This window comes from Dunckerocampus dactyliophorus, chromosome 1 (assembly GCF_027744805.1).
Source record: "Dunckerocampus dactyliophorus isolate RoL2022-P2 chromosome 1, RoL_Ddac_1.1, whole genome shotgun sequence".
Classification (NCBI taxonomy): Eukaryota; Metazoa; Chordata; class Actinopteri; order Syngnathiformes; family Syngnathidae; genus Dunckerocampus; species Dunckerocampus dactyliophorus.
The window spans coordinates 28080525-28224703 of NC_072819.1; the positions used below are offsets into that span (position 1 = coordinate 28080525).

Here is a 144179-nt window from a genome sequence, read left to right on the forward strand (position 1 = left end):
CTGACAAATCTTAAGTAAATTTGATCAAATGTAGAATTACTACAGCTTCTGCTTGGACATTAACACCGCGGCAGCTGTTCAATTCTGGTGGAAAAACAGTCACACGTCACTCACTGGCTGATAGTGATGCTAGGAACACCGAGATAGGTTGGATTGCAAGGTGAGCGTAAAGCACTTCATGTACGGTTCCAGTAATGTCTTGCACACTGCCACTCCCATTATTATCATTATATATATTTTTATGTATATATTATATATGATAGTATTATCATTCACAATAGTGATGGCATAGTTGGCAGTCTGATAGGCTTTTGGTTGCCCTGTTCTCACGAGACAGCTTTTCTCCAAACGAGAAATATCATCATGTCTTAATATCGCGAGATCTCGTGACACAAGAAATACATCTGAGTACTTTCCCATTTCTCTGTTAATTTAAAAGTATATATTTCAATGTAAAGTATAGCCCGCATAAGATTCAGAGGTCGTTTCCGTCTGTTTTTTGTGTAATGTCATTTTCATGTTTATCACTTTTTAGTTTTTTAATCTGGTTGATTATATACAGGATGCCAGCTGGTGGGCAGATGGTGATGCCTTTACTTTTTTTTTTCTGTCTTATTGGGAAAAAACACATCACAAGCAAGCGAAGGAGGAAGGACGGGAACAGCTGTAGACGAGGGGACAGACGCAGACCTGGCACACCGTTGGCTACTGCACGATGACATGTGGGAGTGGAGGAGCATGTGCCTCACATTAAATAGAATAGAATGAAATAAAGGTGTCCTCCTTTTTTACATAGACATAGACAGACCTGTTAGGAGTCGTGGGCCTTTAAATCTCCTCAATGGTCCTCAACTATGATACCTTTTTGCATGAGCCATAAACTATGGCTGACCCCAACAACAACTATAGCACACGCTCTAAAAGTCACCAAATTTGGAGTCAAAAATACCTCAAGTCAAACCAAACATGGAATTCAAACGCATTAAATGTGTTTTTTGCTTTTCTGTTTATTGAAGCTACTACAGAATAGCAATTATGGCAAAATATGATAAAAGTTGAAAAAGAAATTGTTACACAATATTGTTGATTCTGTTATTAATGTTTATATTTGTTTTTTTAGGGGTGCGGGTGGGGGGGTAGCTTTCACCCTCCTGTTATTCCTTTTGAAAAACAGAAAAATGTCCCAGATGGATTTATAATGGAACAAAGCAGGGCACAAGGTCATGTAATATGAATTGAAGCCGTGAGCAGCTGGGACAAAGCCTCCGGTGTGCGTTTTTTGTTTTTTACAGTCTCTCTCACACGCACACACTTCAGTCAATCAGAGTAAAAAAAGGGCAGCAAGTGCACTGCTATGACCTTTAACCCTGATTTTAGCCCTTGACGTGCCACCCAAAATGTCCACAAGCACTACATGTACAGTATGATCATTATAATTATACTTTCTTTATTTCCAACTTTTTACAAATCCTGCAATTTTACAGCCACACACATACACACACGTAGAAACTAAATTCAAGTGATTATTGTCTCCCAGCTCCTACAGTTGTGTCAGCAAAAGGAAAAAATGACAAAACAAATCTAGGAAGATCTCTTGCTTTGCGAGATAGTCCCGGGAGACAGTCTGTGAACGAGACATGCCCACAGCAAACTGCAATTACAAACCAAAAAAATGCCAATTCATGAGGAAAAAAAAGCACACAGATATGACAAATGAATACAACAAACAATTACATAACACAGACAAATTAATGCATGAATTCCAATCAGTGTGTTTGAGCTTTGACATTGTAGAAATGCTTATTAACGGTAGCAGTTTTTGGAAAGATTACTTCCAAATAAACGTGATAATTAAAAAAATGTCATCCACACAAGCAAACTATGACGGTATTTGTATTCTTGCCTTTTTATTAGTCTTTTTTTTTTTCCCTTCTTATGGTTTTCATCTTGAAATTTGCTCAAAGAGCATTTTGTTCTTATAGTTTTTTTTTTGTTTTTAACAGAGGAAAATACTGTACAACCTCTTTTTTTTCTCAAAACAATGTGGAGCAAAATCATCTACACACATCATTATTCCCTATATGATGAATATTTATTTCCAATGCCAAGCTCAGGAGATAATTTATGACCAGTGTGTCCACTCCTCCGTCATACATATTTGTTCAATATAAACCAGAGTGACAGATTCATAATTTAGCACTACAATAAGAGCATCGCCATCAAGTTGAAAAATTAAAATCACAGTCCTTATTAGTGTTTCTTGCACACTTGCCATTGAACCGGCACGTCCATTTGCTTGTTATCAAATTTTCTCATCAAAAAAAGCAAACAAACAAAAAAAAAAAACAGTCTTTTTTTTTTAAATAAATCACAGAACCACATTTTTTTCACACTAACATCTATTTGTGCATTAAAGCAAAGTGAACTAAAACAACAATCTTTTAAAGCAAATTCCCTGTTAAAATATATATATCACATATATTTTTTGTTAAATCCCCGGTAAAAATGAAACTAAAAAGTGCAATAACACCCTAAAAATTCTCATTTTTGGAAGGTCACATAAATATTAAATAAAAAGCGTGACGACAGGAGCTCGACCATTACAGCTGTGACAGTGAGCCAAAAACAAAACCAACGCCGTTTGAGGCAGTTATCGTTCTGTACATTTTTTCAACATTAAATACACTCCCTGACGCTCTCGGGAATTACCTCCCTCCCCCTCCCACCCCAGCTACATCTAATCAACTCTTGACCCCCACCCCCCGACCTCCCCCCACCCCACTTCCAATGAATCAGTTTACGGATTGATATGCTTCTCACTGACAGCAACAAAACAACAAAATGCAAAATAGTAACAAAAATAAACACGAGTCATCCACCGCCATTGTATATGCGTCATGGTCAGCTAGTATAAAAGTGCATGATCCACACACAGAGTTCATTTCCACCGCCAAAGAAGGTGGCGGTATTTTTGGAGGGGGGATTTAAATTACACAGGCTGCTTTTTTGGGTGGCTTTACTAGCAGAATGTCACGAGAGAGTGAGGATGAGTCCAACCAGACACCTCCTCTAAAGATCCACAGTCCAATGTCTTAGAGAGAGCTCGGTGTCTTATAATAATATTAATAATCATAATTAACACAGAAAAAAAATCAAACGTCTGAACACATCCTGCTTCTCCTTAGTGATTCATTTCCCATTTTTTTTCTTTTTCAAAATGTGAGCTCGGCCCTTCAGTTCATGTTGCAAAGTTCCTTTTCTATTATCACACACACGTTCATAGATAGTTATATAGTGAGATTTCTTGTTTTTTTTTTTTTTCCCCACACGAAAACGTGAAAAATAAAAACAGTAATAAATTAAGGTCAAACATGCACACACACAAAAAGACTGATGTGTAGTAAAATGCTTTACATTGCCACCCCGTGTGTAAACCGGGGCCTAATTCCGTGTGTCTCTGTTCATATTTTTTAATGCATAATTGAATTAATAATGTTGGTCATCTTGTAAACATCATCATAAATCATTTTTGGGCCATCATGATTTTTTTGTTTTTATACAGTATTCTCCTCACTGCTGTTTTGTTTCAATGTCATGTGAAGTCTCTAAACATGATGAAGGAGGCCACTTTCATTCCTGTTTGTTGATCCTACATCCGGTCCCTTCTTCTTAAGTTTGCCTTCCTGGGTCGCCATGTTGTTTTTCCAATTGGGAAGTGTCAGTGTGGTTAACGGAAGCATCAAAATTCTCCCCGTTGTCCTTCTCCCCATCAGGCTCTGCCATTGAATCATCATTTGAGTCAGTATTGAGATCTTCCTCCACCTCCTCCTCCTCCTCCTCCTCCTCTTCTTCTTCCTCCTCGGCCTGCGCCTCCTCTTCTGGCGACATGTCATCCTCGGCCTCGCCAGATGTTCCTGTTGTGTCATCCTGAGCTGCCAGAACACCCAATGGTGGAGTGGCACTGTGGTTGGGTGTGCGCCGTGCCGCCTCGTGCAGCTTCTTGCTGAGGTCCAGAGAGTCGTTGAGACCCAGACCGGCGGCGTTCTTGAGGAAGAAGAGGGAACTGCTGGTGTCCGTGCCCAGGTTGAGGGAGCCATCCAGGCTAATGGGGGGCGGGTACGGGTGGTTGTACTCAGACCCCACACTACCTGTTGAGTAGAGCATGGAGTGGGCACTGCTGTTAACGCTGTGGGTCAGGCTGTGGAGGCCGGCGGGTGAAGACGTATTGAGACCCATAGAAACTTGGGGGACAGCAGAGGAGGCCAGGTGGTGCACTCCTTCCTGTTTGGGCGATACAGACGGCAGCTCACCTCGCTCCTGCTTCTCGTGCTTACGCTTGTGGGAGTCCATCTGGGACATTCCCACCACAGTGTGCTTACATTCGGGGAAGGTGCAGTGAAAGTGGGAACACTTGAGCTTATACTTGCAGTCGAGAACCTCGCAGTCGGCGCTGGAGCTGAACTGACAGAAGCCGGCGGCGCTGATCACGTCCTGTTTGCCATGATGCTTGCGGTGTGCCGTCACCTTGGTGCTGTCGGTGCAGCGGAAGCCACAGCGCAGGCAGTGGAAGTGGGTGCTATTACCCGAGAACTGGCAATCGGGGAAGTTGCAGCTGAGTGTGGACTTGAACCTCTTGAAGTCGTCCAGGACAAGGTTGTCCACACGGTCGTGGTGCTGGGCGTGCTTGTACATGTGTGTGCGGCCGCAGAACTTGTAGCCGCAGTTCTCACGGGTGCAGTGGTAGTGGGTCACCTTCAGGGAGAACTGGCAGCCTGAGTCCTTGCAGTTCTCGTACAGGTCGTAGCGACGGAAGCCGTCAAGCATCATCCCCTCGTCCAGCATCTTGCGTGAGGACGCGGTTTTGCGCCGCTTCCCGAACGGAGACATGTCCTCGATGATCCAGAAGCGCTTCTTGGCTCCGGCGGCAGTGGGGATGGAGATAGTGTTTCCTGGAGGAAAGAATAAGAGGAAGCACATTAAAGTATAATCAGTTGCTTCTCAAAGTGAAAGCCACAAACTCCATAATCACATTGTGAGATGTTCCTGGTTGAAACACTAATGTCCAACCCTACTCAGCCAGAAGTGGTTTACAGCTGAGTAAGCACAGAGAACCACAGATTCCTACCTCTAATTCCCATAATGATTCAAAAAGGAGGCAAAAAGATAGATTGACTTTGGAACATGACACTTTTACGGGGTGTCTCCTGCCTCCAAACAGAGACGGAATGGTGGGTCTTGACCGACCCTCTTATCTGCGTCTTATTTTATGAGAGGGCACCCACCTTGTGCAACACCCTGGGGTCACTGCTAATGATGTGATCCCCTTTTGCAAGATGGGAAACAGTGGGCCTCCATAAAACCTGAGGCGTGATTAAAATAACTGGCTTGTTAATGGGAGATGAAGAAGACCTGCTTTTTTTTAAGGGACAGACAAGTACACGCCATGGACAAAAATATTGAGACAGTTAATAACAATGGAGTATGTCATAATTATCCATCTTACCAAAACATTTTGGACATTTCTATGCTTCCAATTTTATGCAAACAGTTTGAGGAAGGACCTTTTCTGTTCGTCCAGTGAACAAGCAAGGCCCTTTGGGATGAACTACAACAAGAGCCCACGGCTTCTCTAATCTTTTTTGGGATGACTGGACTATTTCCATGACGGGCTCCAGAATCTGGAAAAAAAGAATCTAATAACTTCCCTTTTCACTTCCTGCATGCAATGGCCAGATGTCCCAATACTTCTGTCCAAGTAATGTATTTAGCTGTATGCATAGACAAGCACTTGCTCATTAATACATGCTGCGAAAGCAACTTTATTATATTGTCTTTCCATTAAAGTACATAGAAATCTTAGCTGACACAGTTCAAGTTTGCACAGGACTCAATAGAGATTGACAGCTGCAGTGTTGGTTTGCTTTGGGATGTAAGTACCTGCAGCATCCTGCACTATAGGGACGTCATTTTTAACCGGAGACGGGGTGGCAATGATGGGGCTGAAAGCTGGTGTGTTGGTTGGCATGACAACACTCCGAGTGGCTCCCAGAGAGGCGCTGAGCAGAGAGTATGACAGACAAGATGGAGAGAGGAGGTATGGGAGCGAGGGCAGGGGAGGTCGGAGAAGAGCGGGTGACAGGGATGTCGCCTGGGCCTGTAGGCCAGGCTGAGGAACGGAAGGAGGAGGAGGTGGTGGTGGAAGTTGTGGTGGTGGAAGAGGAGCAGGAGGAGGTGAGGAAGGAGGTGCGTTTTGGGTAGTGTCAGCAGGGGTGGTGGGAGCTGAGTTGGTGGTGGGGTAGCCTTGTCCTGGAAAGACAGGGTGACCAAAGGGGGTGAAGGGAAGACAGAAGGAAGGAGAGGAAACACACACACACACACACACACACACACATACACGTGGGGATGGGGGATAAAAAGGGAAGACAAAGATAAGAGAATGGTACAAAATGAGGCCCATTCAGGACAAATAAGCATTAGCCAGAACAACAATGATGACAGAAGTGCCACCACACAGAGAAATGTGAAATCACAAGCAGAATTTTTTATAAAGACCATAAGTGCAGAAAGGTAGACACAAATCCACAAGGAGGGTGATCTCTAAGTCAGAAAGTAAAACATACATGTTTTATAAAAATGACGAAGCACACCGAAGGAGGTTTTATCCATAACTCATCACGTTGTTGCCATGGCGCTGATTAGATGTTATGATATATGTGTCATTATGCTCATGATGATGAGTGATGCATGACAAGTTTTTGAGTTTCCATGAGACGTCCCATGTGTCCCGGTGTGAACAACTCACCTGCTGGGGAACCATCATTGCCCACGGGGGTGCTGGTGCAGCTGCGGTCTTGGTTGGAGGACTCAGAGGAGATGCCCAAAGGGCTTCCCCCGCCTCCCATGTAGTCCACGTAATCATCTGCGTCGTCTATGGTGGCGGAGGAGTAGCTGGAAGTGATATCAGAGTGGGCCGCCATGGGTCCTGACATCATGCCGGAAACATGCATCTCATCTGTCCTCTGCCCGAGTGGCACCACCTGCAAAAACATGAATGTAAGATGTTATTTCAGCTATTTTAATGAATGCAGGTGTTGCCTTTTGGCATGCAGTCAAGCATTTCTTTATGCTCCGCAGTCATTTGTGTCATTATATGAGTAAAAGAACAAACGGAACCAGAACAGGCACAATGGAATCTCTTTCAGTCATTGTGGGCCGCAGAGGAACTAGACACACACAAATAACATCAACATCATGAACTGCTATAACACCAGAAGTGCTGCAGTCATTTTTTAACGTCAACGTTTAATTTTTACTGTACCTTCACCAAGGAGATTAGAAAGAGAAGAGAAAAAACACAGATAACAGATAACCTCATTTTAATTTCTAATCTGGATACCCAAATTACATGCACTGTATACTCGCAGATGTTCTTTCAACGCCTGTTTTATTTATTTAAAAAAAAAAAAAATTTAAAAACATGTTTTAAAATTTTTACTATCTTTCTCTCTATAATACATTTTTTGTATGTATCATTTTGAATTGTGATGTATTTTTGTTTTTTTTGTGTTTCTCATTTTTTTTTATCTTGTTGTTATCTAGATGTTTCTACGTTTTACAGTTTTTTAATTATACAGTTTTAAAAATGTATAATGATGGACTTATTTATGTGTATTTTTTATGTTTCTATTTATGATAATGTTTTATATTGACGGCAAAATACATGCAAACTACATTCTGGAAGCAGGACTCACAATAACTGCATGTGGGAGATAAGATGCGAGATCTACCAGCGTATACCTCTAAGCAGTATTTAGGAGTAAAAATCAATTAAAAAATATTTTCCAGCACATTCAACACAGAAAAAGGCAATGCAGTAAATGGCTGTTAATGGGTGTGAGTGAGTCACTTAGCACCAGGTTGTACTTTACTAATTTTTACGTGATTACTCCTTTGTGAATGTCGCGTTCTGTTTCATTGTACCTGGGACGGGACTCGATCAAAATTCTTCCCGAGCATCCGCCTCATGTGTTTGCGTGCATGTGAGGTCATCTGGTGCTTGAGCAGGAAGGAGAACTGGCAGCCCTCGCGGATGCAGTGAAAGTGGCTGTTGACTTGGTTATATTTGCAACCTGGCAACACAGACAAAAACAACAATAGTCGTAAACATTGTTCTAGAGCCTAGGTTCCCAAGGTGGGGTACGCGTACCTCCAGGGGTACACCAATTGTCATAGGGGTTACGTGAATAAAAATGAAAGACAATTCGTGCGTAACGCTCACAATTACGAGTGCGCTTAAACAACTCACGGCGAAAGGAGAACGGAGCAGAGAGGAGACAGAGCATAAAATTGTTTATTGCTCTGTGTATTATATGAACAAATAAGTACGTTTGATTATTATTTTGTGCATTAAGAGTGTTTCATCCTGAAGATTTCATTTATGTTGGTGTTCCAAACCCCGCACAGTGCAGCAGTGAAAACCTGCCACTCTTGAGTGGATATTTCCCCGAAAATGAGGCTTTATCGTTGGTTGTATGTATTTTTATACTTTGGATACTGCTTTATCACGACTATTAAACTTTCCCCTTCAATTTGGTGTTAGATTAATATGCCGACTTAGCTATTGTGAGTAGACAAATAAGGTGAAACTCAAATTCAACCCATTTATACAGAAGGATTCCAACATCAGACTGGAATAAAAGCTATGGAGGATGATTACTTAGCAATTTATCCGTGCTCATGTGAAACTTGATCAAAATGTGACAATGCAAAATACACATTTTTGACCTGGAAGTACTATAAAATTAATGAACCACTTAATTATGTTCAATATTTCAAATTAATTAAGATAAAAAGGTTGATGTTTTTTAAGCGCAGCGGTATGTCAAATGTCTGAAGGGTTACGCGACTGCAAAAAGTTTGGGAACCACTGATCTAGAGAGTATTGTACTAAAAGGCCATATATTACCAGTGCGATAGGGGTTACTCTGATTAGATCAGCCAAAGTGCAATATTTTTAGTTGTTTAATTTCGTGATATCGCTGTGACACAAGTGAGGGTGCACGTAGGAGGAATATTAGATCACTGGGGTGTCACACTGAGCAAGTCAAGGCTTGTGTGCACTAAACCTGTGGAGCTCTTTTATTACACTGACATGCTTTATTCAATTAGGAATTTACATAAATAAATTCTCATTTTCAGTGGGCGAATAATACACACACACCCCTGCGAGCCAAAGTAAATACACATTTATTGCCGTATTAAATTCATTTTTCCAAGTGTCTGCATTGTGGTTCACTCTTTTGTTGCCTTTTTGAACTGCAGCCTGTGACATCTTCTTCTGCTCTTTCCTCCTGTTTTTAAGCCCCTAATTGCTTTATGATTTAAAATTAAATGAATGTTCTGTTTTGAGCCGCTTAATCAAATACTCTTATATAAAGGCAGGCAGAAATAATTGAGTAACATGCTGGGCAGGTGCTAGCATGTCAGTAACCATGGCACCCGGGTTTAAGAACACCATACGTGTGTGTCATCAGACAGCGCGCGCACACACACACAGTATGTTTTAAAACAGGCCAAGTTGAACAAATAACAGTAACCCCTCTGACACAGCGCGCCTTGTGACATACAAGTAGAAGCTAGGTAACATCATCAGCCGTGTTGAGTTTAATGCCGCTGCCATGGATACTGGCAAACCATCAATTCTTTATGACGGGAGTGTTAGCCATGTTAATCCTCTCTGTTCCCCCCAACGCCACCCCCACTCCACCCAGCTCAAACAATACACTTGGCAGATCAGGCTGGGGGCAAAAAACAGCTGTTTCGGGCTTGTTTTTGTTTTCTTTGTCTCTGCGTTGTGAAAAGCTTGTGTAACTGCCGTGAAAAAAAAGTATGACAAAACAGATCACTTTTAATTCATTTCTGCGTGATGGCAGCAGCGGCTGTGAGGCGCAGCTTCCCAGCGCAAACAGGCTAAACCAGACAAGCCGGTTAATTAACAAACACAAACCTAATTGCTCATTTCTGACAGGGACAAAAAGGAAGAAGAAAACAAAGCTGGATGCCCACTGACATTATTGCTGCTACCGTCAGACTACCTTAGGGACCTGAAGTGTCTTTGTGAAGAGGAAAAATAAAGAGGAGAACCCCCCCTTCTCATTGCAACATAACTCTTACATCTACATGTTTGACAATTGAACACACAAGCAGAAGAGCTTGTTGGTCAAAGAACGAGACAATGCAAAAAGAATAGCGGAAGCTCTAAATGCCCTTAAAGTTGGGAAATTCAGAATTCAATCCAAAGTTTCAGGAAAAACATGCCTCTAAAGTGGCACATAAATTTAGACTTTAAACCAAACTATTGTGCATCAAGAATCACGGGATAATTCTCTGCCCGTTTTGCTTTTTCTTTGTTTTTTTTTGTTTTTTTTTACAAAAAAAAAAACAAAAAAAAACAACCAGCCTGACAAGACACAAAGTTACATGACGTAAGGCGACTCACATTGAAAATTGTACCACACCCGAATCAAATTTAAGTGACGGATTGTTTTTCTTTTTTTTTTCGAACTACTTTACTAATTAACTTTTTTTAAATGAGATGAGGCTACCTGAGATGCATCTGCAACACAAAGTACTTTCGCATTACGCCTTCATATGTGGTCATTGTTTCTAGGTCTTAACTTACTTTTGCACTTGTATGATAGTTATTATAATGGCCATCGTTGATGATGGCAGAATTTTTTTGGAAGTTCAACCTTGGAAGTTGGAGAGGGGATTACATACCCAGCCGTCCGCACTCCTCCCTCTTGGTGAAGTATTTGAAGCCGTTGGCGGCGCGGCGCTCGGCCTTCTCGTGCTTCTTGACGTGCCACGGCAGCTTGGTGGTAATGTTGGTGACAAAGAAGCAACCGGGCCGCAGACAGTGATAGTGGCCTCGCATTCGGAACTCGCAGTGCTGCCAGGATGACACAAACAAGACACGTTGGATTGCCATCATTGATAAATAACTGTATATGAACTGTGTATGAAACGAGATAGTGACAATGATGTCATCTCATTGCTTCAGAGTGTCCAATCAGATTGCTCCAATTCCATCCCCTATGCTGCTTACAGCCTCTAGGGGGATGATTTGTACGGTATCTGGGGATCGCTATAATATGCGATGATGTATTAACCAGTCCTCTTCTAATTTCTCTAACATTATTAATAATGACCCCCAGGGTCATGCCCACCATCTAAGAAAAGGACATTTTATTTCCAAGCCCCCCCTCTGTATACCACCATCTGTTGGTGAGGCCCACATCCCAAAGGACTCACCCAAATAAGATCTGCTCGGTTCAGGAGATGGAGGCTAAGGGGAGGAGGGATGGAGGATAGAGAGGCGGCAGGAATGGGGGTGATTTTCGACACATTAATGACTTCATTTAAATGGTTTTCCAAATACGGGCTCATGAGAGCAGGCAGGGGCTGCCATTTAGGTTTCATTTGTGAAGCATTCCCCTGATTTTTGCCCTATTCCAGACAGCCTTGTTTACTGAGCCAGTGACAATGATTTATTGGGTAATATCGGCTAAATTGGCCTTTTCTGAGAGGAGAACTCGGCAGTCAAAATGACATTATTGACATATAAACAGGCATTACTGGGGTGACTTGACTGTCTTTTTCGGCAGAGATGGAAGATGCTGAGCACCGTTTGTGAAAGCCTTGAGTCAAATCACCTCAAACACTGCTGTAATAGGCAGCATACTTCACGCTTGGAAAACACTCGAAGGAGGGGGGGCGATGACAGCAGGTGTCATCACAGTGCACTCACCTGGTTGGGACACAGACACTGGAGGGAGTAGTAGGAGAACTGGTCACGAACGTTGACCAGGTTGTTGTTGGGGTTGATGTGGTCCAAGCAGTGGGACTCGGCCTTGCCAGAGGTCTTGCACACGTACTTGCAATTTCCAAACAAGCAGTGGAAGTGGAACTTGTTGGAGTATTTACAGTCCGTTGCCAGACAGGGATCACTGGATGAATGAAAAATACAGATGAGTTTAAAAGTCATCCATTTGTACTGTGGCAGATATTATTTTAGTAGGATGTTCCACAAAAAATAACATAATTGGTAGGAAACCTATATAATTTTGGAATGCCCTCTCTAATGAGAGCCAGTGTGCTGTAATGTTTTCAGTTGTGTTTGCCAGCAAAATGATGAGGCCTCCGTTTTTATTTGGATGATACATTTGCATCTTTTTGTGGTACTGAGAAGGACTATGCCACCAATTTCCACTAAAGTTTGTAGAGGGGTGTGGCACAGGACAAGCAAGATATCAGTGACCAATCCATGTAAAACGGCATAAACTGAAGCTCTGCAACCTGTTCCCAAATTAATGAATAAAACAAAACAGATCACACCTAATTGCTTGGAAATTAGGGCTTAGAAATCATGGCTAAATAAAGCTTTCATATGATCATCATGTTGTAGCAGGACACGTGATTATTCTGAAATGCAAGCGTGCACGGTTGTGTGCATATAATGTATGAGTGAATGTCGTATTTCCTACAAACATTCTTGTAACTTGTTGCATATGGTCATAAACATATGTCATACTTTTCCTGGAATTGCAGAAAACCAGGCTTGACTTGAGGCTTAGCATTCTCCAGTGAAGTGGTGGCCAAAGGGGAGTTGGCTGGGAGGTTGGGCATGGAGGCTGGCATCTGGGGGATGCTGCCGGTCAGCTGCTTCCAGGCCAGAAGGGAAGGAGGAGGGGAGCTGTAGCCACCAGAGGGAGGGAGGTGAGTCACATCCATGGAGGAGTTGTTGGTCATGGAGACGGGTGCAGCAGGCCGCAGAGGACCTCCCTCAATGGACACCTTGCCCTCGCTAAACGGAGGCTCAGACTTCACTTTCAGAGTAGCTCTGAGGTGAAAACTACAAACAACATAGGAGCTTGTTTCAGTCTGATCAATGAAGCTGGCTATATCTTCTAAACCTGAACCGCTGTGGAACCTACTTGGCATGCTTTATGGCTCCATCCACTGTGCTGAAAAGAGCACCACAGTCTTCTACCAGGCAGTGAAAGTGCACTTTCTGGAGGAAGTCACACTGAGCCTCACAGAAGTCATCTGTGTCAAATCTTAGCATAGACAGAGAGGAAACATTGTGAGGTTCCAGCAAATAAAACAAGTGATGTGTCAAATCATTACAAATTTACGTCAGACTAGATTCCATTAAAACATTTCAGGGGGTTTCCAATGAGTAGCGATAGCTTTAGTACACAGATCATTTATACCTTTATAAACATTGAAATAAATGTCTGTAGACTCATGCATACAGATCTGTAAAAAGAGACTAAAACAATGACGATACAATCAGACTGTGCTGCAAAGTGAAACTTAAACACTGCGGAGTAATCTTGAATGTATTCTTTGGTAGACACTTAAAAAATAACTTCAGTAGATCAATCTCTTCACTTCCTGCATGTCTTTCCTTTTACCTGCGGAGGTAAGTCCTCCAGATCTCACTGGGTTTGTCTACCAGGGGTCTCTTCAGAACTCGGTTCAGGTACTGGGCTGCCTCGGAGGTATCCCCGCCATGGGCGGCATCCAGCTCCGTCTTCAGATGCATGGCGTCGAAGAGGGCAGGGTTCACCTGTGACATCTACAAACAGACACACAGTGTAAAAAACAGCAGGCCTTTGGTGTCAAGTGAGCGTGCTGAGCACTTCAATATGTTCAGTGTGGTGTGAACACACACACAACACATGCAAAACATTTGGCAAAGGGAAAAAAAAAGCAAAAACGGATTTACAAACATTCAGCTTTTTGCTTGAGCGCGGGCCAGAAACGTCTGCCAAGCCTCCTGTGACCCACTATTAACCCTTTCATGTGATGCGGTGGCTTGAATCCACCTCCAATAGCCAACATGACTCTCAATGAAGCTCCCTGGCTTCATTGAAAAGGGAGGACAAGTCCATCGCTCCCGAGGAGATGGCAAGAATGATGACATAGAGAAAAATGTATCGGGAAGGAGGTTGCCTGTGTGTAAAAGAAATGGGGGGCTGACCTGTCATTAATGTGATGGAAGACATTGTCCATTTTAATCTTTACAAAACACACATCTAAATTTCCATAGACTAACATTTGGACTTGTTAAAAATGAGAGTAGCACCTCCCTCTTTTTTTCTACTGCTGTTTTTAATCATATAATTTACAAACTCTGTGGATAAATGCATAGCCAGACAAGGCGTGGAGAAAAACACATAAAGGGGAGAAAAAATGGACCCCCGAGTTCAAAACAACTCATCAAAAAACAAACATCACTATATGTCTGGCGCAACAGCCAGCTACTATACTTCATGATATTAATTCGTGCGAGGTGCGATGAAAATTACACCGTGTGAAAAATGGCTGGAAAATTTAAATGATACAAACTCATCTTATTAGCGGTGAAACATTAAAAAACAAACAGGCCCCGCCGTGTGCTGCTAATTTGTCTTGGGATGAAAGGGCTTTGATAGATGGATCTTACCTTATTCATAAGCGAGGATAAAAGAGATGCATTCCCTGGTACAGCGTGTCCATTTGATTCATTACTGGAACAAGGAAAATGAACAATGTTTAGTAAAGATTTGCATGAGAACAGTAAATATTACTATTTATCATGCGAGGTGTGCCAGTGTAATGAAGATGAAAATGCTGTCTTGTTAAAAAAAAAAGAAAGACTGTGAGTTGAAGGTTTACACAAACATCCTTCTCAGACAAATATTGAGAAATATGTAGAGGATTTGAATAAATGAGTGTGTTTTTGATAAATAATCTTGTCGACAACTCAATCAGTCACAGTAAAGCAAAAACACATCCAACTCTGTGTACCTGCTGTCTTTCTTGCTCAGGTCCAAACTCTGCTCCTGTGTGGACTCCTGTGAGGCCCCTGAGGTGGTGTCCACTGGTTCCTGCTTCACTTGAACCAGATTAAACTGGTTGACTGAGGCCGGCTGCCCGCTCCCTGAGGAATAACCAGAGAAGAGGAACAACAACGTGATTGTTAGTCAGCACTATTATCTTATATGACGAGATCCAATCTGACTTTTGTCCCGGTTCGAAAAAGTCCTTAGAGTGATAATTATTGTGAAATTATGTCAGACCGTCAAGCTTTTAAAATGGTGATGAAGAGGCGGGAGATATGAGGGAAAAAGACTCCTTTTTCTTCAGCACTTGTCACAACTCATTTGCCGGGCTTCCTCTTAACTGGTCATTAAGTGAAATGCTAATGCTGAGGGAAAGTGGCAGCCTCAGATTGGACACCCCCTCCCTCCCTGGCTTCTCGTTGGCCTGGCGACATGCTGCAGCTGATACCGCTGAGCATACACACAAGGAACAGGGGTGCTATGTCGGTCAGATTGGAGATGACAGCCAATCAGATCGGTTCAAACAGTGTAACCTTTCAATTGCATTTTAATCCAAATAAGTATTTGGAGGACTCTGCATAAGAGGAGTACCCAGATAAAACTCGCATTCAATGGAACACAGATATCCACTATGGCCATGGGCACCAACGTGTAGACATCCATTTCCTTTATGTGCATGAAAGTCATAATTAACTCATTATTGTGGAAAACACATCAGATTCTGCATGTTGCTATCATCCACATTGATGTCCATTCGTGTAAAAATAAAAATAAATACCTCCTCTCTAAAAAAAAAAAATGCTTTATTAAAAGGCCCCACACACTGGTACTATGAGGAAGTACCAAATAATACAAAACAAAGACCAGGGCACACTGTGGGGTAGAAATGCTGACAGGAAGGTGAACTCTCTCTCTTCCAATCCCCGAGGGATTGAAATATTAATTTGTCCCGGGGCAATGCAGAGAAGCCAAGTCTTTTGGGAGATAGTAAGTGGTGTTTTATCTTCAAAAAAGGGAACACTGAAGGCATGGGCCTAACCTCCCAATTCCCCCCAACCCCCCGGTGCAGCCGCCAAAAACTGAAGAGCACCATTTGGTGCGGTGAAGAATCTGTTGTTAAGGAATTGGGGGCTTGTGTTGAGGGATTGTGACAGGCAAGGTCATGGGCAGCCAAGTGTATGCCCTTGGCCCTCATCCTGGTGAGGCCAATCGGCTTTTTTACTGCTGGGGAGAAAACAAGACAAATGTACGTGAGCGGGGGAACGCAACCATGATCCACCCGCCCCCTCCCTTCTTCCACTTCATGCTACAAGATGACCCAGAGACATATCAGGCAGAATAGAAGTAGAAAGGCTAGTCTTGGGCCTTGTCAGCTAAAAGCTCGGAGATGGGCAAGCGTCAATGTCAGTTCAGCTTGACAATGGCTATGGTTAGAGGGCTTTGTTGGTGATGAGGGGTGGCACTTGGGAAAAAATGCAGTCTTAATTTTATATCTATGTACTCTGAGGTCACTGAAAGCTTACAAAGTCTCGCCTTCCCCACCCCCAACTTGATCAGAGCACACTCAAAATTAACTAGTCATGTCACTGACAATTAAATCAGCTGAAATGAGAGGCGACTATAGAGGACGCCATCCGCTATGTGATCAACACATGATCAGCAGGCACATTAAAAAATTCTTTCTAAATCTCAGCGGATACATTGACTGTTCAAGATGGAATAAAGTGCACATGTGTTTTCTTTTTTTTCTTCCCAAAGAGGGAGTACAAATGAGTTTGACTCAAAGCATCTTCTTTCTGGAAATTATCCAGGAATAATGTACCACCATGTAATTGCTCGGGATAAGATACAGAGCTTGCGAAAGATCATTTGTACTGTGTGTCTAATTAGTAAACCTTTCATATGCTTAAATCTCTGGGCAAAACACGTACGGGTAAATTAGAGGGAAGTATTAATTAAAAACAGGGAAAGTGAAAGAAAAAAAAATGAGCACAACTCACTCTAATAAAGGCAATGTTTTAAGAGTCTCAATGAAAATAGCCACAAAGAACATTTACTTTTTTGACTGAGAAGCAAAAACCACTTCCTCCTACCCTTTAGCCGTGGATGTCCTGTTCACACGTTGATGAAACAAATACGAGAATCAAAACCACTGCTAACAAACCCCCCCATCCTGTATCTGCACACTATATGCTAAATATACATCACACGAGAAAGCTTATTTCAAAAAGCACAGGTCTGAGCTACGGCCTCTCAGTGAGCTATGAGGGGGTGGTGAAGGCACCATCTGTGTAGGCGCGGCCTAAGCAGGGGCCCCTTCTCAGCAAGTGTAACTACCTGCTGGAAGCACAGAGGTGGAGCTCAGCCTCACAGCCTGTGCTGGGCTCAGCCCCCTAGGGTCTGCCTTGCTCCGGGAACACCACCAGGAATTGTAATCCTTCCCAGTCCCAACATCCGGAGGTGGTCTCACTTGCAGACCCCGATCTCAATCTGCACTCCACCTGCTCCAGCTCATCTTAGGAGGTCCCATATGGGAGCATTCTAGACTTTACAGTGCATTATCAATTAAATGCTTTAACCAGTGATGTGCAGTCAGGGGAGGCAAGTGAGGCAGAACTTGTCATCATGAAAAATAAAAAATGAATCATGATAACAAAAAATAAACCGCGTTGTAAATGTATTATATATATGATTACAATTGTTTTTCATATTTTCTTCTGTAAAAATGGCTGAATTTGCACATTCCTGATCAAATACAGAGGAGAAACCTGAGATGAGGCTGACCATACCGTCTGAGTGTGCAATCCTTCATAAACTGGGTTGGATGGTGCATGCCCGTTTCTGTTTGTCAGGATGTCGCCAATATAATGTTTGAAGTAACATTTATTATACGCCATGACTTTCTACAGCCTGTGTAATGTCTTTAATGTAAGTGTGACATCATTATTCTTGCTAATCGGACAATAAACTGCAGAGATATGTCATACGGCGAGGCCCACGGTGCTTTGGCTCACCGTGAATAGGGCATACATGAGCTGGCAGGTGCTTGTTACTGCTGTTATTCTACAAAGCGGCTGAGAAACTTTTATATGTAGTTTGAATAAGGAGGACTTACAAGAGGACTTATAAGACAAAGTAACAGAGCTTTTCCTGGAGTAGTATAGGCACATGGATGTCATGTACAAATAAAGGTATGACCATAAATGTTTTTCACTTTTATAATAAATAAGTAAATGTGATTAAGAAGCACTAAAACATAATTTTTACCTAAAGTGAATTACATTGGAACCCCTGTTAGCCTGTTTTTTGGTTAACGTCAAACATTTACACATTGACATTTTGCCTTGGCTTGCGTGCATTCTCCGGTTAGTGTACAATATGGTGTGTGTCTTGTTGTGTTATTAATATACTGTGTGAATCCAACTTTGTTCTTACTGTATTTTTTTTTATCACAATACGTCCTTCCTTGTTAGCATCCTATTAGCATCCTAGCAAAACGACAACCGGAACCGGAAGTCAGCTACGTTATGTCAAAACTCTATGAGGTCCTCAGCGTGTGACTTTCAAAAATGTTAACACAAACATGCTTTTTGTAGTTTTATAATGATAGTTTTACATGCATAAAACAATTGTAAATGCATATAAATGACAAAGGAAAGGGTTAAATGGGCCCTGCGATTGGCTGAACATTTAAGGTTACTTTACCTTCATTCACTCATTCACTTCCCAAAGACACGATGTAGCAGCAAGATCAACCACCACCACCTTCCTGTTTTCCCGAGTTATTTCTTGAATTCAATAGTGTTTCTCACCTTCTTTATCAAAATGCTGACACTTGCAACTTTCTGTGGCTCTATTGTAGGTTATGGAGGTGGGAAACACTACTGAATTCTACAAATAACACATGACAAGAGGTTGATCTCACTGCCACATTGTGTCTTTGGGAACAGTCACATCAAGTATCATGTCTTCAATGAAGGTAAAACCAACCTTAAGTGTTCATTTATCCCTTTCATTCATCAGTTACGTGTATTTATATGCATTTCAAATAGTTTTCTGCGTGTAAACCTATAATTGTAAAACTATTTCAAAACAAACTTTTTTGTGTTAACATTTTAGGCTTTAGGATTTACATGATTTCTTATGGGGAAAAAATAATTTGGTCAGTGTCAGTTTCAGTTTCAGTTAGAGTCAGACCTTTTGGAACAAACCAAGGGTCCTCTGTATTCTTTGTCTTAATTAACATTGATTCACAAGAATTTAAAGTTAAAAAAAAATAAGTCAGTGCCTCACCAGTCTTGAACGTCAACACACGTCACTGACTTTCACTTCCTTTTCATTTTTCTTAAGCTTTATTGGCACAATATGATAAACACCAACAATTACCCCTCAAAATTTATGTGAATTTTGTTTATGCTAAACAGAAACTGACATGTTTTTGTGGAAATTTCAAAAAGTGTGTTTTTGTTCATGCATGCAAGAGTGTCTGGGAGCTGTCATTTCTGCCTGACTGATTTCTGTTGTTTTCTTCCAGAAATCAGTTACCATGGAGGTTACAAAAAAAATATGTCTTTTTGTTTTTGTATTTTGTCTGCTTAATTTGATTCCACCTCCATTTGCTTGGAACGGGCGTAGACAGACAAAGAGATAAGAGGGTTGATGATGAGGAACCACCTTTCACATGGACCCTGGGAGCCCTCCCTGCGTGCTAAACATCGTAAAAGACTTTTACAGGGTCTACTCTCTTCTGTCAACACATTTATCTCCAAATGGATTATGGTTATCTCACTTACCATCACCAACACACACAACAAACCTAGTGCAGAGAAACATGCTACTGGTGTGTCCTTTTCAGTCTGAATGTGCCACTTTCTATGCCTTGCTCTCCATGGTCATGGTCACAGTTTTATTTGTTTCGGACATGTGATGACATGTCCGAAAAGGAGTCGAAAGAAGCAGAGCTTGTTTAAATCCTATCTCTTCTCCATGTCTTAGTAATTATTGACAGTTTGTTCACTTTGGGTTTGGTGCAGTGGAACACATCCAAAAACCGAATACAGTGAGACCTTGGTTAGAGTCATTAATCCATTCTAGAAGGTCAGACTCTAACCAAAACGTACTCTAGCAGAATACATTTTTCCCATAACAAATAAGGTAAAGCCAATGAATCCATTCCAGAAAGTCTAAAAATGTTAACACAAAATGTGTTTTTAGAGTTATTTAGTATAGTTGTTTATTTTTAGTTACATAAATATCAAATAAATGTTCATTTATCCATTTCATTCATCATTTATACACATTTAGAAGTCAGAAGTGCAGTTAGAAGAAGTTAGGTGTACGCTAACTGAGGTTTTACGGTAGATATCATTGTACATTTTGGGGTACATTTGCCACTTGCACATTTCTAACAGTTACATTTGAATACAATAATTAGCCCCATTACACTTTTACCTTATTGTGAACTGCCAGAATTGACTTCTTCTAAAACCTCTTATATGTTGGTGACTACTTTAAAATCTCAAAGTCAAGTTAGGGTTAATGATGGTACAAACTGTTGGAGTGACCCACCTGTGTCTGGCCCATTGGAAGGCTTCAGAGCAGCTGCAGCCAGCCTGGCCATCATTGGTGATATCAGACCTTTGCTGGCTGAGATCTTTTCCATAATCGAGGAAGTGGCAAAAGAGGTCGGGGTAGACGCCATGGCTGCGTCTGCCACCGCCGTGGAGCAGCCTTGAGTTAGTGAGTCGGTGGGCATGGAGTGGGCCCCAGATGAGACAGCTGATACCAGGCCAGCCGCCTGTGGAGGAGGCTGGAGAGGCACCCTTGGTATCAGGGGGAAGAAAGGGCTCGAAGCAGCCATTGTGCTGTTAGACAGAGCGAGGGCCACCGGCATGTTGCTGGGCAGGGCCTGGGACAGCAGGCTAGACATGCGCTGACCCACACTGGGCAGCGAGGGCGAGGGCTTGAGGGTAAGGCCTGCCGATGTGGAAGAGGAGACAGCAGTAGTGGGTGTGGCCATGAGGTGGGATACAGTGGTGGACTGCTGGGTGGTGGGCGAGGCACTCAGACTGGAGTTCTTGCTGCTGATGGCCGAGAAGTCCATCAGGTCATCGTTGCTTGACTCCTCCGGCTCATCCTTTGGTGCCAGGAAGGTGGAAGAAAGGCCCATGACGCCAGAGGAGCGGATATGTCGGCGCTCGTGTTTGCGCTTATGGGAGGTCATCTGGCTGGTAGAGGTGAAGGTGAAGCCGCAGCCCGAGCGGATGCAGTGGAAGTGGTTTGTAGCTTTGCTGTACACACAGCCCTCGTACTTGCACTCCTCATACTTATAGAACTTCTTGAAGCCATCTTTGGCATAGGCGTCATCCTTGATATGGTAGCTCTTGTGCTTCTCAATATCACACTTGTTCTTGAAGGTGAATGTGCATCCGGGGCGCCTGAGGAAAGAACATAAGAAATGGCAAGATGTTCTGTTACATGGATGCGTCAATGTACCTGCGTGCTCTTTGGGGTGTAATTCAAATACTTGACAATGGCAGGGAGATAAGAGAGGCGGCGCTGTGACACAACAGCAGCTACCACTTGCGAGGAACACAGAGGAAGACTTGACAGTTTTCAGAGTTAATCTTTGTACAAGATGGCCCTCAGCAGGTCTGCCAGATGCATGTTAGAACATAACCTTCTGCTTTTGAGGTTAAAATGTTATAGTGTGAAATGGAAATGAAACAAACAGATGTACTTTTTCAAAGAACTTCACCTGCAGTGGAAGTGTGTCGTTTTCTGGCCATAAAACTGGCACCCGACTGTGCCGCAGTCCTCAGTTGCACGGAACCTCTGGAAGCCATCATTGATCAGTTGGGCGTTCTTTTTGTGGAAGTTTTCGTGGGTCATCACATCAGACGTGCTGGTGTACACCTTGCTACAGCCCACCTGCCGAGCAGAGACAGTGCGGCCCACAGGGTTTTCATTTTGTGGGAATAGTCAAAGAAGCTACTTTGTATGGTTAAGAAAATGGCCAGGAAATGGTTTTCAAGTTCAACATTTAATTTGTGGTTTGGTATTGAAAGCGATGCTGCTTTCAAGAAGCTAGAGGCACCTGAAACTACAGTACTTTCCTCTCAGATTTGAAGGATGAGGTCACCACAAACTTACAGTAATGCTCTTTCAAGGGTGAGGAAGTGGAAGTGGAACATGACAGTCTCACGTTGACTTCTCAGGGCTAACGGGAGACGGCAGGCGATGTTTGAATTAAAATCAGCACGTACAACATCCCTGGTGTTTCTCACCCCCACAAACTGGGCAACTTCTCCATATTGAGTCAAACAATGGAAAAAAAATGCCACTCTGTATTTTCCTTGCTAAATCAGAAATGCTGATGCCAACATCTGCAACTTCTCAGCACTGTTAAAACAAGAGCTGAAATGTCCTAATAACAATGACATTGTTAGAGGAGGTTGAAAAAAGAATGTGTCTCAAGCACATCCTCCACTCTGGTGCTGCTGCCCCGCTGGTGCTAAGCAAAACGGCATGCTGAAATTAAGCAGATGCGCTTAAAAAATTAAACAAATCCAGAAGGGTGGATAATCTTTAACTGTCTGCTTGGTACTAAAACAAGAAAAATGTGTAAGTTTATATAAACACCTAACTGAATTTCATCCATGCCAATTAAGGAGCGAGAGAGTGAAGAGGTGGGAGCAGCTGTCTGGTGTGTATATTGTACATCTATTTTCATCTTTAACCTTTAATTCTTTTATTTACTTCTGCCAAAAGTCCTTTGTAAAGATCTTTTAGTATGGATGGAAAAGAATGTGAGCATGAAATTTTGTCCCTGAAGTGAGTGATTCTCCCCAAACAGGACATACTGTATATTTCAAATAATATAGACAAACCATCATTTATTTTTTTCAAACATGACAGGTATTTTTACTACATTTGTTAATGTTACATTCTGATTACAGCCTCTCCACTGAGATCAGTTTTTGGCAAGGCTTCTCAGGAACTTAAAGATAATGCTGTTTTATGGATTTATACAATGTTAATATATTATATGTAACGTAAATTCTGGTGTATAAGCCGCTACTCTTTTCTTAAACTTTGACCCCTGTGCTCTCATCTCGTGACATCTCCTTTACTTCGGAACTACTACTAATTGTTTAAATACTGTACTGCTCACGGGTCAGGAAACAGTAGCTCTTTCTTTAGCAGTAGCCAATCATGAGCTAAAAGTGCACTCACAACAAGCTTGGCAACCCACTGGAAATCACAGGAGGTCTTTATATATAACAGTATAACAATATAACCGTATACAGTGTATACACTAACAGTATAACAATATAACTGTTTCATGGTGTCATTACAAACAACACTAAACTCATCCCACAGCAACTTAACACTCAAAAGGTGTACCTAATAAATATATAAACATGGACCATTACGAGTTAGTTTTTCCCATAATGCATTGCGTCTAAGCAACACATTCATTGGGGCGCTGCAATGACATCAGCCTTCCTCTGGGCTCCTCTAGCTCCCTCTAGTGCACAGAGACAGCATTGCAGCGACAGCCACCATTTTCTCTGCTGCTTGCCGTGCAATGAAATGCTTTGCTCAAACAAAATGGGAAAACTTTAAAATGATGAGTTTGTTAAACTCGTATTGGTACATGTGTATATGTTTATTAGGTATACCTTTTGAGTGTTAAGGTGCTGTGTGATGAGTTAAGTGTTCTTTGTAAGATGACACCATGAGTCAGGCTGTTATATTGTCGTGAGTTTTTTCATAGCTCACCATTGGTTCCTGCCAAATAAAAAGCTGCCTGGTCCTGGTTCTTATACACCGGTGAGGCTTATATATGTGCAAATCTGTTTTTTCCTCTAAATCTAGCGGGTGCAGCTTATACAGCGGAATTTACGATATATACTCTATATATATATACAGTATATATACACAGTATATATATAATATACATGCATACATATATATAGTATATTAGGGCTGTCAAATGATTACAAATTTTAATTGGATTAATCACAGTTTTTTAAATTAATTAATCATGATTAATTACCATTAGCAACTTTGTGTGAAATATGCCCATTTTTACTGTATTTAATGAAGAGAAAGATCAATAACAGGACAGGATTCACAGCCATCATCATCATCATTTACAGCGGGATCTTAGAACACCACTGCTGCCTTCTCCGCTACTAGCAGTGTATTTCTTGCCGCACATTCCTACACGACTGTTCCTATTTCCGCAATTATTTTTTTACATTCTTGCTACCCCGCCTCATATATATACTGTATATGCCATTTCAAGCCAGAAGACAACCATTCCCCAACTTAAAAGAACACTTTAACTCAACATTTGGTCAGTTTCACGGTCAGGTTCATGTCAGGCCAAATAGGTGTTTGCAAGTGTGTGTTGGCAGGTGTTTTCTTGTTTAGTTGTACCTGCATGCAGTGGTAATGTGTACTTTTGCCATTGAGGTGGCAGCCATGGTAGTAGACACTGCAGTCATCCAGAGGACTGAATCGCATGAAACCATGCTGCAGGGAGTTGTCCCTCTTCTTGTGCATGTTGTAGTGCCTGATAACATCCTGTTTACTGGTAAACCTCTGCAAAAAAAAAAAAAGGGGGGGGGGGGGGGGGCAGGGGGATGTAAGACAACAGGTTAGTTTAAACCAGTCATAATCACCAACTCGCCACTTTATCTCTGTGGAAACGGCAGCTGCAACACATAGAGGTCAGTTGGCATGTTGATTAATAATGTGTAATGGAATGGTGGTCTAGTGGTTAGCATGTTGGCCACACAGTCATAGTCAGGAGACCGGGAAGATCGGGGTTCGAATCTTCGTTTCTGTGTTGAGTTTGCATGTTGTCCCCGTGCGTGCATGCATGTTAGGTTAATTGGCGACTCTAAATTGAATGTGAGTGTGAATGATTGTTTGTCTTTATGTGCCCTGCGATTGGCTGGCGACCAGTCCAGGGTGTACCCCGCCTCTCGCCCGAAGTCAGCTGGGATAGGCTCCAGCATACCCGCGGAGTAAGCGGCATAGAAAATGAATGGATGGAATGGAATGGCCATTTTCTGAACCTTGTTGTTGTGTTTGCTTCTGGTGTATGTATTTGCTGATGTAAGCAAATGTAATATGATCACAAAAGATTACGTGTGTGTGATTTTTCTGGCTTTACAAAAAAATGATTGAATGACAAGAATATATTGTAGTAGAGATAAAATAAACAAGTTTGACACCACAGCTACTACTTGTCTTAAGTGCTGCCGCCAACGCGACACCCTCATACACGCCTTTTGGTAAATACAAAAAAACTTAAAAGGATATTGAAAGGTGGCTTTCAAGTGTCTGTAATCAGAGATTTACACCTGAGATTTGTCTTTTTTAAGATACGCGCAAGATTAGATATCCCTTAAAATGGCAAATCATATTTTCATCATTGGTATATAAAAAGGTAATATTACAATACTGGAAAAATGAAAATGCCCCACATTTGGAAAAATGGAAATCATTATTGACATATTATTTTAGTTTTCAAAATCTAAATCTAATAGAGGAGAGAATATTGTATGGAGGAACATATTTGCTTTACACCCTAATTAACAAACTAAACTATTTGATGCCTATCTGACCAATTAAAAGCAATTAATTGCTATTTGCCCTCATTTTTCAGTTGGTTGTAATCGGTGTATGAGTTGAGGGAAGTGTCATATGCTGTTTTGGTATGGTATTTTTTATTATTTTTTGGAGAATATGTCTTGCTTCCCTTTGGACAATTAAAAAAAAAAGAAAAATATGATTGCACATCAATGATTTATCAGAGGTGTGCATGCAGGGAAAAAGGATGACGAACAAGCCAACCGAAAACGACATTTTTTTCCTTTCAATTTGCAGATACGGTTTCACTGTGTGGAATTGTAATTCATGAACACTTGCTTTTGCTGTTGTTTATGATGAGTGCACACGCTAAGAGACCTCGCATCTAAAATGACTAAATAAATGATCCCTCCCACATGCAGCAGTTAGAAAGCAGAAAAGTGACTCCTCAGGGACTTGCAGCAACCAAATCTGCTGTAATTGGCCTTAAGCTGATGTAAGAGAAACTGTAACGGGAGACGTGCAAATCAATGAGACACTTCTGTCTTCAATCCATATTCATCTCCAGTTGAGGGAGAAAACATCAGAAAGAAGCATTTTGAAAAGCAACTAATTGCTCTACAAAGTAGGCTAATTGCTTTGTGTCGTGTGTTCCACTCACAAAAAAATAAAAAGCGGCTCTTCGTAACTCTTGGCCCGTTTCCCGTTGCCTATCATTTAAGATGTTTGACTCTTTTAAGAGTAAACACTTCATTAGGATTTCAATATTCAGCTCATTTACAATTTTCCTGAAAAAAAAAAAAGCCTGCTCACGTTTGAGCATCGTGCTGATGCCAACCGGAAGATGAGTCGCGGTATATTCGATCCATCAAGCTGTCCAAAATAGGCCATGGAGAGAGCTGACTGGGAAAAAGATCTCATTTTCAGTTGAGTGGTGATGAAGGTTGGGAGCCACTTGCTACAATTTATTTTAGGATTCCCACTAGTGTGGCAAGATGCACACGCTGTCCCTCATGTACAAGCCCATGAAAGGAGAATGTTAAGACTCAGCCAGTGGGCCAGAGGCTGGCAGTGGGATAATATTCCAGGAGTGTGTGTCATGTAACATTTCATGAGTTATCACTCCGAAAGGGACTGCTCATCACTGCCTGCCTGTGTTTTTTTTCCTTTTCAGGGAATTGACACCAACAGAGCTGCCTTGCAGAAAGTATTTGTCCAAAAGCAGCAGAGAAATGCGGATCACAGCGTGGAAATTGCTGTGATAACCCGAACTAACGTTCTAAATGATGACATTAAATGATTTTCCTTTCTATTCCTCCCAGAGTGCTTCTCATCAGACTGTGAAGCAGAAACCTGAAAGCTTGGATCGGTAATGCTTTACACCTCATAACCAATATTTATAGAGAGGTAATCTCTCCTGATTACCAGCAGACAAAGGAGATTACAGCTTTTGTGGTTTAATTCAGAAAATTGTACCGTAAGAAAGGGAAACACAACTCAAGCTGTGCGTAGATTTCTGACATATTGAAACATCAACCTGTGATTGCCAAATATAAGCTTATTGTTTACTTTATTACTTTATTTTTTTCTCTGCTTATAGCATACACGTAAAGGGACGGAGACAAGAACATGATGAACTGTGCAAAATGGGATTAATGGTAGCCCTTTTCCTCCATTGCATTTTAATATTAAATAGAATTAAATAAATTAGATAAATAAAATAAACACTTTATTCATAGGAACAACAGTAGCCAGAGGATGCTTGCAAACGGAACTGTGCTCTATTTGGAAAACCACAGGCTAGCATACTTATCATGAGTAAAAATTTGGCAGGATGTTATGAATAATGAAAAGATGACACATTACACTATTTGTATACCTTTGGACAGTCACATCTCAGTTTTTTTGTCTGCGACAAAATTAAATTTTGTCAGATTCTTTTACTTTACAAATGAAGAGCATTGTTGGGAATGCTTGCATTCATTGAAAGTGTCATTGAGTGATGTTCAAAAAGTGATAAATTACTCACGCTCACCTGGTAGTTACACTCAGGGTCCATGCAGTGGTAGTGCTCCCTGTACTGGTAGGCACAGTGCACATGTCCACAGTGTTGACTTCCAGAAAACCTGAAAATAAGGTGGCAGACAACAGCCAAAAAAACATTATGCTTTTATGAAAATTTTCATCTCACATTAACTTTTCAACGTTACCTTTTCAAGAAAAACAAGAATACATTTAGAACAATGCATTTCATGCAACATCCTTCCAAACTTCTGTGGTAGCACACCTCTAAGACCAAGGAGATGATCATCGACTTTGGCAGGAAGAAAACCAAAACTTTGTTTGCTGGGGAAACAGCATTACTGTGCGGGTTTGTAACAAGCTTGATAAGCTGATCGGAAAGTGTGCCTGTGATGGGCGGGAAGGCCTTCCTCAACAACTGCACACACTCTTGCAACCCAGAGAAGCAGCCACAGTAACATGCTCCTCTCTCTGTGCTGTAGAACAGAGAGGTTCAGGAGATCCTTCCTTCCTGCTGCTATAAGACTGTACAACAGCTTCGGTCGACCATATGCACTTTATTAATATCACTAGTATGACTGATATTATGTTTTTGGTCTATATTGTTTGTGATTTCTCTGTGCGGGACACATTCATTTCCCCTGTTGGGTATTAAGAAAGAATATGTCTATAAAAGTAAAGCAGATAATGCAAGTACAGTATGTACGCTGTGCACATACAGGTGCTCATGCGTGAGCGCCCGATAGCTGAACTACTTTGTGTATCATTTTGAGTCATTCTTTTTTATTTCTGTTATGCAAGGTGGTGGTTATCATTAATAACGGGCGGGGGGCAACAATGTGAATTATCGGTATAAGTCTATATTGTGCACATGCATGTGCTTATGCATGAGCAGGTCTAAACTGGGCACTCGCTTCTGTTTATTTCTCTTATGCAAGGTGGATTGTATCACACTGATTATACGACAGGTCCAGGTTGGGTGCTCGTGCATGAGCAACCGTGCTGCCTCTAGACCCACCTCTTCCATCTATGCTGGGGCCAGTGAAGTGTCCAGATTTCCGATGTCATGTGTGCCCGAACAGGGTACAAATTCCTTAGTGTGAGTGCCCCCCTCAGACTAACCTGGTGTGTTTTCCCAAACCTAACAAGACGCTAATTGTGACAACTGACAATAATAAAACATTGTTACTTTTTGTATGATTACTTCTTAGATATAAGCAGGTTTAGGAGGGTCCTTTTATTTAGGACAGATGTGTGACAATAAATGCTATCAAAGAGCCTGTCAACAGTGAAGGCAGGCGCAATAAAACAGGTGAGCGACTTTTCAAAGGCATGACGCTCACCTCACCTTCAAAGTAACGTTGCTCACAGCCCCCACCCAAACCCACTTGTGCTCTCAACACACTGCTGCGACAATTTAGCAGTCTGTCACACCAATTTCAGCCAAATTATCTCCATTTATTGCTAAAGCAGCCGTAAGACACACTTATTACACACATGCGCACCGCCAAAGCCCCCTGATGCTTTATGTCTTGACGCTGTAAAAATCCTCTTCAAACTGGTGTAATTATTGTATTCTTTTTGAGGAAAGGGTTTTACATTTTGTGATGTAGGAACAATGTGGTCTCATTTTTATGACAAAGACCTTCCTTCACTGGGTGCTAGAAAAAGGCTGCTGCCCGCTACAGTACAGCAACTTTATGGTGCTGATTATAAGCCAAACGATGATGACTGTTAAAATCCTCCAATTACCAGTGAAAACACACAAATAAACATTGCACCGCTGCTGCCAAGAACTCCATCTGCTAGTGCAAGAGGAGAGGGGGTGGGGGGTGGTAAAGGGGACTAAGTAATATATTTTCCATCTCTCTTTCTGTTTTTTCTTGTTCGGATTATCCCAGAGCTGCATTTACAGATCACTTTGCAGAGTTCATTAAGCTAATTGAACGGCATATCCACTACTTTTTTTTTTTCAAAGTTGTGTGTGAGTGAAAGTGTCTGGAATATGGTGATAGAAAAAAGGAGGGGGAGGGGTTAAAAAGCAATAAAGCCAACATATGCCCCAAACATTTGTGTTTCCTATACACTCTTTCACGTTCTTATGAACACGCAGAGACCCCCGAGACTGCGGCCCACCCCTCTGCTCATTGCCCAGCTGTATCACTTTGCCTCTGGACAATTCCCACTTGCCGCGTCAGGGGGCCTAATGGGCCGCCGCTATTCAGCTGCAGATTAAATATTAATATCGCCGCGATGCAGAGATTGCAGCGCATCTCCAGTTACAATAGAGAGACACAGATCAAAGTGCCGAGGCAATTCATGGGTGCATGAAAGCAAGAGGGAAAACTGCGACGAAACACTACCAGGGAACCAACTGCATTATTGTGAGGAGATGAGATAACTTTTTTCCACATTTTACAAGAATTGTACAAAGCTGGTTTTAGTACTTGTGTGCGCTCATTAGCTCCAATGAGGACCCTCCCCCACTTCCACCTCCCACTCTCTGTGCTACAGTTGCCCTTTTTATGAGCTCTCCTTTCCCATTTTTCCGTCCCTCCTTTCTCTTTTTTCACCCCCAACCCAACACGGAAATTGAAACTGTATCTGAGCTTATCTGCAGCCTCCCCGTGCATCAACTGCCGAGATGTTTAGACAAATTTTATGCATTATGCAGTGCAAATATCAAAACAGTTCTTGGCAGTGCCAGCAGAAGCCTCATTAAAAATTCCTTAATTAAATCTTCTTGCAAAATGTAATCAGTCCAACGAAGAGGTTTTGCGTGTGTGTGTGTGTTTGTGTGTCAGTGCCAAGGCTTTGATTTGTGCCCTTCATGTTATGGCTTGGAGAAATAATCATTAACGCCAAAGCCACTTTGGCTTTTCAAATGCTGTTTTTCTTTCTTTTTAGACGGAATAAACAAACAAGTGATAATCACCTTTGAGCATCAGCTCAAAATGAATCCAGAAAGGGGAGGATGTGTATTGTTCTGTGGCCATCGAAAGACACCTCTCCTCCCCTGATGTTTTGTCACTGATTGACTATTTTATGAGTCCTGTATTCAGCAATAAATGAAAGAAAACCCCGACGCTCATATCATCTGTGTCAGTCATAACTATTTTGAAAAGTTCCAGGTACCACATAGATGACAATGTTGTGAAAACAATCCGCGCTCAAAGGGTGCTGCAAAAAAACACCAGGCCAAAACCATGTGCATGTGCGCCGACTCCAGAATTTTAACACGCTACTCTGAGATTTTGTGTTATGTGAGCAAAATGTCTCAATTTTTCACAGTAAGCCTACATTTGACCGGAGACATTATCAAGCTCATTATCTTGAGCAGCACAAAGAACAAACAGCCTTTTTCTCCAAGATTCATTCATGATGATATATGCTACCATTCTCAACCACTGGTGGCGCTATGTTTGTCTTTTAGCCTTGGTGGCATTGTGGTTGACCTAATATGTCATACTAAAGTGTTTACAAGCACCTTAAAAGTTTGCTTTTAACCGGAATACGTAAATGTACTGAGAGTTTTATTACAGATACACACCCTGGGAATGTATTCAAACATTTACAGTCAGAGGCACAATCAAGCCATTTCTTTTTCATTACCTGTCATCCCTCTCGCCACATAAATTGAAGTATTTTCTTAATCAATTCACTGCACACTGAGCATCTTCACAGCACAATCTAGTTACACCACTGAATAAAAGACCATCAGTGGAAGAGGAAATGGTTTGTCTGTTTGGATGTATTGTTTCATTGGTGCTAAGCGCGGCCCGTTGAGGGATTTGCATACCTGGCAATGTATTTCTGGTAGAGGTTGACGTCGTCGCTGGCAGGTTTATCTGGTGGCAGGCCATTCCTAATGCCGCGCAGCAAACACAAAAGAGACAGGATTAATGGCAGGTTTGGGCTGCCTGTTGTTAATAAACACAAAGTGACACAATATTTACTTGGGGAAACTTTCGGCTATCAATTCACATTTTCTTGTGGCTGAGCAGCGTTTTCCTGTGCCGCATGAATCAGAGATAGAAGGAGCACATGTTTGATGCATGGCCTTTCAGCCAGTGGAAGGAGAAATGCAGGAGCAAAAAAAAGGACATTAATCTTTTATGGGGGTATTTTGGTGAGTGCTTATATGCAAAATTGGATAATGGGGAAGAGGAAGAAAAAGAACATTCTCTAATCTTCTCTATGGGACTATTTTACTTACATCCAGTTGGGCAACAGTGAAACAACTTTGAATAGATTCAAATCACTACCACTTTTGTCACCTGAGATACAACTCCCTTCATAAAAGGTTCGAGCAGTTCTATAGAGTGACAGTTAACATTGCATTGGTCCCTCACAGCAGTGGCATTTAGCTCCATGTGAAGCACCACACGGGGAATGACCCGAGGTTAATCTGGCCCAGAGGGGAGGATCTCCTGCCAGAGCATCTCCTGCACTCGGTGGGTCAGTTAGCCAGGCTTGTAGCTATTGTGAAGCCCCAACCCCATGAATGCCAGACCCTAAGGCAGCAGTGCCTGAGGGCACTAGGATGGCGCCTTTGATAGGTCTCACCTAACCAGAAACAAGATTAAAACCAATCAAACAGACTCTGAGAGTGTTTTGGTAAGCGGGCATGCTCCCCAAACCCCTTGTTCACTTGCCTTACTCGTCAGGCAGTGTTGCGTCTGCCCCTGTGGCTCACAGGAAGGTTAGCCATGACTCCAAAGTAATTAAAGGGAGACTTCTTACACCCCAGCCGAAACCAACCAACTCAGTCACTTTGCTATGACTGTTCTAAATCAGTGTCCACGGGGCCGCTACATGGAGTAAACACTTCATGTGCCTTTGCAACTCATCATGTCGCTATTTCACACTACAGTGCTGTTGGCTGCCGCAAAGGTAGCAATTACCTTTATGTTGGACTAACTGACTCACTGTAGTGGTTAAGTGTGAGTGAGCTGCACCGAATCATCAATCTGTTTCTCTGAGAAGCGTTACAGAAGACTCTGAGCTTGCAACATTTACATTATATGGTACCTTATGGTGTTATTTAAATACATTTTTATAGCCTACTTCTGAAAGCTGTGGAGCATGCCATCTTAGCTCAGTCCGTATACATGTTGCAATGTATGCATTTCTAAATGCATTACGTATTTAATTTGAAGGACTTTAGTCAGTCTAACATGTTGAAATCTGTCATAAAAACCTTAGAATTGACCAGTTCTATATCCGGGGCTGGAATACACAAACCTGTTCTCTTGCACAGGATACACTGTGTAAAGGGATATGAAGGACACACTTAAAGGGACAGTTCCAATTTTTTGACATGAAGTTGTATGACATTCCCATCAGCAGTGTAGTCCATCAACAGTGACTTACCCCGCACTTGGTCCCGTGAGCCCAGTTCTGGTTGGAATTCAATGATGAGAGACGTGGTTCCGGTTAGTTATTGGGGTTACTCAAGTAAAGACTTTGGCTTCTCAAAACAATATGCTTTCGAAAGAGTAATGCATTTGCACGACAAAAATGGCTCCTTGAAAAAAATCAGACCTCACACGTCGCTCGACTTTACTTTCGCTGACATATTAATGCATGCTATCGGCTGTCCGTTGTTATGTATGTGATGAAAATGGCTGCAACCCTCACATCTTCATCCCCTGTGGAACACATAAACAAGATGGCTGCGACGCCACGGCGGATGCATCTTCATCACACACACAACAATAGACAGCTGATAGCGCACATTAATACAATGTCAGAGAAAGTAAAAGGGAGCAATTAGTGAGGTCTAATTTTTTCGAGAAGGCATTTTTGTCGTGCAAATGTATTACTCTTTTGAACGCATACTGTTTTGAGAAGCCAAACTCTTTACTTAAGTAACCCCAATAACTAACCAGAACTACAGTATGTTTCTCATCACCGCAATCCGACCAGAACTGGGCTCACGGAACCAAGTGTGGGATAAGTCACAGTTGATGTACTACAATGCTGATGGGAATGTCATACAACTTAATGTCAAAAAATCTAAACTATCCCTTGAAGTGAACTTTTCTGTGTGGGGAATATTTGAGTAGACTTACTTAACGGAGGACACAGTGCCAGTGGTGATGGAGTCAGTCTTGGAAAAGCTGGACTTCAGGTAGTCAGCGGTGAAGCTTATATGGCCCGTCTGGTCCACGGTGAGGCCTGGTGCAATGCTGGCCCCAGTTGCACCCATGGTGGGGACACCAGGTGCTCCAGGATTCCCTGGTGCGGTTGCAAGGATGTTGGGCATCAACGAGCCTTCTGGATTTCCGGGAATCAACTTCTGGATTGTTCTGATGTCATACTTGGAAGGGCGGCCAACTTTACCAGTCTTAAAGGCGATGGCGCCACCCATGTCAGGGTTGCCCTCACCCGGCTTAAAAAGGTTCAGGAACTTGACGTTCTCCAGATCATACTTGGAGGGTCGTTTAAAAGCATTACCATTCGGCTGTATACTCTCACCCATTTTTAGTTTCTGAATGAAGAAGTCATACTTGGAGGCCCGGGAGGCCATGCTCTGGATGTGAGAGGGATTGGATGGTTGTGCGGCACCTGCTGGGGCTCCTTGCTGCTTGTGATCCAAGCTAGTGGGATAAATCTGGGCCTCGGCCCCTGGGAGGCACCCGGAGGTCTGGAGCATGGTTGGACTTTTGTCTTGGGACAGTTTTGTGTTGAGGTCATCTGGTTTGGGTGGGGAAGCATGCATGGGCCAAGGTAGGGTCTCACCAGTTTTGAGCTTGCGGATGTACTCTTCGTACTTGGAAAAGCGGGCCCGGCGAGAGGCCTCCTCGCTGCTGAGGGAGGAGGGGTCTGAGGTAGCGGCTTTGAGCTTCTCAAAGCTGATCTTCTTGGTCAGCTCGTCCCGCATCTGATGGTCATCATAGCCAAACATTCCCAAAAACTCATTCATCGTAGTGGCCGCATAGTCTCGGAGGGCAGATGCTTCTCCTGAAAGAGAGGAAGGGTCATCTGTGACTAGGGTTAGGCATCGTTTGAATTTGATTGATTCCGGTTCCAATTCTGATTCCTTGTTTCGATTACGGTTCCTAACGACTCTCGGTTTTGATGCTTTTAAAAGGCAGGGTAATAAAAGTTTGCATGGTTTAAATGAGGGTGCGAACAAGAATTACTTTTAGATGAAATGTCTGAACTTTTCCGAGAATTGTTGAATGATATAAACTTTTTTTTAATCAACTTTAAACAACAAACAACTTGAATTTCTTACAGGGCTATTTTCAACCAGTATAAAAGCATTCAACTTGAATATAAATGTTATGAAGTTTATTCTTATATGAGTACACTTTCACAAAAGATGTGTACTTACTGTATGAAAAGAAGTATACTTTGTTTGCTGCCTGAATGTTGGTGTTAGCTCTTTTTTTATGACACCCTTATTTTGTTAACACGGTTAAACAGGATATAGCCCAGATCGCTATTATTTTGAAAGCCGGAAGTGTGTCGTGTGGGTTGAGGATTCCCTTGACTTTTGCTAACAGCGACGTACTGTGCAAGTAAATAAATTTGCCTAGCCGTAGCTCTCATACTTTACTTACACTGAACTTCCACATCAGCTAGCATCCTGAAACCCTGTGTTACATTGACATGAGACAGAAGTCATTTATTGTTTGACTTCCTCGATTCTGATTCTGATTGTTTAGAGCAGTGGTCATCAACCTTTTAGAGCCCAAGACCTCTGGTCCCGGCCGTGGTCCTGCACACGCTATACCCCGCCCTCCCATATATACTGTATTGATGCAGTCATGGAAAAAATGATTAGACCACCCTTGTTTCTTCAGTTTCTTGTTCAGTTTAATGCCTGATACAACTAAAGGTACATTTGTTTGGACAAATATAGCAATGACAACAAAAATAGCTCATAAGAGTTAAATTTTTTGACAGTATAATGCTATAACTATTCATGTAAGAACTTAGGTGAAGTTGCTTGATATCAGCTCTTAAATTATGCTCTTCTGAGCTACATTTGTTATTATCATTATATTTGTCCAAACAAATGTACCTTTAGTTGTACCAGGCATTAAAATTGATCAATAAACTGAAGAAACAAATATGTATTTCAATTATACATATGTATTTATTTATTTATTTTGTAGAAAGGTTTTTAAAGTAAATTAAAAAGTGATAAATATTTAAAGCTTTGTATTTAAATACAAAGCTTTGTGTTATTATTGGTTGTTGGTGTCAACATTTCAGCTTCTTCTCATGGTTCCTTTTGCTCTATTTTTACCATTTTTACTGTTTTTTAAATTTTATTTTGTTTCTGAAGTGATACAATGACAAATTAGCCATGGTCCGAACATGCGGCCCCAGGGCCGCACTTTGGGCTCTCCTACTTATGTGGATCTTCGTCGAGTTCGGGCTTGTGGCGTCTGTTCTATGAGCAAACAACAAATCTATTTAGCTTGTTGGCTCAGTGTCATGGGTGAGCGAAGCGATGGTAGTTGAGGGGAGAAGGGCTGCGTCCTGATGAGCAGCGTTTTTTTGGAGGAGCACATTTATGGAGTTATATTTCTGCCTTAATTTTGAGGTGCCAAAGGCTGATTTTGAGCCACAACGTGCAGTAATTACTGTTGTGTGAGCAGGCACGTTGCTGCGCGCTGACACTCTCTCTCTCCTTGTCGCTCAATCTGTGAGCGCGAGGCGTGCCGGTGTACATGTGTGCGCCTTATGATACCTTTGGTTGGGTTTTGGGGTCTGGGCTCTTGGCTGGAGCTTGCAGGTTGCCTGCCTGGAGAGCGGAAAGGCTTATGGGCGTCTTCAGTGGTCAACATGCGTGCCTGTTGCTCATTCTCCAGGAGGGGAGGGCACTGATGTAATAATACTTTTTTTTTGTAATGTTCTCGTAATCGACCGGTAAAGTCCCAAAGATCTTCCCAAAGAACATTGTAGGTCGCAATCGACGCGTTGGTGACCCCTGGCTTAGAGGAAGTCCGAAGTAGTGCGTCAAAGACGAGGTACTCTGTTATTACAGTTACATGGTGAATGTGTGAACATTAATCATGTTGGTCGTGCACCCTCCTTTGCATGATATCATTGTGTTGCAAATGTGAATTTCCCTGCTGTGGGATAAATAAAGTACAATACAATACAAAAGGTTGCTTCGAGCCGTCCGTTGTTGCACTTTTTATGAAGTTGAGACAAACATTTTAGCCGCTTCTTCTTGGCTGGTGCTCGCCGGCCTCTTCTTTGTTGGTGTTTGCAGCAATTTCTTCTTCGACGAAGTGAGCATCGAAACTAAGCATTGAAATAAAACATTTGAACGATCCCGGGATATTCTGAATGTTAGTCCCAGTTCCCATTGATGCTCGAGACTCGATGCCCAACCCTACCTGTGACAGGTAGATCTTATCCAACTGCTTTTAAATTTCATCCGCTTTGATGAAATCCCTCATTGGATTTTACAAGACATTGCCAAAGTCACATTCATTAATATTATATCGACAAATATTCTAAGATCGACAGCGGCTTTTAACAAATCTTGTCCGTGTATTTAGTTTGTTTCTACAAGCAGGCAGTCTGAAGTGGTGCTTTTCCCGTTTTGGTTTCACGTTAGGCTGGTGCAAAATTTGTAAGATTACTTGATCGAGCAAACACTGAATACTAACCTTTAGATATATTTTAATCGGCTTAATGGTTTCTGGCGATTTAGGTTAATTTACGACTAACTGAAAACACTCATGAAAATAGTCAATTCAAAATAAGCAATATTTTGGAAGAGAAGATGGTGATATGTTGGAAGAAATTTGAGTAAAAAAAGATGGCAAAAAAGCTTTTTTTAATTAATTATGTTACCTTATGCATTTAAAATAATAGATGTTTCTAAAATTATAAAATAATATAATAATTGTTAAATATTAAAAATAAAAACAATGTATTCACTTTTGTAGCTGCAAGAAACTAAGCATGCACATAAGGTTGCCATGGGTGAACATTCAGAAAAATATGTGGCTAAACGATGTATTAGATGTTATTATAAAGACTGTATGTTGTGTCACTTTGTGAGCTGAGGTACAGTCATAATAGAATGCACCAGACAATCATTTGTCTTGGTCAGCTTCTATCTCTCACCATTGACACAATCATGGGGTAAGGAGAGAAAAGTTATTTAAATTTGAAAAAGGAGTGCTTTATTGCTTTTTCATCCACAGAGCCCACTTAAAGCTGGTCAGAGGCTCTACCACCTACCACCCGTGTAATTAATACACAAATATTTCAGCTCATGTCTCCAATTTCTCAGTTATTGCAAAATGAGTTGCTGCGCTCTGCTTTTCACATCTCCTGCACAGCATGTAAAATAATCCCCAAATTTCCACCCGCCGCTTTAGTGGTCACTCTTCTGCATGGTGGATCAGTGTGAAAGATTATCTGGTGAATCGAAAAGGGCATGAAACATTTAAGAGGAATGGATGAATGGCCTGCGTGTTTGTCATAGATGATTCAAATGTTTTTATATAAACGGAAACTGGAGTTGCACTGTACACATAGATAAAAACAGCATCTAAATGTGCTTCAATAAACTGTCAACAGGTGTAATGGACTTTGGTCCTGCTGTATTTTTTTTTTCAAGTCACTTCAGGACGCAGTGGGTCATATATCTCCAAAGTTAGGGCAGACCGGCCCACACTGGTATGAGACACAACATGGCATTTCACTTGACTACTCAAAGTCAAATGAAAACGTCTCACTCAGCATCTTTGGAATGAAATCATACTACCAAATTGCCAATTCAAAAATTAAACTTATATGATAATCACTTATGTAAATATTGACCCAGTTATGTTTAATCTGTATTGACTTGTGCATTGGAAGTGGTATCGTATAAAAAATATATATAATAGATATTTAATTTCAGGTAGTACCAACATCCTTTTTTAATATCTTATTTACATATGATATTACCATCATGGTGAAAGTGGGAAAAAAAGAGCAAGGGGTGTATTTAAAGAGGGAGTCACGTGACATGCTATCAATGCAAAGCAAATGATTTGTCTTGAAAGGATTAGGTCTGCCATACACAGGAGATAACCATTTTAAAACACACTGCAAATGACTTTTCCACTTAAGCCCTATCAGGCCACTTCTCACTGCTGGCAAATAGCAAAGCCCGACAGTTAAGGTTCTATTCATCCTTTTTAATTTGAAGATTGTTGAGATTTTATATTTTTCTTTTACTGATTTGCTCTTTGGAGTCACTGAAAAATCTTCCTGGCAAAATGCAACACAACACACACCTGTCTTTCTATATTTGAGACAATTAGGCTGCATTTTTCCTGACAGATATGATAACAGATGGATATTATATCTCCTTTAGGCTAACCAAATATGGGCATCAGTGTGCCATAGCTGTTCTGCTGACGAGAATGAGAGCAAGGGGTGTCGCTGATGATAAAGGTGCATGCTTGTGGCTATATAAGGACTAATCTGGATTTGGAACACGATTAGCAAGGTTATCTCTTCATGCACGACGTAAACCCTTTGCTAAAAACAATGCAGCATTTCATCAAAGCGGATTCAGATTCATTGCATCGTTATTGTACTGTGCATTGTCTTAAATCAACAGTATGTTCAAAATGTAAAACGTGTAATGAGGAGAATAGCATCTCTGTTATCATCAAGTTTTGTGGTCCATAATATTGGTGTACCAGCCAGGAAAGGAAGGAACTTTATTGTCACTTATACAGAGGTAAAAGCAAAACTGTGCAATCAACGGTCCACACATATACAACATACTAGACAATATTGCTTTGTTACTGTCCAGTGTTGTGGCCGTTGTTTGAACAATTTGTATTGTGCAGTAAAATAATTAGACCTCTTAAAGAAATGGCCAGATTTAGTTTATGGCTTGGCTTTCTTTAATGTAATTTAACACTAATGTGCAAATTAGATTTCCAAAATATAGGGGGAGCCCCGGTGCAAAACAAGCAAACAAACAAAAACAGTACCAAAACAAAATAAATTGCCTCCCTCAAAACATGAAATAAATTGTCCTTACTGCTACTTGGGATTTTAGAAATACACATGTACATATGAATAAATATGTATTTCTTGTAATTTCTTATCTCATTTTAAAACAGTGTAGCTGGTTGTCAAATATGACATTTTTTTTCTGTAGTTACAGCATATCTTGAAAAAGCTTACTTTTTTTAATAGTAAATTGTTAAAAAAAAAAATCAGTTTTGCATTTTTCCTTTAACACGCACAAAACTGCTGTTAAGTGGCGTTAAATAGATTAAAATAAACAATAACCTTTTACAGTGGGCTCAACATTCTGAATGGAAGTCTTGGGCCATTTCAGCATCTCTGTCATTGCTTTGACAGTCTTTTTAATCATTTTTTATTTGCCATTAACTGGCTTATACGAGGGCTCTAATTCGACATCTAAATTATCTCAGAAAACTATTCTAGGCTTTTGCACTGATAGGAAATCCTGCACGATGACTGTGTGAGGAGTTAAATGTTTTGAAGGTCGCAGTTTCTCTCATTGATCTTGCAATGTTTGTTAATTACATTGTCACTGATGTTGTGAGAGATAATTAAGCCACTATGTTTATATGCATAATTATGTGCACTGCGCATCAGCCTTTAAACGACAGCGAAGAGAGAGCGAGGAAGAGAGCGAAATGTTTTAATTGTGTGCTGAGTAGAATTGTAGAAGTATAGATGCCCTACTTACAATCAACAAAAAAGGGAGGGAAACAAAATGAAGTGTTTGCATGCAATGTTTAGAGGTAAAGGTATAGGCTCTTGGTGCAAAATGACAGTCATACAAAAAGTACAACAAACAACAAATGAAAACCACAGGTCTTCTTTTCTGAGAAGCCTGTTCAGCAGATCTGTTTAAAGACGAAAGAATGATTTTATAGCTTACATGTAATGTAAGCACATGAACGTTGCTTACAAGTTCAAAACGTAAGCATTATCTGCATGGGTCTGTTTTGGCTCAATTTACACATCTATTCTCGCCAATATTACACAATTACAATTACACAATACAGTGGAACCACAATTCTGTTAGAACAGTCTAACAATGCAGAAACGTACAAAAAGGCTCATACTGTGCTCTTACTATAAATTTTGTTAGATATAAGTTTTGCCGTTAACAGTTATATATAACCCTCTTCTTGTCTTTTTTTTCTTTCTTTCTTTCTTCTTTCATCACCACATAAGTGAGCTATCTATTTATTGTTCCACATGCTTTATTGTTTTCTCTTCCTGTTAGAAATGGTATTTAAACACAGGAAGTGACCAAACTATCAGTAAATGCTGAGCCAAGGAGAATGGATAGTATTAAATACGGTCTGCTTCTTCCTACTTCTTTTTGGACATGTTGAATTGTGCAACTGTAACCATTTGATGCTCCTTAATTTAACTTTTGATTGCCATACTGTGCATGATGAGAAACTATGCTTACATGTTACAGTATTAAAACTTTTCACGCTTGAAGAACTTTCAATGATCTCACTGCATCTGTCATTCAAGTCATTTAAAGCGCCATTTATTGCATCTGCTTGGATTATTAATATTCGCTTACATTTATCTGATATCTTGTATTTGATAATAGTGCTTGTTGAGCATGCAGAAGCTGATGGTGCAGCAGTGGCTAGCTCTAGTGAGCTTTTATAGGCGCAATCAAAGACTCAATATGTAATCCTGAGTGTAATATGAAGCTTAGCCCAGCCCCACCATGTGCTCTTGGCCCACAGCTGCTACATGGGCCTTTTCGCTGTAAGCCTACTCCATTTATGAATTTCTTCATACAGTTTAGCACACACTGACAAGTTCCTATGTTCACCCTCCAGCACGCCATTTGAATCTGTCTTTAGGGTAATAATGTCACTGACTATTCATAATGTAACTCTAGAGTGTCTCTCTCCAATAATGGGCACACTTAAGCTTATGTGCATGTGGCAATGTCACATACACACACACGCACGCACACACACACATACACACCCATCCAGCCTGAGCCTTTGCCCCTTAATACTCTAAAGTGGAATGTTTTGAAGGGCAAAGCTGGTGATGACCGTTTAAAGCAGAGGCAATCGTGATTGGAGGATGAAGAGTTCAAAAGTACCTGGAGAAGAGAAAGGTGCTTGATGAGTCTGGGCCTCACTCGGCGGCATGTAGGCGTCAGGTTTCGAAGGCCCGTCGTCAACATCTTTGTCGTCATGGTAGTTGCCATCCTGAGAGCCCGCTAAGGGCTCCACCTCCTCACCATTGTCCTCCTCGTCGCTGCAGCCTTTGGGTTGCACCATGTACACCCCCACGGGAGGGCCGTCTTCATCTTTGGCGTCTTTAAGTTTGGGCTCCTCCTCGTCGCCGCACTCGAGCGGCAGTGGCTCATCACCGTACTCGCCGTTCACCCACTTCTCGATGGCCTCTCGCCTTTTCTGGTCCTCCTCCAGGCTCTGACTCAGGCTCAGGCTCTCGGGGAAGTTGATGTCGTTGTCATCGTAGTGCGAACTGCCACGCTCGCTGTTTTCAGCTACGCTCTGGTCTCCGTCTGCGTTTTGGGAGCTGCTGTCAAAAACCACCTGGCGGCTCAGCTTGGCACAGATAGCATTGAGTTTTAGGCCACCTTTCCTTTTGGCGGCCATCTTGGGTTTTCCTGAGGTCGTTTCAGTGCATAAACTCCTTTCAGCTGAAGGAGGAGAACAAAAAGAAATGCGTGTCACAGTTAGACGTGCTCCCAGTAGGTGAACCTCACGGTCATAAACGACATCTGATTTCAAATATCACAATGGAAATAACAAACTGACTTTGAATGGTAACTGCTGCTATTAATAAGCCCACCCCCAAAGCACTTAAAAATAAGAGCACAAGACTGAGGCCACAGAGATACTGTACATATCTTTCTAAGCGGCACCTCCACGGGCAGCTCAGGGTGGTGGGAAAAAAACAAAGAGAAAAGAGCAGTGGCAGCTGAAACCACAGCCAGATATGTATCAGCCCCCCACGATACTACAGTACAAGCTGGCTACATAATCCTTCACATGACAGCGCTATAGAGACTGAAATGTTAACTTCAACCTCAAGAGGCTGTGGCACCGCCATTGAGTGGCATTTGTGAAACACTGGATGTGGACTGACCAAAAACAAGAGGCATTTAGATTAGTCATGTTGACTATTAAGATTAGCCTCACTCTACTGTATGGTGGCTACTTTATCATTTTGAGCATTCTCATAACGTTTCTCAGCTAAAGACACACTATGCATTTGCTATGTAATTTATAGCGTAATCTACATTACAACATTGGATATGCATGTATGACATGAAATTTTTTTTCAAAAAAATCATGATCAGATAAATTGCGTGCCTGCTTCAGGATAAAAAAAACATTTTAGAAAATAACATTCAGAAATGATATATTTTACATATGAAGTCGTGCAGAAACATAATAATAATCATAATTAAGCTTGTTTTACATGTGATATGGACATACTGTACAGCCTGCCGTCATTGCTGTCCCCAGTACAGCCTGTGTGAACAATAGAGCATGCTTTGGGGCTGGAATGGGTGGCATTATTTCAACCCAAGTGGGGCTATCTTTATAACATGTCCTCTGATGAGGCAGGAACAGCTGCCTGTGGCATTCCATATCCTGAGCTGCCTTTTTAGGGCAGAAAGTGCACTCAGTTACCTTTCACTTTATTTCCAGAGCCACCAAAGTTCACCTTGCAACGGCATTTTGCAGACTCCAACTCAAGGCCAGATTTTTATCGAGGTTGTAAATAACCAAGGAGTAACACGCCATTCGTGATATTTTTAAAAGTTGTGATCTGTTTTTTTCATTGCGTTTCACGTAAAGCTCTGGCAGCATAGAGCCAGAGATATTTATTCTTGTTGTGTTGACTTTGCATCTCGCCTAACATAATATGCTAAGCTGAGCGACAGACTCACAATTTCAGCGGAGAAGAATGTGTGATATCATAGGTTGCAAAGTTCTATCTTTAAGACTCAATTGACTTTCTATAACAAGTACAAGCCACTTCATTTTCCCTCAGCCATAAAATGCAACACAATCACGGGTGAGCCGTTGCCGGCATTATGTAAATCATGCTGGTGCAACATAAAATCCTGTTTTCATTTTCTTTTGCAAAGAATCATTAGAGGATATGCCATTGGAGGGAGTTTACAAATCACCCCGTCAGCGGACAATGCAAGCTGTGCTCGCCACACATGCTTTCTCATTTACTGTATTTACATTGCAGACTTCCTCTGCGAAACAATGACTTCAGGAATGATGTCGTTTTGAGAGTTGGGGTTGGGGTTATTAACGGCACGTAACACCACCAATATAGTGTTAGACAATTGCAGGCAGGGGTCAAAGGGTCACCTTTATAGGAAACAGCAATTCTGGGGGTGGGGTCGGCTGGGGGGGACGCAAAACCAGCTGGAAAAACTATTGGAAAGTGGAAGACATAAATTTTCAACTTTTTTTTTATTTTTACAACTACCCTCCCAAGGAAGATTGGGGTCATTTGGGTGTTGCAGTGGAGGTCATTTTTTTGTGTTAACTGTGTTCAGTATTTCATGCTTTAAGTACCGATTTCCTTTGCATCACGGCCTCCAGATCCTAGTAGGAAATGACCCCTGCACACTTGTTTCTTTCCATTAGAGACTATTTATGTAGGATTTTCTGTTAACAACAAAGAACGTGAGCAGAACTTACTTAAAAGCCCCCAAGGAGGACCATGTTAAGGTTGGATGGTTTATAGAAGCTGTCTTCACTATTATTTATGCTGAGCTTTCTGTCCACAGCAGCTTTTTTTGCCCTTTGCTTACATTACAGATTGCTATGGTAACACTAAGCTGTTTACTTCAAGTCATTTGTGTGCATGATAGCATACAATGATATCAAATCTAACGGGACCTACATGAAAGAACAACTCTTCCCTGTGGGACTGACTCCCCCACCTCCTCGAGAGTCCAGTAAGTGTTCTGTCTTATTAATGAATATCAGAGAGAAAAACAAGGCTGTCATGCAGATTGGACATATTTACGCTTTGTTTTAGCCTGATGTGATAATTGTCAATGAGCTGACAGCGCAGTCAGCATTGGGGGGGGAAAAAAAATAAAACAGAACATCTGAAACTCATTTTTCCAACTGCTTATGTTACATGTGACATTATTTTACTGGAAAAGCTCAGCGCTACGAAGCATTTATTGTCTTTATAAGGCCAAAACCCGAGGAAAAAGACAATTCTAAATATTCTTAAAATAGCTTTGTGTTTTTTTCAAGCTAAGTCTGAAAGACAGGCAGGTTATTTTCAGGCCCTGTTTCTCCTCAGAGTTTATGCTGCATTGAGCTCTCTTTGGAGGAGACAAACTACTCCCCAAAGGTCTTGTTGTTTTTTTTGATGTAGACACTCTGTTTGTGTGCCAGAATGATATCACGCCCAATCAAGTGGTGTTTCAAATCCTAATAACGCTGTTGGAAGTGCATTATTTGTGTGAACAAGCGCAGACTGCAATCAAGGCGGCTCTAAAGTAAAGGATGTGAGAATTTTAATGACTGCTGTGATGAGCCGGTCACGGCTTTACCTCTGTTTGACTTCAGCCCTGCGCAATCTTTCCATACAATATTTTTGTTTTTTACTTTCCACTTTTTTTCCTGTCAGGGTGAGTCAATCATAAATGGATGTCCTTCCTGACGCAAACCTGGCCGACAATCGGACCCATGCCCACTGCCATGAAAGGCAGAAGTACCATTATTTTCCAAGATATTCAAATTCCTTAATCATTTATTGTATTAAACACTTTTAAGTTATTTTTAAGAGCAATGCAACTGTTCACACATATATATACATACCGATAATCATTACATTAATGTATCGTATTACAAGGGATGAGATTTTGTGGCAGAAAAATACAATTATGTTTCATAACATCAAAGGGCGAATAAATTATAGAGAAACACACTTGACACACACTCAAAATGTCACCTGTCTCAGGATAGACCTTGTTCAACATGTTGCTACTGTTTATTACTTAGGTTATATTTTTTTTTGCCTCCTTAATTATAAATATTAACATAAATTTATTTGCCTTTAAATATTCTTCTTGGTTGCTGCTGCTGTCCCCTGACCGCTGACAAACCCAAATGTTCCCATTGATGGGCCAACAAAACTTCAACCACATTATTCTGAAATTGAAGCATTTTCCAGAAGTGTCAAGTAATCAGCATCACAGTCGAAATTAGTGTGGTGGATGTTGTCTAAGACTCTCTTTAGTGTTATGAACATAGATTTTCACAAAATATTTCACAAAAATTCTGATGCACAAGCAAATAAATAAGCGATATCTGGACTTAATTAATACAAACAGGGTCTGGGAGATAAAGGTGGAAGATTGTTTTACAATATGCAACTGAGATTTGTTCTAGCTTATACAGTACGTATATGACTCTTTAGTGGATGAATGGACCAGTGTATACCTCCTTTACCCTTTGCTGTATTTTCCAAATAAGTGTTGTCCAAATTACAGAGCCCAGCACAGACAGACTGTTTGAAATTGTCCTCCTCCTATGTGACAGAGGGACCACTAGGTCCATCGGTAGAAAGTCACTGATGGACAAGTACACCACACGGACCCCAGCATCTGGACCCCTTTCTCATTTATTACGCAAGAATAACAATAAGCGAGGTCGCCGACCCTGCTGTGAGATTTTGCCACAGTTTCCTAAGAGTCTGTGAAGCCTATGCTGAAAAATTTCCATTTTTCCGCATCCATATTTAATTGAGTTTTGTCCCAGTGGTGCGGAAATGATTTGTTTTTTGCTCTCTGTTCACTTGACTCCTCTTCGGAGTCGCTAACCCTGATTAAGACGTTCCCGTTAATTTCCCAGCGCACACCTTTTTTTTTGTGCATTAATGGTTCTGATCGTCTAATTAAAACTTCTCAGCTCGGCTGCTGATCACCGCTCGTTGTGCCTCTGACCTGAAGTTTTAATTGCCGCATCCGAAGTGATAATAATAATTTTGAGGTTCTGATGATTAAAAACAATGCCATTGCCAACTAGATGATAGATGAAGGTTTGGGGGTGGCCACATCAGAGGTAAGGTTTATGTGAAGTGGGTATTTAGAGAGGAGGCTGTAAAGACGGCTGTGTACTTCCAAGAAGGAAGAAGGGTGGGAAGTGGGAGGGGGAGGTTGGAGGATTACGACCGGTGGTAGAAAGGCTGGCAGAGCATATTGAACTCTGCCAGCCCACCTGAGCCCAAGTATATTCCTGAAGAAACCAGTTTAGTTTGTCTTGGGACACCGTTCCCCACCACAAATGTAAATCTGCTCACTTTGGAGCTCACTTGATAGCCGGTGGTAATACAAGCGTATAAAGGTGCTTCGACTTAGTTTTATGAAAAAAAGACAACATGCATACAATAGTGATGACATAAAAATACTAGCAAGTGTAGCATCACAACAGAAGAAGTGGGATTCTGCTGATGTCTTTCATACTGTACACAAACCAGTGTGATTATAGGAAATGTGAGCATGTGCGCAACAGTGGAAAATTCCATCACCATCAATTTGTAACATTTGTGGAGTTTTTTTAACATGTGGATTTCTAATGGATTTTCGAGCAGCGGGATCAATGCATTGCTGAAAAGCTGGGCACACGATGGCACGCACATACGGTGAGAAATCAACATTTTTGCACACCCTTTCCTCCCTTACACAAAGTCCTCTTTTTTCAATAACCTATCAATATAGCACTTTCTGTCCAGAATGTGACCTTCCACACTGCGTCATCTGTTTGAGAGTGCCGAGCTCAAAGATCCCATCTGGACTATTTGGCATCAGCGCTGTCTATGAGGTTGTTATGATTGTCAAGCCCGAGCACGTGCCGGTCAGGTCACCACAAAACCCAAATAAGACGCTGCGGGGTGAAGGCGGTCACTAAAGTAAGAAACATGCAAAGGACAATTGCTGAAGAAAACAATGTATGTTTCAAGTGCAGGAGGAAGTGGAAACGACATTGAACTTGAGAGTAAAGCTAAGGACAAATACGCCCCGGGGCTTCATCACAAACAGGGTAATTATGGTGTTTTCCAGAGCAGAGGACACGCAGCCTGAAGTGGTTTAAGGGTGAAGACATGAGTGACAAGAACCTTTGTGACAGGCATGCACAGAAACAGCCAACTTTTATTCCGTTTGCTTTGGGTAATTCACAGGACACATGGCTAACTTGTTAATATTGTACATCAAATCTGGACTCACAGATGGACCCACATGATGACTTCACTTGCCAGGGTTTCAATTTCAGGAGTCCTCCAAAAAAAATATGCAATCGGCACACACAGTCCCATGCTTCCACAGAGGGGAAACACGGGAAATGTATTCCTGTGGCTTTGTTATGAAGCTCAGATTCCATGTTCACTTTTGAGACGTTATTTCATAAAGCAAGCGCCTTGCTAAATGAGCATACAACCCCTGTGTGTGTCCCCCCCCCCCCGCGGCTGCGGCACGGCAGCGGGGCATCCTGTGTAGTACAGTGGAGAGAGGGGCTCAGCGGCGCACCTCTCAAGAGCCCTTCAGCTAATATCTGTACAGATTAACTGCTTCACTTGTAGTTTGGTCACGGGGATCTCACTTTGTCTTTGCGGCTTGTTGAGCGCAAAGGAAGGTGTGTGTGTGTGTGTGTGTGTGTGTGTGTGTGTGCTGCAGTTTTACACACTTTCTGCTGCAAAGTAAAGACAATGATCTGCTGACCTAAGAGGTCAGGTGACCTAGACTGGCATGTGTCATAATCATTTAGGGTCATATTTAATTCACCAAATCCAGAGCGACACTGCTAAGGCAAACACATACATACACACACACACACACACGCACGCGCACAAACATGCACACACAAGCACACACAAGCACACACGTCCACACTTACATACATACACAATTCTCAACCCTCGAGGGTAAACTCAGCACATGCTGCTCCATTAGTTATCAATTACGTCTGGAAATCTCCACCTGGCATCACACTCACAACCATGACACCGACACACACAAACACACACATCCTCATCATCCTCATCGCCGTCATGGGCTCTCAACAGGACGTTTAGGGTCTTTTTGTTCGACAACGAGCGTAAGGTTAACCTTGTTTGGAGGCCCTGTCAGGCTAGATAATGTCAATCCATGACACAGAAGCCCTAATGTGAGGCCTAAAAAAACGGGCATTTAGATCTTTAGACATGCCCTCCTTCACAGTATACAGTATGCTAGTAAGTGGCACTGCAAAGAAATGAGCTGTGGCATGCCTTTAATAAGGGTCTTAAGACATTTTGACAGCATATAAGACACTACTCAGGCATAAAATAAATATATAAAGCCCATGCTGCCTAAGCCCCAAAAATGGAGGGTGGGGAGATGGGTGGGGATGACGTACCTTACCCCCCGACTCCAGCCCCCACACCCAGACTAATTGTTTTCCAAGGTTACCTTTAATATATACATACATATATATATTTTAAATGCTTATGTTGTTTGTCTCACTGTTTAAATCAGTCTGGCCGGGGATTTTTGCATCACCATCACCCCTCCTACCAACATCAACCTTTCCTATCTTCTTGAGAGGAGGTGGCAGGAGACCCAAAAAAAAGCATGTATTTCCAGACCGGATGCCTGCACTGACAACATCAATCCCTGGTTGCCTTTAAAATATTTGCTTAGCCTGACATACTTTTTCACCTCTTTAGAACTTAAGATTTAACATGTGCTTCATCTCTCTCTCTCTGTCTTATAACTTATTTTGTATTGCACTGGTGCATAATTAAAATTTGAAAATAGTTTCTTTGTAGGACTGTCACAGGAAGTGATGAGTTTGACTCTTCCTGCTAGTAGGATTTAATAGGTCCCTTGACAGTTACTTCATTTTTGACTGTTACATTTCTTATAAGGAGGATTGGCTTGGCAGTAGGTCTGCATCGATATGATAATGTGTATGCGTGTATGCATGTGCGTTTATGGAAGAGTAACTGTATGCGTCATGCATTGCAACTATGCACATCTAATAAGAGCCAATGCAAGAGCTAAATTACAAAAAAATTGTCCCTACAAAAATATGTCCTTGAACAAAATTGTTATTATTATCATTATAATTATTATAGTTTCATAATGTAGTCAGAAGTGGTGTAAAACAGCAGGTCACATCATTTGCTAAATATTGAAACCCTCTATACAGTGAGTTCACTTACTGTTTAAAAGAGGCAGTTTTCACCTGAAATAGGAACAATGTCGTTTCTGGGAGTTCAATCGAATGAGGAATGTGCCGTGACGCCTTTGGAAGGTGTGATAAAACAATTCTCTCAAAATGGGACAAGGGGAAAAAACAAAATAAAAAAACAAGCAGCGCTGTTTTACAGAAAAAAGACGGATGCCTATTTTGGGTCTCGGTATACAAAAGGAAGTACTGGTAAGTTGACTCAAACAAATAAATTTTCTTTTGATAAAAACCACTGAAACTACTTTAGCATTCTACACCAAACCTACTTTGCTTCCTGCATCTTTATCTTCATGACACTTGTGAGAAGCCACTCACTAAACTGTCACGCACAAACAACTGATGGTTTTCAAACTGCAATATTGATAGCTTAAAATCAAATTTTGCTTGAAAAAGTGACAAACAAACGGGAAATCCTGAGTGGTGAATGCAGTGCGCTCACATGCCGCATGCATCCAGCTGCCCGTTTTACATTTCCGCAACATTAATATTCCTCTTATTATTATTTTAAAGTGAAAACGGATACTCTGTTGAAGTGCAAATCTGATGAATTACAGGAGCAGATTGCTGCAATTAATTATTAAAACCTATTTTATAAATATTCAGGTCTGTCATGCATCTAATAATGAACGCTTTAGAGGAGGTTACTTCCCGTGTGCATCCTAATGTGTCAGAAATATCACTTTTAATCACGTTTGTGTCAGCAAGTGCTTGGTTGAAAACTTAACTGCTTTACTATTGTGCTCATCACAGCCTCTCCCGGTTCTTGCCTTTTTCGCACCGCACGGCACTTCTACTTCTGCTGCTGCTACTAGTGGCCCATCAGAGAAGGTGCTGAACACCTTTCAGCTCCCCCTTCTCTAATTTGAATGGAGAATAATGCATTGGCAGCACTCTACCTTCTGGACACACCTAGTCCCAGTGCTACTGCTGCCATATGCTGTGTTGATACATATTCATAACACTTTCTCCTGTGTTGCTGTGTGATGAGGCTTAAACGAGAGTCTCACAACTTCAAATAAGAAGAAGAGAAAAAAGTAGAGGAAAACGACAGCCCATAGAAAGTTTGACTCCATCAGCTCTTCTTTGCTCAATTCTTCCTTTCTTCTTCTTGATAGGAAGACCTGCGGGGATGACTACAGTTTCCAAAAACTGTGACTGTGCTCCTCCGGTGGATGATGTCATCATCAAATTTGGCCAAAGGGATGGGCGATCCATCCATCATTTCTATACCAATTGTCCTCACTAGTCACGGGGGCATGCTGGAGCCTATCCCAGCCGACTTAAGGACTAGAGGAGGGGTACACCCTGGACTCGTTGCCAGCCAATCACAGGGCACATACAGACAAACAACCATTCACACTCACAATCACACCCATCGACAATTTAGAGCCCCCAATTAACCTAACATGCATGTATTTGTAATGTGGGAGGAACGCAAAGTACCTGAGAAAACTCAAGCACGCACGGGGAGAACATGCAAACTCCACACAGTGATACCCAAACCAAGATTTCAACCAATTTTTACTACATTACACTCATCTGACCTCTGTGTGTATGCCACTGGCCCCGCCTGCCTCCAACCACAGAGACAGAGACTGTGTTACTGACAACAAAGCTCACTCCGTTCATGCCGTTGTTCTATGGAACAAAAGCGCTAAGGTGCTGAAACCAATGCACAGAGTGAAATTTCTTCCTGGCTGTTTGGAGGCGGGAGACAAGAAAAATAGATGGCTGTATTGAAGCCGGCAAAATCATCGAGTTCATTTAAATTTATTGTGTGATTAATGAATTATTTTATCGTCCCAGGCCTCGTGCCCACGAGACAAGGCTGTTTTCTGAACGAGAAATCTGACTTAGTCATGTTTTAATCTTGTGAGATCTTGTGACACCACTACACAAAAGCCATATAATGATACAGTTTTGACTTTATCCAAGTGTTGATACAACATTCCAAACAAAAATATAAACATTTTACTGATTAAACTGCCATTTTAAGCACAAATGGTAACAATAAACTAAATAAGCGTAGTTAGTCGATGGAGGGAAGAAATTGTGTGCTAGTGTAAAATCAAATGACAATGTGCAATGCACCTAAGCACTGTATGTAAAGGTTGCATTCTGCAGCAACACGCACACATACACACACGGACACACACGCGCCGCAGAGCTCTCCAAGATTAACACTGTCAGAGCTACAACGATACCCCATCATTATCTGCACACAGGGCCTCCTTTGTGTGTTCACTCGCCTCTCTGTCCTCTCCACAACTTCTCGGTGGAGGTAGTAATTACTAAAGTTAACATTTCTTCACGCAAAGATCCACTTTCCCATTGTTTATTCTTTTTTGGTCTTTTTCCGAATGGTGGCACAGCTGAACGTACTGGCAAACGAAGGCAGCACCTGTGAGTGTGACAGGGTATCAGTGCTATGTCATTGTATCATTATGAGATTACTTGGTGGCCAGCTGGTGTGCTATCCCATATCCTGATCAGTCCTCTAAATGGACAAGAGCAGCGCGAACCTTGATGTGCCACTGCACTATTTGTTGTACTGTACAATGATGCTTTACCAGGCTGGGATCACAGCCACGCTCCCTCCTGCAAGGCCTTTTTCCATTACCGACAACGCTGCTACTCGTTGCCTTTCTTCTTCCTCTCCCATCGGAACTTTGGTGTTATTAAAGGTGATCGCTTGCTAAGATGCATTTTCTCAAACGTCGTCTTACACCAGCCATTTCCCTGGTCGCTCTTGGGTAAACGTCACTCATAAAAAAGCTGGGAAGATTTGATGGTGAGATCAAAAAGGGAGGAAGGACAGCAAGGAGAGCAGGGAGCTGGGGGGAGAAAAAGACGAAGACTATCCTCCTCCCCCATCCAACAACAAGTGCTGAGGGTAATATCTCCAAGCAGGGACTGTGTTTTCAAACGCAAATACAACAAACTGCCATGAGACATCAAAATAGGTGATTTTGACTTCAGAGGCTCTTTAGATGCTTAAGGAGATGTCAGAGTCGGGCCTTTGGGACAGAACAGTGAGAACAGAAGGTGCCAGAAGGCAGTTAGCAACCGATACAGGAACCCTTCCAGAAGCAAAGAAAGTCTCCTCCCAACCTGCCAACTGGAGCCAGATCAGTTAAGGTTTACACTAGGGATGTACTGTAAATCTCTTTGTGATAGACGATTCGAATCGAATCTAGATACACAGGTTACGATACAATTCAAAAACGCTAAATAATAAAAAACACAACGATTCGATACGATTCGATGCAGTTTAGAATCCATACGATTCAATTCGATTGTACGGTTAATGTTTGTTGATGTAGATATTACTCTTAAATTATAAAATAAAGATGCCAATATTATGAAATTGGCATTCTTACAGTATTTTCAAAGGTGTGAAAGAGCACATCATATCCCCAGGCACGCTGTAAGGCACTGTCAAAAATAAAGTCAACAGAACATGTCAAACGTATTTATTGCAGACCAAAAAAAGACGTGCTGAATGAACATTGTTTTGTTTGATGAGATCAACATTTTACATTCTATATCTTATATCAATATTTTTATACCTGTTACATTTGGACCATTTAAGTTTTAACATGTCTTAATGTTGCTAGAAATGGAAGTGGAGCCACCAAACTAAGTTTCGTTGTAGACTGTAAACAATGACAATAAACATCCATATATCTATCTATACAAAATATAACGACGAAAAAACAGAAGTCTTAACCTTAAATACCGTCAATAATACAAAATACTGCAAGACCCCTTAACTAATGACACATCTTTTCAAAAGTGGCAAAAATTTGTCCAAACACAGATAAGTAAATAGAACTATTTGTCACATGGTTGCAATGAAAATGTTGTGCTATCTTGGAAAAGTAAATAATCCCATACTCAAAATGTCATAACAAGTTAACTAAGCATAGTGTTTTCAACACTCCAGGTAGGTAAAGGTAGGTAAAGGTGCAACATTTCAAAGTTAACCAGTTACAAAGCAAAAAAGTTACCATACTCGCCTCTGTTGGTCTGGCTGGTCAAGTTCTTGTAAAATCCAAACACGTTCCAAACTTCTTTTTTTTTTTGGTGATGTGTTGAAAATCTTTCGCGGTGAGTAGCTAGCGCGCCTGCTACTATTTACATACAGTACATTCTCGTCTTCAATCATGATAAGCTATGGAGCATGCGCGACAATCCTTTTGCCGGCAGCCCAGGCTCTCGCATTGTTTAAAAGACACTCTGTCAACCATTTACTTCTTTCGCAATACCCGTGCATGACTCCACAATCGATTCATCTCAAGATTTACGCCTGATTCTCATCGATACAGGAGACTACTTCCAGCGCAGCCGAATCGTTCGCTTGTCAAACCGGATATCTGGTCCCATCGGTTTATTGTTCACAACCCTCGTTTGTATCCACGTAAACTGCCTGGCCTGAGACACGGTCTGCCTGTATATGAACCCCCCAACCCCCACTTTTTTTTGATTTGTGAGTGTGTTGCTGTTGGTCTGACTTGAAAAAGCAAAAAGTTGTTCAAAAAGTTACAAAAAAATGAAGTGAGCCAGTTCTATTCTGGTTCTCACTTACACTTTGCTATACTCTTCCAATTTCTTTGAATGGTATCACTTCAAGCATTAAAGCAAATTTTCAGATTTTGCGGATAGTAGCGAGATGTTACAGTATATTTATATTAGATGAGGTACGAGTTATCTTTAATAACTGGCGGGAGGAACTGCATTTATTATACAATGTACGAAGATCCAGATTGGGGCTTGTGTGTGTGCAAACACAGCATGCTCAAGTCTACCACTTTCGACCTTGTAAAGGAAGTGTACATTGCTGGGGCACACACTAAATTTGGACTTTAGACAAGCGTGCCAGAGTGTGGTAAGGATTGCATAGTGTGAGTGGTGTGAAAAGGTGTTTGTAGCATTCATGCAGCATTGTACACTGTTACTGGCATGATGTCATGCTATTTATGTAACTGGCATACAGGTTGTCGTCATCTCGCCTACACAACTCACAGCAGAAACGCAAGTCAAATCAGGGTGATTTTTATGGTGGAAAATCAACAACTTGGTCGAGATGTGGCTTGAGATGCTTCCACCACAGTGTAAATCACCGACCTGAGCACTCTCGTCAGCTGAAAAGAGACAGCCATTAAAGTTTATCAGCTCTTCTCTGCCCACTATGTATTGAACATTTGGGATAATGACAAAACGTCCAAACATCATACAGGTGGAGAGGAATAAAACCTGTTCAAAGACAACAACTGTTTTTGCAATTCCAGATAAGTTTCAGTGGGTACCATATACGTCACTTAAATCCGAGAGGCGTTTTGGTATTTCGAGACCTGACTTGCGCTGGGACACACTCATTCTCAAGGCGTTAGGTTGACTCTGAATAGCCTGAAGGAGATTAGGCTGGCTCATATTCAAATGGCCATTTCTTCTAAAACCCACTACACGAGTGGGCTGAGCAGATCAGTAGAGCCACCCGGTGAGGCAGCAGTCAGAGGAGATTGTGCCCTGTGTAAAGCAGCTTAAAGGAAGGAAAAAGAGACGGAGAGGCTGAGGTAAAAAACCAACAAGCATTGGCTCTGCGATACGAGTTCAGTTAGCTGGAGAGTTAGCGCATGAGTTATGGTGAGCAAAAGGCTGAGGGACGCTGTATTTATGAGGGGACTGAGTGAGTGTTAAATCCCCAGTAAGATATAAAGTTGTCCCTAAGCGAACATTTCACTCAGTCACTCAAAGGTGGCTCAACAAAATGAAGCCGATTTCTCTTTCCACAGGAAGCCCTCTTCCGTATTCCCCAAATTTGTTTTCTTGCCTAAAAAATGCCATAGATCACATACAAGTGAATTGAATTCCAACATTTTAATAGAGGTTGATACCCTTGTGAATAATATCCTGGGAACTCAGGAGCCAAGAAAGAAAAAAAAGGGGAATGAATCAAAAATTGCAGATAGAGACTTACTGAGCGATTTCAAGCTAAGTGGGGCAGCCGAAACACTTGTGCACTTGTTGCAGTGCAAGAGGTCATCAAAGAAAAGTTTTCCACTCTGGTTTAAACCAGAAAAAGTGTTTTTTAATTTTATTATTTGAAGTTAGCGATCTAAATGATTTGATTTCACTATATATGTGTCACCAATATAGCAGTATTTTCCCTAAATAATTATTTTCCAAGCAATAAACTTGCACATGGAGTTGAAAAACCAGAAAAGGCACATGGCCAACGAAAAAGGAAGAACTTCACTTTACACTTTATGCACATCTCAACTCAAGTGAACCCTCCCGTGCAGCCCTGGCAGTAGTAATAACAATTATTACTTAAAAAGGCTATATTTTTGCATTAACTTAAAAGGCTATATCTTTTTTTCCCTTTTTTCTTCCTCCATCCTGTGCAGCCTCACTTACCCTAAGTATCTTCATAAATCACCAGTTACTGTTAACATGTACTCCACAATTCAGTCATCAATCTCCTACCAGGTCAGAGTGAAAACAGAGGGGGAAATGTCTGCTTAGTACAATGTCTCTCTGGTGAGAGCAGCTACCACCACCCACTACTCAAACACACACACGTACACACAAAAAGTTAAATAACAAACACACGCGCTGGCGCACAGCAACCAGCGCGGTCCTGGGGGACGCGGGAGGGGTTTCAGGATCGTCATGGTAACACAGGCCAAAATTAATGCTGACTTCACCTCTCACTCAGGGAATTGCTTTCTTACCTGTGTATTTTTTTTTTTTTATTCAAGCAAGCAAAAAGTTAGAATTCACTAACTTTGCTACTCATCTTGACTTTCAAGGATTACACTGTGGCAGCAGGCCGAGGCAGATACCCACAGGGCCGCATGTAAATCTGTGTTTACGCTCACAGACACTGTGTTTATTTAACCAAAAGAAAATATAATTGTACACGAGGAGGATTCTCTCCCCTCTCCAAGCGGCGTCTTTGCAAGGGGGAGAAAAGGACTCTTGAGCCCCAGACAGTGTTTACATCAGCAGAGTGGAAAATCCCTCAGATGACAAACCTCTCCATCACAACATCTGTGTCTGAACTGCCAAATCAATCTCCACACTGCAAATTATTTCAATGTCGGATCCGCAAAAAACATCTGCACTTGACATTAGAGCAGTGGGACTTAAGGTGCTTTTGAATCATTTCCATTTTTAGCTTGTGTAACGGTGCACTTTGACCATGTATTGGTGTAGCCTTTAATCACTGCCACTTGAATAGGGGCTTTATAAAATATCAAATGCATTTGCAATAAACTTAAATAATATATAATTAGTGGTGGACAGAGTATAGTAATCCTTTACTTGAGCAGAAAACCAACATGCAAAAGAATATATTTTAAGTAAAAGTCACTTCCTACTAAAGGACTAAAGGTAAGCAATAAAAGTAACTAAAAGTGCTGAGTATGCAGAATTATATTTAACAACAGGCTTGTTGATTGTTATTCATTTGTAACGCATCGTCTTTCAAGTTTGTGAAACAGAGTTTAAATGATAAATTAAAACAGACATATAATGAATTACATTTAGATAACAAAGCAACGTTAAACCTCTCACAAATAAATGAATGTACAAAATATTTAACTGACATTTTTTAACCAGTGAATTAAACAAAAGAATAGTGGAATAATTAAAAAAAAAAAAGTTGCTTTTGAGTTGGCTCACTTTTCAGTTGTGGGAAGTTTGAAAAGTGAACCAAAAGTCAGAAAGTAAACTTTTAAGAAAGTGTGAAATTAAGACACCAGGAATTTCAGTTAAACTCGTGTCTACATAGTGCGTTATCATCATCATAAGGGCAAATACAAATAACAAGCTAAATATCTACACCTGTTCTTTCCCTTCCCTCATACACTCTTTGACACCACCCACAACATCGCCAGCTGCAACTAGTAGCACACCAGTTCACCTCCAGCTAGCACTGTGCGTCTGTGAGGGGAGGGTATGGGGGATGAGGAGCGAGGATTGGGGGGGTGGGTTGTAGTTGTGTGAGAGTCTTACCTGGCAGCAGACCGCCCTCCACGCTCTGCCTCACCTCTCCCTCCTGCCCTGGAAGGATTCTTTCCACAAAGCAAGGCATTTTCTCCTCAACTGCTCAAAGCCGGGACTCTGCTCTCTCTCTCTCCTGCCCTCCCTCCCTCTCTACTTCACACTCTTCTCCTTTTTCCCCACTCCTCATCCTCCTCCTCCTCTCTCACTGTCTATCTCCACTCCCTCTTCCTCCTCCTCTTCCTTCTCCTGTGAGCACAGATGTCGAGGCTGTGCAAGTTTACCCACTTTACCAGTAGGGGTCCTTCATCGCCCTTCTCCACCCCACAGCCACATGAGGAACAACACACACTTAATACATAAAACACACACACACACACGCACACAGGAAGAGACAGCCACTTAACGGGCGCCCTCCTGTCATTGCTACAATGAAAACCCTGTGTTGAGCAGCACGGCTGTGAGCTTTGTGTTTGTGTGTGTGTGTGTGTGTGTGTGTGTGTGTGTGTGTGTGAGAGAGACAGGTGTAAAGAGGGTGGTGTGCACAGGGAGATGGCCCCCGGCCCTTTCCAGTCCTGTTGGACCAGGCTTTGTCCTGGCTCCTGGTCCCTGAAGTGTGTGGTACTTTACTCTCTCGAACACACACACACACACACACACACACACACCTAGTCTAATGGGGTGAAAGAAGTTCGTCCTGGCATTTTTTTCTGTGGACCATTCAAAGAAAAATGTCAACACCATAAATGTGCAATGTCAAGTTTCGAGCCACGCTGAGATAGAAAGACAAGTCACAAACAAGCAACCACACACACACACACACACACACACACACATACTGAGGCTGTGTTACAGTGCAACAGCAGCTGCTTTCAGGACACATACACAACACACGCTATCAACTGTTTTGTGCTGCTGTTAACAGTGATAACACGTGCTTTGTGCCTTGTGTGTGTGTGTGTGCGTGTGCATAAGCACACAAACACACAGCCCATGTCTGCTGGCTCTCGTATTTCAGCCTCCTTGGTCTATCAGTTTGAGGTTTTTTTTTTATTATTTAAAAAAAGGCCGTGCTCATTGACACTGGCATGTTAGATTTGAAGGCTCTCAGCTAGTCTGCGGTGGGGAATTTCTAGTTTCTCTCCTACTTGAGGGTCACTTTTCACATTGCAATATCAGTACTGAAGCACATGAGCTGGCCTGGTGAGGAGCGTCATCTCTTGTGTTTGTCTTTGAATAAGGGCACAATCCCCCAGGGATAATAAGTTAGAATGTGACTGTCAAAAGTCTAAACAGGCCTGTGTTTGTCTTCCTTGTGCTGCATCTTGTTAACGCCAAATTTAACGTGTTTGCTTTAAAAACATCACGCAGGGGAAGGAACAAAATGATTGTTTAAGATTCAGCAAAGGAGTGTGATGTCTCATTAGCAGCAGAATGGCAGAGGGCATTTGTCAGATTCTGGTTTGGAGATAAGAAAGGACTGAGGTTATCTGCTTGTTTTTTTTTTTTAAATCAAATATTGCTCAACTTTTAAGATGGTTTATAAAGTGGAAAGAGCTGATGGCATCATGTTGCCATGCCATTAAAATATCAGAACTATAATTATCAGGTCAAAGTTTGTGTGAGGACTTGCTTTTCTATTTATTGCTGCCTGGAACAGGATAAGGTTATCTGCAGCCAAGACGTGATATCCTGGATTTGCTATCATTTGAACAGAGGGTGGATCACCTTTACTTGAATCAAACAAAGCCCTCTAATGACACAAAAATTGCGGGCATGAGTTGACAGACGAGGCTCAACGCCCTGTCAGACAACTTTCAAAACAGTGACAAAGTGTAATAAGGCAAAAAAGGATGTTAAAAGAGCAGGACACGGATCTTGAATAACGTGTACATACTTGCGGCCACGATAAGAAAGCTCTCTTGTCGCCGTCTACAAATCTCTCTTTGGCACAGTAAAATCAAACACATATTTAGCCACAACAGAGAAAATTATTTGTATTTAGAGAAAATAATGCGCTCTATCTTGTCTGCCTTGCTGGAAGTAGAACACAGAAGCTGTATTAGGTGATGGAGGAGCAGCACAAGGACAAGTAAAACATACCTTAAATAGACTACAAATGAAGTCACTTAACATCCACTCTCCTCCCTCGCCACTCTCTGACTCTGTGAGTCTTCAACAAAAAAAGCCTGTGTTTGACTATCTCGCACTCAGGTTCATGCTTGCCTTTTGCTTTTTTTCCCTTATAAACAGCCACCCCGCCTGTCACGGCGCAGGAATGGGCGCATTCCCCTTAAATGGCTCCTTTTGACAACTGATCTGTAAATAAAGCTGGCTCTTCAACTTCCCGCTGTCTGTCACTGCCTCACTTTCTCTTTGCCCCTTCTCAAAAAACCCTCTACACTCGAGACATGAAGGTCTCCCTGTGACCCACCCCCTGTGCACACACACACATACACACGCACAAACACACGCATTTACCCCCTACATCACCCCCTCCCCAGCTCCATTCCCCATGCCTCTATAAAAACACAAATATGCTATAACTCAGCCCGTGCTGCCACATAGCCTCCATCTTGCCCTGTACAGGGGAGGAGGAGGCCTTTCGGGAAGGTCACCAACAAATGGTTTTCCGATTCACTGCCCCTGAAATAATTTTGTGTATTAAAACCTGAATCTGCACTTTCTGGCCTGAAAGCTTTTCTAATTATTGTGGTGTCCTTGGGACAGACACAGATCCTTCACACGCCGGGGGAAACAAGCTATAGAGTAAGCACTAGAGCCTCAAACACCCCCTCCCTCCCTCTCTGCGTCTATCCCTCCATCTCCCTGCTTTACAGCCGACCCCCTCCCTCACCAATCTGTTTTCAAAGCGTGTCTGTCCTTTATTAAATTGTTTTCTTTTCCACATTATCAGTTGCCATGGAGACCCCATCTCTCAGATTATTTGAATTTCATTATATCTATTGATTTGGGAGCATTTCATCTTTTTTATTGTTTTTCTGTCAATTTTCGAAACGAATAACCATCTAATTTGCGTCAGCGCTGATTATGTTCGTCCCTCAATAGAGGTCGGCAGCTGCGCCGGGGAAACAAATCAATAGAAAAACATCATAAAACTCGAAAGTACAATCAACCGGGATATGGGTGACATTCTGTGGTTGCTGAAACGAAGTCATCAAAAAATATATACTTTTTTTTTTCTCTCCCGGTGCCTCTGCATGTGCATGTGTGTGTGTGGGGTGGGGTGGGGTGGGGGGAGGGGGGTTAGTGAAGAGGACACATATGTGCCTGGGCAGATATATTACTATATCACACTAGGGAAAATTTCCATACTGATAGCAGCCCTCCCTGCCAGACTAAAACAAAAAAAAAATGCTTACTGTATGTAAATAATTTATGCAATTTTAGCATTTATATATAAATTTTTTAATAAGCTGCTTGGAGCAAAGTGGCCATTAACAAAACACACATCTGTCCAATGGGCTAAGCCCAGCAGATCAATTGCGCTTTTTATGACATGATAAAATGCTTTTAAAGCAATTTACGCAAATATGGAAAAAATGACTTCATGTGCTTCATTTATTAATAAGAATGTGGCTGAGAAAAAAAAGAAAAAGTCTTACAATAGCAAGACAGGAGCGATCACCCCGGTCCTAACTGGAACGGACTTGCTGCCCTCTCCACAAGGACATAAAGTTTCATTACTGATGCACGCAGTCAAAGGCAATTTAGCAAACACAGTGTGCAAAACAAAACATCAGCATATTGCAAGTGTTCTTGTATTAAGCGGACCTTGCATGTTGTTTTCCAATTTTTATTCATTTTTGTGGGGCAGGGTGTTGGGTGATGGATTTTGTTCCTCCTCCTGGCCAGTGTCACCCTGACCCAAAGCTAAGGGGAGGAGGAGGAGGATGAGGAGGAGGAGGAGTAGGCCTCTGTGACAGCAATGTGCGCTTCCTGGCCACCAAAGCCCAACATTACCATGTGCCAGACATTGGGGCCTGACCAAGCGGTACACAGGCCCATGGAAGATTTCGCTTGATCCGATCATTCAGCATCTTGGTGCAGGCACAAACATTATGCACACTAGTATTGATGGGCCAGAGGGAGGAGGGTGATGGTGGTTGGGTCAGGCAGGGCCATTTGGAGGCTAATCTTGTTTCAAAGCATCCTCTCTTCATGTGCCAACAATGTGCTGCAGCAGCCCCACCAAACACTGCTGCTGAAGGCCCCATGTTCACAACACATGTCAACATTTGACAAAGCATTACTCCACCAACACCCACACCACCCCTCCCCAACAATATTCTCCAGCGCAGGCCTTTGAAATGAATGTGCTAACAAATGAGCTTTTTATGTTTATTTGTGCGTGGGTGTGTCAGACGGGAGCGGAAGGCATATCTTCTTTTATAAGGCAACGGTTCTCAACTGACGAGCATGAAAGAGGAAGAGCGAGGAGAAAGGATGTTTTCGGAAGTTGCGATTCTTCTGTGTCGGCTGTCGGTGTGCAAAACATCCCAGCAACACGGGCGACAGGATAAACACTATTTTAATGGAACCACTATGAATCGTCAGACAGTAATTACAGACTTGTCCCGGCACCGACAAAAGAGTGCAGTCTTTGGCACTGCAGGTGTGCCACACCGCTTGTCAGTGCCTCTCCCAAACAGATACATATCAATATTAGACCTTAGTGACAAGAGTGAAATGAACAGTAACAAGCATGTGTTAATAATGCGAGGGTTCTTATGTGGACAGACAGTGTTATCATGTGCAGTCAAACGTAGCAGGGGGGCAGGGGTAGAAGTTGGATTGGGTCTGTGAATTCTTGCTTTTTGCTACCCTTGCAGTTTGGGGTTCCCTCTCCTCGATGCGACAAAAATAACATGCTTGTGTCCCAATAAAAACATTCCCACACGTTTGCGGCTGGTTGTCTCTGACAACTCCGCCCTGGCACAATGTTTAAGAAACTCAATGTGATGACAGCTATGCTCACCAAAGCGGTTTACTCATCCGTTTGGTGATGACATTTATTGTCATGTCAGAAAGGAGGAGGACTCTTGCGTGGAAGAAGAGGGAGACACAAACTTTCTCCTCATCCGGTCAGGCACAGTAAAATGTCGATGTCCGAGCGTCTAAAAAGCACAATTACAGAGGGCCTCGACTGAATAATTTAAAGAGCATAATTATTGACCTCTATCTGAATTCTTCTGAAAGCTACATTAAGATATAGAAAAGCACTGGAGGTGGAAGTGGAACTGTGCGGAAGTGAGTCTCCCCAGGCCTCCCTAATGCACTCTCCTGCTGTACTCTGACTTCCTGTGGACCCCTAATGTGCCCACTGCTCGCTGGCCTGATGAAGACTGCAGTTAATGAGGCCCCTGTTTCTGAGATGAAGAATCGCTGAAACCATCAACATGCATTACTATCAAGCCAAGAGCCCCCCCACAACCATGCGTTTCTATACACACAATGCCAACATGACTGTCTCCAACGCAAACACTACACCACCTCTGCTGACTTTTTAGTACCACCATGGCTTTTGATAGGCTGTACTAGACTGAGGAGGAGGGGTTTCATGAGAAGGGATCTTTTTTGTGGGGGTGTGTGAGGGTTAACTGTCCCTCGGGGGGCTATCAGTGAACTGGACAGCCGTCACTGCTGGTGTCCACGCTTCTTCATTGACAGCCCGGCCCTGACAGATTAACAGCCAGTCAAGAGGAATCCATGGCCCAGGACACAATTAAAATAATCACTTTTCTCAAATTTGCGTGTATGTGTGTGTACCATAAAGTACCATCACAACGTGTGCATGTGTGTGTGTAGGAGCACCCCCCCGCAGTGCTCCTACACACGGTGGGAGCTGGCGGCAGGCTTGGGGGAGGATATAGCGAGATGAGGCCTTTTTAATTAAAAGAAAATATTTGTGTTTGCATACTATTGTGGTTGGATCTTGGGACAAATCTGAGAAAACTAGTCATCTAATAGTTTGATTTTGCTAATTTCACATCCTAGTTACCTACATATTACATATGCATTTTTAATACTTCAATTAGAGTGCATATTTTGTCAAATACTTTACACATTGAGGATGCTTGAGAAAAAATATAAAATACCTTATTTTCCTATGATGAACAATTTGAGAAGTTATTAAATCAATAGAGGATTATTGCGGTCTCTATTGTATTTCAACCAGGAAGGATAGCGGGCACTGAAATAATTAGGCGACAATCTGCAACATCCTGAATGCCAAGGACAGGTGGATTAAAGTATTAAAACAATCGCATTTCAGTCTTGAAATAGTCCTGTGCTCGACTCAGCAGCGTGTGTATCCGTTCAAGTTCAGCCGGCAGCTCCATAACGCCACGGGAGAGGGATAGAGGGAAAAAAAGCCCAATCCCATTAGCTACGTACATGCATCTCAGCAGACCTGCTGGAAACGTGAGCAAATCTCAGTGATGATTATCCCCTCCCCAAGCTTTCACGTGAGAATACCCTTCTCTGAAAGTGTGTGCACTAATTCCGGTTTAAAACCCCAAATTTTGGTTTACTGTCATGAAATTGGAGGCCCAAGCAGACTTTCAATATGACAAAAGACATGCCAGTCGTAAGGTTTGGTTCATTGATGGTAATTGAGAGTAACATTCCAATTCTCCCAGGATCAATCGTTTTTTATTTTCATTCCTCATTTCGATGCTCACTTCGCCGACCGGAAGAAATAGCCGCAAACACCAACAAAGAAGAAGGTGATGAGCACCACCTGAGAAAGAAGAAGCTAAAAAGTTTGGCTTAACTTCATAAAAGACAGCGGCTCAGTGTAAAATTTGCAACACAATGAAATCATGCAGCGGAGGGTGCATGACCACCATGATCAATGTTCACACATTCATGGTGTAGAAAGAAGAGTACGAGTAAGTCGGACTTCCTCTAAGCAGTCAGAATCATGGAAGTCAAACAATAAATGGCGTCTGTCTCATGCCAAAGTAACAAAGGGTTTCAGGATGCTAGCTGATGTGGGAGGACAGGAGATACAGCTAAGGCTGGGCGAGTTTATTCATTTGCACAGTGCGTCTCTGTTAGCAAGTCAAGGGACCTTCTTAACCCACACAACACACTTTTGGCTCTCAAAGTAATAGTGCTTTGGGTTATATCCTGTTTAACTGTGTTAACAAAATTAGGGTGTCATAAAAATAGCTTACACCAACATTGAGGCAGAAAAAAAAGTATACTACTTTTCAAAAGTAAACATCTTTTGAGAAAGTGTACTCCTGTAAAAAGAAACTTTATAACATGTATATTCATGTTGAATGCTTTGATGTTTATATACTAGTTTAAAATAGAAATTCTGTAAGAAATTCTGTATATTATGTAAGAAATTCAGAGTAAAGTCAAAAAAAGTTCATATCAATAAACAATTCATGGAAAAGTTCAGACATTTCATCCAAAAATAATTCTGGTTCGCACCCTCATTTAACCCATGCAAACTTTTATGACCCTGCCTTTTAAAAGCATCAGAATCGAGAATCGTTACGAACCGGAATCAAAACGAGGAATCAAAACCAAAATCGTTCAAATTCAAACAATGTCCACACCTAGTGGCTGGTAAGTATATATCTATTTTAACATATTAGGTGATGCATTGCAGTCCTGGAAATGTGATTCTGCATATAATGTGTTATTTGGGTCTGAAAGAGTGAGAACAACCTCTTTTCCTTTACAAATCACCTTGAGCTCACTGATGAAATCTAAGCCTCTTAGCCCACCTCTTGCCATCTGCAGCTCTCAAAGTCTTCTCCCGTCTGGAAGGAGACCAGAAGAGAAGTGCGCAGTCTACACCACTACCACCGCTGAACTCAGCTTTCACCACCACCACTGGTGGAATGAAGCTTTTGTGGCACAATGTCAACCGGAAGAACCAGAAATGTATGCCGTTCATTGCCTTAACCAGGACTGACAGCTGACATCGTCTTGGCAAATTGGGGTCACTTAAAGGAAAAGTAGCTCAAGTTTTGTTAATGCTTTAGCTTGTGAGATTTTCAGGAGCCACTGTCCACCGCAGCATTTGAGGGGATTAAAAGGATGAGGCCATCTGTTGCCAGAATAAGCATGAGCTCTTTCATGTGTCTGCCTGTAAGCATTGTGTGTTGGGTTGTCTGTGTGTGTTTGACGGAAAACACCTCATGGTTCTGTACTTTAAAGTTAAAAGGCAGTAGAGTTGAGGGGCAAATGCAAATATAGGGCTGGATTTACATCGCAGGTCTAAGTGCCCAAGTCTGAATTAGTGCAATGCCGGTAACCTCTGCATTACTCCACTGGCGGCCGTCGGCAATCGTTTGCCTTATTTAATGGTCTGGTACCTCTAATGATGTTCACTTGTTGAATGCATGTTTTAAATCACAATAAGGCTGTTTTTGTTATCAAAACATAGAAGCTTTATTGTTGCACAACCTCATGCTCCTCTCACCTCTAATTTCTTGCCAATTGCATGCATAGTTCCACCTTGAAACATTGTCTACCCCAACAGAGTGCTACCTTTCCATCTGAGCCGCCCAGCACTCGACCCACTGCCGACACATATTTTCAGCGCTCTAATTGTCATTTAATCACATATCAACCTGTCACTTAAAGACCCCGTTCGCAAGGGGGAACATTTGCATATGTTGTAAAACTAATTTCTTTTGAAAGCTCCAGTGCTTGTGAAAGTGGGCGCTCCCTCCATCTCTCTCTCTTTTACTTTCACACTCGTGTAGACAGAGTTAAATAGAAGACAGAGACAAAGACACACACATATACACATACACTCATACAAAAGTCGTCACCTTTTGCAGACGCTAAACTTGATATTCTCAATTCAGGTGAATATTTCTCACATTTGTTAACAGTGTGCAGTGACACGTAACGTGTTAGAAGAGGGGGAGCGACAAAAGCTGGTGCAAGCCTATGCTAAGGTGACAGTGAAGGTATAGTGTTAGAAAGGAATCAATTAGAGTTAATAATGTATCACTCAGAATTGTTGCATCCATTTGTTCGCAATTAGATAAAGCTAGCACAGAATAAGCTGTGACTACTTTTATCCTGTCATGAGTACAGCGCATTTACATTATCAACCTTAAACATCGAGGAGCCATGTTCCGCTTGAGTGGTGGCGGTAGTAGTGGGGGGCGGGCGTGGATGACTGGGAGTGAGAATCATGTTTTCGGGACCAAGGAATGAAGTCCTCATGAGATCTCCCCCTCTAATTACAGAGCAGGGGAAAGAAAGCTCTTTGTTCCACCTTTTATTACATTAATTGATAAAGCAGGCTCAGAATGGGGGCAGGACTGGGGGTCTACAGAGGTAGGCGTCTTTTGGACAGATAAGGAGGCTTTTTGGAAGCCATGTTTTCAGAAGATTCCTAATCCTGCTAAGGGCCTTGATGGTGCTGCTTGGCTCTGGGAGGGGAGCGGCAAAGGCAGGACAGTGGTGCGGTGGCTGAGAGTCCCAGCAGTGCTGTCTGGGCCTAGACCTTAATTAACTGTCTCTTCAGGGGGTACTGAGGGCCACACTGAGACCCTGGGCCACAAACACCAGCAAGCACTAAGACGCTTTAAGAGGAAGTGGCATCTCACCCACTGTTGAATCACTGGGAACCCTGTGGACCTTTAATATGGACCCCATACAGCTCCAAGCCATATAGATGTCGCAGGACATTAGCAGAGCTATTTTATGACTGCTTATTAGCTTTGCACATTGCGCAGGCGGGGTTGATATTTTCAACATTGCTGCTGTTGAATTATGGTCTTGACAGCTAGATTGTAAATATCCAGAAATATGACATCAATGGCATCATTTTGAAACAGAAGGGCAAGAGTTATTTGTGCAAGATCGTCCAATCGTATTTGTCAGTGGTTAAGTAGCTGTAACAGGCTTTGTCATGGCGGTAATCTGCTTCTGCTCGTTTGGGTGAATCTGTGGACAACAGCAACTGAAAAGTGCAGGTACAGTGGTCCAAAAGTATCTGAATATATTACAGGGAGTTAAGCATGTACACACACACTCAAACACACACACACACACACACACAGACACACACCGGGGTTGGAGGTGCTAAGGCGGGGCCAAACACGGCTCATTGAAATGTCCATCTTAAAGCCACCCAAGTTCCTCGCCCCCCCGCCCTGCCCTCTGACAACTGAGATGCTTTCAAGACTGTCAAAAGCATTTTCCACAAAGCTGAGGAGAGGGCAAGAAAAAAAAGGGACCTGCCACTGTCACATATTTGTGCGTGCACACACACTCGCGAGGCTGTCAGGTAAATTAGATCTGAAAGCTGACAATTTCTGACCATATTTCCTTGATTATTTCGAACAAATGCACACCAGCCGCTCTAAGGAGATTAAAGTGACATAAAAGTCCCGAGTGGGAGGAGGGAGGGCAGAGAATCCAGGTCACCCCCATTTGTCCCCCTGCCTGACAGCAGCTATATCGCTATCCAATCCAATAAAAGTCCACCCCCCCTCCTTTTGCTTTAATTAATTTTACAGCTAGCTTGCTTAATTACTTTCAATCAAAATCCTCTTGCCATCACAAAATTAGAAATGGTTCAACTCCATTAGTCTAAATTCTTCATTTACATACACAAAGACTGTCAGCTCTTGCTAAGCAAACGGCCTCCTCCTTGATGAGATTGTTTTTTTCCACTCACTCGCACACAAGCGGCTGCAACAGCGGTGTTAATTCCTTTTTTGAGAGGGGAAAAGTAGCATAAAATTATTTGATCCCCCTCACTTAGGACACCCTCTGCCTAATAATGGTGCAGGTAAGTCATGGTGTAACGTAATGGATGGCAGAGTTTGCATTAAAATTGATCCCACGTCGCTTTGCGTTAAAAGAAAAATGACTGACCTCAAACAATGCAGGGAAAATATAACCGAGATGTGTAATGAATTAACAGAATTATTAAGGCAGTGGCTGGCATTCCCCGGAATTTGCTATTATTCCAAAGCAATAGACAAACTGCAGATTACCCCCGCGCAGCGCTCATAAATATGGCTCCTTTGCGGGCCTGACTCACTGCAACTTGGCTCCCGAGTGAGAACTGGCAATGCACAACAACAGTAAAAGCGGTAGGCCGCAGTGGGATTGTTCGGCAGGGGTGAGGGCCGGCGCATGGCCCCCTCCGCCTGATCACTCCAACTTGGCACACAGGCAACCTCTCCATCACACACACTGCCCGAGGCCTGCACATCATCCAGAATTAAGGACATGCAGATAGCGTTTGTGCAATGACCAAAGTGAAAATGCAGGCGCACAAGCACACCACATTGTGCCTTTTTGCATGCACACACATACACGCACGCACACGCACAACCACACAAGCACACACAAATTTCACACACAGTGCGACTGCCATAATTAGATTGTCAGGATGAGGGCATTAAACTGGTATAATGCACTCACTACTGCGGCACACGACTGCAAAATATATTGTCACTAAACCTACACTTGCCTATTGCTTTTATTTCACGTGCCAGCGCAGTAAACAACACCGTTTGATGTGCCGCGTTTAGATCATCTTACAGCCGCAGTCCTTTCATAGAGATGGAAAAAATAGAACACCTAGCAGATGAGAAAACCAATCTCAAAAGTGTGTTACTTTCTGGAAACATTTTTGAAATAATTCCCAACAAGCGACCTGGCCCTTTTACTCAGCAATCACTGGTTTCCTTTGCCCTCTCTAACCAGTCCCCATTAACGCTTAATTATCCGAATCTATCATTCTTGGAGTAAATGAAGACTGCCTCTTTAATTCAATTTAATAGGATCATTTCCCTACTCACGTTCACTTTAGCCTCAGCTTCCCGCCCACGTGTCCCCCAACTGCGTCCCAAACACCCCTCCTCCCCAGTGTGTCTTGACTGTCTTGGCTGTGGCTTCTGTGGCCTGGCCCCCTCCCATCCCATAGAAGAGGAGGGTGATGATGTAGGCTTAATGGCAGCGACGGGCCCACTCGCTGTTGATCTCTCATGTCTTGTCTTGGCTCGGCTGGTGGCGACCAGCAGTTCTGGGTTCCCATTCCGACACAAACACACACACACACACACGCACACAAGGGCACCACACAGCACCAGCCATGCTCACTGGGGCTTAGCTAATCTTGTCACATCAGGACACAAGGGCTGAGTTGAGGCCTTTAGCAGCTTCCTCCCCCCCTTCATGCACTACCTCCACGCACCTCCACACTGACTCCAATGACTCAGTCGCTCACTCACGTTCTTTCTTGTCCATTTCACAAGGTCACAGGTGGCAAGCTCCAGCACACGAGTGGTGACACAGCTGATGACTACCAGTGTGTTTCTGCCGTGCTACAGCAGCTTATCCTATAGATGACATGTAGCTACCTCTTCAAAGTCTACCATGGTAACTTGCTGGATTCTTTTTGGGTCAAGTGACTTGTTATTTGTCAGGAAACCCACACCTGTCTATTGCTTTTATTTGCCTTCAAGATAGACGTACAGAAGTAAACTTGTTATGTTAATCAAAGTTACAGAAAATTTCCTGTGCTGGAACCACAAACAATTTTCATTTTAACCCTTTGCAAGGCATGTGGCACTCATAAAAATAATTTTAAAGGAGAAATTGAAGGGGGTAGGGGTCAATTTTAACATACTTAGTACATTAAAGCCTTTTTTTATGATGTATAAGAATACAAAAATAATAATTATTATTACTACACTCCACAAAAATATATACACAACACTTGTTTTTTCTCCCATCTTTCATCAAAGATCTAAAACTTCTGTCTACGAACCCAAAAGGTCTATTTATGTCCTATGGCTTATGTCGAAATCTGTGTTAGTGAGCACTTATCCTTTGCCGAGATAATCCATCCACCTCGCAAGTGTGACATATCGAGATGCTGATTGATCAGACATGCCTTGGCTAGCCACAATAAAAGGCCCCTTCAAAATGTGGAGTTTTATCAAACAGCACAATGCAGCACAAGAGTTGCGGGAGTGTGCAATAGACATGCTGACTGCAGGAACGCCCACCAGTGATGTTGCCCATGATTTGAAAGTTCATTTCTATACCATGGTATAGGCAGGTGTATGTTATAGACAACCAACACAGGTACATTTTATTGATGGCATCTTGAGTGCACAGAGATACCATGACAACACTCTGAGGCCCATTGTTGTGCCATTCATGTCGCAACATGATAATGCACGACCCCATGTTGCAAGATTCTCTACATAATTCCTGGAAGCTGGAAATGTTCACGAGACATGTCACCCATTGAGGATATTTGGGATGCTCTGAATCGGCATATACGACAGTTGTTCCAGGTTCTGCCAATATCCAGGAACTTCACACAGACATTGAAGAGGAGTAGACTAACATTCCACAGGCCACAATCAATAACCTGATCTCTTTGCGAAGGAGATGTGTTGCACTGCGTGAGGCAAATGGTGGTCAAATACTGACCTCCACTACAAATACCACCTCCAATACAGTAAAACTGCACATTTTGGAGTGGCCTTTTATTGTGGCCAGCTTAAGGCACACCTGTGCAATAATCATGCTTTCAAATCAGCATCACCTGTGAGGTGGAGGTTTATCTCGGCTAAGAAGTGCTCACTCACACAGATTTAGACAGATTTGTGAACAATATCTGAGAGAAATAGGCCTTGTGTGTACGTAGAACACGTTTTAGATCTTTGAGTTCAGCTCATGAAAGATGGGAGACAAAACAAAAGTGTTGTGTTTATATTTTCGTTGAGTGAATGTAATAATAATATGAATTATTAAATTATGAATAAGTAATTAATGATGAAAACATTTAAAAACTATTTTCATCATATTTAAATTCAACTAAGCTTTTTTCCTGATTGGCTAGGAGAAATCACATCACAGTCATGGCTCTACTGCCTTATAGTGCGCTATTAATAAAATAAAAATGAGCAAGTATTAAAATAGAAGTAAAATGTCTAGATAAACACATGTTGTGTATGGCCAAGTGTCCATTGAAAGCCGTATCTCATTATTCACCATGGGAGTAAAATTGGCCCCATTTCAACATAATGACCCCAACCCCCAATGACAAAACACACTCATGCCCATATACATACGCACGCACACCCAAATGCACCAGCGTTCCCCTGAAAATGTTCCCAGACTTTCATTGTTTAGTCATTTGAGACAGACTCTGGGAGATTTTCAAATGATTTTAGCCATGATTTAATTTGGTTTGTGAAAGGGTGATGTCAGCACAATGGGAGGCAAGCCACTAAATCCACTACATTCACCCCAAATGCCTAGATGAGATGATCATTGGTGGCGTCTACAAAAACACTTATTATATTTGCCCATCGCCTGGCTGAAGCTGTTAAAACTCATCAGCGTTATTCACTTTTTTCTCTCTGGGAAAGAAAGAGAGAGAGAAAAATAGTATAGTCAAAACTGTCACCCTGTTTAAAGAGACAGTACGACATTGTGGTGGCAGAGGGCAGAGTTTATAAATGGAAAAAGAGCGAGCGGAGGCTATCGGGTGTTTATTCAATAGTCATTGTGTTTGCACCCAATACTAATTAAATAAAACATGCACAAGTTGTTAATTGCTTTCACAGAGATGAACACTTTCTGCTGAACAAGTGTAACATCTAGTACACATTTCCATGTTTATTACTATGTACTACTGCTGTGAGCCAGCAACAAGAGTCCAAGCTTGAAGTTGTAAAGGCAGCAGGGGGCAAATAAAAAGGTCACAAATGGTCACTTAATACAAGAGATATTTGCCTCAAACAGGAATTTTGATATTTAAAATTGTAATGAGCTTGTATGAATAAAAAAGGCACATGACCACAGCAAAGAATCAAATGTAAGGGCAATGCACTCATATTACAAAGTACTTAAAATGATCCACCTAAAAGTAAGGAAGTGTAAAATAAGTGGAATGGAAACATGTTCATCAAATCGTGAACAAACAATTTGCACGGAGTGTTCTGCAGGGGCCGAGTCCATGGAGGTACAGGTCAGGATATGAAACACACAGCCTATTCGCCTCCCTACAGGATATCCTCATGGATCAGCAGCAGAAGCCATGTTGACCCGCCCTGTTATTAAAGAGGCTAATCTGTTCAACATGTCAATGTTAGCACTTTTAGCTGTGATTAATAAAAGAAGACCCCAGGAGTGCTGCGTGTGCTTTCTCAGTGCCTCCAGTTGTTTTCCCTTTGCTTGGTGTTTTTTGTCATTTTTTTTCCGATTGGTTATTCGACTTTCCTCTTTCCCATTAGCATAAACAGGGTGAATTATTAACTTTGTTGAAATAATTAAATTCAGTTGTGGATCCTAAACTACAGTATATTGATTTTTTATCTTCCTGCCAGTGGCTACAGTTATCACGAAAACAAAATTCCTTTATAGTTTATGAATATGGACATTGTGGTATATTTTTCAGTGCTTTAAATATATGGCCTGGTGGCCTTCACAGGCTGCTAGTAACACAACTGCTCTTTTGCTTTCTAAGTGCCTAGTGCTGTGTCTTAATTTGTAATCTAGTCAAACCAATTGTCTGCTAACTAAAAAGGTCACCGAGACCATAGACTGCATAGCCTCCCGAAAGCACAGGGTGTGTTTCGTAGCTTTTTTTTTTTCCACAAAGATGTAATTAGGACACCTTCATCTTCCGGGGTGAGAGGGCAGCGCCAAAGCACATGAGGAGCTTTACATGATGGGAAACTGCAGCGAAAAAAAAAAAGAATCACCTGCATAAGAAAAGTGGTAGTTGAACAACAAGCAGAGGAAGGAAGCTTGTTGGGGAAAAGTGAGTGATGCAAAGCAACACAAGAGAGGCAGAGTGGGGAACTTAAAGGATGTGATTTATCTGGGCTTGATTGCGTGTTAATCGAGGTTACGTGAATTAAGTGGAATATAATTGGAACAGACACTGGCAGTCTGACAGATCGACAAGATGCAGATGGATTGGGGTGTAGACAGGGGGAGCAAGGGAGAGAGGAAAAGTGGGAGCTAGAAGGATGGTGCAGGCGAGGAGATGAAGAAGAATAACGCCACTTTGCTGTCATACACTGGGTAAAAAACTAAACTTGAGACATTAAATGCAAAAAAACCCCACAGCAAACAGCTGAATCGCTAACCACATCGCACAAGATTCATGATTGATGGCTGATGAGACATGTAACCCTGCTAGAGGAGGACACACATGGTTGACATTGTGAGTGACAAGGCATACAGCATCCGTTGGCCTCTCCTTTTCCAGTTGCCACAGACACTCATTTCTGCTTTATTGGAAATGAGGGGGAAAAAACCCAAAGAGGCCAAGTGACAGCTGTTGGAACATTTCTCACCTCAGTAAGGGAGAACCAGCAACTGTTCAACCGATCCTCTTGGCGACAACTGTTTCCAAGGCCCTCTCCCCAAATCTGAGGTATTTAGCTAGCGAGACTGAATGACCCTTTCAAATGTTACCAGAGTAATAGGCCGTAAAACATCACCACCTGTTGCACGGTGTCGAAAGACTTCACAGAAGAGAAATTTGGATTTGAAGGTTGAATATATTGGTTGCGCAAACATAACAATTTGAGATGTAGTTTCGCTCTGAACTGGTCTTTGGTCTTAAAGCCTGGTAACACATGAGTGACAGGAAGGGCCTGAAATAACCCGGGAGTTGATTGTGGCTTGTCACAGCGCCGTTATCTAAATCTGTGTTAAAAATACTGGAGTTCCCTAAGACCGGATCACTTCTACAAATAGCAGGCACAAACGTCGGATGGCTTTAACAAATCTTTGTTCAAAAATTTGATCCAGAATGGTACTCAGAAGAGCACAAGCCAAGACCCACTCCTAGTTTAGATCATCATCAAATTGTACCCCTTTAAAAATAAAGTTATACGTACGCTGACCACATTTTTAGTTTAATTGTTGAATGGGTACCTTTTAGCTGGAAAGGACACAAGAAAATGGCAAAAGACTGTAAGACATTGTGTCAAGGGATAGTAATGTATATTATTCAGCATTTTTAATGTTTTTTTTTTCCACATTTTGACAAATCCTGTCATGTCTAAAATTATGAAACCGTATCAATGTCTCCAACTTACCAGAATCCTTTGGAATATTGCAAGATTGTATTGTATTATTGCACAAAACTGTCTTATAAGGGCACAGATATGAATGAAAATGTATAAACACTGAACATGGTTATTTATTTTATTAATCGCTTAACACAACATATTAGTCTTTTGCCAATTAATCTCTCTTCTCAGAGACCAAGTTAACAAATTAAAAAAAAACACTTTAACTCAAGTTTTGGTCAAGGTATAAATCTTTTGGAGAGTCTACTTCCTGTGTATGCCTGAATTTTGTCATGAAGATCCATGCATTATACACAGAGCCAATAAGGCAGTGTTGACAATATATATATATTTCAAATATTCTGGCACTGTATCGGTAAAAATTTTAAGAAAAGGTAATTTTCACACCATTGTTGCTCACTAACTAGCAAATAAACAGTGATTAAAAACATAACCTCCTTAGCAGAAGTAATCTGGTCCGTGCAAAGTGATAAGAAGCTAAGGGAGAAAAACAGAAGCAATAGGCATCTTTTGGTTTGCAGGATTCGACCGCACAGTAAACTTCCCTCATCAACTCAAAATGCCCAAATTGTTCCTGACATGATCCCGTCACAGCACGGAGACAGAGGAGTAGCTACGGTCATCCCTTGATTTGATCGACTATGACTGTTACACTAATGGCATTAATAAGGGTAAAATTACTATTTTGAAACACAGTTTTCATCCTCTTCTTTTGGCTAACCATCCTCTTCTTCCTACATAAGAGTGTGTGCACATATACTGTGTGTGTGGGTCGCCGCTGTAAGGTCATATCTACTTTCCAGGCCTGGTGTACAATGTCCTTGGATTGCATCATTTTGCAGAGTTTAAAAACAACCTGAAAGTTGACACTGCTATTTTGACTACAGCCTTTTATTTACCAGATGGCCTTCACAAAATAGCCAAACATCATTCAACACCATCCTGAAATAAATAACAAATGTTTTGTTATGAAGCCATGTTGTGTGTTTCTCTGTATTTGTGCTGAATGTGACTAAATAGTGAACAGTATGTACGTTCCCCAGCAGCCTGTAACACTGAGAGGAATGACACTCGCTGTGATCAAGGACATGAATTGCTCATTGATTTTTAGGGGCCAGCTTAACTATCCATTCCAATTGATTTTTAGCTTTGCTGGGTGTGCGAGTTATGGCAATTTTAATGTATCATCTGTATGTGAACTCAGCACCCACTGCCAGAAGATTTACAATAGTCTTTGCAAGATCATATGTGCACTGCTGGGACAGTTTGTTACTATATATTCAACATAAAATCTTAATTTGTTCCATAATAGTTGAAAAGAAACTAATCTTTTACATCCCTTTTCATATCCGAGACATAATCTACCCTTGAACTTGGTAAATGCTCTGTTGGGGCTAAACTGCATCGGTTTATATTGTCATTCATTCATAGAAAAGAGGTCTAAAGCCTGCGAATGGACTGTTTTAACATTCAACGTTAAGCAGCATTCATGCACAGCATACATGCGCATAGAGTCTTTTTAGAATAGTTAGACAGATATTATCACGACAGCCATAAAAGCTCTGAAATTAAGAAGTCAGCTAAATAATTAATAATCAATGGTCTGCAACGTCGTAGCAATGTGATACAAAACAGTCTAAACTCATCTGTCAGGTAGAAAGGCAGAGTAAAATAGCGGCTCATTCTCCCGCATCCAGCTTAGGTTTCACTGAGCCTGGCATGCATTTCAATTCACCAGCAAAAGACTGAGCTCTCACACGATATCATTCTCTCAATGGCGTCTCTTTCATGTTTTAAACAAGTCAATTTTTTTGTTGAAGCGGTTGTGAGGTAACCGTTTTTTGTTCCGTAAGGGCGGAAAAAGACTGCATAAACCACGCTTTACTCCTTTAAAAAAAACTGTCTGCTTAATTAATGTTTTACAAGTGCTGCTGTATTCTTAGTGAAAGAAAAAAAGGGGCTATCAAAGCCAGCAGGTTCAGATTACGTACGCTAATTGAAATTCTGAATTTCTAAGCCAATGTCTTTGTCTTTTTTCCTTTCTGCTGGCTCTCTTTTTCACACAATAAAGCTTAGCATTTTCTAGTCCACAAATGACATAAAATCATTTAAGTAATATGGGCTTTTCCTTTTTCCTCCCTCCCTTTATTTTCATGTTCTGCTACTGGGTTCATGAGACAGCTTAATAAAGCAGTAAATGCTTTGGGAAGGCAGAGACTGCGTGCATGTGTGTGTGAGTGTGCACATGCATTATCTTGTGTGTTACCTCCACTAGGGACCTCAAAGAAGAAGGCTGGTTCTACTCAACCTGCTTGTCTTCAAGAATAAAGCCAAAGAGTGAAAGGGGGATGACAAATACTCAAAGCTGAGCCAAAACTGAGACGATTCGGCAACTCTTGGGTTGAAACCAAAAAAGCCCCCAAAAAGTGTACCGTCACAGCTACAGTTTCTCCAAAAAATCCCAGAAACAGATCAAATTATGTTATATAAAATTGAAGATCAGATCACTTGTGAGGATAAATATATAATTTTAATTTGAAGTGGTGACTCGAGAAGTGCACCTAGAGGAATTACTCCGTTTTAAAAAAAAGCATCCTTGATAACCTTTGTTCTGAGTTAATCATTGCTTCTCCTCTCTTTTATATTTATCAAAACTCAGTCCTTTCAATAGGACATTATTTTATTGGCTTGTTTTGCAAGCGTTATAACTTTGCATTCTTTGCTCCTACAAGGTCAGCTCCTCTAGTGCGCCACGAGGAGTATTTGCACATGGGCCTTTTCAGGTCAATTCTATTGTATTTACTTCAAATAATTTTTGATAAGGGATGTAAAAGACCTATAAATCTTACATCATAAACAAGAGAGGTGTAGCTGAAATAAGGCCAAGAGATCAATGGCTGATTCTTTTCTTATCTAAGACATGTTCATATTTCGAGTCAACTCTCTGCATTCCCTCCCACTCAACCACCACCGCCCCCTCTCGACGCAAGCGCCGTCTCACTAAGCACCACAGAAGCTTGTTAGATTCCGTCCAATGGCCTCCCAGTGCGGCTGGCAAGCAAGCTCTTGTTTCATAGAAAAGTACCTCCCCTGTTATCTCCCTAGCACTATAATCACTTAACAAAGACTTGGGCATTTGCACAAATTAAAATATCAATAATGCATAAGTGCTTTTCAGTTTTGAGCTATAGTGTCCCGGTATTGGGATGAAATACCTTCTCGGCCAGTGGAAAAAAAAAGATGGCTCACCATGGCCCATCCTAGTGGAAAAAGTAGTCCTACAAAATGAACCGTGACCTCTCTTCTTTGTAAGGCCAAAAATGGGGCAGATATATGGGATATGTTACGGAATAAATTGGAATAGCATGACAGAGACATGCAAGAAGGCGTTAAGTGCTGGTGGTGCATCAGTGCAAACAGGCAACACCCTTAAGTGGCACAAGTGTTGGCATTCCTCCATGAAGAACACCGCAGCCACATCCCGGACTTTAACATGTTTGATCAGTTATGTGGCTTAAGCTCTCTGATCAGTGCAGTGGATGAGTTGTTACTCTGTTGCCTCACACTGCAGAAGGTTGCGGGGTTGAAACTGGCTCAGGGTACTCCAAAAACACTGTAGGTGTGGTCAGTCTACATGTGTCTTGTGACTGACAGGTGGTCGGTCTTGTCTCTTAGCCGAAGTCATTTGGGATATGCTCCAGCTTTGGGATAACTGATACAGAAAACAAATGGATGGACTGACACCACCATTTATTGAATATGGTACTGGCTTTTAATTTCTGCCCAGTTGTCACCATGTAGTACGTACAGTTTGGTTCAGTTCGGTGTGCAATAATTTGAAACCCCATTGTCAAAATTTGGGGCATTTTTCAACATAATTTATGGCGAAATACCAACCACAATTGTTGCTTCTGTGCAACTGGAAGATTACCAGATAAGGCACAAGATCTACTTTTAAAAATTTCAGAGATTATGGTGTTTGCGTTTCCTCTTTACAGGTCATGTCGCCACACAACAATTTGTGTGTCACATTCTTTGTTGAATTAATTGGTAGATGCCACACTGATATGATGTCACGCTATCACCAGCCCAACTACACACAAGTGGTGGAAATACGATCGTGATCGGGTTTACCATTCCAAAGTGTTCCATTGCAAGCCAACTGATTGGTGGAATGCTACACTTGGAGCAGGATGGGCATCACCAACTCAGCGCTCCTTGCTGTTTGTGTTTTCGTTTCATTTAAGAGATAAAAAAAAAAAAAAAACACATTTGTTACTGCAGTTGAGCGCATCAGCCGTTTTGTGCTGAGTTGAGTGGAGTACTTATAAATCCATGACCAACACAGTTGCACCAACACCGGCAGAGGACGAGCCACCCTATACAGATGGCCTCAAGGACAATTAGCAGTAATGATTGGTTGCCACATAAATGAGGGGATTTCTATTTGCCGCTGCACTTGCTGATGATCACGCACCAAATGCCGCTGACAACAACATGATTTAAAATGGGACCACAGTCGCTTAAATATGCACACACGCGCAGGCAGCAAAAAGTGTCTCTCGCCATTTAAAAGGATGAAGGTGGAACTTTAAATCATAAACAAACACCCGACTATCACGAAGAATGAAGAGATGAGACAAATTGCACAGCCATCTAAAATATTATCTCTTCAATCATTCCTCTCTCCTCTTTCAGATATCTGCAACCCCCAATTCCCCCCCCCCCCCAGCCCCTCCCCTCTTCCGTGAGTGAGTCTGGCAAACAATCCCCTTGTTAGCAAACTGTTAAGACAGCCGCTTGGTACACAAATTGCGCTCGACCAAGCGAATTTGTTTTGCAAGGGTGACCTGTTTAATCATCTCATTTTCTTTGGCGGACATTTATTCATCTGGTTTCCACGGTTACAGGGAACATTAAGGGGCTACAGTAATAAGGCTGGAGAGTCAAACAGGTAATAAAAAAATTAACGCCATTTTCCAGCAGCCGAGGACAGTGGGTGAAATGAATCAAGGGAGAGAGGAGTGGAACAGAGGGGGGGAGCTGAGGTGGGAGTGGGGAGGGGGTGGGGGGGTCCAATATTGTCCAAACAATAAGACTAAGCGGTTATTTTACTCTGTAGATCAAGGTGGTGCTGTTATGGACATGACACTTTGAGCGCAGAGCAGCAGAGATAAAGCTTTTAAAATGGCCGTGCTCCTTTTTTTTATTGTCATTTAGCGATTGCATATCAGAACAATTAAAAGTTAGCCTGAGATATCTATTAACTTTGTTCGTTTTTTATTTCTCCTGCGTTTCAAGAAGGCAGATCATTTGCGTCCATGGAAAGGCGACGTGCCAATATCATACATGACATTTAGAAGCCCCGCTGAGAAATGCTTTGTCGTCCTCGTGGGTTAAATCATGTTTTCTAATATTGTCTCCTGAACAACTGCGGCAGAAAAAAACAAAAAACAGACATGATAATATGGAGTTTATGCCTCTCAAACTAGTGTCCAAACTTCTGGCCAAATATAGAAAATTCTGGCACAATAGAGGAACAGGTGCTGAGGGCCCACAGAAAAAGTGACGGCGCTGTGGAGCCGGGTCGCCGCTGAATGCCAAATAAGGAAGTGGGAAACATTGCGTCCAGGCGCAAAACAGCCAACTGTAACGTGATTTTCTGATCATTGTCACCACTTCCAAACTGTCTCCTGGGTTGAGACAATACTTGTACCACTGTTTTCCTCTTAAATAATAGACGAACAAGAGAAAACAAGCAAGGCATTTTATGCATTACTCATTTCTCCACTCCTTCCAAAAGTATTTCTGATTGACAACATGTCTTTGGCACTCCTAAAATGTGCAGAAATGCTTTCAACCTAACCCTTAATCATTTAAATCGTCTGGTTTAACCAGTATTTGGGCATTTTACAACTCTGCCAACACCTGTCCCTCACCCTTGTGGAAAAACAAACTAAAATGGAATACTTTGTTTTGTTGCCGTGTGTCTTATACAGTACGATGTTGCGTGAGTGGCTCAGAGGTCAGAGAGGAAAGCACGACTGGACTGGAGACAATGAGTCTCAGGAGAGTGGAGTGCGACCCGAGCTTACACTCAAACGTGCACTCTCATGTCACCAGCGAGTGTGCGGCACTTGCCCCCCTCCACTCCATGAAATTGACTCTCCGTGTAAAATCCCCACAGGAAGACACAGAATGGACAGCAGATAGAGAGAAAAAAAAGCTTAGCTGCGTGGCCACGGGACTGCCAACTGTTCTTCTAACAGCCTCTTAACAGGTGTAGGCTCCATAACCATGTAATCCTATCAAGTTACCAACTAAAAAAAGGAAAGAAATATAGCAAACTCTGCTCCTCTCTCTCTCTCGCTCTCTCGTCAGTCTTTCTCTCTCCGTTGGCAGAGACAAAAATGAGCAGCTGGCCTTCAGATGTAACACGCACAGAGTGGAGGAATCATTGCTGACCTTAATGTCACCGTGAAGCACGAGCAGGAGGGGAACCTGAAGTGGAGAGAGAGTGTGGGCAGTGTTTAGACATTCATGTTTGCAGGCAATTACGGATAAGGACAGGGCTACTGGCTTGGTAACTCAGCAGAACAAACATTTCCTCACTTCCAGCAGACGGGAGAGAAAGGAAAAAAAAGCTTGTGTGTTAAAACAAGTTCATCAGAAACAAAGCCACAAAGAAAAAGCGGCATAAAACCGTAAGGCTTCCCCTTTTGTTTTTGCCAGTAATGACATCCAACTAGTAGCGAGAATAGATGAATTGAAAAAAACAAATGACTGAAACCAATGCTGGCTCCCATGCAGTGCTGTTACTTGCACAGATAAGCGGAGGTCAGGAGATGAACGCCAATCAGTGTCCTCTCTAAACTCAGCATCCGCTGCCTTCGCATCAAAGTTGCATCCCATCACATTCCTTGCCAGCTAACCTATGCACGGCGGCGGCAGCCCGGTTTTCACCTTAAAGACCCCGCTGCCACATTTAAAAGGATTAGTCACCACATTTTGTGCCGGCTTAATCTCTCTTTCAGCCGGCCTAATAAGTGCGCCTCGATAAGCGAAGCATGCAAATTCATTCATGGCCGGTGGAGACCGCGCTTTGAGGAAAACACGGCAAAGTCTTCCACTCCGCTAATTACCTCTTCATTTTCCCTTTTGCCCTCTTACATGGCATATCAATGACTTGAGATTATTCCTCTTATTTGCTGCCCATGAAATCAGAATTTTGTATGTAAGATTAAGAGACAGATGAAAGTTACTTCTTTTTACTGAGTATAAAAATAGAGCACATTTTAATTTTAGCCTTTTTTTTAAGTAATAATAAATGGTGACAGTTTTTCAAGTCATCAGAATGTATCTATTTTATGTCACTTTTTCGAAAGCCATTATTTTTAAACACATGATCACTGCTAATGAGAAAAAATAAGTTAGATACCAAGGTGCAACCTGTTTATCATTCTGAAATATTTCTTTGTGGAGTATTAATTAGACCATTACTCCAGATTGGTGACAGGGAGCTTTGAGGTTTTAATTAGGTGCCGGTCATTGCATGAGTGCACAGCCATGAAGAAAGGGGGTGTTGATGCCACTTGCCTTACTCGTGGTCCATATCAAGTAGCCGCCAACACTTTGACTACTGCAGCAAGACTACGGGACGGCCCACGTGCATCTGGACTTTATTCCACCATTTGATCTCACGTTTCCTCTGTCTTTCTCTTGTTAAAAAAGCCAGTTGGTGTGATTTGGGTATTAAAAGATGGGGGTAAGATAATTATGGTGAGCAGTGTGTGATGACCGGGCACATGCTCAATCAGGACTCAGCTGTCCCTCTCTTTCTGTCTACCCGCTCAATACTCACTCTTACACACACACACACACACACACACACACACACACACACACACACACACACTGCTACTCCCTCCCCTTGTCTACTGTGTTCCCTCTCTTATCCCACGGCTGCTCTGCTGAAACCAGGCAACACTCACACACACAGACAGCCGCGCGTAACATCAATCAACACTGCGAGCGGACCATAAAACTCCACAAACATATATGCTACCTTTAACTACTGTATTTTACAATTATTTTCTAATGTTTAGCCATGAATTTACACAAATTAATCCTCTACTTAAACGCTTAAATTACAAATTCAATGAATCTAGTATAAATATGAAACATAAAAAACTTTTTTAAATGGAAAAAAACAAAAATACAAAAAAGTGCTCTATTTTTAACATTTAATGTAAAGTAAAATAAGTAATTAAATTGGATTAAACAAAATCTTATCACATAATCAAACCCATCTCTAAGTATTTATTTAACAGTCATTTGAAGAAAAAAAATAAATGGTATTTTAAAAAGATGTAGGACTATAAATGTTTTTTTATCGGTTGGCAGAGGCAGTGCTAATCACCTCGTTGCCGTGGAGCACTGTGCACTGACAAGGCTCCTCATAGAATACAAGGAACCCCCAGGAGAAATCGGCTTGAAAGAGGTTAAAGACAATGACTCACTTTTTTTTTTCCTCCCTCCCAAATGTCTGCCTGTTAAATTTATTTCAAAACTCGGTTAATCTGCTGTACACAACATTCACATTAGCATAGCCCAGCCCCCCAATAAAAATTCTGGCTAGTTTAATTAAAAAATGTAAATTTACTGTCATCGGAGGAGCAGGAGAAATAGGAGCACAACAGCATATTTTATTGCTTGAGACATCAAAATGATTCAGGTTATGGCTAAATTGTGATATAAGGTTATTGAGGCCCGTCAGACCTCGACTTGTTTTCCTCCCTCATTTCATCCCCGTTTTGTGGAAGGCTATAAAAGATGGAGAGGGCCACAAAGGGTTAATGAGACAACGGTGCGAGGGTGAAGGCAATCAAAATTATGACTCATAAGTCGAGGGAGGGTGGGGGGGGGGAGAAAAACAGCTTTTATTAGCTGGCAAAAAGTTAGGAATTAGGGTTTGCCGCAACAAGAGTGTCACTCGACTGTTATTTTCGACTAAAAGTGCACAGTGCACAACACCAGTGACCACACATGACAGACATGCCCACATGCCTCAGTCTCGCATGAGTTTGTGGTCACGTTGCCCTGCTCCACTACACCTCTTTAAATGTAAAGAGAATATCTTCATTTTCTTCTTCGTGATGAGCGGAAGTGTGTTTGTGATGGGCTCTGAACAACTCGGTAAAAAAACTAACACAAAGAGTTGAAATTGTCATATAGACATATTAAAAACAACAGCCTGCATCTAAAGCTGCCTAGGGTGAAATTGTAATTACAGATTAAAAAAATGTAATCATAATTCTACATAATTGTTTTTTTGGCCGTCTAAAACAATATGTATTGTTAATATTATTTCCTATAGAGCAAGCATATATGTATGGGATAGTTATATACAGTAAGAGTTTAAAATGAACTTTTTTTTAAAGAGCAAAGATAAAACAAAGTTCTGTAAAAGGTGATAAACGGGGTATACTCTAAAACAACAAAGTATACAGAGACTAATACATACATAATACATACATACACACGCACACACACACACGCACACACACACACACACACTAGTCAGCGCACGCCAACAGAAAACACACCCGTATAAACATTACACACGCAGACAAACAGAAAGAAGTAAATGTTACTGTGGTATATTAGATATTAGCATAAAAGTGAGCGCTTCCCTGAAGTGGAAAGTACAGTGACGCCCAGCAGTTTTAATTTAGATACAACAGGGCAACAAGTTCATCCTCTAAAGAACTTAGCCACAAGCTGACAGTATAGATGACAGTTTTATTAAATAAACAGCATTTGTGCCACAGTGCCATTCACTGAAAACCTCCTACATATTTTAAATAAATGTCTGTTTTCTAGTTTTATCTGCCGTCTTGAGTGTATATGCATTGCATGTATAAGACTCGGAATTATACCTGAAAAGGTGGTAGAGTTACTGCCCTTCACCATGTACATGTGTGGCAACAAAACAGTTTGTTTGCTTTGTCCCCTTGGCAACAAATCCTTAGGCCATTCATTGTATCCTAATGGCATTGTCAGTGCCTCTGTGGAGAAAACCAACACCTGTATTTGTACAGTAAAATATGCTGGCCTGCACACAAAAACCTGACATTTTATAAGCGAGGAGTTCAAAAAAAGGAAAAGAAAGTTACAGCAGTTACAGCTCTTCTGAGCGACTGAAAATGAAAGGTGTCTTGTGAACTTTCTCCACATGTGAAAAGAGGCAATCATATTTGATATTGCAGTCACCTTTGGGCACTCTCAGAGAGCTATAAATAAGGGTGTGTATATATGGGTATATATATGCCGTCCTCGCTGGCACATAGTTTAATCATGAACAACCCTCCCCAGATAAGGGCACACCTTTAACTGTCTTTAAATATGACAAAAAAACATACCTGGCAAAGTGAGAAAAGAAGAGTACTCACCATATTCAGGGAAGTCGAAGTTAAATCCTCTCAGACATGTAACTTTCATAATACTGCTCAACTCTGTTGGAAAGTCATTCAAACGTTGCTCAGTGGAGGGGCAGATAAAGCGGAAAAGTGACTATAACATAAAAAAGGGCTTCCTTCAATCATGCACTAAACTCCTTGACATGTAATCTGTCAATAGTTTGTTGCTGAGATAATGCCGGCTGCCACGAGCAGATTTGATTGGCAGGTTCGGGTCTGGCCCCTCCTTCCCTTGGCTTGACAGTGGGGGGGAGTAGGTGAGAGAATATGGAGCCTCCCCCTTCTCTCTCTCTCTGGTGTGTCTGCCTCTCTCTCGCCCTCTGCTTTGCTTCCATGCACACACCACAGACCAAGCTGCTGGTGATGTCGTCTCAATAGGCTGATAGGAAATTATGGCAGAGGAGCCCCCTGCACTCTTTTTTTTTTTTTACTCCCTCCCTCAGTGGGCTGGCCTTTTCCATCTCTGTGGTCTTCTAGCCTTTCAACTCTCTCGGGGAGGAGCCTGTGCTGCCTCCATTCAAATGAGGGGAGCGCCTTTATTTCTTTTTAGAGAGAAACACCTATATATGTATTTGCAACACTGCACAACAGTATACTGTAGGTAAATAGCAGTATAGGTCAAATAAAACTTCACTTCCAGAAAGCAAAATTGAGTTTTGACTGCACACAAAGGCACCTTAAATAATAATTGCATTTAATTGATTGATTTCATGATTGCATTATAATCTTAAATTTGTATTATGATGATACACTGTCTTGGAATAAGGAGGGTGACCAGGCAGGGCACTTCTCATGCTGGCACTACTATTCTGAGTTGTTTGCCGCACTTGTACTTGGAAAATGTGCATGTTTATTTTGATAATTAGACCACCACACTTTTTTTTTTCTCCGTTTAGAACAAGCATTCAACGCCTTGGCTTTTTGGCAGCAAAACAAATTCTCCCTCCGCCACTTACAAATATTTGCAAAGTAGTTATACTTGACAACTGTAGGGGGAGTCGTGGAGTGAACAAAACACAACAATTGTTACTTACTACAACTTTAAGAGGCTCAGTACATTTCACACTGTGTTTGATACATTTCCCTATACTTGGTTTTGTGCTGTCTTAAAATTGTATAAATAAAGAAAAAATAATCACATTTATGACTTTTTTAGCTTAAAGCTAATAACTTCCATATCTCCCACAAATAGAGTTCCCATGTCATACAATACCTTCTGTCTCTCTTAGAACTCTCTCTCCCACCGCCTCCCTCTGATAAGCTATCAGTTTTCGTTGTAATTTCAGGTGAAATGATAAACCTCGGCCGTTACCAGGTGACAATGAATACTTTATAAGTCAAACCCCTTATTTGCCTGGCAGTTTCTTCCGCACTGGCATGCAAAGTGCCTCTGGACCATTTGTACACAATACCCTTGCACTGTAAATACGGCTTCGTATGAAGAATGCAGAGTTTACAAAAGAACATAAGAGAATACTGAAGTCTAAAATTTTACAGGTCGCTGGATACTCCAGTCTTTAATAATAGTAGTGCCTAACTAGCAATTACTGAAGGCAAAAAAGAGGAAATGAAGAAGTTTATGGCTGTGGACCAGCATGCAATGATACACCGTGCTGGCTTCAGTTCCTGAGTGCTGTCAGCAAAAAACTCAAGTGTGTACATAAAACAGGTTTTGGTTCATTTCTAAAATATGATGACTAATCTGGGTTCATAAACGACAAAACGCTCTCTCCTTGACAAAAAAAATGATAATGCTTACTTACTTAACTACTATAATAAAGCATATATAATACTGTACTGTATATATATTAAACTCTCCCCTGTGATTTAACACTGTGGTGAACTTATATACATCAAAAACTGTGGGATCCACTGCGTAGTTAGAAGTGGCGCTTTTATCGAAACTGGACATTTCCTTTTTTTTTCAGAAGGAACATTTCCACTCTTGTGGCAGCTTGTCAGACTTGCACCATGCAGTTTATTCCCATTCCTTGACAGGGTTGACTCATTAATTATGCTCGTACAATCACTGTCCAAAGTACTTATCAGATGGATTTGTGTCGTAAAGCCGCTGGTGTGTCAGGTTATTCTACCACACCATTTCCAAGTAGTCATCCAGAGGTGGTTAACTGAAATGAAGACAAATGAAGAAATACCTTATTGTTAATACTTTTTAAAAGGAGCTGTTGCTAATGTTTGCCAACAGAACAGAACAGAACAGAACACACTGCCTGAAGTATAATGTAGTACAGCAGGGCACCACACGCTAATTATGAAGAAGTCACTAGCACTGGGAAATGAGAACCAAATGTAATGTCATTTGGGACTCAGATGAGGTCATCAAGGAGATGTTTCCATAGTGAGACATGCATACATACTGTACATGCTAACAAGAGATCCAGGTCATATCCATAACAATAGGTTTCCGTGTAAAAATGTTTGCCATCAAGTTGGTCCTTAACCAACATTTAGCTAGTTATCAACACAATGTCAATGTTATACTGTATAGCGGGGATGTCCAAAGTGCGACCGGGGGGCTGCAGCTTGGTCTTTATTGGCCCACGGCACATTGCAGAAATAAAATTAAACCAAAAACTCCAGCAAAGATGGGAAAAATACAGCAAAAAGGCAAAATGTAAAAAGAAGAAGCTGATATGTTGACACTAATAACTAAAAAAAACAATAATACAGTAAAACAAACCTTTGTTTTTAAATTAGGGCTGTCAACCCATTAAAATATTTAATTGTGATTAATCACATTTTGTTCATAGTCATGATGAATCGCAATTAATCGCAGATAGAAAGACGTTTTCATTTATAATAAGTAGGAATGTAAATCTCTTTGTGATACACAGTTTAAGGTATGATTTGATACAGCGTACAAACGATACAGTTCAATTCAACACGATTCGAACGGTTACATTTGTTGATGTAGACATTAATCTTACATTTTAAAATAAAGATGCCAATTCTACAAAAGTGGCATTCTTACAGTATTTTTAAATGTGTAAAAGAGCACATGATATCCCCAAGCATGCCGTAAGGCAGGGATCCCCAACCACCGCTGGAAACGTTGAGGTGCAATGATAAAAAACTAAAAAAAGTTTGGAAATACAGTAAGGGCCATTATTTCATTAAAAAAATAATATACAGTTAGAAATCCCAGTTTTTGCATGTTTAATGCGAGTGGCGACTTGCCCCACTTTGTTCAACGGTCTTTGAAGCACCATATAACTTTCTCCGACATACAGTATGTGCTGCACAGATAGACAAATATACTGTATTTTTCCCCTTTTCTTTCACCTCATATTTGGTCCGAAATGCTGATACTTTGAATTTCAGTATGTGTCCCTCTGTGAAATTGCGGACACCCCTGCTGTATAGACAACATATACTGTAGTATATACTGTATGTATTTCAACTGTGTGAGACATTACTTTGCAAACTAGTTTTACCTAACAAATCTCCTGTAATACAATCTTTACAATTAACATTTAGCTCTACACGGCTTAAACAGATGCTAAAATGGTCTGAGGTGTTCAGAAAATTTAAACACAGTGAAGTGACATTACCTTACATTACATTACCTTAACACTGCATGGAGTCAGCCATGACATGCCCGACATGACAGAGTGAAAAAAATGTCTCCTCCTGAAGTTGTACATTTTTGGCTTCTTACTTTGTCCTTCTTCCCCACTCCATTTGAAACCCTTTCTTAACCCACTGACTGCCAGCCATGTTCAGAGCAGAGAGAGTCATACTGCCAGAGTTTTGGGCCATTTTTGCTGAACCTTCAAGACCCGCAGAATATTGAGCTTTAGGACTACATAAACATTGAAACTAACTAAAGAAACTTTAGACCCTCTTCTTTCATCAGAAAAAAAAATGTTTGTTTCTAGCCTTTTTGGGTCTTTAGATAATGGCGGTAGAACATAGGGTAGTTTCAGCAAAAACACCTGATTTTGACCAAAAAAACGAGAAAACAAGCTTTTTCTGCAGAGAAGCAAATTCAAGCAGAGTGACGGTGGGGTCTGCTGGATGTGGGGATGAATCCCTGCTGCTGACCGATTCAGACGGCAGCCACTCGTCAGAAGAATCAGGGTCGGGTTCTGAGTCACCCGACTCTGAACTGCTCCCGGTGTCGCGACACATGGCTCAGCAACGCCAACCGCTAGCTTGTTGCTTCGTTTCACTACTAAAGGCAGATCCACCGCCAGACAAGGTCTGTGACAATGTTAGCTGCCTGTATTTTTTTGTCTCCACATGTGTTTTGCCATTTTCCTCGCTCAACCCACAATCCGTTTTCTTCATAGACAATTTATTGCTATGAACAGAAATACATTGAATACAAGTCAGAAATTCACACACAAGGTGAATAAGACTTTGATCTGTAGCTCCCGCGAAAAAATAGACGTCAATAGACGTCTTTGGTAGCCAACGTTACTTTTTGAAAAGATGTCAACAGACGTCATTGGCAGTGAAAGAGTTAAGTTTAGAATACATAAATTGGAGGCTGACTAGTTAGCTTGGTAGCTTGCTATGGTAGCAGCGGTTGTCTCTTGTGTCCTTGCAATGATCCTGTAGCCTGTGCGTAAGTGTTGCGCAATGTAGTATAAACAAAACAATAATATGAGTGTTAAGGTGACTATAGGGATGTTATATCATCTCTACAGTGCTCTAATAATGGTAAAAAGTGTATCTACAAAGTCATAAACAGGTTTTCTATGCTCTAACTATGAAAATATTCTATTTATTATTATCCTACTTTACAGAAATTCACTCATCACGGGTGTTTCTAGAACCAATTAACCATGACAAACAAGGGACGCAGTATAATTTCAACCTATGCAACTATCTAATGTTTTGACAAAGCATTGACTACTGTCAATGCAGTCTAAATATGGTATATCAGAGGTTCAAGGACCACTAAATAAGGAAAAAAACTGCAAACCGCAGCCAGTGGAGTAATGCTAACTTTACCTACATTTAAATCTATGGGGAATGGGTCAGTCCAGGCCAACTAAAGAGTATGTAGCATTTAATATTTGTTATTTGTTGATTATTGTCTACTTCTGCGTTGTCCCTGACACCCTTTGACACCTGGTGTAGATGTCTAAATCTGAACCCACTTGAATGCAAATCATCAAAATTGAATACAGACACTAAATAGGAATTGAGCACCTGCAATGTAAATATGTTAAGGAAGTTTCTTTCTAGTTTTGTGTGAAACCTATCAGCTCAAAGTACAATTACATCTACAGTATCACTGAAGTGGATTTAGAGCAATGCACTCTATTGAAGTAGCAACATCCTCAGCAGGGAGGGTACATGCAGCACAGCCCCTGTGGCCCTGGTGCGTACCATCTTTGGAGGCCAAACCATTATTTTCAAAAAGAGCTGTGGGGGCTACTCTTTTGATGTGGCCTCAGTGTATTGTACACTTCATGCAGGAGAATGTTGAGGGCAAGGTGGAGTGTATACGTGTGTGTGTGTGCGCGCTGCCATGCACGTGACATGGCAGGGGTACATCAGTCAAAGGGCTGGCGGGCCAGACGTTTGGCTGCCCCTGACAGTGCACTCCAGGAGGGGCCGGTCTGGTGCAGGGCCCACTCACAACCCTCCATTTCCCAGGACAAAGGCCACGGCCCAGTTGAAAGATGTGAATTCAGTGTCTTTTGTGCCAGAAGCCCAGAGACATGCCGAGTGAGAAATCTGACCTTTGCTGGGAGTCAGATTGTGTTTCTCGAACCCCTCTCGTTGTTTCTGGCAGCTTGGAATAAAGAGTGAGTGAGCGAATGGGAAGGGCGGGAGTGGGTGTGAGTGTGGGCGAAGGGTGGAGCTCAGCCCTGCTAGTGGAAGTACAGGTTGTCTGAGGATGCACTTTTACTGCATCTAACTTTCAACAACAAATTAAGAGTTTGTGTTTTTCAGCGTGCACGTTTATTCTTGATATTCACTGCCATGTTGCTGTCAAATTGGTAGGAAATTGAACGTGTAAAAGCTTAATTCTGAAGCAGGGGCTTTTAAAGTGGGATTCAACAAGAGTTCAGCCTTGTGTTATTCGAGGTTGCCTATGATGTGAGATATTATTCCCTCTCACGTCTGTTTATATTGCATTATATATTTATTTTTAGGCAGGCACTGAGCTGAATATTAAAGTTAAAGCCAGCACCATGATGTTGATGATGATGATGATGGCAATACACCACCACCTCTTGATGATCGTCATTTGCATCACTCCTGACAATGATTCTTCACAAACTCATTTGATTTTTTATAATTGCTGTGTATACATCGACTTACACACGCTATGAAAATCACAGCAGAATCTCATTATGGTTACACACTTGGAAGCAATTAACACAGAGTTCGTATGATGCATAAGTCGTATTATAACATGCTGCAATGGCTTTCTTTTGTTTGTGTTTATACTAGTGCACGAATTATGATATAGTATGTCACTTGGCAGCCGTGTGCTGAGAGCAGATATTTTGTAGCTAGAACAGGCCTATGTTTTAGAGTAATATATTTTTCTTGACACAGCTTTCATCCCCCGGCCGTAATCATCATATCTCCCCCATTGCTCTCCCGGATGCAGACATACATAATGCAATCTTCCTAATTTTGATCCCTCGCAATCTGGTTTTTAAAAGGGAGGTGGGGGGAAAGGGGACATATTTCTGAAGGCTTGCTCAGTAATCATTTTAGACAGATAGCCTTTCCCATCGCAGATGAGCAAATATTTGTAAACCAGCTATCTAATGGAAAATTATAGTGAAATTAGAGTGAAATTCATGACAGTGAAATCTGATTAGGTATAATTCTATTATGCCATCTTAGCCCACACAGCATATTTTTGCAGAGTTTTTTCCATAAATACCTATGCCAGGGGTCCCGCTAATCAAATAAAAATGAAATTCATCTCCCTATTAAATTCAATTAACTGCAATTTCTAAAGCCTAACAAAGATTTTAATTACTAAATTATAAAATTCTCCCTAGCCAAATTGGGTAGAGAAGTAGTGCATCGCCTGTATGTGAAAAACAAACCCATGAAAGGAAATTGTTGATCAAAAAAGATATCCAGGGGAAAATAACATTAGGGAGAGCACTGGGGCCCTTATTCAGCGAGTCTGGGTGGGGAGTGACGTGTGCCAAGCGCTAGGCTCTTGGGCCGCAGGAAATGAACTTAGCTGAGATTCTCTCTGTCTCTAAATGTCTGCCCTCAGAGTTATTATGCTGTAATTGACTAATTGACACCTTAATTTCATTTATGGGGCTCCTGTGTTCATAAAGCAACCTCTGGGTGGGGCAGTGGTCTTGAGTAGAACCAGTGGAAGTCGTCGTCCAGGACACCAGGTAGGGCCTCAGGCCTTCATCTCTGCCCTCTGCAGATGATGATGATTATGCATTTGATCATGAAGGAAGAACAGAGTGACTTAACTTGGGCTTCAGGAGAATCTTACTTAGATGTTGAAATCCCTCTGATGCATGCTGGTGGATAGTAATCATGCATGTCCACTCTCATAATCTGTTACAACCAGAATTGGTCAAGTTACGTTTAAGACATAATAAGGGACCTTCGTAGTGTGTGTGACTGAACCTCAGAGTAGCGTTGTAAAAAATGAAAAGTGTTGTTTCAAGGATGGGTGGAGAAACGTGTAGGAATATATATATGATATTGGAACTGAGCACTGCTGTTGAAGTGTTGAGGTAGGAATTTTCAAACTCTTTTTACATCTGTGGGGACGCTAAACTTGCTTTCCTCCACCATCAAAACAAAGAGGTGTCACTTGCCATGACGCGCATGTGCTAATTACAATATAATATGTAATGTAATTAATTAAATAAATTAGCTACCGCCAGTGACTTGCTTTTTCTTATATCCCTAATTTTCCAATATCTCAATGAGTGCATTGAAATACAATTGTACCCAATCAGTGAAGGTACAGTTTGACTGTGCAGACAGAAATTGAAACACAAGCCACAGAAGAGTGAAAGAATACATGCTGACTGATAAAAAAAATGGTGAGGTTAAATGCATTGTAACATGCATTATGGACAATGAAACAGATATAATTTTTAGTAAAATTTAGTAATATCATGCATTACTGTGTAACAGCAAAAATAAACACATTACATGTCATATTATTTTACTTTGTGCGTACACTGGTCATGATATAATTCAAATGAGTCAAAGCAGCTCAACTAAAGGTTGGTTTAAGTGGCCAAGCATGCTGCTGCTAACAGGACAGCTCAGGGGTCTCAGGTCAGGAACCAGTTCCACTTCCCAGTCACCCCCTGCTCGCCGGCAGTGGGCCGCTAAAATAACAGCCCAGCTGCCTCTGCAGAGTACAAAGCTTCATCTGAAAAGGCACCTGCTGTTTTTATTCACTTTAGCCCCATTTGGCAGCTAACTGTGTCTGTTTAAAGACACATGGAGGAGAAAGCCCAACTGGAAAACGCTAAATTATTTAGGTATGATGTCTAATTGGTTCAAGGCAGACATTGTGGAAGGTAAGGATTGTGTGTATGTGTATGGTTGGGGCACTTTGTGTGGCTGTCTGTCTGTAGTGTGATGCAGGCAAAGTCTTGCACTTGAAGTGTCTGGGTAAATATGACCAAACTGAAACTTTAATCTGCTTTTTCCACGCCCAAGCTGGCTGGGTATTACAGATAATCTTTTTTGTGTGTCATATGGTGGGAGATATAGATGGAGCTAATTTTTTAAGAGACAAATCTGATATTTGTCAACTGGTTGAAAAAAACCTGGGGATTTTCTCCTAATCCTCCCTCGGATGTGAAGGAGCGTTAACAGCAAAATGCAGATGGTGTTCTGTGCGCGGAGACTACCCAGCAGCCAGCACGGTGCATACGGAGAGGCGCACCCTCGCCTCGCCAGGGCTCAGCACAACCTGCAGATAGTGAACTCCCCTCTCATTTAATTAACAAGCCACTCATGAAAAGAGAGTTGAGTTTATTCCAAAGCGCAAACTTGGCAAAATGCATTTCTCTCTTGTTTCTCTTTGCTTTTTTTTTGTTTCCTTTGCTGACATCACCTCCTTACGTCTAGGCTGTGTTCATCAAATATTCAGTTGCAACTTCACTGTAATAAGGAAAAGAAAACAAATTATAAATAAAATGGCGGTATGAATCTTTCAGGAACCTAATTCTAACTTGCCCTTAGAGTGTTCACGTCTCTATTTTGTCTTATGAAGCAGTTTTGCTTCCCGTTCAAACTGTTAGGCACAGCTTTGTTTATTCATCTGCTCTCTTCTTTAAGAGCATTGTGCATTTTGTAGACTCACATAACTATTTACTCAAAATCTCTTTATTCAAACTAAAACAATAGAGCGCAGCAGTCCTGAAGGCTGGACTGTACTACACAATTTTAGGAAGATATTGGCACTGGTCATTTTAGCACCAGAATGCAACATGTCAAAGCGCTTTGGACGCATTCCTCAGGTGCTTTGTGGCTCTGCATTACATTTGACATCGTGTTGATAGCGGTTGTGTCATCTCACACAAACACCAGGTCAAGCAAATTGTACTACATGTGATCTCCAATACCACCTACAAAGTAATACCAAATTTGAAGCTCATAAGTTTTTATATGTACATGTACCCCACGAAGGGAAACCATGACCAAAAATCTGCAAATATGTATATGTATATATATACACTCCTGATCAAAATCTTAAGACCAGTTGAAAAATTGCTAGAATTTGCATTTTGCACATTTGGACTAATGAGGTTTTCATTAGAGATACAATATGTAAAAACAAGAAGGGGGAGTGAGACAAAAAGCATTTTGAAAAAGTAATTTATTGAAAACAACAATGAACTGAAAATGGCTGTTTAACAGCTGATCAAAAGTTTAAGACCACAGGCTATAAAAGCCAAAATCTGCTCAAAATGTTCATTTTCTGTCAGGCATTCACACTGTCATGCCCTCCTGATGGCTAAAGCTAAGAAGCTTTCTCTTTTTGAACGTGGTCGGATTGTCGAGCTGCATAAGCAAGGCCTCTCGCAGCGTACCATTGCTGCTGAGGTTGGGAGCAGTAAATCAGTCATTCTAAATTTTTTGAAAGATCCTGAGCATTATGGAACAAAAAAGTGAAGTGGTAGACCCAAAAAAATCACACCTGCGCTAAGCTGGAGGATCTGATTGGCTGTCCATCAAGACACAGGGCGGTCTTCCACCCACATTAAGGCCCTTACTGGTGCCGACTGCAGCGCAATAACCATCGGACGGCATCTGTGAAAAAGAGTTTAAAAAAACAAAAAACAAATTCAAAGACCTCGTCTCCTTCAACGCCACAAAACTGCCCGTTTAGACTTTGCCAGGGAGCATCAAACATGGGACATTGAAAGGTGGAAAAAAGTTTTATTCTCTGATGAGAAAAAATGTAACCTTGACGGTCCAGATGGCTTCCAACGTTACTGGCATGACAAGGAGATCCCACATGAGATGTTTTCTACCCGGCACAGTGGAGGGGGGTCCATCATGATCTGGAGAGCTTTTTCATTCAGTGGAACACTGGAGCTTCTGGTGGTGCAGGGTCGTCAAACGGCAGCTTATTACGTGCAGATGTTGCAGAGGGCATCCCTCATGACTGAGGGCCCTCGTCTGTGTGGTAACAGCTGGGTTTTTCAACAGGACAACACTGCAGTTCACAATGCTCACTTGACCAAGGACTTCTTCAGGGAGAATAACATCACTCTTTTGGACCATCCTGCATGTTCCCCTCATTTAAATCCCATAGAGAATATTTGGGGACGGATGGAAGTTTAAAAAAATGGCCATCAGTTCCAGACAGTTGATGCCTTTGGTGAAGCCATCTTCACCACTTGGAGCAATGTTCCCACTAGCCTCATGGAAACACTCGCATCAAACATGTCCAAACCAATTTTTGAAGTGATTAACAAGAATGGTGGAGCGAGTTTTTTGTTATTTTTTGAGCGAAGGTCTTAAACTTTTGATCAGCTGATAAACAGCCTGTTTCAGTTTCATTGTTGTTTTCAATAAAGTACTTTTTCAAAGTGCTTTTTGTCTCACTCACTTCACTTCATTCACTTCTTGTTTTTGCATATTGTAGCTCTACTTAAAACCCCATTAAGATCCAAATGTGCAAAATGCAAATTCTAGCAATTTTTCAACTGGTCTTAAGATTTTGATCAGGAGTGTATATATATATATACTGCTCAAAAAAATTAAAGGAACACTTGGAAAACACATCAGATCTAAACTGGGGGAAAAATGATCTTGAATATCTTTCCTGACAATAATTGGGTGATGTATTAGTAACAAAATGATGCCACATAATTTGATAAAAATGAAAATGATCACCCTATAGAGGGAGGAAATCAAAGACACCCCAAAAATGAAAGTGAAAAAATGATGCAGCAGACTGGTCCATTTTGCCAAAATGTCATTGTAGCAACTAAAAATGATTCTCAGTAGTTTGTGTGGCCCCCAGGTGCTTGTACGCATGCCTGACAACGTCGGGGCATGCTCCTAATGAGACTACGGATGGTGTCCTGTGTATATATATATATACACAGGCCAAAAGGTTGGATACACTTTCTCATTTTCTTTATTTACATGACTATTTACATTGAAGATTCTCAAAACTATGAATTAACACATGTGGAATTATGTATCCATCCATGCATTTTCTATGCCGCTTATCCTAATTAGGGTCATGGGGGTATGCTGGAGCCTATCCCAGCTGACTTCGGGCGAGAGGGGTACACCCTGGACTAGTCGCCAGCCAACTGCAGGGTACTTAACAAAAAATAAATAACTGTAAATATGTCTTATATTTTGTCTTATATGTCTTATATTTTATGTATTATATATTAGTAGACCACCCTTGTTTCATCATTTTATTGATCCATTTTAATGTCTGGTACAACTAAATATACATTTGTTTGGTACATAATGGTGTCAAAGGTGCATAATGATGATAACAAATATACAGTAGACTATAACATTTTTAATAAGTTTAATTTAAGAGCTGACATCTAGCAACGGCCATGATTTTCTTGATAATAATCACTTAAGTTCTTACATGAATAGCTATAGCATTGTACTGCCAAAAAATGCTACTCTTATGAGCTATTTTTGTTGTCATTGTTGTATTTGTCCAAATAAAGGTACCTTTAATTGTATCAGGCATCAAAATTAACAAGAAACTGAAGGAACAAGGATGGTCTAATAGTTTTTTCCATGACTGTATATATACACATACACACTGGTACCTCGATTTGGTTTTTGTAATCTGTATGAAAATAAAACCAAATCAGTTTTTCCCCATAAGAAATAATGCAAATCCAAATGATCCATTACTCTTTTAATAGATAATAATTATAGTTTTACATGCAGAAAACAAAGTGGAATATACATTGTATGAATAACAAATGAAGCAGAATAGTGAATATTTAACATCACCTGCACCTTTTTTGAGGTTTTGTTGGTGAAAACGGTGGTGAGTAGAGGGAGGATGGGAGGAGACAGAAGAGCTATGCAGACGCTGTTTCTCTCTAGTCCGTCACAAACTTAACTTTAAAGAGTGGATGGTTTGAGATGTACAATTGCTCAATTGAACTTTATTGTAAACTTCAACAGCAGGCACAGACATCATTATAAACACTGGCCCGACTGACAAACCATAATGTGCAATCATACTGCAAATGATGATACGTTCATGCTTTGCTTTGCACTTGTTACTTTCTTTGGCCCCATGGTGGATTATTTCGCACTTGTAAAAGTACAGACTGTCTGAAAGCATACTCGCTTAACACGCTTAACAGTGCCTCATCAGCACAAGGTGTCCAGTGCTTTATAGGAGAAAGAAAGGAGACAGATACAAAGTTGTTCATCGTTCATCTGTGTGCATTCTATGAATAAATAAACCACCCCCAAACATAATAAAACAGATTAAAGGATTCCCTGGACGGAATCTGTCTGTAGTGTCCCTACTCTAAAAGAACTACTATCCATTGTTCACAGAGACTGAGTCACCAATGCATGGATACTTTGTTGGGACTCTTGATTCTATGGAGTGATACACACTTTGTTAGACGCACTGTTTGGCCATATGATAACCGACACAGTGTACGGAAACCAAGGCATATTTTTGGTAACAATTTCTATTTAAAACTGAATCCTACCAAGAACGGGGCATATGAAAACTGAGGTACCACTGCACTAGGAACAAGAGAAGGGAGCAATAAGATGAAATGGCTTAAGCTCTTTTGCAGTAATTGGCAGAATGGCAAGGGCAGCAGAAAACATACAGGCTGACAACAGTGTGAAGGGGACTCGGTCACAGCGCAAAACTAAGGCCTCAGCACCAAGGAAGACGTTAGCAAACCCATGCAATTGAGCTTCTTAGGTGGCTGTCTGGTACATCTTAACTAGTATGAGGTACTGGTCTTTGCCCAGACTTGGCAGTAATCTGTAGATCACAGTCTATTTTCTGGACAAGTTAAGTAAATAACCCAAGCAAGCATGCAAAGACAGTATCAAGGAAAGAGAAATCCCCCAAAGTCACAGTGGTGACACTCTAATAAATCCAATCAAAGTGAAGGAGGGAGGAGAAAGAGAGAGAGAGAGAAAGGGTGGAAGGGAGGAAGGTATCCTCTTTGCAGCCTGTGAGTGTCCAACAGCATTGATGCAATAACACCTCATTCAGTGTTTAGCCCTTCTCAAAGGACAGGCAGGGATAACACTTTAAACCCTGTGGCTTTATCTCCTGCAGATTTTCCATAAAATGACAAGCACGAAAGTTGGAGCCATGTGACTATCATGTAGGTCAGGGCAGATGGGGGGGGTTAGAGCTTGAGGGAGGTGAAGGGAGTGAGACGGAGTGAGGGAGGATTTCTAATGTAACTGTGGAAAATAGCAAGCGCAAAGCAGATTAGATCAATTAAGATTCTGAATACAACCAAGCTGAGAGATCAACACAATGAAAGATGACAATAGTTAAAAAAAGGAAGAAAAAAAAATGGTGGTTTTACTTTTGAAACTTCATATTTTTACATCAACCATTTCAACACAAATGTATCTCGATAGTTAAACACAAAAACTTTAACAAATCAATACATTTTTTTGGAGTTCAATAGGTTCATAACCAATTAAAGGAAATTCCCTTTAACACAACAATTTTTTTGATGCATGATTAACGTGCAAACGTTCTGTTTGACCCTCGGCCCGCACCATAGTTTGAGAAAACACAGCTGAGTTGAAAAGTTTAGCTTCAAAGTCCTGGCAGATGGCTCTCTCGACAAGACCAAAGTTATTTTTATCTACGGTCGCTGTGAGTTGAATTGTCACTGGGGTACGTCGAGTTCACCTGCTGGACTCAGATGGAGAAACTGAAGACTTGAGAGAATGTAGGTATTTTTTATTGTCATTTATACAGTGGTACCTTGGCATACGAGTGTCCCAACTAACGAGTGTTTTTATTAGATGCAAGCTGTCACTCAGCTGCAAGCTAAAATTTGGGTTACGAGCTGCTAGTTACCAGTTTGTCAGCTTAGTATGTGAGGCCAAAGGCAGACATGACTGATTTATTAGCGTTATTATTATTATTTATTAGTGAATTATTCACCTTTGTGCTTGAACTGCAGTGTTTGTCAAAGAGAACAGAATAAAATTTGCATGTTGCAAGACTCGCGGTGTCATACTTCCATGCTTTTGTATTCACCACAAAAAGAAAACTGTGATAAAGTGTGTGTAAAACAGTGTTTGTGTGTATGTATGTCTCTGTAAAAGAGTGTTTCAAAGTGAAGTATAAACTATAGTCTGACTGGACTACAGTATATGGGTACAGTCCTAGTTGTGGAAACAACTGACTATTCTTGAGCACTCTATTTTTTGTAAGTTGTGAATATTTATTTTTATATAAATTTTTTATAAGTTTTATATTTTTATAAAACACCTGTTTTCATTTCACTTCACTTTTTGCAAACCTTTATTTGTACTGTTAGTCACAATTATATTTTGTGAGATTATTTGCAACGAGAGTACAATTTCAGTGATGGGCAGTTTACCTTACAAAGTTTTTAAAAATGCCTGCGTTACTGATATGAAAGAAACACTGAAGGACACAACTTTTCTCATACAAGTACAATGGCTGTGTGCAGTCATGATTTTGTCACATCCGTTCATGAATGGCACAGGGGTGCTTTATGCGTGCCACTCAAGATAATCTTGATAACACTTCCGTGAAGAGTACAGTCACTGTGACCAGCGGAGACATATTACTGTACTTTCATAAGCCGAGAATATGCTTTTGTGTCAGACCGACGCTGCACTGTGTCTCATTTCTCTTTTTTGTTGAATTAATTGACAACCCGCCACAATTGAAATGCAAATATAATCAAGGTGAACCAATCCGAACACTTCAGTACCGAACTGATCAAAGCTGTACCACTCGGCTTATAGACAAGATGGCATCAAAATCAAGGTCCTTCGTCATAGGATTTCAGTACAATGGGAAAACCATTAATTTTGTGTTGCTGCTCCTATACACAAACAGAAAATGTGTCACTATCACTTCATCAGCCTATCAATGTAGTTCACAAAGTCAGTGCCTGCAACATCTAACTTCAAGATCTTGGTTTCTGTGAAAGCATATTTTCTGGTAAACTGGGTGATCATTATCTACGACATTTTCGGAATAGCGAGATGTGTCAATATCGTGAGCCTCAATGGGCTTGTATAATTGAACTTGTGGGTCCTCGCTTTCCATATGCTGATGGCATAGAGGTTCCCAGTGGACTACCAGTGACATTGTATGGAATACAAAAGATGGACAGGATAAAGCTTTGTGTTGTTGACTGACCTTGACCTATTTTGGGCCCGTGCCCTCAGTCAATCAGATGATTCTATTTTGATCACAAACAAAAAGGGAATTTGCCCAAAAGTGGCCAAAAGCTGACTGCAAGCCACATTTTTATACAAGCTCTGAGCCTCATTGACTGGCTTTGAGTGACCTGTCCTAAATCAAACTCAAAGGCACTATCCCTATGAACGTCGTATTGATCAATTCTAGCATCTATCCATGCATAAGAGCTTGTTGCAATTGATTTTTTTCCCTTCTTTGCAGTGAAAAAAATAATAGAGCTGATATGAATTACAGGTTATCTTGCCTCAATCCATCAAAACAACTCAGATAATACTTGCTGTTGCCAAGGAAACGATAATGGTTTTTGTCAGGTTTTCAACAATCAATTACTTTAATGCATTAAAGGCCACTGTTTATATAGATTAAATTACCAACACGCAGCCAGGTAGTTTATGGAATCCATAGAAGCATATGAGCTTTTCAAACTAGGTGTACTTATTCAGATATTCATATTTCAAATGATGGCATTTTTTTGGGACACTCTATCTCTACTTGCATTTTCTATTACGTGAGGCGACACATTACGCTAGGCAATAATATGCATATATAATCCAGCAAAAGTTGCTATCCACCTATAAGTGGGTGTCATGTTATGTATGAAGATTTTCTCTATCTAAGCTCCAGACTCATCAGTGTTATTCGAGTGACAGCCTTATGACATTAAGTCTTCACAAGACACTTATTGTTGTCAGATAGGTTAGTCAATTTAACAAAGTGTTTAGAAATTAACTATAAAGTTGTGTGTAACTAAATACATAGAAATAAATAGAAAAAAAATAGAAATTGAGTTCTTTCTAGGACCCAAACTTAAAAAAAATAAAAAAATAAAGTGTGGTGTGTGTTCATTGCCAATGAGAAAACTGACTGATAATACACACAATTAAATCAGGTTATTTAAAGTTATTGTTGTATGTAACAAGCATGCATGTACTTGTAGGCTTCTTTTGATTACAAGTGAGTCATTTTAATGAAGACACAAGTGTCCCCATCCCTTTCAGGACAGGATACATCCTGATTTATTTGACAGATGGACAAAAAAAGCCCATTTAATTTGAAGTTTGAAGTTTTTTAAAGCCCAACACTCCCAGCCAATCCGCGTCTTTGGGCTGAAAATAATATGATGCTCCATCTTTCAAAGATGTACTTTTCCTAAAGCATTGTTGATTGCCCTGTGTCCATTACTTGGAAGGATTATGATAATATTCCACATTGTGCTCGGCGTGATGCACAGGAAATTCAATACTCAAAAGGTTAATGCAATCAATTAGGATGACAAAGGAGTAAAGTAAAACCCTCCTGCTCGTGGAAAAAGAGACAGGAAGCCGAGAGGGGGAGAAAAGGTATTGAAAGCTTGAATGGATGCACACAGAGAAAAAAGCCACTTGAAATGACAGAAAAATGGCATTTATTTGGCATGTATCGCCTAAAGGTGACTTAATGAAACAAACATACAGTATATACACACAAAAGTGGTCAAAAAATGAATTACACAATGAATTGTGTTCAGCACTAAAGCAGTTGTAAGTGAACAATACAGGAGCAACACGTTTTTTTTAGGTAATCAGATATTTGCTTCGCAGTCTAATGTTCATCATGCATTATGGACGTTTCATCATTCTGAGTCAAGCTGTCTCAGCACTCCCATGTGGGTTGCATGGGCTGACTATTAACAGCATGGCAATTGTGTACGGGAAAGTTCGGCCATTTAGATACATTGTAATAGTGCTATACACACAGTAGCATTCTCATTGCAGATTAATTGATAAACCTGGCTGGCATCATTGAGTTCTTGCAACTCTTATATAAATCTGTTTTCAGGTTCACTTTATCAAAACGGTGATGTATTCATTCGCTTTTCAACCATCCTCTATTGCTATGTTATGAAAGTCTGATATCAGCGCTATTTAGCCAACGTCCGCAAAGCTCATTTTCTGCCAATATGTTGTGCAAGAAGAAAAGCCTAAAACCTTGTAATCCACTTAGGTAAGGCGGTAGACTTACCTACTTCTGCAAACACACAACCACATAAATCCACTGCACCGTTGCACTCTTAAATACTGCCAAGGTTGAAACAATAATGCAAGACTCATCCTATGTTGTTAATACAAAAGACAAGTTATAATATATTGCATAAGTCAGAGCTTTGTGCATATCGACCTAAGTCTCATTACATCTACCAACGGTTAAACTGGGAAAGGAGAGGTGATATTTCCATCCGCATTCATTGGTTTGTGTACAAACTGCACAACTAGCCCTTTTCACACCACAAATTAAAGCTAGTAACGTTGTGCCTTTTTCCAGCATTGCTGGTCTGTGTAAAGAGCACCATAACAGCGGCTTCCGAGGTAGCATCAGAGGCGTAACAGAAGCGGGACGTCTGTGCGAAAGGATAAATCTGCTATAGCGGGAACCAGTGTGAACTTCTCCCACCCCATGTGTTGAAAGCGATTGCCGCTGCCAGACAATTATTGTATGTGTCATACCAGATGCTGGAACAGATGACACAAAGTATCTAATTCAGGGGCAGGCAACCTTTACCATCAAAAGGACCATTTTGCCTCCTCTTCCAGTGTAGAAAAATAGTCTGGAGCCGCAAAACATGACTCAGTTTATAATCTTGTAAAAGTCGTAATCTTTTTAAAATTGTGCCAGAGTACACGTGTAGGCCTACTTTGAAATAATTTCAACAGTGAACTACGAAGGCTTTTCTGAGTCGTTTCCATATTTGTGTAAAATTACAACAAGACATAGACAAATTTAACATAAAAAAGCCCATCATAGTCCACATATCTGCATATCAGTCCTGTCTGCTCAATATGGTTTACATTACTTGACTCATCGCAGACAATTCCATATGCTTGTGCTAAATTAATGTCATCAGTTTATCTACTACTGTTTGTTGCCATTCTACAAGGGATGCTCCGATCAGGGTTTCATGCTGCCGATTCTGATGCCAATCATCCAGGATTGAAATCGTCCGATACCGATCACATGGATTAATTGTACATTTTAAAATGTATTTATTTATTATTTTTATTGATGAGAGTTACAGACCAGAGATGCCATATAAAGGGGAAAAGTCAGGACAATTCCAAGCTCCCTTGACTGCCAGGGGCCCCAAAAAATAGGTAATTACTAATAAAGGGGGGGTGCAACGTGATTTTTTTCATGGGGCCAGAATTCTCGGCTGTACCCCTGCTACTGGTTATATGATATAAAAAAAGGAAGCATAAAATCACCTTAATTTAGACAAAAACATATTTGACTTACGTTTTCAAGAGAACACATATCACTCGTGAAACTTACAGAGGACGCCTTGTTTAAGAAAATTTTGGATGTGAGAGTACATTGGGGGGCCGCACGATGGCCATGTGGTTAGCATGTTGGCCACAAAGTCACAGTCTGGTGATCAAGAAGACCTGGGTTAGAAAATCTCCGTTGGGCATTTCTGTGTGGAGTTTGCATGTTCTCCCCGTGTGTGCGTGAGTTTTCTCCGCGTACTCCGGTTTCCTCCCACATCCAAAAACATGCATGTTAGGTTAACTGGAGACTCTAAATTGTCCATAGGTATGAAAGTGAGTGTGAATGGTTGTTTGTCTATATGTGCCCTGCGATTGGCTGGCGACCAAAGTCAACTGGGATGGGCTCCGGCATACCCCCGTGACCCTGATGAGGAGAAGCGGCAGGTAAGTCTGTCACACACATATGGACGAGTATTGTTCACATGGCTGCGTTAGCTGCCGTTTGACTGATGATCACACCGTGAGCCTCGAAAACTCACCATACTCTGTCGTGTTTGTTTGAATTTGTTTGTTTAAATCAAAGCTTTTTTAACGTTCCACACCCGCAAGTTAGTTTTTGTGGCATGTGTTGGCAAAGTTCCACACGGCAGACATGACTGTTTTTGTTTTGGCACGCTTGCGCAGGGTGAGGGAAAGTGGGCAAGGGACACTGCCCAAGACTTTAGTTAGGGAAAGACACAACACTGCACGCATAGATCGCTGCGGGCTGCAATAGTACTAACCACAGGTGATCGGGTTTTGTGATCGGCATTGAAAAGCATTTATTGGCATAAGGCAATACTGATCAGTGGCCGATTGATCGGAGCATCCCTACATTGCCAAGTGCTGCCACTATCCCTGACTGTCTTTTCAGACAGAGGCATTTCTTTCATTTTCGGAATAATTTCCTACATTTTTTTTTTTAATTTGGAGAATAGATGCTACGATACTTTTATGAATGATTCTTTCATGTATTCTCCTTGATCTCATGTGCCACAACGCTAGCAGCTATAGTTGAGTTTGGAGCATTCATCCACTTCTTGAAAGTATGTTTGCTCCGCTCAACCTTCTGTAGTAGTTCCGAAATCGCTCTCTTACACCCATCTGGAGTTGGGTGTTTTTCAGAAAAAGCTGAGTGCTTTGAAAATGTCTTGCAACGTTACACTTTGTGTTTTCTTTCTGTATTTCGAAAATACACATTTCTGACGCTTCGGTGTTAAAAAATAAAATCACAGAGCTCGGAATGAGAGTCGCAACAAGGAGGCTGAAGAGACGCATGCGGTTCTGGAGCCGTGGGCTGCTAACCCCGATCTAATTATTATGGTAGGCCTAGGCCCTGTGTAAATGGGCAAACAGATATTTTGTGTTACTTGTAAGTAATTAAGATACAGCAAAATATGTTCGTGGCAAAGTGTAGCAAGGCATCACAGACACCTTTGTGTACAGTTCACACACAGTCCAAAAATAAAGTAATCCCTTGTTTATCCTGGTTAATTGGTTCCACACCTGACCGTGATAAGAGAAGAGATAAATGAATTTATATATATTATAAATTAAATATTTTCTTAGTTAGAGCATAGAAAACCTGTATACGACCTTCTAAATATGGTTATAACATTATTAGAGCTCTTTAGACATGAAATAATACCCCAATAGTCACCTTCACTCTCATATTACCCAATATAGTAGACATAATCAGAGAAAATAAGCCATTTAAAACACAAATAAGACTTGTGCTTGTGTGTGTTAAAATAAATGTGTTCCGGAGGTGTTGAGGATAGGAAGTGATGTTGGGGTTTCAGAGTTGAGTTTTAGCTTAGAGTGGGTTATGGTCGCAATATTATTACGTTATTATTATTGTGCCTGTTGTGAGATAATTCAAACCTGCCATAAAAGTCTGTTGTTCCGACGATCAAGTCTGATACTTGTGTGCCTCACTGAAATTACAGTAAGATCACTGACATCTAGTGACCAGTGTAGAATACTACATAGCAGCACATCTTTAAATGCATCTTCTGAATGCCTTATATTTGTATGATAGTTAATTTATCAATTTTATACTTGAAAATGCTTTTCAAAAAATTAGGAAGAAAGACGTAAAATGTGCTTAACTATGCATATTTTTGACTAATAATAGGCCATATTCAATCATGAAACAGCATGATTTATTAATTCATATATTTTGGAAAAACCATGATAGACTGAAGCCGTGAAATTCAAACCGCAATGTGACGAGGAACGACTGCACAATAATAAGACATTGCCAGCGTTTCACCACAACAATTGCCATAATTTGCGCATTCATTGGTGCCTACCGGGATGCTGCAATGATGTCAGCCTCCCTCTGGGCTCCTCTGGCTCTCTCCAGTGGACAGAGGCAGCATTGCGGCACCATCCATTCAGCCATTTATTTACTATGCCACTTGTCCAATTAAATGCCTTGTTCACACATAATGCATTATGGGAAAACGTTATAAATATAGTTTTTTTTTTTCATTTAAACTCTTATTGGTACTTGTTTGTATATTTCTTAGGTACACCTTTTAAGTGTTAAGTTGCTGTGTGATAAGTTTAGTGTTCTTTGTAAGATGACAGTGAATCAGACGGTTATATTGAGTGGCACAATATTTAAACGATTAGTAGTAGTTCTTTTATGACGTGGACATGTGGGGCTTATATCTGTTTTTTCCTCAAAATTTTGTGTGTGCAGCGTATACACCGGTGCGGCTTATACACCAGAAAGTACCACAGAATAGTCTACTTTCTGTTTTGTCTATAACGGACTCTTATAGGCTCTTATGGTAATTATTGTTCAAAGTTTAGCTTTTAACTATATTATGTACAAACTGTGGTTGTCATGTGTGCACTTTGCTGGCGGTTGCCGCCATCTTCTGTCTGTTGCAGTCTCGCTGGTTGATCTCCCTGGGCGGAGCTGCCACTGCACACCTGCCTCCCATCAGTAATGACCAGGACTCTTAAGCCTTGCTTCCAGGCTTGCTCGATTTATTTTATGGCATTTATGTTTTGTTTAATTTATTCATTTGTTTCTATTTTTTCAGATTTCCTGGAAGTTGTTGATGAGGAGGCGGAGCCAGGAGACACCTGTGGATGTTTAATTATCAGGCACTGTCTTTTCTTCTCTCAGTTGTGGGTTTGTTTTCACAGCACAGGCCTTGAGTCGTGTAACTCTCGACCTTTTTCTCTAGTCCGAGTATCTTCTACAGTTAGGTGCTTCTTGTTTACATTTCATTCATTTGTCTCCTGGCATCGAGTCCTCTGGCACTTTTGTTGTATTTAGTTGCTTCCTTTTTTCCCCTTTTATTTTTTTATATTTCTTCAGGGCGTATTTCTTCAGTTGTACTTTTCATATTTTTTAAAGCCGTGTGCTTTGCTTTTCATTGCTACTTCTTTTGCACTTTATTTATTTATTTATTTGTATTATTTACTGTATTAATGTCTCGTCTGTTGTTGTTGCTTAATTTATTGGTATATATGTTTATGTGTTTATGTTTCTTATGTTCTTATTCTTTCATTTGTTTTCTTTCTTTTCTTGGGAGAATGAACAGAATAAGATTTTCATTGCATGGTATAACTGCTGTTTTACCATGCACATGACAATAAAACTCTCTTGAATCTTGAATCTTGAATCTTGAATCTTGAATCTTTGTATGATTTTTGTCTTTTTGCCTTTTTGAGTACACGCATCTGCCACACCATTTGGCTTCCTACTGCACCGACCATAACATCAATAATAATATCCCCAACTTTAAAGCTTTTCTTAAGTGAACAAAAAAGAAGGTACAATACCAGAAAGTATAAAAGATATAGGATTAGGTGGTAACCAAGGCTTTAATGTTCTGACTTTAAGAATTTCACTTTTTCATGGGCAAAACTGCTGGAACTTGACCTACATCAAATTTTTCTGTTTGGGAATTTTCAGGTCCGAGAGCCCAGTCAAAGAAACAATGGAGCAAAATGGGCTTTGAAGTCAGTGTTGAATGAAAACCGTGGGGCTGACACATGAAATGCCCTCACAGCTGGGCTGCCCCCAGTCCACAGAAAAACAAATACTCTGAGAGAGGGGGGACACACCGCTCCTGTCTGAGTTCCATAGGGCCGGGAGGTGGGCTTTCATGATATGCCCGTAATGATGGATGGATTCAGAGGAAAGTCTATTCACATGGAGATGTTACATCATAAATATTTACACAGGACTGCCGTATCCATGTAGCCTTTGCTTGTTTTGACAGACTGGAAAAAAATTAAAGGACAAAAACTGAAAGAAAAAAGTGGGAGGGGAACGTGAAGGAAGACTTATTTTTCTTTTGATATTATACTGTGTGAGGTAATAATACTAATTATGTTTCGTTGGTTTCTTTATTCCTTTTCAGTGAGGCAAATCATCCTTTTCCACAGTAAATGGAGACTTATCTTCACATAATGTTGAATGAAATGGCTCTTGGCTATGAAAGCAACGCTTTGCAACACAAAAAACAAAAAAACCAGCATAATCCACAGAAAAATCAGTCTCAGTTTCCAAAAATCAATAATGGTCAAACCTGGCTTGCTTTTTCGTTACAAGAAGGCACTGTCAGCTATAAAACACGTACTAATGTTGTCACTTTACTTAAACAATGTGCTCGAGCCTAACAAGAACGAAAGGAGAGACGTCACTGTTGGTAAGCAGCCTTATACATTTCTCCTCAGTGAGCTCAATTAAAAGCCCAAATGTCCCTCGAGATTGTCACTGGAACCAATGAAAACAAATTTGGCAGTTTAATTTTCTTCCGAGTGTCTAGCAGAGCAACTGCGCTGCTCCAGGAGCGTTCCCTGGGCCTATGGTGTGTCTACAGGAGCCACGAGGAGAGGGGGATGTCACAGCAACACTGCGCTACAGTCATTTGGTCTTTATATGTTGCATTAACATTTATCAGAAGCCAATTAAACTAAGGATGTTGCATCTATGTGGTTACACAAGGGAAACGTTTGGATGGTATACACGGTTGACAGTCATGCTGCACTTGCAAAGGAACTTGTTCATGCATGCAGCTGTACATGGAGATCAGACCATCAACACCTACACTTAAAGCACACAGCAGAGATATATAATAAATAAGCCTAAGAGGGGAAATGAGTGTATCTTTATGGGAATATGTGCTAAGTGCATCTGTCGTAATTTAATGTACACTCCTTTCTGGTGCGTGAGTGACACCATCAGACACATGAGTGTGGCGTAGCCCTCCGCCTCAATTCCCGACCACGCCAACCCTCAGTGGTAGCTGGGGGTCTCCGAGTTTGACATGAGGCAGCCCACGATGTCACTACTGAATGTTGAGATCCCTCTTGACTAAGAGGCCAGGGGCAGGGGTTGTTGTCTGCATCCTCATGACAGACTCCCACATCAGCATTGTGCTCATACCAGCTAACATCATTAGCACACAAGATTTCATCTCATGGAGGAGGAGGAGAAAAAAAACAACCCAGTTTCTTTAAGTCATAAGTGATTAGTGTCCTCCGGAGAGTCAAATTGTACGGAGGCAGAATTTTTTTTTTTTTTATCAGCAACAAAAGGATTTATACTCCTGTTAATTTGGTGGATGTCATCTGTACTTAGATGTCTGTTTCTAATGTCGGCTCCCGTAATAAAAGCCAGTGAAGAAAGTACATTATTTTGTCCAGATTACAATGTGTTGCCGTGGCAATCCGTACACATAAAGCAGGCATCACGAAAGATTGGCTTGAAATTAACAGTGAGCTAAACAAAAACGAAATGCAAAAGTATATGGACCTGTTGTTCCATAACAAATCACCCTCATAATTGATGGCATACTTACTCAGGGTGCCATTGTTGTATTTCTGCAACACAGTTTGCAACAAGCACAGATTGCCGCAGCTCTTCATGTCAAGGAACTCATAAAAGGGCAGTTGTTGTATGTCAGAATCACCTTATTGTTGTTGCAGTATGGAGCTGTTGCAGCCAATACACTGTCAGACATGTATTTTAGACTGTGTAGATATCTCATCACACGTCAAGAGAGCGAGAGAGGGGCCCTCTTTGGAAAACAGATACATCAGTGTGCCACTATAGTGTACGACATTGCTGTGAGTTAATCAGTTGGAAAATAAAACGGTGGGATTCTAATAAGTCATTTGTCAATTTTTACAACCCCCAGACACATTGATCCATGGGGATTAATGAAGATGCCTGATATTGTTGTAGATATGAACAGGGGAGATGGTGGGGACAGTAATCAGTCATGTTGGGGATATTTGTCTTACCTCGTTTTCTCTTCCTGGGGAGTCACTCCATTCAGGGGTCTCATATCATCTGAAAGAGAGAGAAGGGGGAGAATTACAAGAAAAGAAAGATGCAGATAATTATATCACTGAAAAATGGTAGAAAACTCATTTCCCAAGCGACAACAATCTATACTGCTGGTGACTTTTTGTAAAAAAGGATTTCAGTGCACATATGTCACATCTTGCAAAAAAAGGTTGCATGAGGAGTGGTTGAGAAAACACTTAAAATAGCAACAAGTAGCAATTGTTTCTTCTTTTTTCTTCTCAGGTTGTGAGGTGTAATTCACTTTAAGACATAATTTTAAGACGTAATTTCACACTGACATGGGTAAACATATTTGGTAACTAAAAAATAAAACAACTAATAATCCCAACCAATGTACATGAGTTTATACAAACACTACAGAAAACTAACACTAACATGACATGAGTGTCCAGGCTGGTGCAATAATCGGGAGCAGTAATTCTCAAAATGTGGTATAATAGCGACTAAAAATGGTTTGTTAGTACAGTCAAACTTGTCTATAGCGGCCACTAGAGGGAGTCTGCAAAAGTGGCCCCTATAGACAGGTGGCCTCTATAGACAGGTTGGCGTCCAGTTTCAATGTTGACCAGTAGAGAAAAAAAGGGAAAAAAATAATAATAATAATGTTGACCAGTAGATGGCACTGCGGACTGCAGATAAAAGTTGTACAGCACTACTAGGCTTGTTATTATCATGGTTCATGGTTTTAATCCTGAACATGCATGAGTCAAACAGTAGCACATCACATAGTACAATTCACAATTTTGCATGTCCAAAAAGGAGTAGGAAGAAGCAAAGCTTATTTAATCCTACCCCTCATCAGTTTCACATCAGTTGCAATACATTTATTCACCTCTTGTTCTTCCAAGTGTACTTTGTAGGTCTACATGACAATGTAGTGCAATCATAGCCAAGGTTTTTACTTACTAAAAGGAAGCTAGAGGCTTAATAATAACTGATAACTGATAAAATACTTCAGTTAAGTACAACCGAACTCAGTTTTGCTCCCGCCGCCGCATGCATGCTAGCATATGTTTTTTTTTTTTTATTGTAGCGTTGCTGGGACCACGTCCTGTTCCCAGCCTACTTTGCGGTAATGTTTTGGTGCAAATACTCTTAAAGTTACATGTTTGACCAGGAAATAGCAAGCTCAGAAGAAGACGGCTTTTTTATGTGGAACAACTGACAGTTTGTGTGGATCTTGTGAATGATTGTGACTGAGCTAGGACTCAGTAATTAAAGTCTACACACGACGCCTTCATTGATTGAAAAACAAAACTTTTTCGTGCATGAAGCTTCTACTTGAGTTGGTAATTTGGCTGCTATATGCAGTCAGATATTGACCAAGGGAGACAAAATGGGTCGCTGCTGGCTGCGTTGGACAGGTGACTTCTATACACAGGGTCTATAACATACATGCTATAGGCAGGTGGCCGTTCTATAAAGGTGGCCGCTAAGACAGGTTTGACTGTAATTAAAATTTCTGCCGTCAAAAGATAACAAAAAAATTGAGAGATTCATTAATTATGATCTGTAATAAATTTTTTCTGAATAAACTTTGTTTAATCTCACCTAAAAATTGCTGAGAAAAGCCCTCACCTTAAGGTTATTTTTTAGCTTATTTTTTTATTCATTACATGATCAAAAGATTGATATACAACAAAAAAAGTAGCTTGTTAAAGTCATTTATTGTTTTTAACAGACTTAAACATATGTAGTTCTACCCATTTACATTCCGCTGAGACTAGTCCCAAATGCTGCCTGCAAACTTTAGTTTCGACCACTCGGGGGGAATTTTTTTCATTTGCTAATCTCCAAATAATTAGAAAATAAAAATAAAATAAAACATCAGGTCCATATAAAGCAGTAAAGTTAACACAGCAGTGTCTCGTTCTTTTGGACTTTAACCAGCCTGCACTTGAAAAAACTGAGGAAATCGCAGAGGACGCTTTATCAACTCAATTTCAGTGGATTTCTTGAGGATGCTTTTCTGAGCAGTACAAGTTTTGAACACTGAACCAGCTGAGGTCCAGTGATCTCTGGTAATTTCAACACAGTTGGGCGAATCCTCCACCAAAACCTTATTCAAAATCAAAGTTTGGTTTTCTTTTCGCGGTTGTACATATTGGTGATTTTGGTCGTCACTGTCGTCCTCCACAGTGGCTTGTATGATGGATCATTGGAACACCTTTGTTCAGCCCTTGTTTTCCACATGTTTATTGGTGAAAAGCTTTGCTATGGCTCGCTAAATTGCTCTTGTCTTTGCTGCTAACGTTAGCTATGGCTGCACTCGTGACTTGGTGCTTTGCGTTGATGTGGTCGGCCAAACTTGAGATTCTGCGTTAGTAACAAATTCTTACATAAAATGCATGTCACTCTACCACTATCAACGGAGCCGTCCGACCATGTTTAAAATGTAAATTTCACATTCATTGGACCAACAATCATCTCAATGTGGAGTATGTTCTCCCCCATGCGTGCGTGGGGTTCTCCGGGTATGCATGGCTAGGTGGTAGAGTGGTCGTCTCCCAACCTGACGGTATATACTGTATATAATCAATTAATCAAATATATTAAAATATTACAAAATTAAAATATAGTAGGACATTTACATTTTTTTTCAAGTTCTTGACTTAACCCAAAGGTTTCATGACGGGTCTCGAGACCAGTAGCAAATATGGTGTGACCCAATCATCTGAGAAAAATTCAATCAATCCCCAACAAAACGCACAAACAATACAAAACAAATAGGGTTTTGAACACACAAACAAAGTAGCATTACCGGATCAATAATGACAACATGAAACTCAAACGCTTCAATTTGACAAATTAATTTTGACATTGTTTTGTTGCACATGGGTTTTCTCCGGGTACTCCGGCTTTCTCCCACATTCCAAAAACATGCAGGTGAGGTTAATTGGCGACTCTAAATTGCCCATAGGTATGAATGTGAGTGTGAATGGTTGTTTGTCTGTATGTGCCCTGCGATTGGCTGGCGACCAGTCCAGGGTGTACCCCGCCTGTCGCCCGAAGTCAGCTGGGATAGGCTCCAGCATGCCCCCGCAACCCTAATGTGGAAGAAGCGGTATAGAAAATGGATGGATGGATGGATTGTTTTGTTGACGTCTTAGTACAAGCAGCAAAGTCCTCTGACTCACTTTTTAAATCAGGGCCAATTTCAAGACTCTTGTTAATCTCGGAATGTACATTTGGGAACAAAGAGCGACTAGCAGTTTAGATCATTTTTTTGGTGTGTAACAGTTGAAGCAGAGTTTTGACTAGATTTTATGACCTCTGTGATTGTTTTTTGTTACTGTACCTGAGAAAAGTGCCCAAAATTATGTAATAATTATGTTATGGGTGTTTTGTTGAGTTTTTGCCACATGCAAGTAAGCGAACCATTTCTAACGTTGTTAGCGTTAACATTCCGAGTCCACACAAGGCTGAAAAGTCTTCTGTTGAATTGTTTTCCCAGTAAACAATGGTTGGACCACGTCCAACAGAAGGCACAGTACAAACACCTGCAGGACTTTAGTGGAACGGCAAGTAACCAAACGTACCCTGTATGACAGCGATGGACACACAGTGAAAAATGTTTTTTGGATTTTTTTTTTTGATTTTCTAATTACTTCACTTTTCTTCTAGGAAATTTTCTTCTCGTTATTATGACTTTCCCCATAATATTCTATTATTAATATTTTTATTATACTTTATTCTGGGAACTTTTTCCCTAACCTAATTTTCCAAAAAATACTACTTTATTTGTTCTTTTTTTGGTTTTGTTTTTTTGCAAATTAAAAATGTTTTATTTTTTTTATTAATATTTAAACTTTATATGATTAAAATGACATTATTTTTCTTCATGACACAAGGGCATTAGTCTCGTAAAATGATGACTTTGTTGTTAAATATTTTTTTTCTCTTAATGTTTTGACTTTATTCTTGTAAAATGATAAAATGACTGCATATTTTTCCATTTTTGCTGTTTTTTTTTTAGTTCTCTTGTTAGATCATATTTTTACAATGTGCTGCGGGCCAATAACAAAAACAGCCATGGGGCGCAATGGCCCATGGGCCTCACTTTGGACATCCCTGCTGTAAGCAGTGAAGTGGTGGCTCTCCAGTAGCATGTGAACAATTCTACTGCAGTGCGAGTTACAACTGAAATCCTCTTTTAAAATGGTATATGGGGCGGCATGGCTCAGGTGGTAGAGTGGTCGTCTCCCAACCTGAAGGTTGCGGGTTTAAACCTCCATCCTCCCGTGCTCATATCAAAGTGTCCTTGGGCAAAATACTGAACCCCCAGTTGCTCCTGATGCTGTATCATCAGTAGGTAAAATGTGCTAACAGTGTCAAAGCACTATGAGTGCCTTGGAGGTTGAAAAGCGCTATACAAGTGAAAGACCATTTACCATTTACAGGGTATGCACACTTTAAGTGTTTTTTAGGAGGATTTGAAGGTCAAATATCCGCACCAACCATAGCAGTTTATCTGAAGCAGTGAACTCAATCACTTGTACATATCACCCAAGGTTTGTCCAGACAGTTTTTTAAACAAAAAAAAACTTCCCCATGACATCTCAGAAGCAGCATTAATTACATGTTACATTTGATTGCCTGCCTTTCATATTTGCAGAAAAGCAAAGGTGCAATTTATGACACCCATTAACCCTGACTAAATGTGACATGAGGACAAACACTGCCTTCATCCATGCTAGTTGAGTCACTTTTAAATCCTCTCAAAAGTTTCCTAACCTTGAGAACACATGCATCCCTGAAAAAGTAATAATAATTCTAACCTGATCTTCCTACTTATTTTATATCTCCCCTCAGCAACCTAACTTCTTCGCAGCAACAGTGCCGTTATTAATTCATGAGGCACTAATTAGTTCTTTGTTTAATTTTGTGTTAAACAGACTGACCGGAATGATAACGACTCGCGCTGTAGCGCTTCGGTCCCATGCCGCTCCTGTTTGCTATGACAAGGGAGCATCGTGCGACTAGCATGATGAACCCAATTCCCTTCTAAGTTGCACTTCATTAAGTCAAAATGTGACAAGGAGCTTAGAGGAAGAACTGGCAGATCTGATCATACATAACAATGCAGGCCCAATAAGTTTCACTGGGGGGGGATGCATGGAGGGTAGGGGCTGTAGCGGATTCCTGGATGCATGTTGATAATTTTCTATTTTTAATCCTTGGGGGGCATCTTTCATTTTCCTTTAATTGTTTTTGTTCTGAGCTGAAGTGTCCTCTTTTTAAATTGCAGCCATCAACTCCCCTGATCAAGCCCCTGTGCAACATTGCAGGCAGACAAGTAAACAACAAGGTTGCCCTTTTGCATCGCCTACTGCTGAGGCTCGTGACACCGCACTCCTATACAGTCAGGAACAGTGGCATGACGTGGCGGTGGTGCAACTGGGCTGATCAAAATTAACATTTTTGGCAATGTAAGTTGAAAAACCTGCTCAGGCAACAGACTTGTAACCGGCAAAGGCTTGTTCATAACGTAAGAATGCATCGAAGTGGTTCTGTCACCATTTTTTACATACCTACTGCCAAATGTTTGTTGAACATCAACGTGAAAACACATTCCAGAACAATCTCAAAAATGTATGGGAAGCTACAATGCTTGTTTTTTTACACTATTTTTTTACACCTCACATGAATATACTGTTATCTTCAACATTTTGATGTTAGAAATCTCACTTTCACATACAATGGATGAATCCTTCAATCCACCATTGGCTTTGTACATGCGGAAAATAGCACTTTCTTCTTATTTTTTTTCCTACTGAATGCTATTTCATCAGCTGACGAGCTCCACTAAGATGTTTAGCCTCTGCAAGGACTGAATATATGATAAAATCAAAAAGCGGACAAGTAATTAGACTGTATAATAGGCAAGATTGGCATTTTCAAAATCATTTTCATGTGGATGGAAATGACATTGCATTGACTATTCTGTATTCACTGGTGCAGATAAATAAACAAGGCATGAGGGGGGGTGATGGTGGGGGCATACAGAACGCAGAGTACAATGGCAAGCAGGTCAGTAATTAGAAACTCTGTTTGCACAGTAATAATTTTAATATATTCATCTGAAAACAGAGCATGCCTAGAATGATAAAATCCTATCAAGGAACATATCCCAGCTGCATTAACCTTTTAAACAGACTGACAAAACATTGTTGGGAACCTCGAAGAAGAAAATAATAAAATGCATACTCAGAAGTCCTCGTGGTGTAGTTACATTTTTAACAATAGTTTGAAAGTAAAAGAGTTGCAAGCATAAACAAGATTCTGCTTATGTTCTTAAATAACAAATACAATGCCACATAAAGAACAATGTGGCATTTTTTGCAACATTTACTATTTTAAAATGTCTCATTGTGAGTGTAAAAACACTGAAACACAATCTGCTGATTACACAACTGTAGACAGCATGCGTGTAACCTTGTTTGTTAATGAAGGTGGCGGTGATGATGCTATGGAAATTATTGCAAATTGCTTAAAGGAATCCTGACATGCAAAAAAAACCCTTGACCTCCCAATGTCATTCCCCAAACAGACGCGGATGTGTAATTGTTGAGGAATTCAAGGTGGAGTACAAAAGTAATTATGAGCTTTTTTTGGAGGAAGAAGCAAAAAGAGTTCAAACACTATGTGACATTTAAAGCGACATGGCTCAGGTGATAGAGTGGTCGTCTCCCAACCTGAAGGTTCGATCCTCTGTCCTCCTGTGATCGTGATGAAGTGTCCTTGGGCAAGATACTTGAACCCCCAGTTGCTCCTGATGCTGCATCATCAGTAGGTAAATGTGCTAACAGTGTCAAAGCGCTTTGGGTGCCTTGGAGGTGGAAAAGCGCTATACAAGTGAAAGACCATTTACCGATTTCCGATGGGTTGACAAGCTTGTTGTGAGTTTTCTTATAACTCATCATTGACTCCTGTCCTCACAGACTCGTGACCGCCACAATATGTCATTTTATGACGTGGACGTGCGGTTTATAGTCCGCTGTGGCTTATATATGTCCAAATCTGTTTTTCTCTGTAAATTTAGTGAGGGCGGCTTAAACATCGGTGTGTTTTATACACAGGAAATTACAGTAAGTACCACAGAATAGTTCACTTTCAGTTGTGTCATAACACACTCTAATAGGCTCTTTCTACTTTCTACATTCAGCTTCCACATTTTTTGCATGCCTTCCCAACAGTTGTCACTGCTCCAGAATCAGAATCATGGATACCTGGGAGCTGCCTTGGATGGATCGGAAAAAAATATTGTGACATACTGCACTATTAGCTCATACAGTACAGCATTCATTTTCTTCCACTAAATCACAGGGCAATCACTGTATCATAATACTGTGGTTATCGTTTGCAAAACATTCTGATAATATTGTGTAACTTTACTAATTGCACCTCTTGAAATGATCTCTGCTTGGTTCTTTGAGCCTAGCATGGCCATCTTTGCTTTGTTTTCTATGACCATATGTAAAACCTACTTCAAAGCTGTATTTTTACTTATTTTGTTGAATTTGACAACAATAACCCAACTATTGCTTTCCCTCAAATAACGCCAATTTTATGCAGCCGGTACAAATACGTACAAACAGCAATAAAGTCACCCCTCGTTTATCCCTTGTTTTACTGGTTCCAGACTTGACCACGATAAGTGAATGTCTGCGACGTAGGATTCAATATAAATCAACGGAATATGTTCATGGTTAGAGTATAGAAAACCTGTTTATGACTTTCTAAACACTTTTTTTTTTAACATTATTAGAGCCCTGTAGACATAAAATAAAATCCCTACAGTCTCTTTACACTCCTATTATTCTTTGTTTACGCCACATTGCACAGGCTACGGGATCACTGCAGCGACATAAGAAATGGCCGCCACTAGCATAGCAAGCTACTTAGTTAGCCTCTCCAATTTAGTTATTCTAAACATAAGAAAGTTTTTCAAATGGAGTGGGGAAGAAGGACAAAATAAAAAGCCAAAAATGTACCACTTCCACACGGAATGGGAAGACAACTTTCTTCACTCTATCATGTCGGACATGCCATGGCTGACTCCATGCAGTGTGAAGGTAATGTAATGTAATGTAATGTCTCATCAGTGTGACCACAATACTATAACATCCATCCATCCATTTTCTATACCGCTTCTCCTCATTAGGGTCGTGGGGGCATGCTGTAGCCTATCCCAGCTGACTTCGGGCGACAGGCGGGGTACACCCTGGACTGGTCGCCAGCCAATCGCAGGGCACATATAGACAAACAACCATTCACACTCACATTCATACCTATGGACAATTTAGAGTCACCAATTAACCTCACCTGCATGTTTTTTTGAATGTGGGAGGAAGCCGGAGTACCTGGAGAAAACCCACGCACACACGGGGAAAACATGCAAACTCCACACAAAAATGCCCAAGGGAGAATCGAACCCAGGTCTTCCCAATCTCCAGGCTGTTACTATAACGTCTTTCAATATTTTTTGACAAATAATAGGCTATAGCCAACCACAAAACAGCAACAGCAAAATAATGTATTAATTAATTACATTTTGAAAAAAACACAAGAGTGAGGGAGTGATGTGACCGTGATGTAGCGAGGAGCGACTGTATATCCTTCCTGCTTTGAGGAAAACACACAGGCGCATTAGTTATGTTTGTTGTCAGCTAATAATAATGATGTGGCTAAGTTTAGCTACTAACGTTAGCTATCATTGAATGTGTAGCCTATCATAACCATACAATAACTTCAAATTTTCAGTCGCTGAATTTTCAGTGGTGATTGACAACCAATGAACGTCTTTTATTCTTGCCAAACAAAAATGTACAATGGCAGTGGTAAATTTGAAAAATATTGATTTGTTCGTGTGTTTTTCTGTTCTTATCTATTTTTATTGGTAACATATGCTAGCCGTTGGTGGTGTTCTTATATTTTTTTAAATTAAAAAATATAATTTGGAGTGAGTTGCATACAGTCCCTTGTACGGCAGAGTGAGCTTCCCCAAAATGAATACAAAACAGTTGGTTTCTCCCATGCTCTCTGAAAAACTGATTTCTGCAGCATATTTTATATGCTAGACTCTGTTTACTCACATACTGTAGGAACTAAAAATCAACTAATTTTGCTTTTTACATAAATTAAGTTAACTAAGCAGTTTGGAGAGAGAGGTCGATTTTTTTTCTCAAGCTGCTTCGCTTGGATCTGCACTTTAAAAGCATTTGGGTTATTCGAAGCGCTACAGAATGGGAAACTGACCATTTACTCATGCATACTTGACAGCACATACTAGGCCCCCTTTTTGTGCTGTCACTTCTGGCTTCTATTCTCTTATCCCCCAGGAGAGGCAAGAGTCGGGGGCTTAGGGGGCAGCTACCTCCACAGTCCCCTCTTCGCCTAATTTCTGTTGTCCAGCTCTTTGAAAGCTCAATCTCACGCAGAACTAAAGAATAGTGATCCATGTGCAACAAGTGCCGGTGCCATGGAAACCCCCGTTTTCCCCCAAAAATATTCCCTTTCATCCCTTTTGAAGAGCTGTCACCAGGCATCACATGACCCCAGGCCTAGCCATAACAAAGCCTATTTTCTGCCTGCTTTTTGATTGATTAAAAAAGACTTTCTAGTAAAACCATGTTAAAGGACACAAAAAGTGACACTCACAAGAAAAGGGTCCCTGAGGATGGCCCAATCAGACAGGTTTCCCCAGTAATAGTGCACACAAATAGGAAAATATCATCATTGGCACAAAGGAAGGGTCAGACCAAGCGTGAAACTTGACTACAATGGTGATTAAGAAAATGATGGCGAAAGTGTAGTCACATGTAGGCAGGTTAGGTAAAAATAAATAGACAAATCCAACTGAACAGAACATTTGCTTGAACATCATCGGTGACAGACAAGTTACTTCCAAAATTGTATATATTTTATATTCCTAGTTACTGTCATTTAAAAGTAATAGTAGTATTGTCTCTGAATTCCACACTAATTCTGTGTTCCTTTTGAGTTACTTTCAACAAAAGTGCTGTACTCTAAAGTATACTTTCATCTATTGATGGTTTCAAATAAGACAATAGTGCAAACGTTATGTGTTATTCTATTCTATTCTATTCTATTCTATTAAATTAATAAGCCTACTTTCTACTCCCGAGGTGAGATGATACAGGAGATTGGGTCGACAAAAATGAGCTCAGACAAAATTTTGACATAAATTTTAAGAAAAGTACAATGAAAAAAAATGACTGGACAAACAAACCTTTTTATTTAACCGAGTAACACAACAATGCATGTGTGTTTTGAAATGTTTACTGTCCCACAAATTGAGGCTAAACAATATTATTGTCAACATTTTTAAGACCAACTAAACCACTAATGTTCTAATAATAATAATAATAATAATAATAATAATAATGCAATATTTCTTTTAATATGTTATCTTTCACTCTGTAGAGTAGTGGAATTGTCGTTTGTGACATGTATTTTCTCACAGGCAAACGTATGCAGCATTTCTTGAAATGCTAGCTTTTCAGCTATATTAAAGAGCAGTATGTCTTTGGTGATGTAATAAACCCACGCAATCAAATGTCTCAGTGAGTGTTGACTGTCGGTGTTTAGTTCTTTCCCAGATGGGAAAACTCGATCGGGTAGATATGTTTACGTGGGCAAGTTTGTTTTGTTCATGTTGCCACCACTTTCTAACAAATTTGACATACTGGTTTGTTTGTTTTGATGAGCTCATCTTGCTTGTTATTAATATTCCCACATAGGGGCTGTGGCATTTGGCTTTGCAATCACCTTTTTTCCTCCTAATTTCTACTACATTACCTTGCGTGCCATTGGCCCCACTCTATTGCTGTGTGTATGCTTGCGTCTCCGCCTCCCCCCACAGAGACAAAACGACAGTATGACTGACAAGAGGCCTCACTCTGTCTCACAACATCTCAAGCTGTTGTTCTATGAAGCGTGTAGGTGCTGAACCAATGCACAGGGTGAAGGAAAACAGACATGCATGCACATGCAAAATTATCCAGTTTATTTTCATTTATCGTGTGATTAATTAATTTATTTATTATGGAGAGACAGTTTCTTTCTAAACGAGAAATGTAGTCACGTTTTGATCTTGCGAGATCTCATGACACACCTACAACTTTCCATTGAAATTTTCTGTACGTGACCCTCAAAATCAAGCATTAACTGTGTTTTTATAGTCACGCATAAAAATAAACAGACTGTTGCATCAACAGTGGCTGACAAGCCGGTACAGTTCAACCACACAGGAGACGGGGCTTCAATAGAAATCCAAGTTATAAAAAAGTAGAGAAATCAGTGCTGACTGAGAAAACAAAATGTCCACAGAAAAGGCAATGTCTGATCATCACAAGGTTAAAATGCATTGTACTGAATTGTCACTGATGCCTTCAAATGCCTTAGTTTAAGGGAAATTGGTTGTGTTGCATTTGTGTAATCCTGCTAACTAACAGTGACACCGCTGACCTTCACACTTGGCAGATGGATGGATGGATGATAATTTCTGTGTAGTGCAAAATATGAACTTGAAACAGCTGCTTTACTATTAAATGTACACCACCTAAAATACCAACATCAAATAAAGAGGTAGCTCAGTCCCTTTGTTTCTGCATAGAAGACTGTGTAGTTGACATATTTACCAAGATGATAGGAGGGAGCTAGGGGGGTGTGGAGAGGAGAAGAGGTATTAGAAGCGCCCACACATGAGCAATTAGTATTCCAGATACTTATAGTTCTAAACACAAAAAGGCCTCACCAAATCCCCATGGCAGAGGTGTCAGACGGAAAATGACAAAAATCTGCTCCTTGACAGGGAGTCATTTATATTTTAGCTTCGTTCCATTATCTTAACGAATCCATCATCAGCCAATGCAATATTAACAGCAGAAAATCAACTCATTAGATCCAGGGGGATTTAATCAAGATTGCAATCATGTATGCGCTTCCTCGTGAGTTGGGCTTCTTTTTTTTTTTTCTTTTTGGTCCTTTCCATGTAATTGCCACATCTCAGATCTTAATAAATTATTCTCGATCTGAGATGGATGCATTTCCCCCCCCCCCGCCTCTCACGCCATGCACTCTCTGTCTCCAACTATAATATTTACCATAAACATTATTATGTCATGGGCACACAGTTTAAAATGGCCTTTAGCTAACTCGCAGAAGTAATTGACTTCTCTATTTCCCTCTCGTTTCCTTGCTAATTGCCCGCTGATATTACTAACAGTTCCCTCAGAAGTAAAGAAAAGGGACCTTTTGCACAAGCTGGGATGTGCTGCTAGGATTTTCCAGCCTTTGAATGCGCATCTGTAGCAAGAATTTCCTGTGTTTGATAGTTAACAAGACAAACAAGCAGATAACAAAAAACGGATAAGTTCTCCTTTTAACTTCTGCCACTGGAGGCTGCTTATATTAGATAGTTTTATTTGTTTGTTTTATTATTTTTTTTAGAAAAAGGCTCATCTGAAAAGGAGCACCAGATAACACAGATTGTATAAAATAAGGGAGAGTTACCCTACTCTACCTGCTACCTTTTTGACACTGTCCTTTCTAGGTCACAGGGAAAAGAAAGGACAGTTTACATTTCTGTGCACTCATTTATGTGGCAACAGGGCTTCAGCATTGACTTGTTATATGTTAGACATGATCCGAAACCGTAAAAACTGTCAAGGACCTTTAATCTGCCTATGGAACAAAGCCTTCTGTACAAGGTCTTACCCGACCTTGTCACCGTGAGTCTAATTTGCTGTCTGTTAGGCAATATAAAGCTTATGCCAGCCCTTCTACACCACCCCCTCCCAGTTAGTCGTCTTTCCTCCGTCGCTTGGCTTGTCTTCTCTGCAAGAGCAGAATAGGGTGTGTGCAGCTACAGCACCAAATGCTGTGTTAATCCCTCTTTCTGAGATGGCCACAGTAAAACCCAGACCTCTGTAAACCAATCTCAGAGTTTTTTTGTCTTGATTTATTAGATTACGAGCCCTGGGTCCCTGAGCCTATGCATCACACACTAATCCTAATCGGAATAGACAAGTATTAGCCCAGTTCAAGGGGAGCTAACAGCAGTAGTGGCCAACTTTCTGTGAGAGGGAAACTACAAGCTTATTGGCTTGATGGGCTTCATTTCCCTTTCCTACTTACATTCATCGAATGTGTGTTTAAATACATAAACCCTGACACATACCCTCAAAAGGCCTAAACCGACTGAACCCAAGCAGGTTTGTTTTGTTTTTTTCCGCGCACAATGAAGTTACTGAGCCAAGTCCAGTCATTTGTATTTTTCTCTCATTTCTAACAATGAACAAGGCAAACATGAAGGTCCCATTGAAAACAACTGCAAGAATTAATTTTACATCTCAGTGAATTCAAGGCAGTGTTGTCAAATTATAAGCAACACGTCTTTGTAACTAATTTCCCTTGGTCCAGAGACTGTTAAAACAAAATAAGAAGTTATTATTTTTTTTTATTTGTGATTAAAAAACACAGATTAGAAAGGTGTCTCCTCTGCTTCAGTGAGTGAATGTCACAACCACTCATGTAACCACTACTGACCTCAAATCCAAATAAAGAAATGGTCCCTAACATATTGCAAACGGCGGGTCTCACATTACTTTCAACCAATGTGGATGGCAACTGGGTAACTTAGGCTGGATGAAGTCCATGTGACACATGAGGCAAAGGGCTGGGGAACATTAAGAACCGCCTGCTTGAACACTAATGCTGGTCGCAGCTGTTAGTCTGCCGAAAACTGCAGCAACAGCAGCAAGGATATCCTGAAATACTATTGAAAACCACTAAACCTCCTTCCTCCCTGCTGCTGTAAAGCTATACACCTGCTTGGCGCCAGCTCAATCGCTGATCAATCTGGGAGAGTCCGGTTTGTGCTCCTTTTCAACCTTGGGAGGCCAATTTGGTGACCTCAAGAGGAACTGGAGGATTAGGGTATTTTGCACAGAACATTCAACAGTTAAGCCACATGCATAGTGTGTGTGGTGATGTATCTCTGTCGGTGCATGATGTACATTTGTGTGGCATCACCAGAGCACAGAGTTCGCCTCTGCCCACAACCCCCGGGGGTGACAGGGGAGCTAAGGGAGATGTGACATGTGCCATGTCTGCCCCTGTATGTGTTTGTTTGCCCCTGAAAATGAGACACTGGTTTCATTCCAGCCCCCTGGGCATGTTAAGTTGTGCCTCCACCGCACCGCCTTCATCTGATAGTAAGTGGAAGTCCATCCCATGATAATGTGCCTCCACTGGTGAGTTGAAAGTGGATATATACTGTAGTATATGCACGTTCAAGCATAAAAAACATTCAATTATGTCCTTCACTTTTTTTAAGATTGGGAAGATACAGGGGTCATTTTTGTCATATTTGTTGTGTTGCTTTACAAATTTACTATTTTTTTCATGAAAATAAATAAAGTGGCACACTAACCTGACCACTGACTTAGGCTACCTACCAAGAAAATGGCAGTACTTATATCCACCCATCCATTTTCTATACCGCTTATCCTCATTAGAGTCGTGGGGGTATGCTGGAGCCTATCCCAGCTGACTTTGTGCGAGAGGCGGGGTACACCCTGGACTGGTCGCCAGCCAATCGCAGAGGACATATAGACACACAACCATTCACACTCACATTCTTATCTATGGGCAACTTAGAGTCTTCAATTACATACATGCATGTTTTTGGAATGTGGGAGGAATGTGGGAGGAAACCGGAGTACCTGGAGAAAACCCACGCATACACGGGGAGAACATGCAAACACAGAGATGCCCAGAGATGCCCAAGTGGAGATTTGAACCCAGGCCTTCCCGATCTCCTGACTGTGTGGGAACATGATAACCACTCGCCCGCAGTACTGGTAACGTCAATGTCAGATTATGTTATTGCAAAACCTTGCAAAACATTTTCCCATTCATCCATCTTCTATGCCGCTTATCCTCACTAGAGCCATGGGGGTATGCTCGAGCCTATCCCAGCTGACTTTGGGCAAGAGGCTGGTCGCCTGCCAATCATAGGGCAGCAAAACATTTGTCACAAGTGAAAATAAATTGTAGCTACCGTAGATCAACAGATTTGCATATAATTATTTTTCCTTTGTGCGGCTGTCTGTTGCTAGGCAGACTCTGTAGGGCTCATTCATTTTGTTCCCCACTGGCCAATGAAAAATTGGCATATGTCAGTCATGCCAACTTGGCTGTTAACATGGCATATTAAGGTAGGTACTGCAGGTAAATAAAAGCATTATAACACCTAGAAATCTGTGGTTGTAGACGACACAACAAATTCCACCAGGTGCCCTCCAATTGTTTATGATACTGAATATGTTTTTGTGCCACAATAAATATTCAATAACCGAAAAGAAGTACAGTAATCCCTTTAGTAGGCCCGGCCGTGATAAGGGAATTTCCACAAAGTAGGATTGCTTATTTATAAATTTTTTATTTTCGTCGTTAGAGCACAGAAAATTTCTAAAACTTCTGACCTTCTAAAAATGTTTTTTTAACATTATTAAAGGCCTCTTGACATGAAATTACACCCCTTAGAGTAACTAAGGAAGCCATATAAGAAATAAATAAGACTCATGCTTGTGTCTATGTTACTATGTATATAATACACATAAAAAAACAGAACATTTGGACTAAAAGATCAACTTGTGTTCCACGCATGCACTAAAAGTGAATCCATTAATACTGCCATGGAATCACTGCTCTGTATTAAATGGAATATAGATCTACTACAGTACAGACATGTAGAATCTCCACTGCTTTGTCATCATTTCATCAGCCTGATATAGACTGTTAAGTGCCACATAATGTGATGGACCACAATCTATGATCATGCTAGCTTGAGCGGCAACTGAAAGTGAAGAATGGATTGCCTTTGCTCTTGTGTTGAGTCCTCAGAACTAAGTGTCACCAAGTGTACTTTACAGTACAAGGAATATTCATTTCCTTAGGAAGGCCGTGTCAGCCTTGCGACTCAACCCATATCCATTATGCCTACCTGTCTGTCTGTCCTCGCTACCTCTTTTCTGTAAGTGGCAGATATTTCACCTGCCTATCAGTTACCCTCTCAACATGCTGGTATATGCAGGAAAGGTACCCATATAGGGTCACTGATTGTCCTCTGCAAGGCCCTCGTTACTATCTTGCAGCCTCTACTTCCTCCTCACCTTCTTCCATCACTCATATTACAGTGTATTGAGGTCACTGCTAGAAATGTGTTCAAGCGAGCTGATTAACTTTGGTTTTTACATATTATTGGGGGGGTGAGGGGGGGTGAAGTAAATGTCTAGGGTAACAGGGTAACAACGTGAGTCATTATATTTGGCTTCACTAACTTGTGTTTACAACAGTGACTGAGTGACCTTCTTTGATTTTACTAAAGTGCCTGGAAAAACCCTGGAAGATCTTCAGTAACGTAATGTGTGTTTGCATATTGACCGCACAGCAAGACCCAGTTTATGCCAAAATAATAACAATCAAAGGATGTCCGTACAGATTTGTGCCAAGGCAATGGAAAGCAGCTGCTCTAACATGGAGAAGGTAGGCGGGGGTTAAGAGGAGTCAATGAGACTAAAGAGACAGAAGGTCTACCAGTGACAGAAAGAGTGGCCGGGGACTGCATTTTAGGACTTCTGGAAACTACATAAATCATAGTGTGGACCACTGCCAAGAAGACACACCACCGGGAGAAAGGACTCGAGTGAGAAAGAGGAAGATGGGGAGTGTAATGAAAAAAAAAACTTCACAAGCAAACAATCAGCCAATCAGGGGATTTGAGGAGCATGGCAATTACAAGTCATAAATGATTTTCATATATTACAGTGAAACACTGGTTATCGTCATTAATTAGTTCCAGAAGGTCAGACTCTAACTAAAATACATTTTTCGCATAAGAAATAAATTCAATTTATCCGTTCCAGAAAGCCAAAGATCTTAACACAAAACACTTTTTAGAAAAAATGTTTTACAGTTATAGTTTTACATGCAGAAAAAAAATTTAAATGCATAAAAATGCATCAAAATTATGATTGACAGGGATAAATTAACATTTAAGTTTACTTTACCTTCATTGAATACCTGATTCTTGATGTTAATGTTTCCAAAGACACCATATGGCAGCAAGACACCACACGGACAACACCTTCCTGTTTTGCCATGACTTATTTCTTGAATTCAATAGTGTTTGTCACCTCAATAACCCAAAATGGAGCCAAATAAAGTGGCAAGTTCCAACATGTTGATAAAGAAGGTGAGAAACACTACTGAATTCAAGAAATAAATAATAACAAAACAGGAAGATGTTGTCTGTGTGTCTTTGGGAACAGTTGTCTTCAGTGAAGGTATATGTAACCTTAAATGTTCATGTAACCCCTTCATCCGCCATTTAGATGTGTTTAGAATACTTTTATGCATATACAACTATAAAAACGTGTTTTGTGTTAACATTTTTGAAAGTCAACTGCTGATGACATCATAAACAGGCGAAGTAGCTGACTTTCGGTTCCCATTTTGTTAGCAAGCTAAGGATGCTAACAAGGACTTTTGTGATAAAAATGCATTAAGAACACTGTTGGACTCACGCATAACACGACCTCACGTGCACCATACTGTACGCTAACCGGAAAATGTACGCAAACCGAGGCAAAACTTTACATTTCCAATGTTAACTGAAAAACATGCTAACCAGGGCGGACGCTAACCCGAGGTTCCACTGTGTTACGCTAACTGTCGCGAACTTATTCTCTCTTTTTAACAACCGTCCTGAAATAAATTACAAAAAAAGACTGTGAATAACATTTATTTGCCAGGCATTACATACATGCTTAACATATGCACACACTGAGCGACAAAACAACCATTCAGTGGTGCAGCTACACACAATGACTGATGTCTCTTAGGTCCAATCATGAATAAATGTATTGTAACACACACAATTTATTGTAACACACACAAGCACAATGTATTTATGTCTTAAATGGCTTATTTTCTCTGATTATATCTGATATATTGTGTAATACGACTGTAAAAGTGACTATATGGGTGTTGTTTCATGTCTAGAGGTCTGTAATACCACCTTGAAACTTGCATAAATTTTGCCTGTCATTTAGATGGTATGCCTGAAAAGCCTGAAGACTAGTTTGTGCACTGTTTGCGTTATGTTTACGCAAGTTCCACACTTGGCACACAATTTGTCACTGAAAATGGTGCACATTGGCATGAAATGCCACGCTACTGCACAACTTATTTACATTGAAGTCAAGTACTGTTTAGGTCTAGTAGTCTAGGTCTAGGTCTAGCGATGTGCTGTGTTCCCGCATAGGTATCCATTGTCACCACCACTTCCTGCGTCCGTGAAGCAGTCATGGCATTTGGTCCCACTTTGTTCCGTGTGACGCCACGCTATAGCAGACATCACCATATCTTCATAATTAGCAAAAAGCAAGCATGTTGCTATGAAGAAGCCTCACAAAGCTGGATCGTTCTACTACAATTATAAGGTATGTGACACGCTTTGATAGGCACCGCCCGCATTGTTTGCAAATAATTTGCACTACGTTTACGACTAGTTCACGCACGTGGCACAAAGATTATGCGTGCCAAAAAAAAATATTTCAAAATTTTCCTTCCACACTGGCACACAGCCCCGCCCAGTTTACACATACAGTCAAACTTGTCTATAGCGGCCACTAGAGGGAGACTGCAAAAGTGGCCGCTATAGACAGGTGGCCTCTATAGACAGGTTGGCGGCCATTTTGAATGTTGACCAGTAGAAGAAAAAAAAGAAAAAAAGGGGGAAAAAAATGAATGTTGACCAGTAGAGGGCACTGTGTGACTGCGGATAAAAGTTGTACAGCACTACTAGGCTTGTTATTATCCACGACCCACAGAACAAAGCTGTGCTAGTAATGTCTTACGCTTGTTTTTAATATTTTACTTTTTATACGGAGTGTCATTACAGCTTTAGTTCATCAGGAAGTGAAGGGAAGTGACGGGAAGTGACGGGAAGTGACGGGAAGTGACGGTGGGCGTCCTAAGCAGGAGAGCTAGGCTCAGTGCTAGCTGTGAGTTTCGAGAGAGTTGGGAAGTGTGTTTATGTTGGCGTGGATGTAAAGTCCTGCAGTGTTCTCCGCTGTTAATAAAGCGATTAAAGTGCATCGGCGATGTGAGTCTCTCCTTCCCCACAACAAGCGGCATTACAGTATTGACACACATTGTGCACATTGTCTCACACCAGGAAATAAACGGTGTCACTTGTTACAGGCATTGCCTGGACAGCTGTGTAGTGGGGCTTGTTTAACCTTTGCCTTGTGGGCAAGCAGGAAGAAGAGACGATGCTGAGAGATGTATATGTGTTCTGAGCTGCTGTCTGGTGGCCGCGTTCGATAAATAAAGTTGGCAGAAGCAACAGGAGAAGTTTCCTTCTTTGCTGGAGTCAGGTCGCCCTTACTACGGTTCGGAGCTGAATAACACTGACAAGTTAACACACTGTAGTAGCGAGCGCCAAAGAAGATGGCTTTTTTTTTGTGTCGAATACAGAAGATGAGGACTTTGATGGATTTGTGGATGAGGATTGATCAAAAATAACGTGAGTACATTCTAAAATACTTCAATTAAGTACAACCGAACTCAGTTCAACATACGATAGCATGCATGCTAGCGTGTTTATCGTGCATGCAGTATTGTATTGTACTGTAGCGTCAATCCATAAAAAGTATATTTCAGACAAATATACTGACACCCTAAAAACATGATGCAGGTAGAACGTTTGAGATGTTTTCAAAAAGATTTGCACAGCCTGCAGTCACACCCCATTGTCAAGGCTATCAAGAATCAGCCACTTGTTCAGAGGAGCACCTGGCTAATACCTACTCTACAGCATGTCACTTCTACTGTATATTTGTATCCTGCTAATCTGCTCTCAGGCTCCAAAACCGTTTCCACTTTCTTGCAAATTTATCACCAGACTGAAAGGCCACTGCTAGATCCTAAGTGCCTTACCCTTTTAAATGAAAAAGTGGCATTTATGATAAAGCCACTAAATTCCTTATCTAACAGCCCCGCGGAGTCTTTCAAGGCAAAGTGTCACTTTACCTAATCTGTGTCACTCGTGACGCCATACAGCCCCATCTGAGTGGCGCACTAACAGAGGCATGCACACACCCACGGACAGTTTTCCTGTCCTTTTCAAGGACAAAACCCAGTCCAAAACACAAGTGAAGCATGTTGTGGAACAGGCAGACCTTTTTTGTGTGTGTGAAGTGGATCCAAAAATAGAGAAGCATTGAAAACCTACTTGTTGAACTTGTCTTTTGTTCTCATTAACTAAGAACCCATATGTAGCAAGTCTACCACATGAGATGTAAAATACTTCAGCACGTAAATGTCAGAAATTCTACTTCAGTGCAACTACTACATTTGATCATACAGGTGAAGCGCTTTGATTTGTCTGAGGCAATTGCATAGTATACTTTACCCTAACCATGAGTGAACTTTCTTTGCTAGCAGTAAATAGTAAGACACTGTTGTAAAGCAAACCTTTCTGCCCGGATCTCATTCAAGGTTATGCTGTCCTGTGACTGTAAATACAGTTTTGTTCACTTACTTCTCTTAGTGGAATCATGACCTAAAAAGGTACTGTCTCATTTCTGAGGTTATTTTGAGTTTGTGTGATAATGCTCACTCTTGTTCCCCTTCTGAGATTCGGACAAGAGACAAACCAGAGACCACCAAAGAAGGTCACTTTGAGAAGATACAACAAATATACAGAAACGGTATATCATCCAAATGGAACGGGAAATTACTAACTGCACAGAATGTTAATGTCAAATTAATTCACACCTTGGCCAAATTAAAGTCCATTTGTTAAATGGGTATCATTTAGCTGGAAATTACACAAAAGGGGCAAAAGACAAAAAAAAGAAATTGAGTTAGCAAAGCAATTTTGAAAAATATCACTAACACAGCTGACATTTTGTGTAAATACTTTTGCACCATATTAAAGAATGTTGGTAACCTATAGCTAACAGTGTGAGGCACTGCCAGAAGATCTTAGGAGACTTACAGAAGCTTGATAAAAATAAAGAAAACCATCTTTTTCAAACGTGTTTAGCTAACTTCAGTTATGTCAAAGGAAAAATTAACCAACAAAAATACAAACGCAACACTTGTTTTTGGTGCAATTTTTTAATGAGCTGAACTCAAATATCGAAAAACTTTTTTCTGTGTACTCAAAAGGCTGGCCATGCAAGAGCTGGAATGTTTTCAGCTTCCAGGAATTGTTTACATAGCCTTGCAACATGGGGCCGTGCACTATCATGCTGTGAGGTGATGGTTGTGGATGAATGGCACAATATTGAGCCCCAGGATCTTGTCTCGTCTCTCTGTGCATTCAAAATGCAGTTAATAAAATACACCTGTGTTCATTGTCCATAACATACGCCTGCCCATACAATAACCCCAACGCTACAATAGGCCACTCCATCCACAATGTTGACATCACTCACATGATGCCATACACGCTGTCTGCCATCTATCTGCCCTATACTGTACAGTGAAAACTTTCATTCATCCGTGAAGAGAAAACCTCACCAAAGTGCCAGACGCCCCAGAATGTGAGCATTTGTCCAATCAAGTCGGTCACGACGACAAAATACAGTCAGGTTGAGACCCCGATGAGGACAATGAACATGCAGATAAGCGGCCCTGAAACAGTTTCTGCACACATTCTCTGGTTATGCAAACAGATTGTTGCAGCAGCTATCCTGGTGGCTAGTCTCAGATGATCTTTGAGGTGAAGATGCTGGATATGGAGGTCCTACGCTGGTGTGGTTACACATGATCTACGGTTGTGAGGCCAGCTGGATGTACTGCCAAGTTCTCTGAAATGCCTTTGGAGCCAGCTTACGGTAGAAAAATGAACATTCACTTCATGGGCAACAGCTCTGGGAGACATTCCTGCAGTCAGCATGCCTATTGCATGCTCCCTCAACACTTGCAACATCTGTGGCATTGCACTGTGTGTTGAACTGCACATTTTGGAGTGGCCTTTCATTGTGGCCAGTTGAAGGAACACCTGTACAACAATCATGCGGTCTAATCAGCATACTGTGAGGTGGATGGATTATTTCGGCAAATGAGAAGTGCATACATTTTGACAAACAGATGCTTGAAATTATGGTACACGCATAGGCGTGAATGGTTGTTTCTCTATATATTCCGTGTGATTGGCTGGCCACCATGGTGTACCCCACCTCTTGCCCAAAATCAGCTGGGATAGGCCCTGGCATACCCCCATAATGAGGATTAAGCGGCAAAAGAAAATGATGAATGATAATGTATTGCTTAACACAACTTCAGTTACAGACATTCCCATCTGAAAGACACAATACAGATACAGTGGTGCCTTGGTTAGTGTCATTAATCTGTTCCAGAAGGTCCAAGTCAAACCAGACTCTAACTAAGGAAAATTTTCCCACAGAAAATAATGCAAATCCAATGAATCCCTTCTAGACACCCAAACATTTTAACACAAAACAAAAACAAAATTTATAGACAATTAGAGTTTTACATGCAGAAAATGATACAAAAATAATAACAAATGACAAATGAATCGACAAATGAACATTTAACATCACTTTTACCTAGATTTGCAAAAACAGAGTGAGAGGAGATTATGCTTGGAGGGCAATCCCTTCTTTTAAAGTACCTTTAGCTTTGTTTTTTTTACTGCACTCGTGGCACAAAAAAAATCGATGCAGAGGTCTGTTGAAGACTGTTTAACATGCACAGTTTTAAATTCAAACCTAAAAAAAATCCTAACCCTCCTTATAAAACCCCTCCAACCAGGGCAAGAAAAAAACACAAAACCACCAATTAACAAAATAAACACATCATTCTGCTACTATTAGAACTTGTAAAAAAAAAACAAAAAACATATCAAACAAAATTCTACAGTTCCAGAAGCAATCAACATGCAATTTGCCATTTAATATAAAAAATGGAAAAAGAACAACTGCTGCCAGAAGTGACGTTGCCGAAGTGCTCAGAGTGTGTCAAACTCGTGCCATGGAGGACTGAGACACTGCAGGTTTTCTTTCCAGCTGGTCACTTTTAATGATCAACACCTCCTTCACTTTGAGAGAAGGAGCTTATCAAATAAATCACCTGCTGGAGAAACTGGTTGGAGAGAAAACCTGCAGTGTCTCGGTCTTCCATTGACACATGTGCCTTAAGGTGTCTGGTGAGGTGTGATACATTTGTGGTTGTAACCCACCATTAAACCAAAAGAAGAAGAAAAATAAGCTTATTTCACTCTAGATGCACAGTAAGTAAGTTTCACAGTAAGTTTAAATGCTTATGTTTTGCTGAAACAAGAAATGAATGTTATGGATGTTGGATGAGACGGGTAGAGACACGGAGTGTGTACACTCGATGTGTCGCCGTGATGACAGAAAATTACGCAGGAACCGGAGTGGATGTATGCATGGATGTGGTGCCGTGTGTGTGTGTATGTATGTCACCCGCAGCCGATGACAGAGCCACTCCGTCACACTGTCACTCGCAACCTTCTTTGGATTATTTATAGTTCATCACACTCAGTAAAATAAATGCATGGACAGGAGTCATCCAGCCTGCCGTAGTAAAGTCTGAACTAGATATCGCAAAATTTTGTCTTAAGATATGCCTTTATTAGTCCCACAAGGGGAAATTCCAGTCTTGTGTGCGTGATCCAAGATGGCTGCGTAAACAAAACAAGCACAAATTCAACAGTTTGTTACGCATGCCATATTGTACGCTAACCAGGGGGGTGAACGCTAACCAAGGCAAAATTTTTGCAAATTTTTGTTAACCAAAAAACACAGGGGGTGGACGATAACTGAGGTTCACTATAAAATGACTTTTAAAAGTCAGTGTAACTATTTATGACATAAAAGTCTACATATAAAGTATGTTTAATTTTTTAGTAAGACAAAATTATGACATAGGCCATTGTCCTTTGGTATGACTTAAACCATTTTTGTGTGCACACGGTGCATATGACACTTTCAGCTTCCTGCTATATTTTGGCCTTTTTCTCACTTTCGCATGTATTTTTGATAGGGTGAGATATGACTTCCTATCCCCAGCCACACTGTTTTCCTGAATTTTAGAGGAATGGGGCTAAAACAAACTGTTCCAGTGTAGAAGGTCAAACAACACAGTCATGAAATGTTTAAAAAAGCAAGGTATTCCTGCTCCTGTGAGAGGCTTTTTAAACACCTCTCTGTTGGTCTATAATTAAGAGGAAAAACTCTTCTAATGGCACTGTGGACCACTTCGCATGATCCTTTGTCTAAATTGCAGCCTCTTGTGTTTATTTATTAGATTTCAAATTTGTACACTCAAGGACTCCTTGATTATTTAGAAAAGACACCTGAGTATTTCATGAACCAGCGGAGTGAAATTCCTAATACAGCAATTCAAGCAGGCAGCTTCTTAATGCTTGACCCTTGACCTCTCCTGGGTAATAACAGCTACATATCTATCTTCACACACGTAGCAGCACGGAACAATCACACTCACAATCCTGAAGTGCTTTTCGTAAGCTGAGGGAAACAATGAGGAAGGTTACAAAAAGTTTCAATTAGCTCCGAAGTCATGAACCTATTAAAAGGCTATTTTGTCAAAATATTGAATAAATCATATTAAAATATGTTGGATCTAGCATGCACAATTACAAAGTCACAAAGATTTATGAATGTCTGCCCTCCCTTTCCCTTTATTTTAAGCGAGCTGGAAGAAATCACCACTTAGCACTTCAGCACTTCACCAGTGGTCCATGTTGCCCCCCTCCGGTTAACATTTCAAGCAATTTCCAATTTTCTTCACCTTTTTTCCACACCTTCACTCTCTTAGCTGTTCCTCCCTTTAGTCATACTCGTTTCACACATTTCAGAAAATCCACCACAAAGACATGAAAGCGGCAACTGTGAGCTGAGAGCTGCTTGCAAAAATAAAGCGCTCTCAGAGTAGATAAATGCAATCTCTGTTATCCAGCTGCCCTCCCTAAATCACTTCGAACCCCTTCAACAAGTGGTCACAAGCCAGGGCAAGGCAGACTCCTCCAATTGCATATGACAACCACAAAAGAGGATGCTTAAAGTTTCCAAAACTGATTGCTCAAGTTAAAAAAAAAGGCTCAATTTGTATCTTTGAACATAATTACATCCTTACGTCCTTGTCTCCTTCTTCCTGACAGAGAAGTAACCGTGCATACATTCCTGAGAATAAAAACTAAACATTCTCCAAGAGGGGAAGTGGGAGGTTTTGTCCGGCTTCTTTCATGATCATAATTTCAGGACATCAGTTTTCTGAGAGGAAAGAGAGGAAAGAGTAGTACTAAAAGCACCAGACATTACTAAAATTTCTATTATAGTATGGGCTAAAAAAACAAGCATGTTTTAGTTATTGTTTTTCATAAGTAAAACCAAATCCCACAATGACTGCCTGCCAAAACTATGAAGTTTTTTATGGTGTTGGTACCACCAAGTCCCAAATACGTCATCTCTGAAGGTCTCAACATACATCTGCAGATGCGGTGCATGCATGTGCAAAAACAAGTTGCTTGTACTTACTGAGCATGTGCTACTGTGAGCCGGCCAGCTTTTCAACCAGCTGCTAAACATACAGCGTTTGGGCTGTTTTTTGGATATTGTCGGAAATACTGCAGCTTTGTCATAAGGGTCATTTCAATTTAACAAAACCATACAGATGTTGATACTGTACAACATAAAGCTAAAAATGTTTGAAAAAACTTCAGATTTTAGCAAAACAAATGCATTCTAAAAAGAGCTAGGTAAAAGCCCATTGATGGGCAAAATGTACTTGTTCAATTGTTTCTTCAAAAATTGCATACATCATTAAAGAGCTAATATTTTGGTCACTTCCATCAAAATATTACACACCACTGTCAGTAAAATTAGACCTGTAGCAGTAAACATATTGTTAAATAATAGCAATCACAAGATGACATGATGGTCGAGACTGGGTCCACGAGACTAGATTTTTAGCCTTAATTTTAAGAAGGGTGCAATGAAAAAATATGACAAACTTTTTTATTTAACCGAGTCACAGAACATTGCAGGTGTGTTTTTAAATGTTTATTGACCCACAAACTGATGCTAAACAATATAATTGTCAAAAATGGTTGAGGCCACTACTGTTACTACTGTTATGACCACATATACTAATACATACTAATAATATCATATAATCGATCATAGTAATGCAATATGTCCTTTAATATGTCATGTTTCACTCTGTAAAGTTGTGGAATTGCTCTTTGTGACATGTATTTTCTCACAGGGAATTCGTACTGTCTAAAGTTTGCAGCATTTCTTGAAATTCTGACTTTTCAATTGTGTTAAACAGCAGCATTTCTTTTGCAATAACTTTCTGTGAACACACACAACTTGTTTGTTTGTTTGTTGACCAAACGTCTCAGTGAATGCTGACTATCAGGATGAAGGCTTTGCATCTCAATGTGTAGTTTTTTCTCCGCAGATGGGAAAATTGGGTGGTGTGGTTTAAGTTTGAGGTGTGCAAGTTCTTCTTGTTGCCTTTTATGTTGCTACCACTTTTGAAAGAATTCAGCATCATTCGTGTTGATGAGCTCAGCTTGTTCAATATTACTATTCCCACCTTTTCCCTCCTAATTTGTCTTGTATTGCTCCTCAGAAAATGCCACTCTTTTGCAATGTGTGTATGCTAGCAGCCCCGCCACCCCCACAGAGACAAAGTGACTATGAGGGGAGAGATGAGGAAAATACACCCACATACACATGGCAATATATGGAGGCCGGCAAAATTTGAAAAAAATATATTTCATTGTCATTTATTGTGTGATTAAATAATGTATTTATTTATTTATTTATTTATTTATTTATTTATTTATCGCAAGATAGTTTTTTCTGAATGAGAAATCTTTTTTAATCTTGTGAGATCTTGTGATACCCCTAATTGTTACATTTGTAAATTTTCAAGAGAGCTCTTACTTTGGATCTAATTCCATTGTCCTGATGTACCTAGTGTTGTGGCCAGTTGGGTTAGATGAGGTACAAGTTACCGTTGAAGCAGTGAGGAGTACAAAGTTCAGACTCACCCAAACCACAAATCCAGCCCAGGGATGGTCTCTAAAATCTCAACAATCAGTCTGCGGATCAATATTTTTTGTTGTGTGCTGACTGCAATGTCTCCATCTATTGTGCGTAACATGCACTTGGTCACCTTGACTTTGGTTGCCATAGTGCTCAACACAAACACTCAGAAATACACCGAATAAGGCATGGGGAGAAAAAAAATCTCATAAGCAGAGGACACAGAAGGGGAGGCAGACATATTCTTAAATTTATTGTAAACAGGTCTGAGAGATTCCAGTGTGTACATATACTTGCAAGAGGTTACTGGTGACAAACACGCACACAGTCTGGCTAATTAGTATACAACATTAATTGTCCTACGCTCAGCTATTGTTGACTCAAAGAAAATAATAATTGCATGGGCATCAACGCAAAATGAATTGAAGCTCTTTGGAATGGAGAGGTCTTTCAGGACAAGTCTGTTTGTACTGAAAATGACCTTTAAGCACCTTCCTCCAACATCGAGGAATCAGGCTACAAGAAGGCGGCCGTCCTGTCTAGCTGTCGACCCCGGCAGATGTGACTTCTGAAGAGTTCAAAAGAATTCTGCAAGGGGGCATTGCCATTTACATAATCCCCCAGATATATTCCCCAGCAAACTAATCAAATTATTCAAAAGTCTGGCCCCTAAATATGTAGACCCCGTGATACGCAGCCTTCGCATTACCAGCCTCTGTGCTTTAATCGTATCGAACCAACCAATGTCACTTTTCCCTTTAGATTGGCCACCAGGCACAGCAAACAAACAATGTCTGTGTCTGACACACAAAGATCCCCCGCCCCCGTCCACTTTTTATTGTCATGGGATTTGACTTACTTTTGAAGAACAGAGCACCCAAAGAGAAGGAGAATTTTATCACGACGACTACACAATCTTTAGACAATAGCACAATATGTCCAAATGATGCTTTCAAGGGAGGTTGGCTGTTGTAGTAATTAGCAGAGCAGAGTTGGAGCTATTCAGGCTAAGTTTGAAAGACAAGTGCAGATGACACAAGGGATTTTGATAATCGTGGGGTTGGGTTCCTTGAGGACCTAAGCCGAAAAGTAGATAAACAAAAGTGCTGATTGAAATGCAAGTATGACTTATTCAATGAAAGAAATGCCAATGCTAAACATTGTGCTTTTCTGTATGTGTGCTGGCTTGCTCATATACTTGTAGTTTCAAGGTTGCCGCATGCACACATTGTCTATCCCTGCAAGCTTATCCATATAACACACAACAATCACACTGGTTGCATTGTTAACGCTTATCAAGGAAAACAGCAATGTGTCATCTTTGTAGAAAACGCTATTATGTTGATAATACATATCAACAAATTTGAAATAGAAAGGGTTTGGTATGCTCCTTTATTTCCTTTCCTTTTGGCGTGGCTTTGTTTGAAACATCACACTGTTAATCAGCCTGCTGTCGCTTTGTGTTGCATCCACTGCCAGGGGGGTAAAGGTTTAATGGATCAGCCAAAGTTTACATCCCGTACGCGGACAATTTTCAATGACTTCTTTTCCCACATTGAAATAAACTATTTTATGTCTCCAAATATGCAGATCATTTTGCTTAATGAAAGATGCTTGACGTCTCAGATCCAATTAATATGCAAATGCAAGCCAGGATTTATTTGTGACATTCTGTATGGGTGAGAGAAAACAAAAAGGCTTCTTAACAGTAACACTAATTGCTGCAACTAATTGTCACGTATCATCATTCACTCTGAATCTCATAAACACCTAAAATTACAGTTTTAAAAAATACTTACAAGCATTGAAATACATGAGCTTTTTTGTGTACTTTTGCTTGTTTGCTTCATTGTCCAAACGAGCCATGTGTGCTTAACAAGTTGATGTTCATTTAAAAATAAATCACAGGTATTATTATGTTTCTCCTTAATAAAATTATTGTACGCTGAAGTGTTCCATCACAATCTGATGACGCATTACAACATATAATTCACACATACATATAGATTCTTATGATTTCTGTCTTCTTAAATAATGCCATTATGTAGGTAGTACGCTCACAGTTATAACATACACATTGAGTATCACATTTATGCCTTTTATGGCTTCCCAATGTCACAACATTACAAGTCCCCCAAACGCCAGACTAATGCAATTCATCTTCGACATGAAAAAGCTTCAATCAGTGATATATTTATCACTGTAAAATAAAATCAATAATGTAACTCAACTATTAAAATCATTTAATGGATGAAGTAATATACTTAGCTGTTTACATCATCCAAGTTTAATGCCAAAGGATCCATTCAGCACAGGGCTTATATTTTAAGAACTGCACACCGTAACGGGCACTTATCGTGACATATTGTTTAGCTTATAGTACATAGATATACTGTAAATATATAGCACGCTTCAAAACTCATAATATGAGACAATTGCTTAAAAAAATGCTCAAATCTGAGATGCATGTAATAAAAAATATGGAATAAGCTGAATAATTAGTAATGCATAGGGCATTTGTACTTAATTGATCCCAAAGACTTTATAGGTATTATGTAGCAGGATGCTTCAGCTGCACTGGAAAGTGCATTTATGTTATACCACTGACCAACCTTGTCATTATATAGATCATTGAGTGAAATGATAAATTAGTGTGCCCCCCAAAAGAGGAAATCTTCCGCGGCTGTAAAAATAACAACCAGCCACTTTGGATTAAAGGCCCATATGTCCAATCTGACAACAACAGGGAAAAAAATAGAAGAAATGCTGACAAGCCGTGGACTGGACAAAATGAAAATGATCCACTCACAACACCTCTAATGAGTTTAATCTTCTTATGTATCGTTATAGCTTTTAACCTTGCTTTGTAAGACACACATACCTTATCTGTTTAAATGTAAAACTGGGGTTATCTTTTCTACACTCAACAGTTTGGGACTTTCTGTATGGAAACTATCAAGATGGGCGTTAACTAAATATCCCTGGTCGACTATGGGGGAAAAAATAATAATAACAATCTATTGTTATTTTCCATGATTCTTAATGGGATGGGAAAATATCTCTCCAAATGTTCTGCACTCCTGTTTTAACTGTATTCAGCCCAATAATAGTTGTACAATAACTATGGATGTAACGTCCGATGACTGATTTTCTGCTTTAGACCTCAAACTAGATAAGAATCAACAGCAACTCTGCTGGTTGGAGCCAAATTGGGCATTCAATTTTTTCTCAGTTCCTGCAATTATAACTGTAGTGCTTGAAACTACGTGAATCACCACCTTACCGTGGTGGAGTTGTTTGAGTGCCCGAGTGACCCTAGGAGCTATGTTGTATGGGGCTATATGCCCCTGTTAGGGTTTCCCAAGTCAAACAGGTCCTAGGCGACGGGCCAGAACAAGAGTGGCTCAGAAGACCCTATGAATAAAGGCTGTATGTGTTTTAAGTTTATTTTTTCCTTAAAGTCATATTTCTCCTCTCTTGTTGAGAAGAAATGTATTTATGTTTTTGGGTAGCCAGTTATTGTTTGCTTTATGCATACTTTTAGCTGTTTGAAAGTTTACCAGATCAGCAAATTTTAATAACTGTGATTTTAGAAATAAAAGGTTTGTGTCTTTTCTATTACCGGAATTGTCCATCCATCCGTATTCTACCGCTTATCCGAGGTCGGGTCGCGTGGGCAGCAGCCTAAGCAGGGAAGCCCAGACTTCCTTCTCCGTGGCTACTTCGTTCAACTCCTCCCGGCGGATCCCGAAGCGTTCCCAGGCCAGTTGGGAGACATATTGTAGTCTCTCCAACGTGTCCTGGGTCTTCCCCGAGGCCTTCTACCAGTCCGATGTGCCCTGAACACCTCCCCAGGGACGTGTCTTGGAGGCATCCTGACCACATGCCCAAGCCACCTCATCTTACTCCTCTCAATGTGGAGGAGCAGCGGTTCTACTCAGGGTTTCTCCCGGGTGACAATGCTTCTCACCTTATCTCTTTTTTTTATGCTATCCAGCCATGAGGGCAGATAGTATTGTTAATCTAAATGCCCGCACATGATACATACAGATTTGGTCTAACAGTGTAAGATAGTCTTCGTCTGTTATATAGATTTTAATTGGCTTTATATTATGTTTATTGTTATGCAAATGTGGAGCAGCCAGACCGGAGCAGGAGGGGATAGAAAAGAAGAAAAGAGAAAACAGAGGGGGTGAGTGCTGGGACAAGAGGGGGACAATACAGAGAGAGGCGAGAACAACAGCAACAATTGCAACGACAATAACAACATAAACAAACAGGACATCAGCAAATTTCTATAATGGCCATAAAGACCGTAATGGAAATAATAAAATAATATCAAAAGCCACACTGATAATACTGAATTGAAGCAATCATACTAATTAGTGGTAATAGCAGTAATGAAAATATTAACCATAATTGTGAATAGAATGACAATTACTGTAATGCACACAATTGTAATAACTATAATTTAATTGCAGACATCACCATCACTGTAATAAAACAACATGATAACACCATGGCTAAATCAGTGTGTTATATGAAGAAGTACGGATGTACTGTGAGTGTGTCTATGTATGCCCGTACAGGTATTTCTGTAGGTGTGTATGTGTGCATGTCTTCATGTACTGTATATATACGTGCATAAAGAGCGCGTAAGTGTGAACGTGTAATTGTCACTGAGAATGTATGAAAGGAGAGGTACTGTCTCCCACCACCCAGCAAGACCCACCCCACCCCATTCAGCCAGGCCGAGCCGCCACCACCAGAGATCCACCGGCCCCACGAGGGAAGGCAGAACCAAGACCGCCCTTTCTTCACCACAACGGACCGATGCAAAGTCCACATCACTGAAGACCTCGCACCAATTCGCCGGTCAATCTTGCATTCCATCCTTCCCTCACTCGTAAACAAGAGCCCGAGGTACATAAACTCCTCCACTTCGGGCAGGATCTCATCCCCGACCCAAAGATGGCACTCCACCCTTTTACCGGAATGGGGGATTATCCTAATTGACCTTTTTTGTAGTACATTTAGTGAGTGAAGTGTACTTCGGTAGTTATTTCCAGAGAACAATAGAGAGTATGGAGTGATTTTTGGTCCACAACGAATTTTGCTTTGTTCAGTACTAAAGTATTTCTTGACACTTTATGTTGTATATTTTTAATGTGGGATTTCCAGTTCATTTTGTTATCTATTATAACACCTCGACATGTACTTTCATTCACCCTGTCAATGTCTATGCTGTCTATTTGTATTTGTGTATAAATGTCCTTTCTGCTATTACCAAATAACATTATTTTAATTTGACTTAGGTTCAGTGATAAGGAATTAGGGATTTTGTCATGTTTCTTGTGTTATAGCATCCAATTAAAAACATGGGTATGTTGCTCAATCTGTAAAACTGTAAAAACTGTAAAACTTTTCCTATATGTGGGAAACCCTAGAATCAGGATGCGTCTTTCTGATATGGCATGAGAATTGGGGAAGGTAAAATTAGACGCTAGAACCTTCACGTCAGCAAAATGATGGTATGCCACAGAGCATGCAACATTAGATTGGCTAGACATATTTATACACAAAGCTTAACAAGACTGTGCAAAGTCTTGAGCAAACGTATTGCTTGTGACCGAATCTGTCAGTGTTTGTGTGTGTACTTGATGTCTGTTTGCGTGCCGTCCTAGCCTCAGATTGCTGTTTGAGGATGTAATTGCTCTGCTCCGCTCCTGCTCAGAGTGGCCCAGGATGGATCTGCGCGGGCTGTTTAGCAGTCAATGGCCGAAGCAGATTGTAAACAGATCTCCCATGAATTGCGGCTTTAGCGGTTTTGCGAGTCTCCAAACAAGGTTGTACCGATAACACCATTCTCTTTGCTGACAAAATCAGCCACTTTGCTGCAAGGGTGTGATTTGAGAGGTGCCAGTCAAAGTGACTGACAGCATTAATCCCCCACAGGAGCAAATAGGAGAAGAAAACACAGCATGCCCTTATTGAAAATACACCCCTGTTCACATCCTACTTTGACTACATTTTTTTTATCGAAGGAAAAACTGAGAAATCTGGAGATGATTTTGAAAGGTAGTACTTGTATAAGAACATCAA

At 40.9% G+C, this 144179-nt stretch overlaps 1 protein-coding gene across 5 annotated transcripts; it reads right to left on the bottom strand.

Moving 5' to 3' along the window:
* Positions 1-1427: 1427 nt before the first annotated feature.
* casz1 (castor zinc finger 1) lies at positions 1428-86314 on the bottom strand. 5 transcript variants are annotated; one of them, XM_054796635.1, is made up of 19 exons: positions 85338-86314; positions 41632-42198; positions 33596-34487; positions 31321-31386; positions 27529-27625; positions 24339-24503; positions 21649-21821; positions 20460-21328; positions 14857-14989; positions 14513-14576; positions 13479-13642; positions 12996-13118; positions 12593-12913; positions 11810-12008; positions 10780-10951; positions 7981-8129; positions 6803-7037; positions 5938-6306; positions 1428-4949 (listed from the first exon to the last, which is right to left on the bottom strand). In XM_054796635.1, exons 1-19 carry the CDS (start codon positions 85384-85386, stop codon positions 3670-3672), a joined length of 6087 nt encoding a protein of 2028 aa, XP_054652610.1. In that variant the 5' UTR covers positions 85387-86314; the 3' UTR covers positions 1428-3669. The 5 variants fall into 5 exon arrangements, with proteins under 5 accessions (XP_054652610.1, XP_054652604.1, XP_054652596.1 ...); XM_054796629.1 differs by lacking the exon at positions 85338-86314 and adding an exon at positions 57806-60204 and having other exon boundaries at positions 27535-27625; XM_054796621.1 differs by lacking the exon at positions 85338-86314 and adding an exon at positions 57806-60204.
* Between the last annotated feature and the right edge of the window lie 57865 nt (positions 86315-144179).

What these genes read in the sequence shown, in the direction of transcription:
- casz1 (XM_054796621.1), bottom strand. Translation starts at nt 57,884, where the DNA reads ATGCCTTGCTTTGTGGAAAGAATCCTTCCAGGGCAGGAGGGAGAGGTG. An exon ending in AGCACCTTTCTCTTCTCCAG is followed by an intron (nt 34,488 to 41,631) that starts GTACTTTTGAAC and finishes CCTCTCTTTCAG; the next exon opens with GAGAAGCATCTGCCCTCCGA. An exon ending in TATAGTGCAGGATGCTGCAG is followed by an intron (nt 4,950 to 5,937) that starts GTACTTACATCC and finishes TCTTTCCTCCAG; the next exon opens with GAAACACTATCTCCATCCCC.